At 42.2% G+C, this 109,808-nt stretch overlaps 2 protein-coding genes and 1 pseudogene across 2 annotated transcripts; 1 reads left to right on the forward strand and 2 right to left on the reverse strand.

The window, feature by feature from the left end:
* Window positions 1-1,266: 1,266 nt before the first annotated feature.
* chtf8 (CTF8, chromosome transmission fidelity factor 8 homolog (S. cerevisiae)) lies at window positions 1,267-28,188 on the reverse strand. The gene is made up of 3 exons (XM_059993392.1): window positions 28,057-28,188; window positions 17,965-18,082; window positions 1,267-7,805 (listed from the first exon to the last, which is right to left on the reverse strand). The coding sequence occupies exons 1-3, from the start codon at window positions 28,083-28,085 to the stop codon at window positions 7,548-7,550; spliced, it is 405 nt and encodes a 134-aa protein (XP_059849375.1). The 5' UTR covers window positions 28,086-28,188; the 3' UTR covers window positions 1,267-7,547.
* On the forward strand, window positions 28,136-106,092 carry utp4 (UTP4 small subunit processome component). The gene is made up of 16 exons (XM_059993390.1): window positions 28,136-28,354; window positions 36,035-36,226; window positions 36,674-36,758; window positions 42,814-42,903; window positions 50,825-51,036; window positions 61,603-61,774; window positions 61,854-61,945; window positions 62,609-62,705; window positions 74,969-75,033; window positions 77,956-78,078; window positions 78,569-78,725; window positions 79,747-79,853; window positions 81,210-81,305; window positions 92,716-92,901; window positions 93,057-93,155; window positions 105,850-106,092. Exons 1-16 carry the CDS (start codon window positions 28,196-28,198, stop codon window positions 105,964-105,966), a joined length of 2,049 nt encoding a protein of 682 aa, XP_059849373.1. The 5' UTR covers window positions 28,136-28,195; the 3' UTR covers window positions 105,967-106,092.
* LOC132406614 (vesicle transport protein SEC20-like) lies at window positions 31,516-32,200 on the reverse strand (annotated as a pseudogene).
* Window positions 106,093-109,808: the final 3,716 nt, after the last annotated feature.

A 109,808-nucleotide genomic window follows, 5' to 3' on the forward strand; every position in this document is an offset into this window, starting at 1 on the left:
AGTGTAGCGTAGCAAAATTTGCTGATGATACTAAACTGAGTGGAAAAACAAATTGTACAGAGGATGTGGAGAGTCTGCAGAGGGATATAGGTAGGTTAAATGAGTGGGCCAAGGTCTGGCAGATGGAATACAATGTTGGTAAATGCAAGATCGTCCACTTTGGAAGGAATAATAGAAGAACAGATTATTATTTAAATGGTGAAAGATTGCAGCATGCTGTCGAGCAGATGGCCTTGGGAGTGCTCGTGCATGAATCGCAAAAAGTTGGCTTGCAGGTGCATCAGGTTATTAAGAAGGCAAATGGAATATTGGCCTTCATTGCTAAAGGGATTGAATTCAAGAACAGGGAGGTCACGCTGCTTACAGGGTACTGGTGAGGTTGCACCTGGAGTACTGTGTGCAGTTCTGGTCTCCATTCTTGAGGAAGGATATACTGGCTTTGGAGGCAGTGCAGAAGAGATTCACAAGGTTGATTCCAGAGATGAAGGGGTTAATCTATGAGGAGAGATTGAGTCACCTGGGACTATACTTTCTGGAATTCCGAAGAATGAGAGGAAATCTTATAGATACATACAAAATTTTGAAAGGGATAGATAAAATAGAAGTTGTTTCCATTGGTAGGTGAGATGAGAACTAGGGAACATTGCCTCAAGATTCAGGGGAGAAGATTTAGGACGGAGATAAGGAGAAACTGTTTTTCCCAGAGAGTGGTGAATCTGTGGAATTCTCTGCCAGGGAAGCAGTTGAGGCTTCTTCCCTAAATATACTTAAGAAACAGTTAGATAGATTTTTACATAGTAGGGGAATTAAGGGTTTTGGAGAAAAGGCAGGTAGATGGAGCTGAGTTTACAGACAGATCAGCTATGATCTTATTGAATGGTGGGGCAGGTTCGATGGGCTGGATGGCCTACTCCTGCTCGTATTTCTTATGTTCTTATGTAAGGACTTAGAAAAATTGGGAGAATGAGCAAGAATGTCCTGCACCTTCATTTTATCCAGAAACACACATCATTACTGCTCTGTTGACATCATTCCAGCAGCTCCTTCCATGTATAAGATGATGAAAGGCATTAATCATGTGGATAGTCAGAGGCTTTTTCCCAGGGCTGAAATGGGTGCCACAAGAGGACACAGGTTGAAGGTGCTGGGGACTAGATACAGAGGAGATGTCAGGGGTAGGTTTTTTACTCTGTTACGTACCCTGTAACTGGGTCACTTACCAGTAAAGATAGAGAGGTCCGTTGAAGTCTGATGGTACTATTTTTAACATTATTTATTGATAAAAATACACAAAAATAATATCAATGCAAACATACAGATAATATACGTCGTCAATACTAAATCTAAAAGCGCGGGTATAATAATAATAATCAATAAGAAATAGCTCTATCTTTGTCTAGGGGATAATGTATTGTCCGATGGAAATATAAAAGTCACTTCAGTTCATTCAGGCTGCAGCTTTTGGTTGGAGAGAGAGAGATAGATTTTTAGAACTTGCCCGTTTTCCTTTTTATGATGTCGATCCTTCGATATGTCGTCGGTGATCTCTTCTTTAGCTAAGCCGTCTTCCGTGGTAAGGCCTCAATCACGGGCAACGGGAAAGGACACACGTGGGCCCTCCGCCAGTAGTCGCTATTAAACGCTGTCACGGGATTTCCAGCGTTTCTCCTGGTGCGTCTAAAGGGGTTGTTCCCCAGACCCTCTTTTATCCTTACTCACGGGGTCTCAGATGTCAATCAGGTTGGGATGGTGCCATCCTTCAACCCAGCCCACTTTGGTCATTCCCTGAGGGCTTCAAATAAATAGTACAGTACTCAATACACAATTCCGTCTCCAAGAGACAATGGCCGTTTCCCGTGGCTTTGTATCGCTGAGGGGCCAGGACATTCCAAACCCCTTGTGGATTCTGCGTATCTTTCTCTCATTTCCTGGGTCTCCTGACCTGAATTAATAGCTATCTTGCGATTCTCAAAAAGGAGGGGGCTACTTTGTACCCTTCGGCCCCTCAGAGTTGGGGCACCGGCGTAACAACTCAGAGAGTGGTGAGTGCGTGGAATGGGCTGCTGGCAACGGTGGTGGAGGCAGATACAATAGGGACTTATAAAAGACTTTTGGATAAGTACATGGTGCTTAGTAAAATAGAGGGCTATAGGTAAGTCTAGTAATTTCTAAGGCAGGGACATGTTTGGCACAACTTTGCAGGCCAAAGGGTCTGCATTGTGCTGTAGGTTTTCTATGTTTCTAATGTGGCAAATGAAATACAATGTTGGAAAATGCATGGACATGCACTTTGGCAGTAGAAATACATGCTGCCAAAGAAAATCCAAAAATTTGAGATGCAAAGGGACTTATACAGAACACCCTAAAGGTTAACTTGCAAGTGAGTCGGTGAGGAAGGCAAATGCAATGTGACCATTCATTTCAAGAGGTCTAGAATACAAGAGCAGAGATGTGATGCTGAGGCTTTATAAGGCACTGGTGAGGTCTCACCTTGAGTACTGTGAACAGTTTTAGGCTGCTCATCAAAGAAAAGATGTGCTGGCATTGGAGAGGGTCTAGAGGAGGTTCACAAAAATTATTCTGGTAATGGAAGAGTTATCATACCAGGAACATTTGATGTCCCTGGGTCTGTACTCACTGGAAGTTAGAGGGATGAGGGAGGGCATCTCATTGAAATCTTTTGAATGTTGAAAAGCCTAGACAGAGTAGATGTGGAAAGGATGGTGGGGGAGTCTAGGACAAGAGGATACAGCTTCAGGATAAAGGGGTGTCCATTTAAAACAGAGATGTAGAGAAATTTCTTTAGCCAGATGGTGAATTTGTTACCACAGGTAGTTGTGGAGGCCAGGTTGTTCATTATATTTAATATAGAGATTGATAGATTCCTGATTGGACACAGCATCAAAGGTTATGGGGATAAGACTGGGAAGAGGGGCCGAGGAGAGGAAAAAAAGGATCAGCCATGATTGAATGGCAGAGTAGTCTCAATGGGCCAAATGGCCAAATTCTGCTCCTATATCTTATGGTCTTATATTGCACTGTACTGCTGCTGCTAACTTGCAAGTGAATCCAAAGACATTCTATACATAAATCGAGTAAGAGGATAACTAGGGAAAGGGTTGGCTCACTCAAGGCTAAAGGGGAGAACATATGCTTGAATGCAGAGAATGTGAGTGAGGTACTTAATGAGTACTTTGCTTCAGCTTTTTCCAAGGAAAAGGATTTGGAGGACCAGATTACTGCTGAGTGTATAAGTATGTTAGGGTATCTAGAAGTCAGGGTGGAGGAAGTGTTGGGCCTCCTAATTTGTATTAAGGTGGATAAGTCCCCAGGGCCTGATGGGACTTACCCCAGATTATTGAAGGAGCAAGAGACAAGATTGCTGGCCCTTGACCAGTACCTTTGTGTCCTCTCTACCCACAGATGAGGTTCCGAAGGACTGGCAAGTGGCTAATGGTGTACCTCTATTTTAGAAGGGGAACAAGGGAAAATCCTGGGAACTATAGATTGCTGAGACTCACGTCAGTTGTAGTAAAATTGCTGGAAAAATTCTTAGGGATAGGATATGTGAGCATTTGAAAATCCATAGCCTAATTGGGGAGACCCAGCATGGCTTTGTGCATGGCAGGTTGTGTCTTATCAACTTGAGTTTTTTTGACAAGGTTACGAGAGGGACTGGTGAAGGTAGGGCAGTAGATATTGTCTACATGGATTTTGATAAAGTCCTTCATGGGAGGCTAATCCAGAAGATGCATGGAGTCCATAGCAAATTGGCTGTTTGGATTCAGAAGTGGCTTGCACATAGACAGAGCATAATGGTTGAAGGGACTTCTTTGAGCAGGAGGTCTGTAATCAGTTGAGTTCTGGAGGGATCTGTCCAGAGACCTCTGCTGTTAGTGAAGTATATAAACAACATAGATGAAAATGTAGATAGGTGGGTTCGAAAATTTGTGGATTATATCAAGATTAGTGGAGTTGAGGATAGTGTAGAAGTCTGGCAAATACAGCACAATATAGATCAGTTGCAGATATGGACTGAGAAATGGCAGATGGAGTTCAACCCAGATAAATGTGGGGTGCTGCACCTTAGTAGGACAAGTGCAAGGAGACAGTACACCCTTAACAGTGTTGCTGAACTGAGAGATTTTGGGATCCAAGTTCATAGCTCCTGGAAAGTGGCTACACAGGTCAATAAGGTGGTTAAGAAGGCTCATGGAATGCTTGCTTTTATTAGTCGAGGCAATGAGTTCCAAAGTCAGGAGATTATGTTACAACTTTATAAAACTCTGGTTAGGACACATCTGGAGTATTGCGTATAGTTCTGGTCGCTCATAAGAATAATGTTGAGGTTTTGCAGAGGGTGCAAAAGAGGTTTACCAGGATGCTGCCTGGTTTAAAGGGTATGTGCTATTACAAAAGGCTGGATAAAATTGGGTTATTTTCTCTGGAACGTCAGAGGCAAACGGGAGATCTGATAGAGGTTTACAAAATTATGAGAGGCATATATGGAGTGGACAGAGTGGATCTGTTTCCCAGGGTTGAAATTTCTAATACCAGAGGGAATGCATTGAAGGTGAGAGAGTGGGTGGTTTCAAGGGGGGATGTGAGGGACAAGTTTTTTCTTCAGAATTGTGGATGCCTGGTATGGTGTGGTGGTATCTGCACTGTTCTTCGAGGTATAGTCCCAGGTTCGAATCGGCCAGCTCCTTGTATGCTTTCTACTTGTGCTGGATTGGGCATTGAACAAGCAACTCAGCCTCATAAAAACAGAAAATTGCTAAAGAAACAGCAAGGTTGTTACCCGATCTGCCACAAGGTGTGGAGAGTAACAAGATACATTTGGACAGGCATAGATGTAAAGAAGATAGAGGGTTATGAACATGGTGTAAGTAGGAGGGTTTGTGTTTGGGTGTTTTTGATTTGCTTTTTAGCTGGTTTAGCACAATACTATGGGCCAAATAGCCTGTTCCTGTGCTGTAGTGTTCTATGTTCTCTTAGATAGCAGGCCCAGAACTGCTCAAAATACTCCAGGTCCAGTCTGACCAATGCCTTTTTTTTGTGGCATCCATTAGTCTCACGTGATCATGGATCTACACCTGGAAAGTCTTGGAGTGTCCTCTCCAGGGAGCAGGCCTGGGCAAGGTTGTATGGAAGACTGGCAGTTGCCCATGCTGCTAGTCTCCCCTCTCCACACCACTGATGTTGTCCAAGGGAAGGGAAAGGGCTGATACAGCTTGGCACCAGTGTTGTCGGAGGAGTTGCCAGAATGAAGTTGAAGGCAATGTTGGACTGCCTTAGGGACTCCAGCTCTGGATTTGTTCTCAGGGTTTACTCCCGAAGCCTTTCCCATGAGTGGGTATGGCCGCAAGGCAGCGGAGGTTTGAAATCAGTTTTCCCTCTCTTAGGTTGACTGCCTTCCCAGGCTGACAAGCTCCATCTACTCGAAGCACTGGTTTAAAGGTCCCAGGACCCGCCTTTGCCGCTTCTCCTGTCAGTAGAAACAGTTCCGCTGGGCTTAAGCCAAGCCACACAAGAAGGCCAGGAGTTGGACTTGGTTGTCAGAGGCTATTTGAGGTGCATGCCGTGAGGAGCACTTTTTGGTAATGGGAGCTTGTCCCCATTACCACTCCTTGGCTTGACAACCTTGGAACCAATGCCTTATATGTCCTCAGAATTAGATCCTCCCTTTTATATTCTTGAAATGAAAGCTAAAATTGCACTTGCTTTCCTCAGAACTGATTCAACCTGCAAGGTAACCTTCAGGGAAGCCTGCACAAGAACTCCAAAGTCCCTTTGCATCTTGACTGAATTTTCTCTCCATTTAGAAAATAAGACTACACCTTTATTCCTTCCACCAAAGTGTATAACTACACACTTCCCAACACTGTATTCTAGTGGTCGCCAACCAGTCGATTGCAGTTGACCGGTTGATCTTTGAGACTTTCCCAGTAGACCCCAAGAAAAAATGAAAAATGTGCACCGGGCAGAAAAGACCGGAAGCAAAACCCCGCAATCCCAGAAACAACCTCTCCCCACAAACAGCTCTCCGCAGCAGAAGCACCACGATGTCACCATTATCCTAATTGGCATCAACCTATCTTTATAATGCTCACAGTACAACACTTCTCCCCCTTTAAATTCCAACATTCCCCAAATGTAAAAGAACTGGGAAACAAAAAAACAGTGGTGTCACTGGCTTGCGTGCCTCTGAAACTTATACCAGTGTCTCAGTAACAATTTACCAATACAAAACACCTGAAAAATGTGGCAGATTCAACAGTCTAACAAAGGAAACTGTCCATTCAAATATTCAGTCTGTCAGGAGGTTTGAGAGGGGGCTGTGCCGCAACAGATGAAAATGATTAAATCTAAGTACATGAGCTGTCTTACTGACAGACACCTCACAGACTGTCTCAAACTGGCTGTCTGTAGTTATGAGCCAAATTTCAGGGAACTAGCAGAAAGTATTCAGCCCCAGTCATCACACTGAGTGCAACAGTCAATTTTTATTCATTTATTTTTCATGTTTGAAATAAAATTAAATAATGAAACATAGAATTAAAGGCATTGTAATGTGAGCATTATAAAAATAAGTAATACCAATTAAGATAATGGTAACATAGCAACACTCTCGCTACGGAAAGCCACCTGCAGAGAGAGATTGCTTCCAGGGCTGCGGGGCTCCACTTCCAGTCCCTTCTGCCGGGTGCGCATGAGTGTGTCTTAACGATTTAGTAGGTCGATCTTGCCTTTTATTAAGGCCGAAGTCGGGGATCTTGGGCTTAAAAAGGTTGGTGACCACTATTGTATTTCATCTGCCACTCCTCAGCCCATTCTCCCAATCTGTCTTAAGTCCTTCTGCAGACTCCCTGCTTCCTTAATGGCCACACCACCTATCTTTGTATCATCTGAAACCCTGGCCACAGAGCCATCAATTTTATCATCCAAATCATTGACATATAACGTGAAAAGGAGTGTAACCAACACCAACCCTGGCGGAACACCACTAGTTACCAGCGGCCAACCAGAATAGGTTCCCTTTATTCTCACTCTGTCTCTTGCCAATCAGCCAATCTTCTACCCATGCTCGTATCCACAGACTCTCCTTTCTCTATACTGCATGTTTGCTCAAAGAATTCCACAGATATCTCAGACAAGATTTCCCCTTAAGAAAACCATACTGACTTTGGCCTATTTTATCATGTGTCTCCAAGTACCCTGAAAACTCATCCTTAATATCTTCCCATTCACTGATGCTAACTAACCGAAAGTGACAAATTACAGTGTCTTTTGTCATCAACAACAAAAAAATGGCAGCTTGTAGTAACATATACTTTAAACACAGTTCAGAATTCAAAGGATCCATTCTTCTCCTCAAGGTGTAAACAAACAGAAGAAACAAACTCAGGCACTGCACAAGAATTGAGGCAAGCAGTATGACACAGTGTTGCTTAACATCTACCGTCCAGGTACCCGCACCACTTTGTTTTGACCCAAAGCTTTGGAAGAGTCCACTGTCCCTGTTGTACAGGCCTGGTTCAATGCCACTACAGCTTTTTGGGCACGTTGGTAATAATTGGCTTTGGACGAGTTTTGAAGATTATCTTTTTCTTGATTAGTGCAGTCACTGTGTAGCAAGTGGAAGTGTGCTCTTCACTATCTCTTTCAGCAAGACTATGAGCTTCCACTGGGCTTTCAGCTCCTGTCCTTCTCACAGTTTGTTTCAGGAGTACTGCAAATGGCCTGTCCAGGTGACTGACTTTACCATACAGGATATGGTGACCAATGATCAGAATCGGCACTCCCTGCAGGTGAGCAAAGTGTGAATTAAAAGAGATGACTATCTAAAAAAATGGCAAGACAATTCAACCTTACCGACAAGTGACATTGAACAGAGGCGTTAGCAAGAAAAAGGGCAGAAACAACCACAAGATGGTTTCCTGGACATGGGCAAGGCTTGGCTGATACATCCAGAGGCGCAGTGTATTCATGGAGTATTTTTTTAAGAACATGCATACACAACAGGATATATGACTATGAAGATGTATGACTGAGATGAATGAGGAGGAAGGGTCCAGACTGAAATACTGATGTACTGCTTTTTTCATTTTGAATGTAGAATCATACAGTACTGAAATGGGTTCCTTTGGCACACATTTGTTTAACCACTTTGATGAATAAACTCTTCTCAGGCTTCCAGCGGGTACAGGTACTGATTTAACTGATGATTTGATGACAAACTCTGCCATCTTCATCAGGAATGATGCCTGGACATTTCTAGTCCAGTGGTATTTATACCCCTGTCCTTCTGATTGGATAAGGACTAATCAATCAGGTTTCCACTGCCCCACCTTGTTTACAATTGAATTGCAGTTCTTACTTAGAGTGAGACCTTAGTCTTTGTTACGATTCTTTTCCTCTAGTTTTACTTCAATGGCTTCCTTCACCAGGCGGTCCCAAAAGCTATTGGTGTGGCACAGTAGTTTTGTGCTGTCAAAGTCAATCCTATGGCCATTGTTAATGATTTCCCTGGGGAACCTAAACAGAGGTACCTCCTATACTCTTTAATGCATGCTGTCTGGTCGACATATACTGCTCAGCATTCACAGGGAATCCAGTAAACACTAGCTGTCCAGAGTCCCAGCATAAGCTATGATATGAGCTTCCATACAGGTTTGTAGAAGGTATTAATCTGGTATTTCCTCAGGTTGTTGGTGATCTTTCCAGAAACTGTGGAAATATAGGGAAGACAGGTGGTAGTGATGGGTTCCTCCACGTTGTTAGGTTTCCTGGATTTTCCATTAACCCTTTTAAGGGCCTGATTGATTTCCTTCACCTTGTAGCTGCTCTGTAGGAACGTTGCACAAAATCATCTTATTTCTTCACGGAGGCTCTCGGAGTCTATGTTGGAAGGTATGACGTTGGCCATTATTGTTGAGGTACAAGTCTGTGTGAGTGGATTTCCGATAGATGCCATGTCCAAGGCTACCATCCAGTATCTGTCATATTAGGATGAGAGGCAATCATTCTTCTCCATCTCAATTGAATATTTGGATCTGCTGTTCAGATGGTCATGGAACAATTTGAGTGGTTGGAGTCCAATGAGGTCACACTATGGAGGTGTTATTGACTTATCTAGAGAAGTATTTGGGGTATAAGGGCAATGAACTCAGAGCTCTCTCCTCAAAGTCCTCCATGTAAAAATTTGCAATAGCTGGTGACAAGGGCGATCCCATGGCCACTCTGTCTGTCTGTTCATTCTAGTTCCCCTTATAGAGGAAGTATGTTGAAATAGGGCATGTTTAAAAAGATCAAGCTGTCCTTATAGGGAACTCTCATGATCAGGGCGTCGAAACTGACCATTAAGTCCTGCGGGGTTAGCTGGATGTTGATTATTGTTTTTACGAAGCTGGTCAAATTTATGATGTGGTGCTCATAGTCACCAAAGGGAGGTCACGGTTGTTAAATGCTTAGCGAGGTAGCAAGTTGGAGGGAGGCTCAAATCACAGTTTATGAAGGTCAAAGATGACCTGGGACTTAGGACGGTTGGCATTTACTGGATTCCCTGTGAATGCAGAGCAGTGTGTATTGGCCACTGTGGAAACCTGCATCAAGGAGCTCAGCAGTGGATCCATTTGGGTTATTCAAAGAAACCGGTGGTAGCAGAATATTGTATTCACAACAGCCATCGATGACTTGGACGGCATAAAACTACTGTGCTGTGCCAATGGCTTTTGGGACCGTCTGGCAAAGGAAGTCATTGAAATAAAAATAGAGGAAAAGAATTTTAACGAAGATGAAGGCATCACTGTATGCAAGAAGTGGATTTCAATTGTAAACAAGGGGGACAGCGGAAGCCTGATCAGTTAATCATCCAATCAGGAGGGATGGATGACGGGGCTATAACCACGAAGCTGCTTAACAAAATAAAATCCCATGTCATTACAGGAAAGATACTGGTATGGATAGAGGTACGGCTGATAGTCAGGAGGCAGCGAGTGGGAATAAAAGGGTTCTTTTCTGGTTGGCTACCAGTGACTAGCGGTATTCCTCAGGGATCCGTATCAGGATTGCTACTTTTCACATTTGTTTGTCAATGGTTTAGATAATGGAATTGATGGCTTTGTGGCAAAGTTTGCAGATGATACCAAGATAGGTGGAGGTGTAGGTAGTGCTGAAGAAGCAAAGCAATCGCAGCAGGACTTAGACAAATTGGAAGAAAGGGCAAAGAAGTGGCAGATGAAATACAGTGTTGGGAAATGTTGGTAAAAGGAACAATAGTGCAGACTATTATCTAGCGAGAGGTGCAAAGGGACTTAGGAGTCCTTGTGAAAGACTCCCAGAAGGTTAAGTTACAGGTTACTTCTATGGTAAAGGCGGCAAATTCAATGTTGGCATTCATTTCGAGGGGAACAGAATATAAAAATAAGGATAATGGTGAGGCTTTATAAGACACTAGTCAGGCCACACTTGGAATATAGTCAACAGTTTTGGGCCCCACGTGTCAGAAAGGATGTGTTGTCATTGGAGAGTCTGGGGAGGTGCACAAGGATGATACTGGGAATGAAGGGGTTAACAACATTTTTGGTAGGTTTGGGCTGTACTCATTGGAATTTAGAAGAATACAGTGGGATCTCATTGAAACCTACTGAATGTTGAAAGGACTAGATAAAGTGGACGTGGAAGGGATGTTTCCTATGGTGGGAAGAGTGGCAGAGTGGTGAATCTGTGGAATGTTCTGCTACAGATAGCTGTGGAGGCCAAGACCATGGGTTTATTTAAATCAAAAACTGCTAGTTTCCTGATTGGTCGGGGCATCAAAGGTTATAACGAGAAGGCAGGTGTATGGGATTGAGTGGGATCCAAGATCAGCCATGGCAGAGCAGACTTGATGGGCTGAATGGACTAGTTCTGCTATTATGTCTTATGGTCTAAATACCACTAGACTAGACATCCTGATCAATGCCTTTTGAAAATCCAAGTAAGCTACTGCCTCTCCTTTGTCCACCCTGCTTGTTAATTCCTTGAACAACTCTAACAGATGTTTGTCAGGCAAGGTTTCCCTTTATAGAAACCACCTTGACTTTGACTTATTTTATCATTTGTCTCCAAGTACTCTGCAACCTCATCCTTAATAATAGACTCCAATGTTTTCTCAACCACTGAGGTTAGGCTAACTGGCCTATAATTTCCTTTCTTTTACCTTCCTCTCTTCTTAAAAGTAACTTGTTTAAAAAGGGTTTAAAAAGGGTTCTAGAAGGAAGCCTAGCAATTATAGACCTGTCAGTTTGACATCAGTGGTGGGTAAATTAATGGAAAGTATTCTTAGAGATAGTATTTATAATTATCTGGATAGACGGGATCTGATTAGAAGTAGCCAGCATGGATTTGTGCGTGGAAGGTCACGTTTGACAAACCTTATTGAATATTTTGAAGAAGTTACGAGGAATGTTGACGAGAGTAAGGCAGTGGATGTAGTCTATATGGACTTCAGCAAAGCCTTTGACAAAGTTCCACATGGAAGGTTAGTTAAGAAGGTTCAGTCGTTAGGTATTAATGCTGGAGTAATAAAATGGATTCAACAGTGGCTAGATGGGAGATGCCAGAGAGTAGTGGTGGATAATTGTTTATCGGGATGGAGGCCGGTGACTAGCGGGGTGCCTCAGGGATCTGTTTTGGGCCCAATGTTGTTTGTAATATACATAAATGATCTGGATGATGGGGTGGTAAATTGGATTAGTAAGTATGCCGATGATACTAAGGTAGGAGGTGTTGTGGATAATGAGGTGGATTTTCAAAGCTTGCAGGGAGATTTATGCCGGTTAGAAGAATGGGCTGAACGTTGGCAGATGGAGTTTAATGCTGAGAAGTGTGAGGTTCTACATTTTGGCAGGAATAATCCAAATAGAACATACAGAGTAAATGGTAGGGCATTGAGGAATGCAGAGGAACAGAGAGATCTAGGAATAACAGTGCATAGTTCCCTGAAAGTGGAGTCTCATGTAGATAGGGTGGTGAAGAGGGCTTTTGAAACGCTGGCCTTTATAAATCAAAGCATTGAGTACAGAAGTTGGGATGTAATGCTAAAGTTGTACAAGGCATTGGTAAGGCCAAATTTGGAATATTGTGTGCAGTTCTGGTCACCGAATTATAGGAAAGATATCAATAAATTAGAGAGAGTGCAGAGACGATTTACTAGGATGTTACCTGGGTTTCAGCAATTAAGTTACAGAGAAAGGTTGAACAAGTTAGGTCTCTATTCATTGGAGCGTAGAAGGTTGAGGGGGGATTTGATCGAGGTATTTAAAATTTTGAGAGGGATAGATAGAGTTGACGTGAACAGGCTGTTTCCATTGAGAGTAGGGGAGATTCAAACGAGAGGACATGATTTGAGAGTTAGGGGGCAGAAGTTTAAGGGAAACACGAGGGGGTATTTCTTTACTCAGAGAGTGATAGCTGTGTGGAATGAGTTCCTGTAGAAGTAGTAGAGGCCAGTTCAGTTGTGTCATTTAAGGTAAAATTGGATAGGTATATGGACAGGAAAGGAGTGGAGGGTTATGGGCTGAGTGCGGGTAGGTGGGACTAGGTGAGATTAAGGGTTCGGCACGGACTAGGAGGGCCAAGATGGCCTGTTTCCGTGCTGTGATTGTTATATGGTTATATATGGTTATTAAAGAATGGAGTGACAGTTGCAATCTTTTGGTCCTCTAGGACCATACCAGAATCAAGTGATTTTTGACAGATCATGACCAATGCATCCGTTATCTCTTCAGCAACCTCTTTCAGGACTCTGGGATGTGGTCCAGGTGACTTAACCACCTTCAGACTTTTGAACTTGCCTAGCATTTTTCCTTTGTAATAGTATGGCACACACTCCTGGTCCCTGACACTCATGGACCTCTGGCACACCGCTAGTGTCTTCCACGGTGAAGACTGATGCAAAGTACTCACATCTGCCATTTCTTTGTCCCCCATTACTACCTCACCAGCATCATTTTCCAGTGGTTCAATAACATCTCTCACCTCCCTTTTGCTCTTCATACAACTGAAAAAACTTTGAATATGCTGTTTTATATTACTGGCTATTTGCCCTCATTTCATCTTACCCTCTTCATTGCTTTTTTTTAAAAAAAGTTGCCTTTTGTTGGATTTTAAAAGTTGCCCGATCATCAAACTTCCCACTCACTTTTGTTATGTTATATACCCTTTCCTTGGCTTTTATGCAGTCCTTAACTTCTGTTGTCAGCTAGATTGCCTAGCCTCACCATTTGAGAACTTCTTCCTCTGTGGGACATATCTATCCTGTGCCTTGTGAACTATTCCCAGAAACTTCAGCCACGTCTACTATGCTGGCATCCCTGGCAGTCTCCTCCTCCAATCTACCTGGGCAAGCTCCTCTTTCATGCCTCTGTAATTCCCCTTATTCCATTGCGATACTGATACATGTGACTTATGCTTCTCTCTCAAATTGCAGTATAAATTCAATCATATTATAATCACTGGCTTCTCAAGGTTCCTTTAGGTTAAGCTCCCTAATAAGATCTGGGTTATTACACCCAATCTAAGATAGCCTTTCCCTGAGTAGGCTCAAGCACAAGCTGCTCTAAACAGCCATCTCGTAGGCATTCAACAAATTCCCTCTCGTGATCCAACATCAACCTGATTTACCCAACATCTTTGCATCTCAAAGTTCCCCATTATAACTGTGACATTACCCTTATTAGATGCTCTTTCCTGCTCCCTCTGCAATCTCAACCCCATATCTCGGCTACTATTTGGAGGCCTACATATGATTCCCATGTTTTTTCCCCACCCTTGCAGCTTCTCATCTCCACCCACAAAGATTTAACATTCTCTGATGCTATGTCACCTCTTTCTAAACATGTAATTCCAACTCTTACCAAAAGAGCCACATCACTGCCTTTGCCTTTTTGCCTGTCCTTTTAATATAAAGTATATCCTTTGATGTTAAGCTCTGAACTATGGCCTTCTTTCAGCTACGACTCAATGATGCCCACAACGTCACACCGACCAATCTTTAATTGAGCCATGTGTTTGTCCAATTTATTCTGAATGCTACACACATTTAAATTCAGCACCTTCAGTCCTGCATTCTTCACCCTTTTGAATTTTACTTCTGTGGTACAACTTAACTCTTTGCCTGTCTGCAGTTGTACCAGTCATTGGCTTGTCCTTCTTACCTTCATGTTACACCCATCATCCACTTGTAAACCAGCTGGCGCATCCTCAGCTCTATCATCTTGGTTCCCACCCCCAGCCATATTAGTTTAAACACTCTCAACAGCTCTAGTAATCCTGCCTGCAAGAATATTGGTTCCCCTTGGATTCAAGTGCAATCCGTTCCTTTTGTACAGGTCCCACCTGCCCCAGAGGTGTCAATCATCTAGAAATCTGAATCCCTGCCCCAATTCCTCAGCCACACATTTCTCTGCCACCTCATCCTATTCCTATCCTCACTGTCACAAGGTACAGGCAGCAATCCCAAGAATACTACCTTTGAGGTCCTGCTTCTCAGCTTCCTTCCTAACTCCCTGCAATCTGTTTTCAGGACCTTCTTTTTTCTACCTGTCATTGGTACCAATATGTATGACTTCTGTATGTTCATCTTCCCTTTTCAGGATATTGTGGACACGTTCAAAAACATCGCAGACCCTGGCACCTGAGAGGCAAACTATCATCCGTGTTTCTTTTTCACGTTCATGATAGATCCAATGCAGGGTTTCAATTGGAAATATCAGCAAATCTTTTCTCCCTCAAATGGAAGGATTGAAACAATGTTAGATGCCATGAGGCCATGAGGGAGGAGCTTGGGGATATAAACAAAGTGATAGATGGATTGAGATGTGTTTATTACAGTGCAATGTATATTAAGACCAAGGGCAATGAATGTTTACAATGAATCATGATGTTGCAGCAATTAGATATAATTATGGACCTGTAGATTGGGTGGTGAAGAAGGCATTATCTCAGGCCTGGATTATAAGAGTATGGAGGACATGTTACAACTTTATAAATCATTAGTTAGACAGTTGCTGGAATAGTGTATATAGGTTTGGTTGAGGACATGATTACATTGGAGAGGATGCCATGCTGATACACCTAAAGGTTGTCTGGAATGGAGTTTTCAATACAGGGGTTATTTCAATTCAGCTGCATTTATTTCTCTTGGAGCAGAGGATGCCGACAGGAAACTTGATACAGATGTTCAAATTTATTAGGGGTATAGACAAGATAGATAGTAGGAAATATCCCAATAGAAGAGGGAATAGGGCAGTTTTTAGAAGGTGGTTTGGATCTACAATGCACTGTCTGAATAGCTAATGGAGGAGGGTATTCTCACAATATTCATGTAGCTGGACAAGCACTGAAATTCCCAGACATAAAAGGTAATGGACCAGTCACTGGTAAATGGGATTATTGCAGATGTGAACTTAATGTTCAGCATAGAGATGGTAGATTGTAGGACTTGTTTCTGTGCTGAAATACCAACAGATAATGCTGGATATACTCATCAGGTCAAACAGCATTTATGGAAAGGGAATGACTTAATGAGTGAGCTATGCGTGTAACTCAGCCAGATTTTTAGAAAACAGTCTTCACTGTGGAAGACACTAGCAGCATGACAGATGTTGAAGGGTGTGAGGGAAGAGAAACGATTATCATTACTGTTACAAGGGAGAAGGTGCTCAAAGAGCTGGAAGGCCTACACAAGTCATCCAGACTAGATGAATCGCTCCATAAAGGTCTGAAAGAGGTAGTGGTAAAGATTGTGGAGGCACTAGTAATGATCTTTCAAGAATCATTGTACTTTGGCAGGGCTCCAGAGGACAGGAAAATTGCAAAGTCACTCCACTCTTTAAGAAAGGAGGGAGGCAGCAGAAAGGAAATTAGTTTGACCTCAGTGGTTGGGAAGATGTTGGAGACAATTGTTAAGGATGGTGACACAGGACAGGATAGGACAAGGTCCAGCATGGTTTCCTTAAGGGAAAGTCTTGCCCAACGAATTGCCTGTTGAAATTCTTTGAGGAGATTACAAGTAGGATACATAAAGGGAATGCAGTGCATGTTGTACATTTGGATTTTCAGAAGGTCTTTGACAAGGGGCCACACGAGGCTGCTTACCAAGTTAAGAGCCCGTGGTATTAGAGGAAAGTTACTAGCATGGTTAAGGCTTTGGCTGATTTGTAAGAGGAACCGAGTGGAAATAAAAATTTGAGGAAGGACATTCTTGCTATTGAGGGAGTGCAGTGTAGGTTCACAAGGTTAATTCCCAGAATGGCGGGACTGTCATATGTTGAAAGATTGCAGCGACTGGGCTTGTATACACTGGAATTTAGCAGGATGAGAGTGGATCTGATTGAAACATATAAGATTATTAAGGGACTGGAGGCAGGAAGCATGTTCCCACTGATGGGGGAGTCCAGAACTGGAGGCCACAGTTTAAGAATAAGGGGTAGGCCATTTAGAACAGAGATGCGGAAAAACTTTTTCACCCAGAGAGTGGTGGATATGTGGAATGCTCTGCCCTAGAAGGCAGTGGAGGCCAAGTCTCTGGATGCTTTCAAGAGAGAGTTAGATAGAGCTCTTATAGATAGCGGGGTCAAGGGATATGGGAAGAGGGCAGGAACGGGGTACTGATTGTGTATGATCAGCCATGATCACAGTGAATGGCGGTGCTAGCTAGAGGGGCCAAATGGCCTACTCCTGCACCTACTGTCTATTGTCTATCAATAATTTAGATGATGGAAATAGATGGCTTTGTTGCCAAGTTTGCAGATGATATGAAGACTGGTATATGGGTTAAGTAGCGTTGAGGAAACAGGTAGGTTGCAGAAAGACTTAGTTAAGTTTGGAGAATGAGCAAGAATGTGGCAAATGAAATACAATTTTGGAAAATGCATGGTCATGTACTTTGGTAGAAGAAATAAATGTGCAGACTATTTTCTAAAAGGAGAGAAAACCCAAAAATCTGAGATTCAAAGGGACTGGCGAGTCCTTGTACAGAACACTCTGAAGTCATCTTGCAGGTTGAGTCGTTGGTGAGGAACAAAATGCAATATGAGCATTCACTTCAAGAGGTCTGGAATACAAGAGCAGCAATGTGATGCTGAGGCTTTATAAGGCACTGGTGAAGCCTCAGCTTGAGTATTGTGAACAATTTTGGGCTCCTCATCTAAGAAAAGACGTGGTAGCATTGGAGAGGACTCAGAGGAGGTTCACAAGGATGATCCGGGAATGAAAAGGTCATCATATAAGTAACCTCTGATGGCTCTGGGCCTGTACTCGCTGGAATTTAGAAGGATGGGGGGGGGGGGGGGGGGTAATCTCACTGAAACCTTTCGAATGTTGAAAGGCCTAGACAGAGTAGATGTAGAAATGGTGTTTTCCATGGTGGGGGAGTTTAGCACAAAAGGGCACAGCCTCAGGATAGAAGAGTCCATTTAAAACAGAGACGTGCAGTAATTTCTTTAGCCAGAGGGTGGTGAATTTGTGGAATCTGTTACCACAGGTACCTGCGGAGGCCAGGTTATTGGGTGTTTTTAAGGTGGAGATTGATAGACTCTTGATTGACCACTGCATCAAAGGTTATGGGAAGAAGGCTGGGGAGTGGGACTGAGGGGAGAAAAGGATCAGCCATGATTGAATGGTGGAGCAGAAATAGCCTAATTCTGCTCCTTTGTCTTATGTCTAAACTGGAACAAAAACATCGACAAGCTGATCAGTTTCATCACATCACTCTCCAGGGACTGAATTTTTCCCAGATAATATTAGACTTTGGAAATTCTAACTTAGCAGAAAGACAGAATTTTACACAGACTAACAGTCAAGAGTGAGGAACCTTAAGAGGAATCCATGAAGACTGGAAATTGACCTCTTAACGAGTGGATATATAGGGTTTAGGATGGTGGCAGAGGGACAACGCTGGGGACACAACATCTTTACCTCTCGGCTGTAGTGCAGGTCTCCCATCAGGCTCCCAGCCAGGCCAGTTTCATGCCGTGCTTCGATCTCACCCTGCAGCTCCATCAACACCCACTCAGGGCTCAAGCTACATCTGGCACTGAGAAAAGCCAAAAGAGGGATTAAACCTTTGATCTGCCCATGGCAAGTAGGGAAGGAGGGACAAAGGAATTGGAGAGGGAGAGAGAAAAAACTGCAAGCAACTTGCTCTGCACCTCTCCCTTATTTGTCCCTCCCCACCCTTCTACTCACACCCCCTCCTCTTCTTCTTACACTGCCATTCTGCCACTTCTTCTTTTAGTAATGTTCAATGGCAGTTAGCAAATGTATGGTATGTGCATTACCGCCACCTACTGAGCTGGAGAGTGGAGCAAAGAGATAGTAAGCACACCCCCTTTAATTACCCTGCCCATAAAAAACACAGATATTAGCAAAAAGTCTAACACTGTTCAGAAAGTCAAATATGAATTTAAAGAAATTACATTGGCAGCAATATTCTAACAAATCACCAATGTTAAACTGTCTGTCCCAAATATCCCAACTTAGTAAATCGGAGTTTCCTTTGCACCTCACAGGAACTGCTTACAAACACATGTACACCATTTCTTTCAAGAGCCTGTATCATGCACATTAGATCTGAATTATTCAACCTAGTATGTCTCATATGTGAAGGTGCAAGTACTATTTCTTCTCTCCTGTTATCGTCATGGCAATTCCTCGAGATAGAAAATGATGGTCTTCATTCTGTTGATCTATTTATGGGCTGTCAAGTGGCTTAGGAGTCCAATCTTGGCTTTGAAAGTTCTTCCGCATTCAGGACAGGTAGTTCCAGATGGCAGATTGAGCTTTGGTTATTGCTGCCTCTGCTTTCATTTTATTTGCTTTTCTTCTAATTCTGCACATCAGTTGGCTTCGAAAGTTGCTGTTCCTTCTCAGATGATGGCTTGCCAGAGTTTCCTGTCCTTGGTATTGGTTTCCCAAATTTTGATGTCAATGCTACATTTCTTCATGTTGGCTTTTAAGACATCTTTGAATCTCTTCAGTTGTCTGCCTCTTTTACGTTTGCCATCTTAGTAGAAGATTTATTTCGGCAGACTTTCATCTTTCATCCGAACAACATGACTGCTCCATCTTAGTTGGTTTTTGATAATGTAGGCTTCAATGCTCAGTGTTTTTGCTTCATTTAGTACGCTGATTTTGGTTCTTCTACCTTCCCAGCTGATACTTAAGATGTTTCGAAGACAGCGTTGATGGAACTTTTCAAGAGTCTTCAGATGTTGTTGGTATGTTGTCCAGGTTTCTGATGCATACAGGAGCATTGGGATTACCACAGCTTTGTACATTAGCATTTTGGTGTCTGTTCAGATGTCACGATCATGAAAGACTCTTATTTGAAGACGTCCAAAAGCTGTACCAGCGCATTTAAGACGATGTTGGATCTTGTCATTAAGGTTGACATTGAAGGAGAGGTGACTTCCAAGATACGGAAAGTGGTCCATGTTTTCCAGGGTTATTTTGCCAATTTGAATTGATGGTTCTATCCAATTTGTCTCAGTTGATGACGGTTGGTAGATTATCCGAGTCTTCTTGGAATTGATGGTAAGTCCAAGTTTCATGTATACATGGTTGAAGGAAGTCAGAATCTGTTGGTGGTTTTCTGAAAGAGCTGCAACACTGTTGTCATAGAACATAAAGTAGTACAGCACATTACAGGCCCTTCGGCCCACAAGGTTGTGCCGACCCTCAAACCCTGCCTCCCACATAACCCCCCACCTTAAATTCCTCCATATACCTGTCTAACAGTCTCTTAAACTTCACTAGTGTATCTGCCTCCACCACTGACTCAGGCAGTGCATTCTACGCACCAACCACTCTCTGAGTGAAAAATCTTCCTCTAATATCCCCCTTGAACTTCCCTCCCCTTACCTTAAAGCCAGGTCCTCTTGTACTGAGCAGTGGTGTCCTGGGGAAGAGGCACTGGCTGTCCATTCTGACTATTCCTCTTAATATCTTATACACCTCCATCATGTCTCCTCTCATCCTCCTCCTCTCCAAAGAGTAAAGCCCTAGCTCCCTTAATCTCTGATCATAATCCATATTCTCTAAACCAGGCAGCATCCTGTAAATCTCATCTGTACCCTTTCCAATGCTTCCACATCCTTCCTATAGTGAGGTGACCAGAACTGGACACAGCACTCCAAGTGTGACCTAACTAGAGTTTTATAAAGCTGCATCATGACATCACGTCTCTTAAACTCTAGCCCTCGACTTATACCTCATAAGCTTTCTTAACTACCCTATCTACCTGTGAGGCAACTTTCAGGGATCTGTGGACATGTACCCCCAAATCCCTCTGCTCCTCCACACTACCAAGTATCCTGCCATTTACTTTGTACTCTGCTTTGGAGTTTGTCCTTCCAAAGTGTACCACCTCACACTTCTCCGGGTTGAACTCCATCTGCCACATCTCAGCCTACTTCTGCATCCTATCAATGTCTCTCTGCAATCTTCAACAATCCTCTACACTATCCACAACACCACCAACCTTTGTGTCGTCTGCAAACTTGCCAACCCACCCTTCTACCCCCACATCCAGGTTGTTAATAAAAATCACAAGAAGTGGAGGTCCCAGAACTGATCCTTGTGGGACACCACTAGTCACAACCCTCCAATCTGAATGTACTCCCTCCACCACGACCCTCTGCCTTCTGCAGGCAAGCCAATTCTGAATCCACCTGGCCAAACTTCCCTGGATCCCATGCCTTCTGACTTTCTGAATAAGCCTACCGTGTGGAACCTTGTCAAATGCCTTACTAAATCCATGTAGATCACGTCCACTGCACTACCCTCATCCATATGCCTGGTCACCTCCTCAAAGAACTCTATCAGGCTTGTTAGGCATGATCTGCCCTTCACAAAGCCATGCTGACTGTCCCTGATCAGACCATGATTCTCTAAATGCCCATAGATCCTATCTCTAAGAATCTTTTCCAACAGCTTTCCCACCACAGACGTAAGGCTCACTGGTCTATAATTACCTGGACTATCCCTACTACCTTTTTTGAACAAGAGAACAACATTCGCCTCCCTCCAATCCTCCAGTACCATTCCCGTGGACAACAAGGATATAAAGATCCTAGCCAGAGGCTCAGCAATCTCTTCCTTTGCCTCGTGGAGCAGCCTGGGAAATATTCCGTCAGGCCCCAGGGACTTATCCGTCCTAATGTATTTTAACAACTCCAACACCTCCTCTCCCTTAATATCAACATGCTCCAGAACATCAACCTCACTCATATTGTCCTCACCGTCATCAAGTTCCCTCTCAGTGGTGAATACCGAAAAGAAGTATTCATTGAGGACCTCGCTCACTTCCACAGCCTCCAGGCACATCTTCCCACTTTTATCTCTAATCGGTCCTACCTTCACTTCTGTCATCCTTTTGTTCTTCACATAATTGAAGAATGCCTTGGGGTTTTCCTTTACCCTACTTGCCAAGGCCTTCTCATGCCCCCTTCTTGCTCTTCTCAGCCCCTTCTTAAGCTCCTTTCTTGCTACCCTATATTCCTCAATATACCCATCTGATCCTTGCTTCCTAAACCTCATGTATGCTGCCTTCTTCCACCTGACTAGATTTTCCACTTGTTACAAATGTGCCGCAACTCTGAGGGGCCGAAGGGTACAAAGTCGCCCCCTCCTTTTTGAGAATTGCAAGATCGCTATTAATTTGGGTCTGGGACCCAGGAAATGAGAGAAAGATGTCCAGAATACACAGGGTTTGGAATGTGTCCTGGCCTCAGCGAAACAAAACCACTGATAACGGCTATTGTCTCTTGGAGACGGAATTGTGTATTAAGTACTGTACTATTCATTGAAGCCCCTCAGGGGACGACCAGAGTGGGCTGGTTGAGGGATTGCATCATCCCAACCTGATTGACATCTGAGACCCCGTGAGTAAGGATAAAAGAGGGTCTGTGGACCAACCCCTTTAGACGCACCAGGAGAAACGTTGGAAATCCAGTGACAGTGTTTTATAGCAAAAGCCGGTGAGGCTCGTGTGCGTCCTCCCTTGCCTGGATTTGCGGGCTCGCCACGGAAGAACGGCTTAGCTAAAGGAGAGGCCACAAGTGAACGGCCACACCAACAGGACTCCTGACGGATCGAAATCATAAAAGGAAAGCCAGCAAGTTTTTCTCAAAATCCCTCTCCAACCATTGCAACCCACGGTCCCCAAAGGCTGCAGCCTGCATGAACTGAGTGAACTTTATATTTCCATCAGACAATACATTATCCCCTAGACAATGATAGAGCTTATTTCTTATTGATTATTAATACCCGCACTTTTAGATTTAGTATTGATGACGTATATTATCTGTATATTGGCATTGATATTATCTTTGTGTATTTTTACTAATAAATACTGTTAAAAATAGTATCATCAGACTTCAACAGACTCTCTGTCTTTGCTGGCAAGTGACCCAGTTACGGGGTTCGTAACACCACCTCATTTGTCACCCATGGTTCCTTCACCCTACCATTCTTTATCTTCCTCACCGGGACAAGTTTATCCCTAACATCCTGCAAGAGATCCTTAAACATCGACCACATGTCCCTAGTACATTTCCCTGCAAAAACATCATCCCAATTCACACCTGCAAGTTCTAGCCTTATAGCCTCATAATTTGCCCTTCCCCAATTAAAAATTTTCCTGTCCTCTCTGATTCTATCCCTTTCCATGATAATGCTAAAGGTCCGGGAGCGGTGATCACTGTCCCCCAGATGCTCACCCACTGACAGATCTGTGACCTGACCCGGTTCATTACCTAATACCAGATCTAGTATGGCATTCCCCCTAGTTGGCCTGTCAACATAACCATATAACAATCACAGCACAGAAACAGGCCATCTTGGCCCTCCTAGTCCGTGCCGAACTCTTAATCTCACCTAGTCCCACCTACCCGCACTCAGCCCATAACCCTCCACTCCTTTCCTGTCTATATACCTATCCAATTTTACCTTAAATTACACAACTGAACTGGCCTCTACTACTTCTACAGGAAGCTGTGACATACTGTGACAGGAATCCATCCTGGACACACTTAACAAACTCTGCCCCATCTAAACCCTTGGAACTAATCAATTGCCAGTCAATATTAGGAAAGTTAAAGTCACCCATGATAACAACCTTGTTATTTTTGTACCTTTCCAAAATTTGCCTCCCCATCTGCTCCTCGGTATCTCTGCTGCTACCAGGGGGCCTATAGAATACCCCCAACAGAGTAACTGCTCCCTTCCTGTTCCTGACTTCCACCCATACTGACTCAAAAGAGGATCCTGCTACATTACCCACCCTTTCTGTAGCTGTAATAGTATCCCTGACCAGTAATGCCACCCCTCCTCCCCTTTTCCCCCCTCTCTATCCCTTTTAAAGCACTGAACTCCAGAACTATTGAGAATCCATTCCTGCCCTGGTGCCTGTCAAGTCTCTGTAATGGCCACTACATCATAATTCCATGTATGTATCCAAGCTCTCATTTCATCACCTTTGTTCCTGATGCTTCTTGCATTGAAGTACACACGCTTTAGCCCTTCTACCTTACTACCTTTACACCCTTTATTCTGCTGCTCTTTCCTCAAACCCTCTCTATATGTTACATCTGGCTTTACTCCATGCACTTCTTTCACTGCTCTATCGCTCTGGGTCCCATCCCCCTTGCAAATTAGTTTAAAACTTCCCGAACCATGCTAGCAAACCTACCAGCAAGGATATTGCTCCCCCTCGAGTTCAGGTGCAACCCATCCAATCTGTACAGGTCCCACCTTCCCCAGAAGAGATCCCAATGGTCCAAAAATCTAAAACCCTGTTCCCTGCACCAACTCCTCAGCCACGCATTCAACTGCCATTTCCTCCAATTCTTACCATCACTATCACATAGTACTGGCAGCAATCCTGAGAACACCACCCTTGAGGTCCTGTTCTTCAGCCTTCTGCCTAGTTTCCGAAACTCACACTTCAGGACCTCATCCCTCTTCCTGCCAATGTCATTGGTCCCAACATGTATCACGATTTCTGGTTGTTTTCCCTCTCGTACCAAGATGTCATGCACCCGGTCAGAGACATCCCAGACCCTGGCACCCAGGAGGCAACAAACCATGCGGGTTTCCTTCTCATGTCCACAAGATCTCCTGTCTGCTCCCATGACTATAGAATCTCCAATGACAACAGCTCTCCTCTTCTCCGTCCCCCCTTCTGCACCACAGGGTCAGACTCAGTGCCAGAGGCCCTGTCACCGTGGCTCAGACGTGGTTGGTTGTCCCCGCCGGCAGTATCCAGGATAGTAAACTTATTATTCAGGGGAATGGCTACAGGGTGCTCTGCACTACCTGTCTATTCACCTTTGCTTTCCCCCTTCTGACTGACACCCAATGACTTGCTTCCAGCAGCCTAGGTGTGACTACCTCCCTGTAGCTCTCATCTATGACTGCCTCATTCTCCCTTATGAGTCGAAGGTCATCCAGCTGCTGCTCCAGATTCCTCACACAGTCTTCCAGATTGCCCAGCTGCAAGCACTTCTGGCAGATGTGACTCTGTGGGAGAGGGGAGTTCCCACAAGACTGCCACATCTCACAGGAGAGGGACATCACCGTCTCAGGAGACTAACTGGGAACAAGCTCGTCCTCTGCCTCTTCTCGTCGAAGCCTCTCGAGTCAAAGCCTCAAATCTCCTCTCTTTCACTGGCCCACTCAATCACTGGCCGCTCCGCTTGAGGTAACCCTCTATTTATTTGTTTGAGCTTTTCAAACTGCTTGGTCACCTGACCTCAACTGCCCAATCAGCTGCTTTCTGCTGAGTCTGAGCTATTCAAATCTCGATTGTCTAATCAACGTTTATTGGAACTGTTTATTGTTCATCTGTTTATTGGAACTCGATGAGGGAACTCATGGATGTCTTGTTTTTGGACTTGAGACGGGCAAGATTGAAAAGTCTGCCATCTGTTCTGTAGACAATTTCGATTACTGGGGGTAGGTCGTCCTTGATAATGTTGATGATGGTTGCAATGAAGATGGTGAATGAAATTGGAGCAATCATGCATCTCTGTTTTACTCCTGATCTAACTTGAAAAGGCTCACAGTTACTGTTGCTGACCATGACTGTGGCAAGCATGCCATTGTGGAGGAATCTCAGGATTCAAATGCACTTTTCAGGGCATCCATAGGTGGACAGGACATCCCATAGGAGCTCCCTCAATACCAAGTCAAAAGCTTTGGTGAGGTCGATGAATGCCATGTACAAAGGTTGAAGTCGTTCACAACATTTTTCTTGTAGTTGTCACATTATGAAGATCATGTTGATTGCTCCATGTGATGGTCTAAAACCGGTTTGTGTCTCCGGAAGGATCTTCTCGGCTAAAGGCTTGAGCCGGTTGTTCATGATGTGTGTGAGGATCTTTCCTGCTGTTGCTAACAGGGAAATTTCACGATAGTTTCTGCATTCGGATCGATCACTTTTCCTTTTGTAGATGGTAACAGTTGCTGAGTCTCTAAAGTCTGCTGGTACGTCTTCATTTATCCAGATCTTGATGAGAAGTTGATAATGAAGTGGGTTACCTCCAATTTTGTAGATCTCGGCTGGTATTCCATCGAGTCCAGTGGCCTTGTTTTTCAAGGCATTGATGGCTTCCTTGACTTCTTCAAGTGTTGGTATTTTGCTTAGGGAGTCGACGGGCTGTTTTGGAATGTTGTTAATCACATTCCTGTCAAATGAGTGTTTGATTTGGAAGATCTTCAAAGTGCTCCCTCCATCTAGAATTGATGTTAGCATTGCTCTTCAGGATGGTTGAACCATCTTTGCTTTTGAGAGAGGCTTGACCATGAGTGGATGGGCCAAAAATGGCTTTAGTTTGCATTGAAAATGCCTTGAGTGCCATTGGCGTATGCTAGTTGTTGGATTTCCTGAGCTTTCTTCCTCCACCATTGGTTTTTCAGGTTTTGGGTGCTCTTCTGAACTGATGATCAATCCTGACGATTTTTAGTCTTGAACCCAATTGTTTCTTTGCAAGACGTGATGATAGCGTTCTTCAATTGATTCTGGTATTCTTCTACAGATGGTGGGATTTGTTGAGGCAGTCGTTCTTGAAGATTTTGTTGGAATTTCTGTGCATGGTTGATGTCTTGAAAGATGTCAACATTAAATTTCTTAATAGTGTTCTGATTTTGGTGTTTCCTTTTGGGCCGAATCTTCATTCTCATGGTGGACGAGATGAGTCAATGGTCTGTCCAGCATTCGTTGGCACAAGTAACAGCTCTTGTTATCAGTCCATCTTGTTGGTCCCAAGATCGTATGATGATGTAGTCAATGAGGTGCCAGTGTTTGGAACGTGGTTGCTGCCAGGAGACTTTGCGCCTGCTTTTCTGGCAAAATATACCCATTTACCAGTTGTTGCAACGATCCTCTGAAGTTTATTTAAGTGCCATCCTTTCTTTTCCTTATCTCAACTTACATAGTTGCCACAGTGATTCAATAGACTTTTTGATTATGACCTTCACCTTCCCTTTATGCAAAGGCACCAGTATCCTTACATCCTTAATTTTAGTCATTGTTTGGATAGGACTGCCATTTTGTTTCCTTCAACCCAACATGGGCAGGGACCCATAAGAAATGGATACACAAGCCCAGACCCTGCAGCCTTCACAGATATTGTCCAATCTCTAGAAGAAAGCATGGGCTACAGTTTGAAAAAAAAATCTTTTTAATAGACATTAAAACCAAGAATAAATCAGGGCACAGAAGTACCTATGACGGCGTACTTCTTCAACCCAATCCAAGCCTAAAATGACAGTAACCATCTCAGATGTGAATACTAATTCTTTGATAATATTTTCTTAAGTCACATTAACAGAAACACCTGAACAATCTGTCACTGGATCTTTTGAACTCTGTGTCGAGATATGTCAGAAATCATAATGTCTGCCTTATGTATATTGCTGAACTTCCTGTGCCAATGACATACAGTCACATCTCATCTTGATCTTTTCTTAAAGGATTAGGTCAACCACAGGCAACAGAAGTACAAAACATGGAGTGAAAAGGGTACACTTCATTAATATCCACATTAATACACATAATCCACATTAAATATCCCAAGATTTGGTGCCCCATTCAGTTCCCCTCCACCCAAAACTGAAAACCTTCTGAATATGGTGCTCCCAACACTGTAATAATGTTGTCAATATTGGATGACCAACTTCATTGTCTTTTTATGTTAACCCTTATACCACTGCTCACTGTAACCTGCATAGATGTAAAGGCACAGTACTTCACCCATTTCTATCCGTAATGCCAAACTTGGGGATGATTTAATAGCACCATAACATAATCTCAATGTTTGAGGTTGAACTTTATCTAGAGGCTTTAAGATCATTGAAGAGGCTGACCCATCAGCAACACATCCAAAATCAAAGACAGATCTGATTAAAGCAATATACATTTGTTTAAGTGACCTCCTATTCACACTCCAATCACACGCTACTAAGCACCTGAGACAATTGAGTGTTTTTCCCCACTTCTCTAGAATTTTATTCACTTGCACCTTCCACGATAGAAACTTTATCATTAACTCGTTTAAGAAATTTACCATATAACTTGAGATCAATAGTGAGTGTGATGCTCTTTTCAGAAAAACAAATTATTTTGCAGCAGAAAATTTAATCTCCCACCTACATCCCCAATCCTCTACTTCATTAACGGCTGCTTGTTTTTTCCTAACTATATAGTTTATATTCCTGCCTATCTTCCACACTGCATCATCAGCATATAACGATTTGGAAATGTCAGAGCCAACAGTTAAAACATCATTGACCATAATATTAAAAAGGAATGGTTATACGCTCTTCCCTGTGGAGCCCATTCTCTATCTCCTATTCCTTAGAGACAGTTGTCCAGACTCTAACTTGTATCTTCCCGTCACATAAAAAACCTTACATCCAAGTGAACATTTTTAGGAGGCATTACTAATATTTTACCACATATTCCCGTCTTTTCAAGTTGAAGCAGCGCTCCTTGAGACTCTTTCTCACCTTTGCAGCGCTACGGGGATTTGAACCATCTTCCCGAGTCCTGGCGCCGCTTGGTTCCCGCCTTTCGTCACGTCCTGTCCTCGCGAGATAGTTTCCGGGTGAAGGGTCAGTGTCGGAAGATCGTGCTCCGGCTTCTGGCATGGGCGAGTTTCGCGTTCACCGTGTCCGGTTCTTCGACCTTGTGCCGCCCGCCATTCGCAGCCTGGCTTACAACCACGCCAGCCAGCGCCTCGCCCTCGCCCGTGCTGATGGCTCGCTTGAGATCTTCAACTTCGCTAGTAACTTCATTCAGGAGAAGGTGACGTCCCGGGGACCCGAGCATCTTGCCACCGGTGGGAAGGGGCGGGTTTACCCGATCTCGGGTATCTTTACTCTCCTTGTCTGATCCCTGCGACGAATGTTGAAGACGGCGAGATTCCCGAGGTTGTAGTCAGACTGAGATTGCTCTGGAGTTTAGTAGAACCATCATTTATCTCAGGTTTGACTGGTTGCGGAGCAGGTGGCGGCCGTTTTAGTTGCAGATAGATTACAGACGACACGTGGGAGCCTTTTAAAAATGAAAAAAAAGTCGTCTGAGCTCAAGACCGGAGTTTTCCTGTAAGGGAGGCAAGTCCAGGCAAGCTCAGAGTTATGATTGAGGAACTGATTAGAAAAAAAAGCATACAACAGAGTAACGCGCAAAACGTACAAAATCAGCAGAAGGCAACTAAAAAACCCGGACCAGATGAACTGCACCCTAGGGTTCTGAAAGAAATAGCAGTAGAGATTGTGGAGGCATTACTAATGATATTTCAAAAGTCATTGGGCTTTGTCCTGGTCCCGGAGGACTGGAAAATTGCAAATGTCACTCCACTCTTTAAAAAAGGAGGAAGGCAGCAGAAAGGAAATTATATACCATGACCTCAATGGATGTCAAGATGTTGGAGTCATTTGTTAAGGATGAGGTAATGGAGTACTTGGTGACATGGTACAAGATTGGACAAAGTCAGCATGGTTTCCTTAAGTCTTGCCCAATGAATTGCCTGTTGAAATTATTTGAGGAGATTACAAGTAGGATAGATAAAGGGAATGCAGTGCATGTTGAATATTTGGATTTTCAGAAGGTCTTTAACAAGGTGCCACACATGATGCTGCTTACCAGGTTAAGAGCCCATGGCATTGCAGGAAAGTTACCAACATGGTCAGAGAATTGACTGGTTGGTAGGAGAAAGTGAGTGGGAATAAAAGGATCCTTTTCTGTTTGCCTGCCAGTGACTAGCGGTGTTTGCAGGGGTTGGTGTTGGGACTGCTTCTTTATATGCTGTATACTGATGATTTAGATGATGGAATAGATGGCTTTGTTGACAATTTTACAGATGATACAAAGCTTGGTGGGCAGGTAGTGTTGAGGAAACAGGAAGGCTGAAGAAGGAATTAGACAGATTAGAAAAATGGGTAAGAAAGTGGTAAATTAAATATAATGTTGGAAAACGCATGGTCATGCACTTTGGTAGTAGAAATAAATGTGCAGTCTATTTTCTAAATGGGGAGAAAATCCAAAAATCTGAGATGCAAAGGGACTTGAAAGTCCTTGTGCAGAACACCCTAAAAGTTAACTTGCAGGTGGTGAGGAAGGCAAATGGCATGTTAGCATTCATTTCAAGAGGTCTGGAATACAAGAGCAAGGATATGATGCTGAGGCTTTATAAGGCACTGGTGAGGCCTCACCTTGAGTATTGTGATCAATTTTGGGCTCCTCATCAAAGGAAAGATGTGCTGGCATTGGAGAGGGTTCAGAGGAGGTTCACAAGGATGATTCCGGAAATTAAAAGTTATCATACGAGAAACGTTTGATAGCTCTGGGTCTGTACTCCCTAGAATTTAGAAGGATGAGAGCTGGATCCCATTGAAACTTTTTGAATGTTGAAAGGCTTAGACAGAGTAGATATGGAAAGGATGTTCCCCATTGTGGGGGGAAGTCTCGGACAAGGAAGCACAGCCTCAGGATAAAGGGATGTCTATTTAAAACAGATGTAGCAAAATTTATTTAGTTAGATGGAGGTGAATTTGTACTACAGGAGGCTGTGGAGGCCATGTCATTGGGTGTAGCTTGAATGGTTCTTGATTGGGCACGGCATCAAAGGCTACTGGGCAAAGGCTGGGGAGTGGGACTGAGGAGGGGAAAAAAGGATCAGCCATGATTTAATGGCAGAACAGACTCAATGGCCCAAATGGCTCCTCTGTCTTATGGTATTCATCATCCTTTTCAATTTTGCCCCCTTCTACATTGAAACTCATCCCATTCACTGCAATTTTGCCCTATCATTAGTCTCTCCTTGCTTGCAGAATCACTACATTCTGCATCGGTTTGTAAAATCCTCAGCCTTATTGCTCTGATTCCCATCCCGCTGCTGAATTAGTTTAAACCTTCCTGAACAGCTCTACGAAACCTGCCTGAAAGGATATCGGTCCCCCTTGGTTTCAGGTGTAACACGTATCTTTTTTTTCATTTTCTAAAGCTTTATTTTAACAAGTTGCAATTATAACTTCTGAATTAGATACTCTAAAGTTTTTATGAACTAGCCACTAGGTCCCATAAGTACAGGCAAAATAAAATTAATCATGTCTACAAATTTAAATATATTCAAAGAAATCTTTTTCAAATGTTTCAATGTGCAAACATTCACAGTGACAGTAACTACATTTTTTATTAATGATAATTCAATCAGGCCCAAAGATTTGTGGTAAAGTGTTAACAATTGAAAATATTTTGTAGTGTATATTAATATATGAACCATAATGAAGGCAAATAATTGTTCCCATCAGGAACAAAGAATCTGATAAACAGATGTTGCTTTCTTTGCATGGATGATATATTGTTGAATAATGCATTCTGTTTATAAAGAAGCATGAATGAGTAGCCCTGGGGTAATATTTCAATGAAGAAGTGCGGAGTATGTTTTTTTTTTGGAATTCAGCAAATGTAGCTACCCTAATTATATACATACACTTTGAATTAGATATGAACAAAATGATTGTTTTTCCAAATGTTAATCTTTACATTGTTGCCACAATATAAATAGTACCATATATCCTGTTACACAGCATTTCCCAGGTAAAGACATGAAAAGCACAGGGCTCTGGATAAACAAGCTTGGTCAGAAGTACAATATATCCTATGTAGCATTCCAAAACTCAGTTCAACCAGCGTCAAAGGAACTAAACTTAAGAAGCAGTGCATAATTCACAGAGGCAAATAACAATTAAAACTTGGTAACAATGCTTAACTTTGTAATGTCTATTTAACCCCTCAATTTTGATCAACACTTTAAAACATTATTTAGGAAGGTCTTTTAATCTGCTTCCATGTCAATTCCAACGCAAATACAGAACTTGTATTTTTTATCTTCCTTAATACCTAGATAAATTTACAAAATTCTCAGTTTCAATGTCCATTTGATTTCTGCCTTTTTGTTCCAGTTATAAAAAAGGAAAAAGGCATTTCTTTAAAATGTATACAACAGTCGTCGAAAACAAGTGCAAGGAAGATCAGCAGTTTGTTGGTCAGCTCTCTGCGATTGTATTTTGTGATCAGCTTGTGACTCAGTTGAATTGTGCCTGTCATGTTTTTAAATTCTTCATTCGTATCTTGCACAGTTCTTGAGGATGTTGCCAGTGTCTGCACTGATTCTTCACTCTGCTGAACTTGTTGTGACATCATCCTGCTGATTGTCATCAAGCTCTCATTAATGCTGCTTGCTGTCTGTACTAAGCCTTCCTTTGTCATCTTTCATTGTCAAACTGAAGAATCTCCACTTCGAAACAATTCTTCTTTCTCTTTATTGTCTGTGGCGAACTTGCAGGCCAGGTTTGCTTTTTGCCAAGCAGTCTGGTTGCTTAACATCTGTTTGTGATGATTCTCCACTTCAGCAAGCAACATCTGTTTATCAGATTCTTTGTCTTGTTCCTTAGCCATCTGTCCCAAATCCTGTATTCGAAGTCTGAGTTGGTGAAACATTTCTTTCACTTTGGCATTTAATTCTGTGAGAAGACTCAAAGGTCTGGGGCTATCTCTGATATCCTGCACCAGTGCTTTAATCTGCAGATCATATATAATAATTTCCTGCGCACAGATCTTGACGTGAACAGCTTGAGCCATCGCCATTTTTACCCCAACACTTATCTTCTGTTCAGGTCATACCTTCCCCAGAAAAGATCCCAATGATCTAGAAATTTGAAGCATTGCCCCCTGCACCAGTTCTTCAACCATGCATTTATCTGCAAAATCAGCCTCTTCTTGCCCTCATGGGCGCTTGGCATCGGCAGCAATCCAAAGACTACCCTGGAGGTCCTGCTTTTCAGCTTTCTACCTAGCCCCCTAAATTCTCCCTTCAGGACCTCCTCACATTTCCTCCCTATGTCAGTGACTCCAGTACCAAGGCTCCCATCTGCTCACCCTCACCCTTTAGAATGCTGTGGACCTTATTCAAAACATCCTAGATCCTGTCACCTGGGAGGCAACATACCATCTGGGTGTCCCTATCGCGTCCATAATGTCACGTACCCCATGACCGGGCTTAAGAACCAGCAGAAATGGAAAACACTTTGGAGTCTGGTATTACTTTTTCGAGTCTAGTAGTGTTTATTAGTAAACTAAGCAATACAGTAATATATATGAAATATATTAGCAATGGTATATACAGAAATGTGGAAATAGGAACCAAAACCAGGCTCTTTCAAACCTAGGGTAAATGGATAGAATCTTACGATGGTGAAGAGTTCAGTTCAGTTCAAGTCGAGGTAGTTATTTGAGTAATGTTGGAGAGAGAGAGAGAGGTGTTGCCATTGCCTTCGATCTTCCCGTCGTCTTCCTGTTGTGGTCACCGACTATGACCATACCACGTACGACTGTTCTTCAGTGGTGGAACTATCACCCAGGCAAGGGAGGACACACAAATAGTTCCCCACCGGTCGCACCTTCTCACATTGTGAGCCACTGATCGATTTCCCTGAATCGATCCTCCAAAACCCCACCTTCACGTGGTGCACAAAGCTCGTTCAGAGTCCCGTGGTGTGTCTGTCTGTGTCCCCACTGACCTGCTTTTTATCACTGGCTGTCCATCAATCGGCTCCGCCCTGCTCTCTCTGCAGGAATCTTAACAAGCAGGCAAAAGTGTCCTTGGAGAAAGGTAAACAATCAGCAAAGAAACCATAACATTAAATCTTGTCTCCCTCATCTCCCTCTCCTCCCTCCCCTCCCGGACGCCTCCCACTCTCTCTCTTAATAGCACAAACAATTCCAAAAGCCAGTGTCATTCTCCCGACATTTTAAAGTGATTGTCCACAGAAAATATGAACCCTAGGGGTATATAACAATAGAATCTCGACTCTTCCTTTGACTTTGGAATTTGACCATAAGAATAGGAGCAGAACTAGGCTCTTTGGCCCAGAGTCTGCTCTGCCGTTTTGTCATAGCTGGTCCATTTTTCCTGCCTTTTCTCTGTATCTTCTTCCTGTTCTAACCAATGAAGAATCTATCAACCTGTCTTAGATATATATACAGACTTGGCTTCCACAGCTACCTGTGGCAACAAATTCCACAGATGCACCCCTCTTAGTGTAAAGACATTCCTGCTTAACTCTACTAGAAGGACACCTCGCTATTCTGAGGCTGTGTCCCCTGGTCTTAGACTAGTGGTCGCCAACCCGTCAATCGCGATAGACTAGTCGATCTTTGAGACTTTCCCAGTAGATCTCGAAAAAAAAATTTTTTAAAAATGCACAAATACTGTTGAGAGATTGTTTCCGGGTTGTGGGGTTTTAGTTCCGTTCTTTCTGCCCATTGCGCATGCGTGTAGCTCCCCCGCCATGCGCTGGTCTCCAGCCACCGAGCTGCAAGGAAATGATGTGAGTCAGCTGCACCTTTCCTCATTCCGTCACGCTCACTGTTGAACTTGAACGCATGCGAGGTCATTACCCAAGCGCGCCAGGGATCACTGGTTGGCCTTGTGTAACTGACCGGCGGGAGTGCGGACAGATGGGCACCGCTTCTAAACCTGTTCACCACACCAAATGTTTGTGGGGAGCCCAGTGCTAAGATATTCGCAGACGACCTAATTCGGGCTCAGGGTTTCGTAAGTAGCAGAGTAGCTACCTTGCTGTGATCTACTGAAACAAACTTTTGTCGGCTGATAGATCCTACAAGGGTGGGCGCCCTGTCGCACTCCTCGCTCAGTCAGTTGCTCTCTCCGGACTGCGACCGCCGCTGCCCCAGCACGGGAACAGCCACACCTGGCCAAGGCATCTGGCGGCGGGCGGGCAGAGGCTGGAGTTCGGGCCCGGAGGCTGTCTAATGAGGCAATGAAGCCCCCAAAGCTGCTTCAGCACTATGAGTCCCTGCACTTAAAGACAAACCCATTGAGTTTTTTTCTGGTGGGAAAAAACGTGAGCAAGCGGGACAGAAGCAAGTGCTGAGAGCCATGTAAACTAAATTGTGGAATAGGCTGGACATAAGGAACCTGCTTGGAGTAAACACAAAGTACACTGCAGATGCTGTGGTCAAATCAACACGTAGAAAAGCTGGATGAACTCAGCAGGTCGGGCAGCATCTGTTGAACGGATGCTGCCCAACCTGCTGAATTCATCCAGCTTTTGAACCTGCTTGGAGTATCACTGTATTCTGGTTGTGTTTAAACCGGTCCGTGGTGCAAAAAATGGGTAGTGGCCCTTGGTGTTCATACATTATTTCTACTTCCGGGTTGTGGGGTTTTACTTCCGGTCTTTTCTGCTGCAGTGAGCATGCGTGTAATCAATCAATTTGGAGTCGATCTTGCCTTTCACTAAGGCCGAGTTAGGGGATCTTGGGCTTAAAAAGGTTGGTGACCACTATCTTAGACTCTCCCACCAGAGGAAACATCCTCTCCAAATCCACTCTTATCAAGGCCTTTCACCATTCGATAGGTTTCAATGAGGTCACCTTGAATCTTCTGAATTCCATTGAAGACAGGCCTGGAGCCGTCAAAACTCTTCATTTGACAAGCCATTCAAATCTGGAATCATTTTCTTCAACCTCCTTCGAACCTTCTCCAGTTTCAGCACATTCATTCTAAGATAAGGGGCCCAAAACCTGCTCACACTGCTCCATGTGAGGCCTCTCCAGTGCTTTATAAAGTCTCAACATTCCATCCTTGCTCATATATTCTAGTTCTCTTGAAACAAATGCTAACATTGCATTTGCCTTCTTCACTGCTGACACAACCTGCAAATGAATCTTTAGGGAATCTTTCACAAGGGCTCCCAAGTTCCTTTGTGCCTCAGTTTTTAAAATTTTCTCTCCATGAAGAAAATAGTCAACCCTTTCATTTCTGCTCACAAATGCATGACCATATGCTTCCCAACACTGTATTCCATCTGCCACTTCTTTGCCCATTCTCCTAATGTCTAAGTCCTTCTGAAGTCTGTCTTCTTCCTCAAAATGACCTGCCCCTTCACCTATCTTCATATTGTCAGCAAATTTTGCATCAAAGCCATTAATTCCATTGTCCACATCACAGAAGTGCTGCCTTGTTTAAACTTCAACCACGGACCTAAATTAAATCACTGCTTCTGCTTGTGCTCATTGATTGGCTGCAGTACAACTCCTTGTTTATTTACCTCTCACTAATTTCTCAAGATGAACTTTTACTCCACATCAGTGATCTCTTTTGGTGTCTTATGAATTATGTAAGGACAAATTTCAAATCCCCAAGCTGCCATAATATGGGAATTGCCTGTATTAACCTAGGTTATTCAATTCATTATCCACTGACCATGTATTACTTCGAGCTTATTACTGTCCACTAGCGTGTCACTTACAATTGACTACCCTTGGTATGCCCTGGTTTCACTCTGGGTTTTCACTACTTATAGTCAATTATCTGTATCATTGTTGATAAATCTTAGATTATTCAATTGTTATTATCAGCCAACTAAAGTTCATTATTAACTGATTTCTTTGCAGGTGATTCCTGGAGATAACAGGAGGTTGATTGAGGCAATCAGCTGGATTGGCCAGGATCGACTCCTGAGTGTGGGATTGAGTGGAGAAATCATAGAGTTTGACCTGCAGAGACTCCGTCCCAAATACACATTGGATGCTTTTGGAGGTCCCCTTTGGTGTATGAGCTGTAACAGCGAGGAAACTCACCTAGCGGTTAGTACAGACAGATCTGAAGTTATATCAGTGTCTGCAGATTGAAATATCATCATTTTGCTGGAAGTGTGGTAGAACATCCAATAATATGTTTGCTTCTTACATGTGAAAAGGACAAATCATGCTCCCCCCAACAAAGTTTAGACTATCTACTTAAACCAGTTCTGTCACTGCCCTGTGATTGATGGGATCTAAGCCAAACTAACCCGATCTTGCATGTGTTTATAACTAACTTGTTTTGCCCTTGCTCAGTTGGTGCTTGATGAAAAGAGAAGGTACTTAAACTAACTGTAAGGTATGTGATTAGCAGTGTAATTTCCTTTGTTCTATACTAGCTCAGTGTTTCTGGGCTAAAGGATTACATTAACAAGGTTGCTTATTTTTTCCCAGTTTTTTTGTGTGAATTTGCAGCTTAGTTAACTTTCTTCCTCTGTCTTTTACCCACAGGTTGGCTGTGATGATGGCACTGTCAAGCTGTTTGAGATTGTTCCTGGAAAGCTTCAGTTTGAGAGAAATCTGGATCATCAAAAAGGTGTGGCTGTTTTTACTGATGAAAGGGTTTTGTTATAAGAACTCGACATATTCGAGACTAGCTAGAGGTGATGCATCTTGGTTGCAAGATGGTGCCAGAGCATCATATCTCATTGCAAGCTACTCTCTGCAGATCCACTTATTCTTTCTACTCTGTTAAATCTTAAAAGTATGCCTTGATGAGAGAGGATATTACAACAGAGCTCAGAGGAGATATTCTTGAGAGACAAAAACAATGATCAGCTTGGTAGGGCTATATAATATAGACTCCACTATACTCAGGGAACTTGAGCAGATATATCAAAATATTGTGCACAGTTGTGAGAATAGTAGGGCAGTGCTAGTGGGAGATTTCCATTTTTCCTACTGTACGATGAGTAGTCAAAACTGCCCACTGCATCACTGGCACCAGCCCACCCACCATCAAGGACATTTTTTATACATATATATATATATATATATATATACACACACACACACACACACACGCACGCATTTGCTGGAAAAGGAACAGCAACATCGTGAAGGATCCCACCCAATCCCATCAGGGAGAAAGTTACATTGTATCCTTGCTAAGACCACCAGACTCAAAGACAGTTACTTCCCCAAGGAGTAAGGCTGATCAACACTTCTACCCATAGCCCACCTTCCACCACCACTACATTATCATTTCCTGTCAGAGTCACTTTATGTACATACAGTTCTATACCTAGATTCAGTTATGAACATAAAATCAATCTATGTATGTAAGGTATCTTATGTACTTAGATTTGTTGTGTAATTTTGTTGTTGTGCTCTTTATCTTATTGTTTTTTTTTTTGCGCTGCATTAGATCCAGAGTAACAATTGTTTTGTTCTCCTTTGTACATGTGTGCTGGAAATGTCATTGAACAATCTTGAATCTTGACCCAGATTGCAAAGGGCTTGGATGGGGCAGAATTTTTGTGGAACATTCAAACAGTACAGCACTGAAGCAGGCTACAACTGATGTCAGGCACACCTGTGCTGGACAATTAAATAGTAATCAAATGGTCAACTAAACCAAACTGTTAATTTTCTTCACATTCATAGAGCCAAAGGGCCCGTTCCTGTCCTAAAATGTTCTCTGTTCTATTTCGTCCATGATGTTAAGGAAATTATGGAAGCCAAGGAAAAGACGGTAATAGTTGTGAGGTTTTAGATTGCACGCATATTAACATATGAAAGGGATAGATAAGATAGAGGCAGGAAAGTTTCCGCTGATAGGTGAGACCAGGAACTAGGGGATGTAGCCTCAAGATTCAAGGGAGTAGATTTAGGATAGAGATGAGGAGGAACTGCTTTTCCCAGAGGGTGGTGAATCTGGAATTCTCTGCCCAATGAAGCTACCTCAGTAATAGATTTAAGACAGGATTGGATAGATTTTTGCATAGTAGAGGAATTAAGGGTAATGGGGAAAAGGCAGGTAAGTGGAGATGAGTCAGATCAGCCATGATCTTGTTGAATGGTGGAGCAGGCTTGACGGGCCAGATGGCCTACACCTCCTCCTCCTGTTTCTTATGTTCTTAGGCATATTATGAAGGAGGTATTTAGCCTTGGTACATTAGGTGGGCAAATCAATGGGCATGACCAAATGCACCAAGGACTTTATGAAGAAATCACAGAGGCACTTGTAAGGACACTTGCTTCAGCATTAGCCATCGGAGGGTGGCGAACATTGTTCAAGAAGGGTAGCAAGGACAGGCCAAGGAACTACTGGCAGTTGTGCCTGACGTCAGTTCCGAGGGACAAGATCTACCATCTTTTGGATAGTCAAGGCCCAATCAAGATAGGCAGCGTGGTTTTGTGTGTGGGAGGTCGTGTCTGATGAATCTTTTGGATTTTTTCAAAGAGGTAACTTAGGGAATAGATGAAGGTAGAGCATTAGACTCGAGGAAAATGAGGGGATACAGTTAGTATAAATGCAAGCAGGCTTTTTCCACTGACATTGGGTGAGGCTGCAACTAGAGGTCATAGTTTAAGAAAACATGAGGGGATCTTCACATAAGGTGGTGAGAGTGTTGAACAAGCTGCCAGTGGAACTGGTGGATGCAGGTTCAATTTGGCCGGAATTAATTGGAAAAGAATACTGGCAGGGATGATGGGAGAGCATCAATGGCTGGAATTTCTGGAAAACACAAGATATATATATCCCAAAGAGAGAGAAGTATTGTAAAGGAAAGATGACACAACTGTGGCCAACAAGAGAAGTCGAAGCCAACAGAAAAGCCTAAGAACAGGCATATAATAGAGAAAAAATTAGGGAGAAGTTAGGGGTTTCAGAAGCATTTAACAACAGAAGACAACTAAAAAGTAATTAAGGTAAAGCTGGAATATGGAAATAAGCTAGCCAGTAACATTAAGTCTCTGGACACATGAAGTGTGAAAGAGAGGTGGGAGTTGATATCAGATCACTGGAAAACAATGCTGGAGAAGCAGAATTGAGGGAGAACGAAGTAGTGGATAAACTATATTGTATCAATCTTCACTGTGAAAGACGCTAGCAGTAAAACCATGAGACATAGGAGTAGAATTAGGCTGTTCATCCCATTGAGTCTGCTCTGCCATTCCATCATAGCTGATCACAGGTCCCAGTCAACCCCATACACCTGTCTTCTTGCCATATCTTTTGATGCCCTGATAATCAGGAAACTATCAAATTCTGCTTTAAGTATACCCACAGACTTGGCCTCCACCGTTGTCTGTGGCAGAGCATTCCACAGATGCACTATTCTTTGGCTAAAAAAAATTCTTCCTTACCTCTGTCCTAAAAGGCCGCCCCTCGAGATCTGGATACCCCTACTATAGGAAACATAATCTCCACATCCACCTTACCTAGTCCTTTCAACATTTAGTAGGTTTCAATGAGATCCGCATTTCTCTAAATCCCAATGAATACAAGCCTAAAACTGCCAAATGCTCCTCATATGTTAACCCCTTCATTCCTGAAATCATCTTCGTGAACCTCTCCTGAACTCTCTCCAATGATAACATGTCCTTTTTGAGATACGGGACCTAAAAGTATGGTCTAACTAGTGTCTCATAAAGCCTCAGTGTTATCTCCTTGCTTTTATATTCTATTCCCCTTTGAAATAAATGCCAGCATTGTATTTGCGTCCTTTACCACAGACTCATCCTGTAAATTGACCTTCTGGGAGTCTTGTACAAGGACTCCCAAGTCCCTCTGCACCTCTGATGTTTGAATTTTCTTCCCATTTAGATAATAGTCTGCACTATTGTTCCTTTTACCAAAACATATTATCGTAAATTTCCAACACTGTATTCCATCTGCCACTTTTTTGTCCATTCTTCCAACTTGTCTAAGTCCCGCTGCCATCACATTGGTTCCTCAGCACGACCTACCCCTCCACCTATCTTCGTATCATCTGCAAACTTTACAACAAAGCCATCAATTATGTTATCTAAATTATTGACAAACAATGTGAAAAGTAGTGGCCCCAGTACTGACCCCTAAGGAACACCACTTGTTACTGGCAGCCAACCAAAAAAGGCCCCTTTTATTCCCACTCATTGTCTCCTGTCAGCCATTCCTCTATGCCAGTATTATTCCAGTAATGACATAGGATTTTATCTTAAGCAGCCTCATTTGTGGCACCTTATCAAATGCCTTCTGAAAATCCATGTAAATTATATCCACTCCTTTGTCCACCCTCCTTGTGAGAGAACCATGCTAACTTTGATTTATTTTATCATTGGTACCCTGAAACTTCATCCTTAATAATAGCCTCCAACAGTTTCCTGATCATTGAGGTTAGGCAAACTGTCCTTTAATTTCCTTTCTATTGCATTCCTCCCTTAAAGAGTGGGGTGACATTTGGTATGGTAACCCTAACCATAATACCAGAGAGAAGGTTCTTGGGAATCTGAAAGGTTCAAAGTCACCTGGACCAGAAGGTGTACACCCCAGGGTTCTGAAAGAGGTGGCTGAAGAGATAGCGGAGACATTCGTAATAATCTTTCAAGAATCACCAGATTCTGGAATGGTTTTGGAAGAATGGAAAATTGCAACAACCTCTTCACTCTTCAAGAAGAAAAGAAACTATAGGCCAGTTAGTCTAAGTTTGCAGTTGGGAAGATGTTGAAGTCGATTATTAAGGATGAGGTTTCAGGGTATTTGGAGGCACATGATAAAATAGGCCTTAGTCAGCATGGTTTCCTCAAGGGAAAATCTTACAGAGATCTGAGAGAATTCTTTGAAGAAATATCAAGCAGTATAGACAAAGGAGAATTGGTTGATGTTGTGTACTTGGATTTTAAGAAGGTATTTAACAAGGTGCCACATACGAGGTTGCTTAATAAACTACGAGCCCATGGTATTACAAGAAGGATTCTAGTATGGATAAAGCAATGGCTGATTGGTAGGAGGCAAAGAGTGGGTAAAGGGAGCCTTTACTGACTGGCTGCCAGTGACTAGTGGTGTTCCACCGATTCTTTTTACTTTGTATGTCAATAATTGCAGGTGATATGAAAACAGGTGGAGAGTGAGGTAGTTTTAAGGAAGTGGAGAGTCTACAGGTGGACTTATAGATTAGGAGAATGGGCAAAGAAGTGGCAGATGGAATACAGTATCAGGAAGTATATGATGCACTTTGGTAGAAGAAGTAAAGCGGTAGACATTTTCTAAATGGAGAGAAAATTCAAAAATCTGAGTTGCAAAGGTATGTGGGAGTGTGTGCAGGGTTTCCCCGAAGGTTAATTTACGGGTTGAGTAGGTGAGGAAGGCAAATGCCACGTTAGAATTTGTTTTGAGAGGTCTACAATATTAAAGCAAAGATAGAATGTTGAGGTTTTATGAGGCACTGGTGAGGTCTTACTTGAAGTATTGTGAGCAGTTAGATGACATTGGAGAGGGTTCAAAGATGGTTCACAAAAATGATTTTAGGATTCAAAGGCTTGTTATATGAGGAGTGTTTGATGGTTCTGGGACTCTACTCACTGGAATTCAGAAGAATAAGGGGTGACCTCAATGAAACCTATTAAATGGTGACAGGCCTTTATAGAGTGGATGTGGAGAGATTGTTTCCTGTAGTTGGAGAATCTTAAGACCAGTAGACACTGCCTCAGAATAGAAGAGCATCCTTATAGAACAGAGATGAGGAGGGATTTCTTTAGTCAAAGAGTAGTGAATCTGTTGAATTTGTTGCTGCAGGTGGCTGTGGAGGTGAAGTTGCTAGATTCTTGATTGGTCAGGGCTTGAATGATTAGGAGGAGGAGTCAGGAAATTGGGACTGTGAAGGAAAATGGATCAGCCATGATGAAGTGGTGGAGCAGACTCTGGGTCAAATGGCCTAATTTTGCTTCTGGTCTTTACGGTCCATATGGTCTTTACTCAACGCACTGTTGCAATGAATTGATCTATGTGAATGGAGTGCAGGACAAGTTTTTCATTGTAACTTGGTACTGGTGACAATAAACTAAGTTACTAATATGTAGAAGTTGTAGGATTATACAGAATAGAAACAGGCCTTTCAGGCCAACTCATCCATGCTGACCAAGGTGCTTTCCTGAGCTAGTCCCATTTGTCTGCATTTGGTCATACCTTTCTCAACCTTTCCTATTCACCATGTTCAGAAAGAGGTTTCAAAAACATAAGCAAACTATTAGTACATTTGAAGTGATTTGTTTTAAGTGGCTTTGGATAAATAGTATAAGCTAAGAGGTAAAACCTTAAGTGTGGAGAGCAGATCTGAGTATGCAATATTTAGTTAGATGTGTACTTTAACCCATAACCTTCAGGTCTACAGATCAAGTATTAGAAGATAATTTTGTCTAAAATGAAAACAGAATGCTGGAAACACTCATCAGATGCTGCCTGACCTGTTGAGTTTCCAAAATTTTCTGTTTCTATTTCAGGTTCAATTGTAATTTTCAGAAGGAGAAACTTGGAAACTTAAGACTCACATTGTTATAAGGAGTAAGGGTGTTTATGAAGTAAAGAGCTGGCCTTGACACTGAGCTCTTTGCACTATGTTTTTATGGATGGGCACAATATATAATGGATCCTTTCTCTTTTGCAGGTCGTGTAATTTCCCTAGCCTGGCACAAATCAGGCAAAATGATTGTGACGGGGTCACTTGGTACTATTCAGGTTTTCGACGTGAAGTCTGGTAAGCTGCTGTGTTACTGGGATTAATATCTACTGGCTTGAGTCAATGTTCTTTGAAGGAGGTGTGAATGTTGCAAACTGCTTTTGGTTTAAGAAGCTCCTCGTGATCAGTGTGTCCCACCCTGCACCTTGGATTTAGAACTAGCAGAGTGAATCTCTCTAGGTTCATGTGAATGGTGAAAGCTTTCTCCACCTGCCTAAGATGTCCTGTCAGAATTTTGAAAGATAATATGAGAATCACAAAGACAAAAATATAATTTTTTTTGATGGTTTAAATACTGACAATTACTTGACTGACCTGGTGTTTATTAAGCTTGTTCTGGGATATTGTCGGTTTTATTAGTTATATTTAGCTGAACTCAAATGTTCCTTAACGGAAGACATGAATTACTGTGAATCATTAATAACTTCTCACTGAAGTTAACACAGGTGCATAGCCCTCTGCTCTACTCTACACTCATGACTGTGCTTCACATATGTGTACTGCTCTACTCCCTCTATACCTGGGGTTCCCAGCTCTTTTTGTGCATAGACCCTAACAATAACTAAGAGTTCTATGGACCCTAGGATGGGAACGCCTGCTCTGCACTCATAATTATGTGCCATATCTTGATAACTCAAAGGCTATTTATAAATACGCAAATGACACCACTATTGGTAAAATGAGGAGAGTGAGTTATGCTGGCAGGTTGGTGTTACAACATTAACTTCACACTCAATATCAGCAAGACCAAGAAATTGATTTTGGGCTTCATAAAAAGGTCAGGAGAAAACAATCTAGTGCTCGTTGAAGGGTCAGTGGTGGAAAGGATGAGCATGTTCAAGTTCTTGGGCGTCAACATAGAATGAGTAAATTGATGCATACATTGAATAGACAGACTGTATCTTTTACCCCAGAGTTGAAGTAGTTGAAATGTCTAATACCAGAGAGCATGCATTAAAGGTGAGGGGGCGGGTAATTTCAAAGGAGATATGAGGGTCAAGGTTTTATTTTTACCCAGAGTAGTGGGTGCCTGGCAAGTACTGCCTGGGGTGGTGGTAGAGCCAGGTACATTACAGAGTTTTAAGAGATGTTTAGTTAAGGCACATGAATGTGAGGAAAATTGAAGGATATGGATATTGAGTTGGCTAATTTCACTCGTTTGATACATCATCATGGGCTGAAAGCCTTTTCCCATGCTGTACTGCTCTATGATCTGTTAACATCTTGGCAAATCTGTTGATGCAATCATGAAGACAGCAGCAGCCATACCATGTTAGGAGTTTGAAGAGTTTTGATCTGTCACCAAAGAGGCTTATAAGTTTCTGTAGCTGTTACATTCGGTCATCTACTGGTTGAATTACTACCTGTTTGGAGGCTTCAATGAACAGAATCACAGGTCTGCAGAGGTTTGTAGAGTCAGTCAGCTTCATGCCACAACTCTCCCCATCATTGGGGAAATCTTCAAAACGCATCATCAATCACTAAGCACCCTCACCTTCTGAGACCATGAGACATAGGAGTAGAATTAGGCCATTGGTCCATTGAGACTGGTCCGCTATTCAATCATGGTTGATCCTTTTTTCCTTCAGTATCCCCTCATCCCGGCCTTCTGCCCGATACCATGTCCAATCAAGAACGTATCAATCTCTGCATTAAATACACCAAACAACCTGGCCTCCACATCTACCTAGGTTAACAAACTCCACAAATTCACCACCTGACTAAAGAAATTTCTCCATATCTGTTTTAAATGGACGCCGCTCTATCATGAGGCTGTGCCCTCTCGTCCTAGACTCCCTCACCATGGGAAACATCCTTTCCACGTCTACTCTGTCTAGGCCTTCCAATATTCAAAATGGTTTGATGAGGTTCTTCTAAATTTCAGCGAGTACTGACCTAGGATCATCAAACGTTCCTTGTACAATACTTTCCCAGAATCATCCTATGAACCTCCTCTAAACCATCTCCAGTAACAGCACTTTTTTTTTCAAATGAGGAGCCCAAAACTATTCACGATACTCAACTATTTAGTTCACAAATCCTCACCAGTGGCTTATAAAGGCTCAGCATCACATCCCTGCTCTTGTTCTCTAGACCTCTTGAAATAAATGCTAACATTGCATTTGCCTGCCTCACCACCAACTTGGTCTCCAAGTTAACCTTCAGGGTGTCCTGCACAAGGACTCCCAAGTCCCTTTGCATCTCAGATTTTTGGATTTTCTCCCCGTTTAGAAAATAATCTGTAGATTTATTTCTACTACCAAAGAGCATGACCATGCATTTTCCAACATTGCATTTCATTTACCGCTTTCTTGCCCATTCTCCTAATTTAAGTCCTTCTGCAACCTATCTGTATGTTCAACACTACCTGACCCTCAAGCAATCTTCATATCATCTGCAAATGTTGCAATAAAGCCAACTATCCCATCATCTAAATCATTGATATACAGCGTAAAAGGAAGCAGTCCAAACTCTGACCCATATAAACACCACTAGTCACTGGCAGGCAAACAGTAAAGGATCCTTTTATTCCCCTTTTATCCTCCTTCCAATCAGCCAAAGCTCTAACCGTGCCAGTAAATTTCCTGTAATACCATGGACTCTTAACTTGCGAAGCAGCTTTGTGTGGCATCTCGTAAAAGGCCTTCTGAAAGTCCAAGTATACAACATACACTGCATCTTTTTATCTATCCCACCTGTAAGCTCCTCAAAGAATTCTAACAGGTTCATCAGGGTTAAGGAAACCATATGGACTTTGTCCTATTTTGTCTTGTGTCACCAAGAACTCCATAAGCTCATCCTTAACAATTGACTCCAGCATCTTTCCCATCTTTGAGGTCAGGCTAACTGATCTATAAATTTCCTTTCTGCTGCCTTCCTCCTTTCTTAAAGTGTGGAGGTACATTTGCAGTTTTCTAGTCCTCTGACACCATGCCAGGGTCCAATAAACTTTGAAAGAAATTTACTAATGCCTCCATAATCTCTGTCGCTATCTCTTGCAGAACCCTAGGGTGCAGTTCATCTGGTCTGGGTGACTTAATGTACCTTCAGGTCTTTTAGCTTTTTGAGCACCTTCTCCCTTGTAATAGCAACTGCACTCACTTCTCTTCCATCAACATCTGGAACACTGCTAGTGTCTTCCACATTGAAGACTGATGCAAAATACTCATTTAGTTCATCTGCCATCTCCTTGTCACCTGTTATTATTTTTCCAGCTTCATTTTCTAGCAGTCAAATATCCATTCTCACCTTTTATTTTTTTTTTACATACTTGAAAAAGCTTTTACTATCCACTTTGATAGTGTTTGATAGCTTGCTTTCATATTTCATCTTTTCCCTCCTCAAGTTTCTTTTTGTTGGTCTCTGTTTTTAAAAGCTTCCCAATCCTCTTATTTTCCTGCTAATTTTTGTTTTGTTGTATGCCCTCTCTGTGGCTTTTGCATTAGCTTTGACTTCCATTGTCAGCCACACTTGTACTATTTGGCCATTTAAATATTCCTTCGTTTTTGAAATGTATTTAACCTGCTCCTTCCTCATTTTTTTTCCAGAAACTCACACCATTGCTGTACTGCTGTAATCTCTGCCAGTATCTCCTTCCAATTTACTTCAGCCAACTGTTCTCTCATACGACTGTAATTTCCTTAATTCCACTGCAATACTGCTTGTCAGACTACTTTCTCCCTATCAGATTTGAAGTTGAACTCATTCATGTTGTGATCATTGCCTCCTTAAGGGTTCTTTTACCTTAAGCCAACCATGTACTTTAGGTTATGTGGTCGGCTCAACATTGTGGACCAAAGGGTCTGTAATGTGCCGTAGATTTCTATGTTCCATGTTCTCCCTAACTGCCTCCAGAGCATTACATAGTACGCAATCCAGTACAGCTGATCCCCTAGTAGGCTTAGTGACAAACTGCTCTTAATAGCCATCTTGTAGGCCTTCAACAAACTTGGTCTCTTGAGGTCCGTTACCAACCTGTTTTTCCCAATTGAACCTGCATTTTAAAATCTCTCATGACTATTGTAACATTGTCCTTTTGGCACGCCTTTTCTGTTTCCCCTTGTTTTCTGTAGTCTGCATCCCAGATACTGTCGGGAGGCCTGTATATAACTGCCATCAAGGTCCTTTTGCCTTTGAGTTTCTTAATTCAACCCACAAGGTTTCAACATCTTCCAATCCTATGTCACGTATTTATAATGATTTTATGTCATTCTTTACCAGCAGAGCCACGCCACTCCCTCTGCCTACCTTCCTATCCCTCCGATACAATGTGTAACCTTGGACATTCTGCTCCCAACTGCAGCCATCCTTCAGCCATGATTTAGTAGTGGCCACAACAACATACCTGATGTTCTGTAATAGAGCAACATGATTATCCACCTTATTTCTTATATCTATGCATTGAAATAACACACTTTAACTACTGTAATTCGTGCCGTTTTTGATTCTGCATCCCTAATGCACTTGTACTCACCCTGCTAGCTGCAATTATGTCCCATCATCTGCCTGCCCTTACTGACCAACTGACAGCATGCTATCTTTGCATTTTTTTTAACTATCCATCCTATCCTGAATCCCTTCACTCTAGTTCCCACCCCCGTCAAATTAATTTAAACCCTCCCCAGCAGCTCTAAAAAACCTACCCACGAGTATAATGCTCCCCCTCAGGTTCAGGTGTAACCCGTCCCTTTTGTACAGGTCAAACCTTCCCCCAGAGGAGATCCCAATGATCCAAAAACCTGAAGCACTAGTCCCTGCATGAACTTCACAACCATGCATTTCTCTGCCAAATCATCCTGTTTCTACCCTCACTGGCGTGTGGCACAAAATTGCTGTCCTTGAGGTCCTGCTTTTCAGCTTTCTGCCTAGCTCTCTTAAATTTTCTCTCAGGACCTCTGTTTTTCTTTCCTATTTCATTGGCACCAATGTGTACCAAGATATCTGGCTGTTCTCCCTCCCTCTAAAATGACGTGGACACAATCTGAGATGTACCTGACCTTGGCACACCATCTGGGTGTCCCATTCATGTCCACAGAATCTCCGATCTGTTCCTCTGCCTATTGAGTCCCTTGTCACTACCCTTCCCCTCTTCTCCCTCTTTCCCTTCTGCACCATGGACCTATGCTCTGCCAGTAACCCGGTCTCCATGGATCCCGCTGGGAGATTCTCCCCCACAACAGTATTCAAAACAGTATACTTATTAAGGGGAATGGCCACAAACATGCATTCTGGTAAATGCCTATTCACATTTACATTTCTCCTGACAGTCACCCAGCTACTCACCTCCTACATCTTTGGAGTGACTATTTCGTAGCAATTCTGATCGATAATCTCCTTACTCTGCTGTAGAAGCCAAAGGTCATCCAGCTCTGCTCCAGATACCTAACATGGTCTTCAAGGAGCTGCAGCTGGATGCACTTCATGCAGAGGAGGAAAAAAAGGGAACCTTCAGGAAAAACTTGCCCAGAGCCAGTACCTCTTCTGAGCAGAGGACCTATTTGAGCAAATGCCTGACACTGCTACTCTCAGCACTGGCCAGCCCGATTGTCCCTTTTGTAAATCACTGTGCTCTGCACCCACTGCTGATTGGTCCACTGGAATGAACCTGAATGCTCATGAAGCGTTTTAAACCAGCATCACCGACCTGCGAGAACCCTCATTGCTGTGCTCTGCTCCTGCCACTGATTGGGCCTGCGAACTGTGGCAGGCCCTCATCTTGTTGCTTTCATCAGGGAGAAGGTACAGGAGCCTGTAGACACACACTGAACAGTTCAGGAACAGCTTCTTCCCCACCACCATTAGATTTCTGAATAGTCCATGTTTTTTTTTTGCAATGCAGTTGACCTTCACTAATCCGACTACCTGTAATCTGGTTCCTTCGATAATCCAGCACTGATTTTAAATTTTCCGGGCAACTGTAATTTCAAATTTCCCGGGCCACAGTACTAATCTGCTACGCATTATTTTGGTTGTGCTAGATCTGTTCATGTGTTGGCGCGCTCTTGTAAGCACAGACAGGCGATTCCTGCTTGTTTTCCTGCATTTATTAACATCACTTGTGTGAGGTGTGGCCGCTCAGCATCCACCCGTCTCACCCACCAGTGGTGGGGGAGCTGGTGCGCAATGGGCTGGCTGGTCCACCTTCTCGTCTACCTGCCGGTAGTCACGCACTGCCCTCCGGCATCACTCAACCAGCTCTCCGTTCTCTTCTGCCTATGACCTCAGATCAGACATGGTGACCCACTGAATTTAAGCATATTACTAAGTGGAGGAAAAGAAACTAATGAGGATTCCCTCAGTAACTGCGAGTGAAGAAGGCAGAGCTCAGTGCCGAATCCCCGGCCGCCTGGCAGTCGCATGAAGTGTGTGTATAGAAGACCTCCTTTCTCCGACTTCTGCTTCTGCTCACCCATATGTACTGCCACCAACATCAACAGTGTTTGAAGATACTGTTGCGCCAGTTTCAGCACCAGTTCCTGATGCTTCACTTATTTTTCAAGATGAAGATGTTGATGATCCTGACAACCCCACATTTGCAGATATGTAACTTTGCCTGAGGGTATAGCAAGCATCTCACTTTAGAAGCAGAAGTGCTCAGCTGTTGTGTATAATTCCTGTACATTTACCTGTACCCTTTATTTTATCTGTGCCTGTACAGTATACAGGCAGTCCCCGGGTTACGTACGAGTTCCATTCCTGAGTCTGTATTTAAGTTGGATTTGTACGTACGTCGGAATAAGTACATCCGGTATTATTTAGCATCAGTCAAATGTTTATCTTAGTATATAGTATATATTTTACCTTTCTATGCATATAAAGCACTTAAGAAACGTATGTATTCCAATAATTAAATCACTACGTTGCTTAGTAATAATTGTAGTTTTCATTGGGGCAGAGCCTTGCAAATGCTCCATTATTCTCACTTTATCCGTTATCCTTTAAAATTGTTCCGATCGTTGACCGACTGTAGCCTAACGCTTTTCTGATGACCGATGGTGTTTCATCTCTTTCCAAACACTTTATTATTTCCACTTTATTTTCAATCATGATCACTTTCCTGACAATGGAACAGAAACACTGCAGGCGTCGGGTCCCGACCTCCGCCGGCTCCCGAGGTCCGTTGGGTCTTAAGGATCACCACACACCGTCAGCGGAACAGAAACACTGCGGGCGTCGAGTCCCAACCTCTACTGGGTCCTAACGACCACTGCACTGAGACAGGCTGAATCAGACAAGTGGGGGCTGTGCTGGGTTTGCGTATTTAATCATCCACAATATTCCGCGTGGGAATTTAAACTGGAGGTGGCAGTGTTTTTTTTACGAGGTCGAGTTGTGAGCTCGATATCAACTTGGCACGGATGGTACTGGTACAGGAGTCACTGGTTTGACATCAACCCGGTTCTCCAGCCCGGTGCTGATCTCACTGTGCCACCAGCCGACGGAAACCGGCGGGGGGGGGGGGGGGGGTCGCGGTGTCAGGGTGAACCTTACTAAGAAAATTTTAAGCCAAATGCAAAGTTAAACACTGAACACAGTGTCATCGGCGATGATGTAAAATGGCCGACAGCATTCTCCTTCCTCGGTTCATAAGTATGAGTTGTCCATAAGTCGGACGTTCATAATTTCACTTGCTACTCATTTAATATTTCTGTTTCATTATTACCTAACTTGTACTAATTTACATGATGTTTTAAAGCAATGATGAGGTGGTTAGCTATTGCTTAAGATGATCCTTCTGTAATTCAGCATTTTCACTAATCCGGCACTCCTCAGGTCCCAATAGTGCTGGATTACAGAAGGTCCACATGATTTATCTCTCTTGCAATGTGTAGTAATTTTTATGTCTTCCATTGCCACAACACAACTCATTTCGCGTTTTAAAAAAAATAGTGATAATAACCCTGTGTCTGGTAGTGATATCATCATTTGTTCTCTGCAGGTCACTGCACACACCATATTCGTGTGGATCGAGGTGATAAAGTTTATTACAATAAAAAATGTGTGGTATGGAGCATCAGTTTTCTGAGTGATTACACTATTGTAAGTGCAGACTCATTGGGGAAAATACAGTTCTGGGATTGGAAGACTGGAACTCTGCTGAAAACACATCCTGTCACCAAGTGTGATGTGATGTCATTGACTGTGAATGAGGTGAGTGAACCAGTTCTCTCTCTGTTACTGGTCTGCTCTGCTTTGCTTCCAACAATTCATATTAACCACTCTCATTTGTCATATAGTACTCTGCAAAAGTCTTGGGCACAAATATATTGTTCGACTTCAGCATGGTACTGTATTTGTTAACATGGAGTGCAGAGCATGTTTATAAGTTAGCCAGGAGCAAAGGAAGTTGGGAACACCGCAGAAGGAGTATGGAACATCTGGCAGAGGAGTGCCAGTAGCGGGTGATGGCGTAGGGCGGAGACATCAGGCAAGGTCATTTGATTCCATGCACTTGGTTTATTGATCAATACAGAATGTCACTGGTACTTACCACTCTCTCCCCTCCCTCTTTACCTGCTCCCAACCATGATTCCCCTCTCCTTAAGATCGAAACACATAGGAGCAGAATTAGGCCATTCAGCTCATCAAGTCTGCCCTGACATTCCATCATGGGTGATCCTGGATCCCACTCAACTCTATAACCCTGTCTTCTTGCCATGTCCTTTGATGCCATGACCAACCAGAAAGTTATCAACTTCTGCTTTGAATATACCCACGGACTTGGCTTCCACCACAGTCTGTGGCAGAGTATTCCGCAGATTCACCACTCTCTGGCTAAAAAAAAACTTCCTCCTCACCTCAGATCTAAAAGGTTGCCTCTCAATTTTGAGGCTGCATCCTCTGGTTCTGGATACCCCCACCAGAGGAAAATCCTCTCCCCATATCCACCTTATCTAGTCCTTTCAACCTTTAGTAAGTTTCAATGAGATTCTCCCACATTCTTCTAAATTCCAGCGAGTACAGGCCCAAAGCTGCCAAACGCTCCTCATATATTAACCCCTTTGTAACTGCTGTGTAGCACCAATCTTATCACGTAACTAGTTGCCACTTCCTTTGAGAAGATCAAATTATGTAGTACTACATTAGGTGCTAGTAGGCCATCAGAAGCTAATAGATATTGCAAGGAGGCAGTGAATAGAAACCATACACTTCTGGAGATAACACGAGGAAATCTGCAGATGCTGGAAATTCAAGCAACACACACAAAATGCTGGTGGAACCCAGCAGGCCAGGCAGCATCTATAGAGAGAAGCATTGTTGACATTGACCCTTTGTCAGGACTAACTGAAAGGAAAGATAGTAAGAGATTGAAAGTAGGAGGGGGAGGGGAAAATGCGAAATGATAGGAGAAGCCCAAAGGGGGTGGGGTGGAACTGAGAGCCAGAAAGGTGATTGGCAAAAGGGATACAGAGCTGGAAAAGGGAAAGGATCATGGGATGGGAGGCCTAGGGAGGAAGAAAGGGGGAGGGGAGCACCAGAGGGAGATGGAGAACAGGCAGAGTGATGGGCAGAGAGAGAAAGAAAAAAAAGGGAGGGGAAAAAAACTAAATATATCAGGGATGGGGTAAGGAGGGGAGGAGGGACATTAACAGAAGTTAGAGAAGTCAATGTTCATGCCATCAGGTTGGAGGCTACCCAGCCGGTATATAAGGTGTTGTTTCTCCAACCTGAGTGTGGCTTCATCTTGACAGTAGAGGAGGCCATGGATAGACATATCAGAATAGGACGTGGAATTAAAATGTGTGGCCACTGGGAGATCCTGCTTTCTCTGGCAGACAGAGCATAGGTGTTCAGCGAAACGGTCTCCCAGTCTGTGTCGGGTCTCACCAATATATAAAAGGCCACACCAGGATGCAGTATACCACACCAGCCAACTCATAGGTGAAGTGTCGCCTCACCTGGAAGGACTGTCTGGGGCCCTGAATGGTGGTGAGGGAGGAAGTGTAAGGGCAGGTGTAGAATTTGTTCTGCTTGCAAGGATAAGTTCCAGGAGGGAGATCGGTGGGAAGGGATGGGGGGGAATGAATGGACAAGGGAGTCAAGTAGGGAGCGATTCCTGTGGAAAGCAGAAGTGGGGGGGGGGGGGAGAAAGATGTGCTTGGTAGTGGAATCCAGTTGGAGGTGGTGGAAGTTACGGAGAATTATACGTAGGACCCGGAGGCTGATGGGGTGGTAGGTGAGGACAAGCGGAACCCTATCCCGAGTGGGGTGGTAGGCGGATGGGGTGAGGGCAGATGTGCGGGAAATGGGAGAGATGCGTTTGAGAGCAGAGTTGATGGTGGAAGAAGGGAGGCCCCTTTGTTTAAAAAAGGAAAACATCGCCTTCATCCTGGAATGAAACGCCTCATCCTGAGAGCAGATGCAGCAGAGACAGAGGAATTGAGAGAAGGGGATAGCATTTTTGCAAGAGGTAGGGTGGGAAGAGGATTAGTCCAGGTAGCTGTGAGAATCTGTAGGCTTATAGTAGATATCAGTAGAAAAGCTGTCTCCAGAGATGGAGACAGAAAGATCAAGAAAGGGGAGGGAGGTGTCAGAAATGGACCAGGCAAAGCTGAGGGCAGGGTGAAATTTGGAGGCAAAGTTAATGAAGTCAACGAGCTCAGCATGCGTGCAGAAGGCAGCGCCAATGCAGTCGTCGATGTAGCGAAGAAAAAGAGGGGGACGGATACCTGTATAGGCTTGGAACATGGACTGTTCCACAAAGCCAACAAAAAGGCAGGCCTAACTGGGACCCATGCTGGTACCTATGGCTACATCTTTGGAGGAAATGGGAGGAGCCAAAGGAGAAATTATTGAGAGTAAGGACTAATTCCGCTAGATGGAGGAGAGTGGTGGTAGAGGGGAATTGGTTAGGTCTGGAATCCAAAAAGAAGCGGAGTGCTTTGAGACCTTCCTGGTGGGGTATGGAGATATATAGGGACTGGATGTCCATGGAGAAAATAAGGTGGAGGAGGCCAGGGAAATTAAAATCATTGAAAAAATTCAAAGCGTGTGAAGTATCATGAACATAAGTGGGAAGGGATTGAACAAGGGGGGATAAAACAATGTCAAGGTATGCAGAACTTCTGGAGATAAGATTTGTTTATAAGAAAAAAAACTATGTTCAAAATATTTACATGAGCAAGAATAATTCAAAATTCCAACTTTCTGTTTAGGTTCCAAACCTTAGATCATGAACTAAATCAAATTCCTTTTTAATTAGAATCAGTGAGATTCCTTTATTATTCTAATTTCTCTCGCTAATTAGATTGATTCTTAAGTATTATAGTTAACTTCAGTTTCAGTTCCAGGCAGCATATTTACAAGTTTAAATTCAAATTCAAAAATTATATATGCACTTTAACTCCTTTTGCGACAGTTCAACATCACAACCTTTAAACAAAGTAAATCTCATTCAGTCTTTGCAAAAATGATCAGTTCTTGCAGAAAATCAAATTCAGGTTCTCCGAATGAAAGTAATCCAACAGTATTAAATCCTCTGCATCATTACACATTTCGTTCCCGTGCTGGTTCGTCGAATCTTGGGTAGCTTGCCATCTTCTTTCTTGGTTCATTGGAATGAAATGGTTGATCATCTACGGCAAGTCAATTCACAGACTTGTACAAAAAACTTGACCAAATCCCTTGGTATGATTTTTTCAGAACTAATTCCTGACTACACAGATCTTGGACACTCATCTGTACTGATACTGTCTCGTTATAGCTGTTGCATGTTATAGCCATAGCTTCAATGAATCTTTTATTGCAGTTGTCTCTCCTCCAGGGGTTTCACCCTGAGGTTTTCAAATTAGTAGGGCAAAGATACTCACTACTAATTCCACGCTTAACAGTTCATGTCTTCAGCTTCTAATCATTGCTGCATTTCTCTCCTTGTCGGCGCCTGCGTCACTCAATATGCATACTCTGACGTACTGTTTTTTTTCAAATTCTTTTTTTCTAAAAAAAATCTGTAAACCTCCTTTTTCATCCCTCCATAGGTGGAGCTTTCTAACATTGCATCTTTGGGTTTAATTAACCTGGGTTGCACCTTCATTCCCAGAATCATCCTTGTGAACCTCCTCGGGACTCTCTCCAATGACAATACATCCTTTCTAAGATATGGGACCCAAAACTGTTAACAATACTCCCAAGTGCAGTCTGACTAGTGTCTTATATGGGACCCAAAACTGTTAACAATACTCCCAAGTGCAGTCTGACTAGTGTCTTATAAAGTCTCCGCATTATCACCTTACTTTTAAATTCTAATCCCCTTGAAATAAATGCTGATACTGCATTTGCCTACTTTACTGCAGACTCAACCTGTAAATTAACCTTCAGGGCATTTTGCATGAGGACTCTCAAATCCCTTTGTACCTCTGATGTTTGAATTTTCTCCCCATTTAGATAATAGAACATAGAACATAGAATAGTACGGCACAGTACAGGCCCTTCAGCCCACAATGTTGTGCCACACTTAAACCCTGCCTCCCATATATCCCCCCTCCTTAAATTCCTCCATATACCCGTCTAGTTGTCTCTTAAATTTCACTAGTGTATCTGCCTCCACCACAGACTCAGGCAGTGCATTCCACGCACCAATCACTCTCTGAGTAAAAAACCTTCCTCTAATATCCCCTTTGAACTTCCCACCCTTACCTGAAAGCCATGGCCTCTTGTATTGAGCAGTGGTGCCCTGGGGAAGAGGTGCTGGCTGTCTACTCTATCTATTCCTCTAAATATCTTGTATACCTCTATCATGTCTACTCTCATCATCCTCCTCTCCAAAGAGTAAAGCCCTAGCTCCCTTAATCTCTGATCATAATGCATACTCTCCAAACCAGGTAGATCCTGGCAAATCTCCTCTGTACCCTTTCCAAAGCTTCCACGTCCTTCCTACGGTGAGGCAACCAGAACTGGACACTGTGGCCTAAAACCAGAATTTGAAAGAGTTGCATCATTACCTTGTGACTCTTTAACTCTATCCCTTGACTTCTGAAAGCTAACACCCCATAAGGTTACTTAACTACCCTACCTACCTGTGAGGCAACTTTCAGGGATCTGTGGATATGTACCCCCAGATCCCGCTTCCTCCACACTCCCAAGTATCCCGCCATTTACTTTGTACTCTGTCTTGGAGTTTGTCCTTCCAAAGTGTACCACCTCCCACTTCTCCTGGTTGAACTCCATCTGCCACTTCTCAGCCCTCTCCTGCATCCTATCAATGTCTCTCTGCAATCTTCAACAATCCTTTGCACTATCCACAACACCACCAACCTTTGTGTCATCTGCAAACTTGCAAACCCACCCTTATAACCCCCACATCCAGGACGTTAATAAAAATCAGGAAAAGTAGGGGTCCCAGAACCAATCCTTGTGGGACACCACTAGTCACAACCCTCCAATCCAAATATGCTCCCTCCATCGCAGCTCTTTGCAAGCCATTTCTGAATCCACCTGGCCAAACTTCCCTGGATCCCATGCCTTCTGACTGTCTGAATAAGCCTATCGTGTGGAACCTTATCAGATGTCTTCCTAAAATCCATGTAGATCACATCCTCTGCACTACCCTTATCTATATGCCTGGACACCATCTCAAAGAACTCTATCAGGCTTGTTAGAGACGATCTGCCCTTCACAAAGCCATGCTGACTGACCCTGATCCGACCATGATTCTCTAAATGCCCATAGATTCTATCTCTAAGAATCTTTTCCAACAGCTTTCCTACCATAGATGTAAGGCTTACTGGTCTATAATTACCCGGACTATCCCTACTACCTTTTTTGAACAAGGGGAAACATTCGCCTCCCTCCAATCCTCCGGTACCATTCCCGTGGACAACGAGGACACAAAGATCCTAACCAGAGGCTCAGCAATCTCCTCCCTCGACTCATGGAGCAGCTGAGGGAATATTCCGTCAGGCCCTGGGGACTAAGCTGTCCTAATGTATTTTAACAACTGTAACACCTCCTCTCCCTTAATATCAACATGCTCCAGAGCTTCAACCTCACTCATATTGTCCTCACCATCATCAAGGTCACTCTCATTGGTGTATACCGAAGAGAAGTATTTATTGAGGACCTCGCTCACTTCCACAGCCTCCAGGCACATCTTCCCACCTTTATCTCTAATCGGTCCTACCTTCACTCCTGTCATCCTTTTGTTCTTCACGTAATTGAAGAATGCCTTGGGGTTTTCCTTTACCTTACTCGCCTTCTCATGCCCATTTCTTGCTCTCCTCAGCCCCTTCTTAAGCTCCTTTCTTGCTGTCCTACATTCCTCAATAGCCCCATCTGATCCTTGCTTCCTAAACCTCATATATGCTGCCGTCCACCTGACTAATTTTCCACTTCACTTGTCACCTGTAGTTCCTTCACCCTACCATTCTTTATCTTCCTCACCGGAACAGATTTATGCCAGACATCCTGCAAGAGATCCCTAAACATCAACTACATGTCCATAGTACATTTCCCTGCAAAAACATCATCCCAATTCACACCTGCAAGTTCTAGCCTTATAGCATGATGATTTGTCCTTTCCCAATTTAAAAATTTTCCTGTCCTCTCTGATTCTGTCCTTTTCCATGATAATGTTAAAGGCCAGGGAGTGGTGGTCACTGTTCCCCAGATGCTCACCCACTGAGAGATCTGTGACCTGACCTGGTTCATTACCTAATACTAGATCTAGTATAGCATTCCCTCAGTCGGCCTGTCAACATACCGTGACAGGAATCCGTCCTGGATGCACTTAACAATCTCTGCCCCATCTAAGCTATTGGAACCAATCAGGTGCCAATCAATATTAGGGAAGTTAAAGTCACCCATGATAACAACCTTGTTATTTTTGTACCTTTCCAAAATCTGCCTCCCAATCTGCTGCTCGGTATCTTTGCTGCTATAGGGGGCCTATAGAATGCTCCCAATAGAGTAACTGCTCCCTTTCTGTTCCTGACTTCCACCCATACTGACTCAAAACAGGATCTTGCTACATTACCCACCCTTTCTGTAGCTGTAATAGTATCCCTGTCCAGTAATGCCACCCCTCCTCCCCTTCCCCCCGCCTCTCTATCCCTTTTAAAGCACTGAAATCCAGGAATATTGAGAATCCATTCCTGACCTGGTGCCAGCCAAGTCTCTGGAATGGCTACTACATCATAATTCCATGTTTGTATCCAAGCTCTTAGTTCATCACCTTTTGTTCCTGATGCTGCTTGCATTGAAGTATATGCACTTTAGCCCTTCTACCTTACTACCCTTACACCCTTTATTCTGCTTCTCTTTCCTCAAAGCCTCTCTATATGTTAGATCTGGCTTTACTCCATGCACTATACTTGCAGTTCTCGCATGACCTTTATCCTCCTCCACCTCACTATCTGCTCTAACACTGGTTCCCCTCCCCCTGCAAATCTAGTTTAAACTCCCCAGAGCAGCACTAGCAAATCTTCCCGCAAGGATATTAGTCCCCCTTCAGTTCAGGCTCATTCTGTCCCGTCGGAATGAGGCCCAATTGTCCAGAAACAAGAAGCCCTCCCTCCTGCACCAACTCCTTAACCACATATTTGGCTGCATTACCTTCCTATTTCTAGCCTCACTAGCACGTGGCGCGGATAGCAATCCTGAGATTGCAACCCTGCAGGTCTTGCCCTACAACTTTGCATCTATCTCCCTAAACTCTCTTTGCAGGACATCCTCCTTCTTCCTATCCACGTTATTGGTCCCTACATGGACCACGACGTCTGGCTGCTCACCCTCTTGAGAACACGGAGAACTAATCCAAGATATCACGGTCCCTGGCACCAGGGAGGCAACAGACCATCTGAGTTTCTCGATCTCTTCCACAGAACCTCTTATCTGTCCCCCTAACTATTGAATCCCCTATCACTATTGCTCTCCTCTTTTCCCTCCTTCCCTTCTGAGCTGAGAGTCCAGTCTTGGTGCCAGAGACGCGACCACTGCAACTCGTCCCTGGTAGGTCGTCCCCACCAAGTATCCAAAATGGTATACTTATTAGTGATGGGAACGGCCACAGGGGTGCTATGCTCTTCTTGTCTATTCCCCTTCCCTCTCCTGACAGTCACCCAGCTACCTGTCTCCTGATTTTTAGGGGTGACTATCTCCCTAAAACTCCTGTCTATTTCTGCCTCTGCCTCACAAATGATACAAAGTTCAGCCAGCTCCAGTTCCTTAACTCGGTTTGTCAGGAGCTACAGCTAGATGCACCTTTTACAGGTGTGGTCATCTAGGACAATTGTGCTCACCCTGACTTCCCACTGCAAACAGAGCACTCAACTGCCCTAACTGTTGCCTCCATTACCTACTCCTAAGCTAATTAGATTAATTAATGGAGCTTACCCGGCCTTACCTCACTGGGAGCAAGCTCATCCTCAGCCTCTCGAGCCAAAGCCGTCCTACTCTGTCTCCCGCTACTCCGTCGCCTGCTCTGGTAGTCTGCAGTATTGTTCCTTTTACCAAAATACATTGTCGTATATTTCCCAACGCTATTTTATCTGCCCCTTTTTTTTTACCCATTCTTCCAATTTGTCATGTTGCAATCATATTTCTTCCTCAGCTCTACCTATGCCTGCACCTATCTTTGTATCATCTGCAAACTTTGCCACAAAGCCATAAATTCCATTATCTAAATCATTGGCAAGCAATGAGAAAAGTAGTGGTCCCAATGCTGACCCTTGAGGAACACCACTAATAACTGGCAGCCAACCAGAAAAGGCCCCTTTTATTCCCACAAGCTGCCTTCTGCCTATCAGCCATTCCTATATTCATGCCAGTATTTTTCCTATAATGCCGTAGGATTTTATCTTGTTAAGCAGTCTCATGTGTGGCATCTTATCAAATGCCTTCTGAAAATCCATGTAAATGTCTTCCACTGCTTCTCCTTTGTCCATCCTGCTTGTTACTTCCTTGAAGAACTCTAACTGGTTTGCCAGGAAAGTCTTCTCTTTTCAGAAACCATACTGACTGACTTAATTTATCATTCGTCTCCAAGTTCCTGGAAACCTCATCCTCAATAATAGGCTCCTGTACTTTTCCAACTACAGAGTCAACTGTACAACTACAGGCCAACTAACTGGCCTATAATTTTCTTTCTTTCCTCCCTTCTTAAAGAGTGGAGTGACATTTGCAATTTTCCAGTCCTCCAGGACCACGCCAGAATCAGTGATTCTTGAAAGATCACGACTAATGCATCTGTGATCTCTTCAGCAACCTCTCTCAGAATTCTGGGATGTAGTCCATCTGGTCCAGGTGATTTATGCTTAAGTCCTTTGAGTTTGCCTAGCACTTCTTCCTTTTTAATAGCAATGGCATTCACTCCTGCTCCCTGACACTCATGGTACTCTGGCACACTATTTGTGTCTTCCACAGTGAAGACAGGTGCATAGTACCCATTTACTTCATCTGCCATTTCTGTGTACCCCAATACTACTGATAAGTATACTTTTCCAGTGGTCCCTGTATCAACTCTCACCTCCCTTTACTTTTTATATAACTGGAAAAATAACTTTTAGTATTCTGCTTTATATTATTGGTTAGTTTGCCCATGTATTTCATCTTTTCCTTTTTTATAGCTTTTTTTTAGTTGCCTTTTAATAGATTTTAAAAGTTTAACGATCATTCAACTTCCTTTTCCTTGGCTTTTATGCGGTCCTGCCCCAGAAAAGGTCAATTTATCCAGAAATTTGAATCTGTGTCCCCGGTCCAATCTTAGCCACACATTTATCTGCCACCTCTTTCTATTCCTATCCTCACTGTTGCATGGCACAGGCAGCAATCCAGAGTTTACTACCCTCCAGGTCCTGTTTCTCAGCTTCCTTCCTAACTCCCTGTATTCTGTTTTCAGGGCCTCCTTTTTCTGGATATGGTGGGTGTGTTCAGAAACATCTTGGGCCCTAGCACCTGGGAGGCAAACTACCAGACATGTTTCCTTTATGCTTCCATAGAATTGCATATCTGTTCTCCCCCCACCTCTAACAGTAGAGTTCCCAATCACTGCTGCCACCCTCATCAGTTCCCTACCTTTCTGAGTCACAGGGACAGACTCAGTGCCAGAGGTATGGCCGATGTTGCTTCCCCCAGGTAAGTTGTTGTCTCTCTTCTCCCCCCCCCACCCCCAGTACTCAAAATGGCATACTTATTGTTGAAGGGGCGCCATAGGGGTGCTTTCCTCTATCTGCTGTTCTCCCTTCTCTCTCCTGACAGTTACCTATTTCTCTGTCTCCTGCAGCCTTGGGGTTACTATCTCCCTGTAGCTCCTGTCTATTACTGCTTCACTTTCCCTAACAACTTGAAAGTCATCGAGCTGCATCTTACACCTGGTGTAGATGTGGCCATCAGGGAGACTGGTAGTCTCCCGGAAAGCCCACGCACAACTTCCAGAACAGAACACTGACCTTGCAGACATGCCCCCCTTTCTTTCAAGATTTAAAAGTTGCCTTGCCCCCTTCCCACTCCCAGTCCACAATAGAGACTTGTATTGAATCAGCTTTATTATCACTCACATATGTCTTGATTTTTAAAAAAATTTTGTGACTGCAGTACAGTTCAATTCATAAAATTGGTACAGTATTGTACAGATGTCTCAGACACCCTAGCTGTATATATGTGCCTTAGACTTTGCACTTTTCTTTACATGCTCCACCTCGCTACTTAATTTGCACACAGGCAGGATCATTGTCCAGGCTCTCACTTGGGGCTGTATTGTGTTTGGAACTTTGGTCTCTGTAGGCTGAGGACAGCATTGCTGTAGGGACGGCCGAGGGAACTGTCATCCAATTCCAGAGGCTTGATGTAAAATCAGAAGTTGCTGGCTCTCAGTGGGTTCGTACGAAGACATTTAAGCATCACTCACACGATGTGAGGGCTATTGTTCACGCCATGTCTGCTCTTGTCTCTGGAGGTAAGTTGATAGATAAAGACCTTAGTGTGGTTGGTTAACAATGAAGCTTTTCTTAAACTGCTCTCTTTCCCTGGATTAGGTTTGGATTCCCAGCTTGTCATTCGCCCTCTGATGGATCAAGTGGAAACCAAGTCATATGAAACTGCTCTTCGTAAGGTTCTCTTTCCACATGTAAGTGCTAATTGCCTGCAACTGGTTTTTGCATGGTCATTAAGAAGCTTTAGGAAGGAGCTCGATTGAAGATGCTGTGTAATGTGCCTTGCATACAGTGTAACAGTGCATAATAGTACATTGAACCCCTTGTATTAGGATGGGTGTTGTGTTCCTAGAAATCTGTCCATGTAGCAACTTTCCATATGTGAAGACATAATTTCCATGTACATCAAAAATTGTAAGTTGAAAAAGGAAGTTGCTTATTTACTTATTTCTAATTAAATTCTATGAGGGCAAATTTTATTTGTTATCCCAAACTTTTGGGCAGTGATTTTGAAATCAGTAAGTGTGAATTTAGGAATGGCCATGACGTAGTCAACCTAGTTTCGTTTGGGTGGATAAATTATGTTGCCTTGGATTGAAGCATCATGTGTCAGGGATCAGCTAACAGCAAAACCTAAGAAGACTCAGGTCCTTGAGGTTAAGAAGAAATCTTCAAAGAGAAACAGAAAGAAAGAATCATCCTGGAGCTGGTATATTGTTGATACTAAGTTGAAGAGGTTAAAAGATGAGCAAATTGTCAATGCTGACAGGCATTCCACCATTGGGAATGGTACAAGATGACCATGTGAGGGAGACAAGAATGTTGAATGGCACTAAAAATCCATTCTTTCTCCACAGCGAAACTTGGTGTGCTGTAGCCAAAAGGAAAATCTGCTCTTGTTTCAGTTCCCAGTGCGGCTTGAGTTATGGAGATTGGGCAGCTCGCATGTTAGAGGTGAGAATGAACAGCATGTTGTGGATAGCTGGCCTGTCTACTGAGAACAATTCAATTTGCTGTCGGTAAAGTTAATTAAGAACAAACATCTGAGGCACTATATAAAAAAAAAACAGATGTGTGGGGTAAAGCCAATAGTCCACCTATGTACTGGGGTGCAGGGTGGTCCTGAAAACTGGGAGACCCAGAATCACACAGTATGCAATTGTTTACATCCCTTGACTCAATGTCTAAAATGCAATCCTGGGCCATTTTAATATGTGACCAATTCCATATATCTGATGTTTTCCCCAATCACTTAAGTACATAAGAAATAGGATCAAGAGTAGGCCATCTAGCCCATCGAATCTGTTCTGCCATCCAATAAGATCATGGCTGTTCTGGCCATGGAATCATCTTCACCTACCTGCCTTTTCCTGATAACCCTCAATTCCCCTACTATGCAAAAAACTATCCAACCTTGTCTTAAATAAATTTAATGAGGTAGCCTTAATTGGGCAGAGAATTCCACAGATTCAACTCTGTGGGAAAAGCAATTCCTTCTCATCTCTATCCTAAATCTACTCTGAATCTTGAGGCTATGTCCCCTAGTTCTAGTCTCACCTATTAGTGGAAACAACTTTGCTGCCTTTCTATCTTGTATATCTTTTTCATACTTTTACATGTTTCTATGAGATCTATTCTCATTCTTCTGAATTCCAGCAAGTACAGCCCCAGACAACTCAATCTCTCCTTAGTCTAACCCCCTCATCTCTGGAATGGAATCAACCTGGTGAACCTCCTCTGCACCACTACCAAAGCCAGTATATCCTTCCTGAGGTAAGGAGACCAGAACTGCACACACTACTCCAGGTGTGGCCTCAACAGTACCCTGTACATTTGTAGCATAACCCCTGTGCTCTTAAATTCAATCCTTCTAGCAATTAAGGCCAACATTCCATTTGCCTTCTTGACAGCCTGATGCACCTGCAAGCCAACCTTTTATGATTCAAGCACAAGCACTCCCAAGTCCCTCTGCACAGAAGCATGCTGCATTTCTTCACCATTTCAATAAGAATCTGCTCTTTCATTTTTCCTTACAAAGTGGATGGCCTCACGTTAACTAGCATTGTACTCCATCTATCAGACCACTCACTTAACCTATCCATATCTCTCTGTAGACTCTGTAATTTGCTTTTCCACTCAATTTAATATCATCAGTAAACTTAGATACACTGCACTCAGTCCCTCTTCCAGATCATTAATGCACTTTGTGAACAGTAATGGGCCCAACACAGACTCTTGTGGAACACCGCTCACCACTGATTGCCAACTGGAGTAACACCCAAGTATCCCAACTCTCTGCTTTCTATTAGTTAACCAATCATCTAACCATACTAATACATCTCCCCCAACTCTATGCATCCTTATTGTATGGATAAGTATTTTATGAGGCACCTTATCAAATGCCTTCTGGAAATCCAAGTAAATAATGTCCATCTGTTCCCCTCTATTCACTGCGCTCATTATTTCCTCAAAGAAATCCAGGAAGTTTGTCAAACAGGACCTGCCTTTGCTGAATCCATGCTGCATCTGCCTGACGGATCCATTTCTTTCCAGTTGCCTTGCTATTTCTTCTTTAATGATAGGTTCAAGTTTTCCCAACTGTTAAACTAACTGGCCTATAGTTACCTGCCTTTTGCCTCCATCCTTTTTTGAACAATGCATGACATTCACCATCTTCTCATCCACTGGAACCTGCCCAGAGTCCAGAGAATTTTGGTATATCATCAACAAAGCCTCTACTATAACTTCTGCCATTTCTTTCAGTACCCTGGGATGCATTCCATCATGACCAGGGGACTTGTCTATCTTCAGGCCCACAAGTTTGCTCTGCACTACCTCTTTAGTGATAGCTATTGTATCAAGGTCCTCAGCTCCCATCGCATCCATAACATCTCTCTTTGTCATGTTAGACGTGTCCTCCACTATGAACGCTGACACAAAATAGTCATTAGTAATCACTCATTAATTAATTTCAGTTAACACAATTTGATTTTAAAATTGGAGTTGATTCATCTTCAGTTAGTACAGAAGTGAGTTCCAGACCTGTGAGCTTTTCTTGTAGAATTCTTTTCTGAAACATTGAAAATTAATTCAGTTCACAAAAGTACTCCATCTGTGGCTCTCAGAATTAAAGAGAAGGGATTGAAAGGAGTCAAAATTTAAAGAGAAATGAGAAAATGTTAAAAGGGAACTGAAGGGTAGGTTTTTCTTGCCTGGGTGGTGAGTATATAGATTTATTTGCCAGAGGAAGTGTTAGAAGTGAATATATTTGCAACGAAAAGACATTTGGACAGGTACTTGGATAGTAAAGATGGAGGAATATGGGATTAACTCAGGAAATCACTTTAGTCAGCATGATGTGGCCTCTTGTCTTAGACTCCCCCAGCATGTAAAACATGTTTTCTACGTCTACTTTGGCTAGGCCTTTCAACATGCGAAAGGTTTCAATGAGATCCCACCCCCCCCAAATCCTTCTAAATTCCAGTGAGTACATGCCCAGAGCCATAAAACATTCCTCAACTGATAAACCTTTCATTCTTGGAATCATCTCTTCTGAACCCTCTCCAATGCCAGCACATATTTTCTTAGATGAGGAGCGCAAACTTCCACAGAGTCACCACTCTCTGGCTAAAGAAATAACTCCTCATCTCTATCCTAAAAGGATGCCCCTCTAGCCTAAGGCTATGTTGTCTGGTCTTAGACACTCTCACCATAGAAAAAATCCTCTCCACATCCACTTTATTAAAGCCTTTCACCATTAGATCATCCATAATCCTTCTGAATTTTGGAGAATACAGGCCCAGAACCATCGAGCTGTCATCATATGACAAGCCATTTTCATGTATCTCTCATTTCTTCTACCAAAGTGCAAGACCATTTATTTCTCAACACTGTGTTCCATCCACCACTTTTTTTGTCCATTCTTCTAACTTGTCTGTTCTCCTGTTCTCTGATTTGCCCACTCTCCTAATGTCTAAATCCTTCTGTAGCCAATTTACTTCCTCAAAGCTACCTGCCCCCTACCTACCTTCATGTTGTCTGCAAACCTTGCAACAAAGCAATCAATTCAATCCTCTATATCATTGACATATAACGTAAACAAAATCAGTCCAAACACAGACCCCAGTAGAACACCAGTATTCAATCAGACAAGGCTCCATTTATTCCCGGTCTTGCCCTCCTGCCAATCAGTGACTGCTTTATTGATGTTAGAATCTTTCCTCTAGTATCATGGGCTTGCTGCTTGTTAAGCGGCCTCATATCAAAGGCCTTCTGAAAACCCAAGTGCGCAACATCAACCGATTCTTCTTTGTCTATCTTGCTTGTTGTTTCATTAAAGAATTCTAAAAGATTTGTCAGGCAAGATTTTTCCTTGAGGAAACCACGCTGACTACAACTTATGTGCCTTCCAAGTACCTTGAGACCTCATCCTTAATTATAGAATCCAGCATCTGAGGTCAGATAACTGGCTTCTAGCTTCCTTTCTTCTATCTCTCTCCCTTCTTGAAGAGTGGAATGACATTTGCAGTTTTCAAGTCTTCAGGAACCATTCCAGAATCTAGTGATTCTTGAAAGATCATTACACACAAGTTTCAGTCACCTCTGGTACAGCATCTGGACCAGGTGAATTATCTACCTTCAGACCTTTCAGTTTCCCAAGGACCTTCTCCCTAGTAATGGTAACTTCATACAGTTAATGACCACTGACACCTGGAACTTCCACCATACTTCTAGCATCCTTCACAGCGAAGACTAATACAAAATGCGTATTCAGTTCGTCTGCCATCCTGTCTTACTACTCCTTTGTTTTCCAGCAGTCGGATATCTACTGTCGCTTCTTCATTACATGTTATGTATCTGAAGAAACTTATGGTATCTGCTTTAATACTTTTGGCTAGCTACTTTTGTATTGCATCTTTACCTAATGACCTTTTTTTAGTTGTCTGCTGTTGGATTTTAAAAGCTTCCCAATCCTCTACCTTGTCACTAAATTTTGATATATGTCCTCTCTTTAGCTTTTATGTTGGCTTTGACTTTTGGGATGCATATATCCTGTGCCTTCAGAACTGTTTCCAGAAATTTTTGCTGTTGCTGCTCTGCCTTCGTCCCTACCAGTGTTACTTTCCAATGAATTCTGGCCAATTCGCCTGCAGATTTTCTCATCCTCTCTCATGCCTCTGTAATTCCCTTTACTCTGCTGTAATACTGAGACCTCTGACTTCAGCTTCTTCTCAAATTTCAGGGTGAGTTCTGGCATATTATGAACACTTGTCCCTAAGGATCTTTTATCTTAAGATCTTGAATCAATTCTCGTTCATTGCACAGCACCCAATCCAGAACAGCTGATCCTCAACCATGAAGTGTTCCGAAAAAACATATCATAGGCATTCTGGAAAATCCCCCTCTTGGAATCCAGCTCTAACCTGATTTTCCCAATCTGCCTGCATATTGAAATCTTCCATGAATAGTATAACATTGCCTTTTTGGCATGCATTTTCATCTCCCATTGTAATTTGTAGACTGTATCCTTACTACTGTTTAGAATTCTGTATGCAACTCCCATCAGGGTCTTTTTACTCTTGCAGTTCATTAGCTCTATCCACAATGATTCAACACCTTTCGCCCCTACGTCACTCCTTTCTAATGATTTGATTTTTTTTATCAACAGAGCAATGCTGCCCCATTTGCTTTCCTGCCTATCTTTTCAATAGAATGTGCATCCCTGGACATTAAGCTCCCAACTGTAATCTTTCAGCCATGATTCAATGATGCCTACAACGCCATACTTCCATCTACCTAATTCCGAATACTGCACACATTCAGATAAGACCATATGACAAAAGAGCAGAATTAGGCCGCTCAGCCCATCGAGTCTATTTCGCCATTCAATCATGGCTGATCCCGGATCCCACTCAACCCCATATACCTGCCTTCTTTTGATGCCCTGAGCGATCAGGAAATGATCAACATCTGCCTTAAGTATACCCACAGACCTGACCTCCACCGCAGTCTGTGGCAGAGCATTCCACAGATTCATTACTCTCTGACTAAAACAATCCCTCCTTTCCTCTGTTCTAAAAAGTCACCCCTCAATTTTGAGGCTGTGCCTTCTGGTTCTGGATACCTCAACTATAGAAAATATCCTCTCCGCATCAACTATATCTTGTTCTTTCAAAATACGGTAGGTTTCAATGAAATCCTCATGCACTTTTCTAAATTCCAGTGAGTACAACCCCATGTCTGCTAAATAATCTTCGGATATTAACCCCTCCATTCCCAGAATTATTTTTGTGAACCTCCTCGAGACTCTCTCCAATGACAACACATCTGTTCTGAGATTTGGGGCCCAAAACTTTTGACAATATTCTGTGCAACCTGACTAGTGTCTTATAAAGGCTCAGCATTATCTCCTTGCTTTTAACAATGTGAAAAAGTGAGCAGTCCTAATACAGTCCCCTGACGAATACCACTAGTCACTGGCAGCCAAATCAAGTCAAGTCACTTTTATTGTAATTTCGACCATAACTGCTGGTACAGTACATAGTAAAAATGAGACAACGTTTTTCAGGACCATGGTATTACATGACACAGTACAAAAACTAGACTGAACTACGTTAAAAAAAACACAGAAAAAAAAAACAGAGCAACTACACTAGACTACAGACCTACCCAGGACTGCATAAAGTGCACAAAAGAGTGCAGGCGTTACAATAAATAATAAACAGGACAATAGGGTAAGGTGTAAGGGCAGGGGCTAGGTATTGAGGAGTCTAATAGCTTGGGGAAGAAACTGTTACATAGTCTGGTCGTGAGAGCCTGAATGCTTCGGTGCCTTTTCCCAGTCGGCAGGAGGGAGAAGAGATTGTATGAGGAGTGCATGGGGTCCTTCATAATGCTGTTTGGTTTACGGATGCAGCGTGTAGTGTAGGTGTCCGTGATGGCGGGAAGAGAGACCCCGAGAACCAGAAAATGTTCCCTTTATTCCCTCTCACTGCCTCCTCTATCATTCCTCTATCCATGCCAGTATCTTTCGTGTAAAGCCATAGGAATTTATTTGTTAAGCAGCCTTACTTGTGGCACCCTATCAAATGCCTTCTGAAAATCCAAGTAAATGGCGTCCACTGCCTCTCCTTTGTCCACTCTGCTAGTTGTCAGGAAAGATTTCCCATTACACTTTTAGACTTTGACTTATTTTATCTTTAGTCTCCAAGTACCCTGAAAACTCATCCTTGATAATAGACTCCAACACTTTCCCAACCACACAGGTGAGGCTAACTGACCTTTAATTTCTTTTCTTTTGATATTTTCAATTTTCCACTCCATCAGGAACATGCCAGAATCAAGTGATTCTTGAAAAATCATGACCGTTACCTCTTCAGCAACCTCTCTCAGGACTCTGGGACGTAGTCCATTAGTCCAGGTGACTTACCCACCTTAACATAGAACATATAGTAGTACAGCACATTACAGGCCCTTCGGCCCACAATGTTGTGCCGACACTTAAACCCTGCCTCCCATATAACCCCCCACGTTAAATTCCTCCACATACCTGTCTAGTAGTCTCTTAAATTTCACTAGTGTATCTGCCTCCACCACTGACTCAGGCGGTGCATTCCACGCACCAACCACTCTCTGAGTAAAAAAAAACCTACCTCTAATATCCCCCTTGCACTTCCCACTCCTTACCTTAACGCCATGTCCTCTTGTATTGAGCAGTGATGCCCTGGGAAAGAGGCACTGGCTGTCCACTCTATCTATTCCTCTAATTAACTTGCTTTCTTAACTACCCTATCTCTCTATGAGGCAACTTTCAGGGATCTGTGGACATGTACACACAGAACCCTCTGCTCCTCCACACTACCAAGTATCCTGCCATTTACTTTGTACTCTGCCTTGGAGTTGGTCCTTTCAAAGTGTACCACCTCACACTTCTCCAGGTTAAACTCCATCTGCCAGTTCTCAGCCGACTCCTGCATCCTATCAAAGTCTCTCTGCAATCTTTGACAGTCCTCTACGCTATCCATAATGCCACCAACATTTGTGTTGTCTGCAAACTTGTCAACCCACCCTTCTACCCCCACATCCAGGTCGTTAATAAAAATCACAAAAAGTAGGGGTCCCAGAACAGATCCTTGTGGGACACCACTAGTCACAACCCTCCAATTCGAATGTACTCCCTCCACCACAACCCTCTGTTTTCTGCAGACAAGCCAATTCTGAATCCACCTGGCCAAACTTACCTGGATCCCATATAACCATATAACAATCACAGCATGGAAACAGGCCATCTCGGTCCTCCTAGTCCGTGCCGAACTCTTAATCTCACCTAGTCCCACATACCCGCACTCAGCCCATAACCCTCCACTCCTTTCCTGTCCATATACATATCCAATTTTACCTTAAATGACACAACTGAACTGGCCTCTACTACTTCTACAGGAAGCTCATTCCACACAGCTATCACTCTCTGATTAAAGAAATACCCCCTCGTGTTTCCCATAAACTTCTGCCCCCTAACTCTCAAATCATGTCCTCTCGTTTGAATCTCCCCTACTCTCAATGGAAACAGCCTATTCACGTCAACTCTATCTATCCCTCTCAAAATTTTAAATACCTCGATCAAATCCCCCCTCAACCTTCTACGCTCCAATGAATAGAGACCTAACTTGTTCAACCTTTCTTTGTAACTTAAGTGCTGAAACCCAGGTAACATCCTAGTAAATCGTCTCTGCACTCTCTCTAATTTATTGATATCTTTCCTATAATTCGGTGACCAGAACTGTACACAATATTCCAAATTTGGCCTTACCAGTGCCTTGTACAATTTTAACATTACATCCCAACTTCTGTACTCAATGCTTTGATTTATAAAGGCCAGCATTCCAAAAGCCTTCTTCACCACCCTATCTACATGAGACTCCACCTTCAGGGAACTATGCACTGTTATTCCTAGATCTCTCTGTTCCACTGCATTCCTCAATGCCCTACCATTTACCCTGTATGTTCTATTTGGATTATTCCTGCCAAAATGTAGAACCTCACACTTCTCAGCATTAAACTCCATCTGCCAATGTTCAGCCCATTCTTCTAACCAGCATAAATCTCCCTGCAAGCTTTGAAAACCCACCTCATTATCCACAACACCTCCTACCTTAGTATCATCGGCATACTTACTAATCCAATTTACCACCCCATCATCCAGATCATTTATGTATATTACAAACAACATTGGGCCCAAAACAGATCCCTGAGACACCCCGCTAGTCACCGGCCTCCATCCCGATAAACAATTATCCACCACTACTCTCTGGCATCTCCCATCTAGCCACTGTTGAATCCATTTTATTACTCCAGCATTAATACCTAACGACTGAACCTTCTTAACTAACCTTCCATGTGGAACTTTGTCAAAGGCTTTGCTGAAGTCCATATAGACTACATCCACTGCCTTACCCTCGTCAACATTCCTCGTAACTTCTTCAAAAAATTCAATAAGGTTTGTCAAACATGACCTTTTATGCACAAATCCATGCTGGCTACTCCTAATCAGATCCTGTCTATCCAGATAATTATTAATACTATCTCTAAGAATACTTTCCATTAATTTACCCACCACTGATGTCAAACTGACAGGTCTATACTAGGCTTACTTCTAGAACCCTTTTTAAACAATGGAACCACATGAGCAATACGCCAATCCTCCGGCACAATCCCCGTTTCTAATGACATCTTAAAGATCTCCGTCAGAGCTCCTGCTATTTCTACACAAACTTCCCTCATGGTCCTGGGGAATATCCTGTCAGGACCCAGAGATTTATCCACTTTTAAATTTCTTAAAAGCGCCAGTACTTCCACCTCTTTAATTGTCATAGGTTCCATAACTTCCTTACTTGTTTCCCACACCTTACACAATTCAATATCCTTCTCCTTAGTGAATACCGAAGAGAAGAAATCGTTCAAAATCTCTCCCATCTCCCTCGGCTCCACACATAGCTGACCACTCTGATTCTCTAAGGGGCCAATTTTATCCCTCACTATCCTCTTGCTTTTAATATAACTGTAGAAACCTTTTGGATTTACTTTCACCTTATTTGCCAAACCAACCTCTTATCTTCTTTTAGCTTTTCTAATCTCTTTCTTAAGATTCCTTTTACATTCTTTATATTCCTCGAGCAATTCCTTTACTCCATGCTGCCTATATCTATTGTAGACATCCCTCTTTTTCGGAACCAAATTTCTAATATCCCTTGAAAACCATGGTGCTTTCAAACCTTTTACCTTTCCTTTCAACCTAACAGGAACATAAAGATTCTGTACCCTCCTATCAGTGTTACTACACCTTTCCCATTCTTCAATTCCACCCAAATAGCCTCCCTAGAGGAGCTCTCTAATCTATCCTTCCAAAGCACCGCCATAAGATTTCTCAGACAAGCAATGCAACACCTCCTCCTCTGGCCCCTCCTACTCTATCACACCTGAAGCAACTAAGACACCCCTCTCTCAGGATGTCAACTAAGAGTATCAGACATCCTGCAAGAGATCCCTAAACATCAACCACATGTCCATAGAACATTTCCCTGCAAAAACATCATCCCAATTCACACCCGCAAGTTCTAGCCTTATAGCCTGATAATTTGCCCTTCCTCAATTAAAAATGTTCCTATCCTCTCTGATTCTATCCTTTTCCATGACAATGCTAAAGGCCAGTGAGTGGTGGTTACTGTCCCCCAGATGCTCACCCACTGACAGATCTGTGACCTGGTCTTTGCGTTTACTTAGTACTTTTTCCTTTGGCACTTACTACTGCTCCCTGACGCTCGGGTCCTGCCGAAGGGATTGGGCCTGAAACGTTGACGGTACTTTTTTCCCTCAATGCTCCCTGGCTTGATGAGTTCCTCCAGCATATTGTGTGTGTTGTTTGGGCCACATCTCTGGCTTTTCACCCTCCCATTAAGAATGCTGAGGACTCCAGGATGTCCCAGCCCCGGCATTGGGAGGCAACATACCATCCAGGAATTAATCCCTTGTCACTGCAACATGCCTTTTCTCCCCTCATCCCCTCTGCATTGCAGAACCGGACTCAGTGCCTGAGACACGCTCACTTGTCTTCCCTCTGGTCTTGGCAGTTGTAGTCACCTCCATTCTTTCACACATCCTGCAAGAGGAGCATTGAACTGTCCTGCATAAAAGGAAGGGAAGAAGAAAAGAAACTTGTTTTTGAGCTTTTCTGATTTTGTTTTCTCTGACTAAAGCCTCTCTTCCATAAAGCCTCAAAGAGCTAAACCTCAAGATGACCACTTCTAATCCATCCACTCAGATAATGGATGCTGCGTTTGCCCCTGTCTTCCTTTAATTTGCTCCTGCTAATCAATCTTAAACTTGGATTGGTTGCTGGTTAAAACTGTATTTCGCTGAAGTGACCCGTTGCTCCCTTTTCTACTCAGGCAATGGACCTGAATGAAATTCCCTCTTTGGATAACTCCTCCCCTGTCTTGGATTCTATGGAAGCTAGTACCCAAGGTGAACCTGACTAATTTGCAACTTTCAGTGGCTTCTTTCGATCCTATGCAGACCCCTCCCCCATACCAGACAGTGATGCAGCTTGTCAGAATGCTCTTGGTACATCTGTTGAAATTTTCAAGTGTTTCAGGTAACAAATCAAAACTTCTCGAAGTTCTAAGGGAATATAGTCTTACCTTCTTTATACTTCACAGCTGCATCGATATGTTAGGACCAGGTTAGATCTTCAGAGATCTTGACACCCAGGAATTTGAAATTGCTCACTCTCTCCACTTCTGATCCCTCTGTGAAAACCGGTTCATATTACATTGTTCTCCCCTTCCTGCTCCACAATCAGCTGCTTGGCCTTGCTGACATTGAGTGCAATGTTGTTTTTGCAATGCCACTTAACTAGCTGGTGTATCTCACACCTGTACGCCCTCTCATCTCCATCTGAGATTCTACCAACAATGGTTAATTCATCAACAAATTTGTAGATGGTATTTGAGCTATGGCTAGCCAAACAGTCATGGGTATAGAGAGAGTAGGGCAGTGAGTTCAGCACACACCCCTGTGGTGCTCCAGTATTGATTATCAGCAAGGAGATGATATTATTACCCATCCGTACCAATTGTGGTCTTCCAGTTAGGAAATCAAGTATCCAATTGCAGAGGGAGGTACAGAGGCCTAGGTTCTGTAGGATTATGTTTAAACCAAAAAAAAAAGCCAGGTATAAACCTGATTAACAAAGTCAGTCAACCCATTCGGTGTAAGGGAGAATGAGAGAGGGAGGAGTTTGTTGTTCATATTGTCACATTCTTTTTATTTGACTTGGTTTGAGTCCATCATGTGTACAGTTTAGCTGTGTAGTTTCAGGCAGCCCGTGGATGTGTTTCCTGATGCTAATTGTATTTCCTGCTTCTGTCATAGAATTCATGCCCATTGAATTCATGCTGCTCTCTGCTAAAACTCATGCATCCCGTAATCCCCTCCTCCTGCAATGTAGAACCCCTAAATCTAGATTATTAATAATAGACTAAAGTAAGCATTAACTCTCTAAGTAAATATCTGTGGAAAGTCACTAGCCATTTTCTCCATTGGATGAACAACCTTTGAATTTACAAATATATAAAATTGTACAAGATCGTGCAAGAGTATGGCTTCACTCCATGTGTGACAGGACCAGATTGTTGGGGGTTGGGTCAGTTGAGTTGAGCTTGGCCATGATTGGGCCAGACTCATGTTTCTATTTTATCCCCGAGTACAACAGTTTCCCACTATGCAGTGCTGCATGTTCAAGTTTATCCGTTTTTCCATCATCAGGTAGCATGGAAACTACATAGTAAAGAGCTGTCCAAGTTGGTGGGTATGAGACTACAGATGCTGGAATGTGGAACAATAATCTGCTGAAGGAGTTCCGCAGACTGAGCAACACCTACAGGAGAAAAAGAATTGTTACATTTCAGGTCGGCACTTCCTTATCTGCAGCAGATGCACAATTTTGACCTGAAATATCAACAATCCATTTCCTCCCACGGATCCTGCTCGACCTGCTCAGTTCTTACCATCGACTGGTTGTTGTCTGTGTTGGTATTTGTCTTCCAATGAACAGTGTCTTCATCACAATCCTACCTCAGCTCTTCATAGCCATTTTCAACCTAAGATGCTGTAGGACAGGTTAATAAGCAGACTGTTAATTCTCTTGTGTTCTACCTTAGGCGTTCCTGGGGATGTTCTACCAATCAGCAAGAAGCCAGAGAAATTGTTGGAGTTAAAATCCAAGGTGTGTGGGTGATCGTTTGGGTTTGAAAGTAATGATAGATATTTTACAAACTGTTTATCTAATGTAGTGATCATTTAAGTTGAGGTGATTCCAGCTTGGCTATCCAGATGAGTTTGGTAATAGGTGGAGACATAATTTTAAGATTGGAGTAATGTATAAGGGAGGAGTCAGAGGTAAGTTGTTTTTTTTTTACACAGAGTGGTAGGTGTGTGGTAGAGGCAGATGCATTGGGGACATTTAAGAAATCTTGGAAGCCAAGTAATAGGGTATGTTTAAAGTGGGAGTTGATAGGTTCTTGATTAATAAGGGTGTCAGTGGTTACGGGGAGAATGTACGAGAATAGGTTTAAGAGGCATAATAAATTAACCATGATGGAATAACGGATCAGACCTAATTGGCTGAATTGCCTAATTTTGCTCCTATGCCATATGGTCTAAACACTTAAATAAGCATGCGGATGATAAAGCAATGGAGGGCAATGTAGCAAGAACAGATTGTGAAGTTATTACAACTAAAGAGAAAGTTCTTGGGAAACTGAAAGGTCTGAGGTAGATAAGTCACCTGAACCCTAGAGATCTGAAAGAGGTGGCGAAGAGATAGTGGAAGCATTAGTAATGACCTTTCAAAAATCACCAGATTCTTGAATGGTTCTTGAAGAATGGAAAATTGCAAAAGTCACTCCTCTCTTCAAGAAGTGAGAGAGGCAGAAGAAAAGAAATTTTAGGCCGGTTAGTCAGACCTCAGTGGTTGGGAAGATGTTAGTCGATTATTAAGGATGAGGTCTCAGGGTACTTGGAGGCACATGATAAATTAGGCTGTAGTCAGCATGGTTTTCTTAAGGGAAAATCTTGCCTGACAAATCTGTTAGAATTCTTTGAAGAAACAACAAGCAAGATAGACAAAGGAGAGTCGGTTGATGTTTTGTACTAGATTTTCAGAAGGCCTTTGACAAGATGCCACACATGAGGCTGCTTAACAAGCTACATGGTGTTACATGGAAGATTCTAGTATGCATAAAGCGGTAGATAATTGGCAAGAGGCAAGAGTGGGAATAAAAGGAGCCTTTTCCAGCTGGCTGCCAGTGATTAGTGGTGTTCCACAGGGATCTGAGTTGGGACCGATTCTTTTTATGTTATTTGTCAATGTTTGGTTGGTGGATTTGATGGCTTTGTTACAAAGTTTGCGGAAGATAGGTAGAGGGAAAGGTAGTTTTCAGGAAGTTGAGAGGCTACAGAAGGACCTAGACAAACTAGGAGAATTGGCAAAGGACTTGTGAGTCCTTGTGCAGGATTCCCTAAAGATTAATTTGCAAGTTGAGTCTGTGGTGCAGAAGGCAAATACAATGTTAGCATTCATTTCGAGAGGACTAGAATATAAAATCAATGATGGATTGTTGACACTTTATAAAGCACTGGTGAGATCACTGGTGTGTTGTTAATTTGAATTGAGAGGGGCAAAAGTTTAAGGGTAACACGAGGGGGGAACTTCTTTACTCAGAGAGTGGTAGCTGTGTGGAACAAGCTTCCAGTAGAAGTGGTATATGCAGGTTCAATTTTGTCATTTAAAAAAAATGGATAGGTATATGGACAGGAAATGAATGGAGGGTTATGGGCTGAGTGTAGGTAGGTGGGACTAGGTGAGAGTAAGCATTCGGCACGGACTAGAAGGGCCAAGATGGCCTGTTTCTGTGCTGTAATTGCTATATGGCTATATGGTTGTGAGCTGTTTTGTTCCCCTTGTCTCAGAAAGGATGTGCTGGAACTGGAGAGGGCTCAAAAATGATTCTAGGATTGAATGGCTTGTCATATGAAGAGCAGTTGATAGCATTTGGCTTGTATTCACTGAACTTGAGAAGAATGAGAAGTGACCTCATCTATTGAATGGTGAAAGGCCTTGATAGAGTGGATATGGAGAGGATGGGAGATTCTAGGACCAGAGGCCAAATGCTCAGAATAGAGGGGCGTCCTTTTTTGAACAGAGATGAGGCTGAATATTATTAATCAGAAAGTGATGTGTTGCCATGGGCAACAGTGAGGCCAAGTCTTTATATATATTTAAGGCAGAAGTTGTTGGATTCTTGATTGGTCAGGCATGAAGCGATATGGAGAGAATGCAGGAGATTGGGGCTGAGAGGAAAATTGGATCCGCCATGATGAGATGGCAAAGCAGACTTGATGGACCAAATGGCCAAATTCTGCTCCTACATCTTATAGTCTTAATAGATGGTCTTGGAATAAGTTAAAAGGTTGCCACTTCATTGTGGGCCTATACTGTGCTGTTAATGATCTATGTCTGATTGAGAGAGCGTGGAACAGAACAGCCTATAATGAGATATGGTTAATAAAGTGTATTCAGTTCTGGGTTTTTATCCACAGTGGCAGTGAGTATAAAAGCAGGAAAGTCATGCCAAACTTTTTATAAGACGCTCGCCTGGCTACAAATAGCTTATTGTGCTTATCTTTGGTTGCCATGTTATAGGAAGAATGTGAACACATTAAAGAGGATTCAAAGGGGATTTATTTCTACAACTACCTTCTTTGGAGAGGCAATGTTTTGAGGAGAAATGGCAGAGTTATATAAAACAATGGGGGGAGTGGACAGGAGGTGTTCCTCTTGATGGACAGTTTGAGGACTGGCAGATACAGATGTCAAAATGTAGAGAAATTCAGTGATAAGGGGAAACCTTTTTTCATGCAGCATGTTTTTGGAATTTGGAATACACAATCTGCAGCTGTAGATGTTTCTTCAAGAGTGAATTGGATAAGTGGTGCAGGAATGTTGGAGGCTTAAGTTAGTAGTTACTTTGGTAGAGAGCAGGACATAATCGATTTAATGGCTTGGAACCTATGACTGGGTGCTGGGAGATTTGCTGAAGTCTTAACCTGTAGTCAAGCTGAGTTGCTTCTCGTCTCTTTCCTACAGAGTTGCAATCAAATACGGTGCTGTGCAATGTCTCCTTGTGGAACCTGGATTGCATTCTCAACTATCAACAGACTCCGCCTGTATCGGATACAGTATAGGAATACTTCCATCACTGTTAATATGGTATGAAGATTCTCCTTGTAAAAAGATGACTAACAGAGTGAGATGCTAATGTATGTTGAGTGAACTTGAAATCCTGTGGCATGGAGGTAATGAATGATGGATTCTCTGGTGCTGGGTGTGGCACAAGTGAAGGTCTGGGGAAAGTGTATTTGCCTATTTGTCATTGGGGATTAATGCGAAAATTTAAAAAACTGCAGATGCTGTAAATCAGATAAAATGTTGGAAACAGCCATGGACAGACAAACATAATGCAAAGGTATACTATACATTGTCCTGTGTCCTGAAGAAGAGGTTTGGCCCAGAACATCAACTGTTTATTTATCTCTAGAGCTGCTGCCTGACCTGCTGAGTTTCTTCCAGCATTTTATATTGGATTTCCAGCATCTGCAGATTTGCCAATGTCTATGTAGACATAGAGCCAACATTTCAGAGTCTATTTCTGCTCTGAGCTGGGAAAAGCCTCTGAGTTTAATTCTTACCTTTATTACAGATCAGGCAAACAGTGAAGACATTGCTGCCAGCTCATCGGTTGCTCTTTAATGCTGATTCCACCAGGTTGATCATTGGCTCAGATCATAGCCAGATTCAGATTGTGAATCTAGGGATGTTGGGTTATAAGAAAATACATACTCTCACTCCGAAAACTGGTGAGTCTTCCATGGGAATATGCTGCTAAGAGGGTTACATTGAAACCTCACAGCTATTGCCTAGAACGTGGAATAGTACAGCATTAATGCATAAATCCTGTCTTTAAATTGCAGTTTAAATTTCAGTCAATGTGATGAGTTGCAATGTAACAGACATACTTTGTTGATCCCAAGGGAAATTTGTTTTTGTTACAGTCACACCAACCAAGAACAGTGTAGAAATATAGCAATATAAAACCATAAATAATTATTATGCCACATGGAAATTAATCCGGGACCAGCCTATTGACTCAGAGTGTCTGACTCTCCAAGGGAGGAGTTGTAAAGTTTGATGGCCACAGGCAGGAATGACTTCCTATGACGCTCAGTGTTGCATCTTGGTGGAATGAGTCTCTGGCTGAATGTTCTCCTGTGCCTAACCAGTACATTATGGAGTGGATGGGAGACATTGTCCAAGGTGGCATGCAACTTGGACAGCATCCTTTTTTCAGACACCACCGTCAGAGAGTCCAGTTCCACACCCACAACATCACTGGTCTTGCGAATGAGTACGTTGATTCTGTTGTTGTCTGCTACCCTCAGCCTGCTGCCCCAGCACACAACAGCAAACATAATAGCACTGGCCACCATAGACTCGTAGAACATCCTCAGTATCGTACGGCTGATGTTAAAGGACCATGATGGGCCAAATGGCCTAATTCTGCTCCTATATCTTATGGTCCAATAATTTGCCCACCACTGATGTCAGACTCACTGGCTTGTAATTCTCAGGACACCTAATGTAAAAATAAACTGATTAGAGTTGAGACAATGTGATCGAAGTATACAAGCTGGCTGCTGCTACTTTTTGTAATTACATAATTATTGTCCAGTGGATGGGAAAACTAGTCCTCAGGGACTAAGTCCCTGTATGTGGGTGCTGATTGTCCTAAAGAAAGGTGGGGTAGGGTGGGGGCTGAGTGCCAACTTATCCTGGATGAGAGAATTTTCTCAACATGGTTTGTTCCAACCCCCACTGTAGTTTCTCGTGAGCACATCTGTCTTTTGGCGGTGAGTGCAGATGGGAGCTGGCTGGCAGCTGCAAGTTACAGCTGTGAAATCAACATCTATAACCTTGCAGAATTAAAGGTAAGAGACTAGAAATTCTTGGAAAGTGCATGATGGAAAGGGGTGGTGAGAAGCAGGTGTTGGTGGGATGGGTGGGCCTGGGTCGGAGAGAAGCTGAAGATATTGGGAGTGCAACAAAAGGTGCATTGCCGTGTGATGGGGTGGGGAGGAGTTCAGTGGGGTGAAGGGGAAAAATTGCTGTGATTCAGGAAAGAGAGGCTGATCTTGACCATGGACCATAGAATAGCATGGCACAGCAACAGTGATTCAGCCCATAATGTCCATACTGATCACATTTGCTTTTCTGTGGTCTATTCACCTTCATTCCTTATCTGTTCCTGTGTCAGTTTAAATGCCTTTTAAACATTGTTTTATCTGCTTCCATTATTCCTCATGGCAGTTCATTACAAGCACCTACTACTACGATGACTACTACTCTCTGTGAGGGGACATACAGAAAGTTTGTGAACCCTTTAGAATTTTCTCTTTTTCTGCATAAATATGACTTAAACTGTGATCAGATCTTCATGCAAGTCCTAAAACTAAACAAAAATATCCCAATTAAATAATGACACAAACACACTATACTTGTTCATTTATTTATTGAGGAAAAAATCCGATATTACATGTATTTGTTGGATATGGTATGTGAACCTCTGGGGGATCTCTTCTACAAAAGCTATTTGGAATCAAGTGTTCTAATCAATGAGATGAGATTGGAGGTATGGGTTGTAGAGGTGCCCTGCCCTATGATAAAGATGCACAAAGTCAAGTTACTGATGGAGGCCTGCTCTTCTCAAGAAAGATCTGTTTTTGTGCATCATGCCTTGATCAAAACAACTTTCAGAGGACCTTATAAGAAATGTAGAGATGCATCAAGCTGGAAAAGGCTACAAAAGCATTTCTGAAAACCTGTGTGTTCATCAGGCCACAGTAAGAGAAATTGTCTACAAATGGAAGAAAATCAGTACTGTTGCTCTCTGTAGGAGTAGGCATCCTGCAAAGAGCACAACCTGCAGTGCTGAAGGAGGTGTAAAAGAACCCAAGGTAACAGCAAAACACCTGCAGAAATCTCTAGAACTTGCTAAGGTCTCTGTTCATGAAGAACACCATGAAGGAAACCACTGCTCTCAAGAAAAAAAAGCATTTCTGCTTGCCTCAAGTTTGCAAAAGACTACCTGGATGTTCCACAACATTTCTGGGACAATGGTCTGTGGACAGATGAGACCAAAGTTCTGCCCTCTAATCATAGTCATATGTCCTGTAGCATGGAAACAGGCCCTTTGGTGGAGGTGGTATGTCAGGGAGGATTGAGATGTTGAGATATGATGACTGAGTCCTTCTCAATGTGCCCCAAAATTTCTTCTTTCCTCACAGCATCACTGCAATGTTCCAGTCTATAACCACCTTCCCACTGCGATGGCCATCAATCCACACACCAACAACCTGATCACTGTACACGCCGATCAACAGGTATGGACTTTTCATTATCATCCAATCTGTGATGTTTGCTCTGGGCCTCTTGTCTGTGACTCCTGTAGAAATTTTTTGTAAACTACATTCATTGCCATTAGGTGAAGGGTAGCTTGGAAGTTGACTTGGGACAAGTAGGAGTAAAGTTTACTGTAAACTTTGATTTGGCGGTGATTGATCTTGAAGTAGTTGGATTTAGTATAGTGTCATTCACAGGAGTCCACATCCAATCAGTGCTCCATAGGCAGGAACGGTAATGATTACCTGCAAAGGGATTTTAGAGAGATAGGTATAAACTTTAAAAAAAGCAGGACTTCTAGGGTTGTGATCTGAGGATTACTACCTGTGCCATGTACCAGTGAGGTGAGAAATAGATACAAAATGTAATTCAACATCTGGGTAAGGAGCAAAAGGGAAGGTTTGAAATTTTGGATCATTGGGTTCTGTTGCAGGGCAGATATATTTAAATAGGAACAGCAGAGTTGGTACAAAGAGATTGGTATTGAACATAGAACACTGCAGCCCAGGAACAGGTTCTCGGCCTGCAATGTTATGCCGAACCAAATAAATTATTTAGATGACCATTTAAACTAATCCATATTCCTCTAATTTCCATGCATTCATGTTCTTTTTTAAATATATCTGCCTCTACCATCACACTGAGCAGTGTATTCCAGACGCTTAACAGTTTGTATCTGAACTGGAGGGTAACCAATATCTCCAGCAGGAAGTTTGCTAGTGCTACTTGAGCAAGTTTAAACTAGAATGGCAGAAAGATGGGAACCACAGCAGCAGGGCAACAGGTGGTGGGGTTGTGGGCAACAAAATTAGTTTGTTTGACAAGTCTGAAAGGAAGGACAGTAACGATAATAAACATGGTGGGACTGATGGGCTGATGTTGTTTTATTTCAACGCTTGGGTATTAAGTGTAAGGAGGGTGAACTTAGAGCCTGTATCAGTACATGGAATTGTGATGTTGCCATTACAGAAAGCAGATTGCATTAGGGACCGGTCTGGTAGCTCAACATTTCTGTTTAACACTTTGTGTTGAATGCAAGTTCAGCATTTATTTCAAGGGTTCTAGTATATAAGAAAAAGCAAGGATGCGATGCTACACACATCCTTTATTCAGCAATGGCGAGTCTGCATTTTGAGTATTCCATTGATATGGACGTGGCAGAGAAAGAGGTTAAAGAGGGGAGAGGTGGCATTATTAGTCAGGGAAAATGTCATGGTTGTGCACAGTCAGGACAGACTGGAGAACTTCTCTAATGAAGTGTAATATGTGGAACTGAGGAATAAGAAAGGTATGACCATGTTAATGGAGCTATATTACAGACTACCCAACAGTCTGCATGATTTAGAGGAACAAATTTGTGGAGTGATCACAGAATTTTGCAAGAAACTAAGGTTGTTATAGTAGGCAGCACAAACAAAGAATGTGTGGTCGAAGTTTCAGGCTGAGGCCCTTCAGCAGAGTCCCGCTGAAGAGTCTCGGACTGAAATGTAAACTGCACTCTTTTCCATTGATGCTGCCGCCTGCTGAGTTCCTCAGGCAGGGTGGGGAGGGGGGTTTAAACTAGATTTCTATTGGTGTGGGGACCAAAGTGAAGAGGCATAGGATGGGGCGGTTGGCACACAAGTAGAGACAGCTTATATGGAGCTTGTGAAGAAGGATAGGCATTTGATAGAGCAAAGATGCACTTAGCCAGATGATTTGAGATGTGTCTATTTTAATGCAAGGAGTATCATAAATAGGGTGGATGAACTTGCAGCATGGATCAATACTTGCAACTATGATGTTGTGGCCATTACAGAGACTTTGATATTTCAGGGGCAGGAATGGCTGCTGAGTGTGCCAGGCTCTAGATGTTTCCAAAACGACAGGGAGGGAGGCAAAAGAGGAGGTGGTATAGCATTACTAATTAGGAATAGTATCACGACTGCAGAAAAGGAGGATGTTTTGGAGGAATTATCTACTGAGTCAGTGTGGGTGAAAGTTGGAAACAGAAAGGGGGCAATAACTCCATATTTTTTATAGCCCCCCCCCCCCCCCAATTAGTAACAGGGATATTGAGGAGCAGATGGGAAGCAGATTCTGGAACGGTGCAATATTAAAAGGGTTGTTGTGATGGGAGATTTTAACTTCCCTAATATTGACTGGCATCTCCTTAGAGCAAGGGGTTTCGATGAAGTGGAGTTTGTTGGGTATGTTCTGGAAGGTTTCCTGACTCAATATCTAGATAAGCCAACTAGAGAAGAGGCTGTACTTGATCTGGTATTGGGAAATTAACCTGGTCAGGTGTCAGATCTCTCAGTGGGAGAGCATTTTGGAGGTAGTGATCAGAACTCTATCTCCTTTACCACAGGGCTAGAGGGAGATAGCAAACAATTTGGGAAAACATTTAATTGGAGTAGGGGGAAATATGATGCTATTAGGCAGGAACTTGGGAACATAAATTGGGAGCAGATGTTCTGAGGGGAATGCACAGCAGAAATAGCATTCTGCATAGGTTTGTTCCATTGAGGCAGGGAAAGGGTGGTATGATAGAAGAACCATGGCGTACAAAGGATGTAGAAAATCTACTTAAGAAAAGCTTACGAAAGGTTGAAGTAACTAGGTGCTGTTAGAGCTCTAGAAAATTGCAAGGTTGCCAGGAAGGAGCTTAAGAATGAAATTAGGAGAGCCAGAAGGGGCCACGAGAAGCTCTTGGCAAACAGGATTAAGAAAAATCCCAAGGCATTCTACAAGTATAAGGAGAGCAAAAGGATGAGCTGTGTGAGAATTGGACCAATTAGGTGCGATAGTGGAAACGTACATGGAGTTGGAGGTGGTAGCCAAAAGCACTTAAAGAATACTTCGCTTCATTGTTCATCAGGGAAAAGGACCTTGGCGATTGTGGGGATGGCTTGCAGCGGATTAGGGGTGTGTCTATTTTTATAGACCCCTCAATTTCGTTTACACATCATGAAATTATTTCTGATTCACAGGGCAGATTTTTGTTGATAACTGGTTCACTTTTTAATCGAAAAGTGGTTCTAGTCAATATTTATGCTCCAAACTTTGACTGCCCTGAATTTTTTAAATGTTTATTTACTTCCCTTCCTAATCTAAATGAATATATGTTGATAAGGGGTGGAGATTTCAATTGTTGTCTGAATCCTTTGATGGATAGATCTAAACCTATCCGAATTCTTCTGAATAGATCAGCCTTACTTATTAATTCTTTTATGGTTGATTCGGGAATTACTGAAATATGGTGGTTTTTGAACCCTAAAGATAAAGAATTTTCGTTTTTTTCACATGTATATCACAGTTATTCTAGAATTGATTATTTCCTTATTGATCATCGTTTATTAACGGATGTTACTGATTGTAAATATGATTCTATTACTATTTCGGATCATGCACCTTTGAAGTTATCTATCAAGATTTTGGACTTTTCCAATAATACTAGATCTTGGAGACTTAACACTACTTTGCTTCAAGATCCAGAATTTATCACCTACATAAAACAGCAAATTGACTTGTTTTTCTCAACAAACTATACTGAAGAGATTGACAGAGGAATACTTTGGGACTCTTTTAAGGCTTTTATCCGTGGACAAATTATCTCATATTCCGTTGGTAAAAGAAAACAAAGATATTTAGATATTGCTTTATTAGTGGATAAAATTAAAGAAATTGATAAGATTTATTCCGTGACTCCTACCAAAGAACTTTATAAGAAGAGAGTTGAGCTTCAAATGGAGCATAGCTTATTATTATCTTCTTCAATTGAGAATCAATTAATTAGGACCAGGGGTCAATTTTATATCCATAGTGATCGAACTGGTAAATTGTTAGCTAACCAATTAAAAGCTATTTCGAATAAGCGACAAATTATTAAAATTCGTAAACAAGACGGTAATCTAACTACTGATCATAAAGAAATCAATAACACTTTTCAAGATTTTTATAAATCTTTATATCAATCAGAATTTGATGGCGATCTGTCCATGATGGATAATTTTTTTAACAATTTGAATATTCCCAAACTGACAGATGAAGATCGTAGCTTGTTCGATGCTCCTATCTCTATGGCCGAAATAGGAGAGGCTATCTCATCAATGAATTCAGGGAAAGCTCCTGGTCCTGATGGTTATATTATAGAATTTTTAAAAACTTTTTCTTCTTTGCTTTCCCCTTGGTTATGTGAAATCTTTAATGATGCATTTGCTAAGAAGAGATTACCTCAATCCTTTTATGAAGCTACTATCTCTCTAATTCTTAAAAAAGATAAGGATCCTACTTTACATGCATCTTATCGCCCTATATCACTATTAAATGTAGACTCTAAGATTCTTACAAAAAATTTTAGCTATTAGGTTAGAAAAGGTACTATCACAGATTATTTCAGAAGACCAAACTGGTTTTATTAGGAATCGGTATTCCTTTTTTAATGTTAGAAAATTGATTAATATAATTTATACTTCATCACCCACAATCCCAGAATGTGTTATTTCATTAGATGCTGAAAAAGCTTTTGATAGAGTTGAATGGACATACTTATTTAACGCTTTGAGATATTTTAATTTTAGTCCTAATTTTATATCATGGATCAAACTAATATATTACAAACCTGTTGCTTCTGTTCTTACAAATAATTACAGATCCTCTTTTTTTTCAATTATCTCGTGGTACGAGACAAGGTTGTCCCTTAGGTCCTTTATTATTTAATATCGCATTAGAACCTTTAGCCATTGCTATTCGTGAATCTCCTAATATTTTTGGTATTACCCGTAATGAGAAGTTATACAAGTTATCACTTTATGCTGATGACTTGTTGTTATATATTTCTGATCCTGACAGGTCTATTCCCGCTATTTTATCCTTGTTGGCTCAATTTGGTAGTTTTTCTGGTTATAAACTAAACTTGGAAAAGAGTGATTTATTCCCTTTAAACGCGCAAACTTTATTGAATGACAGGATACCATTTAAAGTTGTTACTGATAACTTTATCTATTTAGGTATAAAAATTACCAAGAAATATAAAGATTTATTTAGACTGAATTTTTTACCTATGCTCCATCAAATTCAACAACTTACTACAAGATGGTCTCCCTTATCCTTATCATTAGTTGGTCGGATTAATGCTATTAAAATGATGATTTTACCGAAATTTTTATATTTATTTCAAGCTTTACCAATTTTTATTCCTAAATCTTTTTTTGATAACATTGATTCAAAAATTTCCTCATTTGTGTGGCAAAATAAAAACCCCAGGTTAAGTAAAAGGCAATTACAAAAATCTAAAAAAAGGTGGTGGTTTAGCTTTACCTATCCTTAGATTTTACTATTGGGCGAATAATATTCGTAACTTAATATATTGGAAATTAGATTTGGATTCACCATTGTGCCCACAGTGGGTAAATTTAGAATGCAATGAGGCACAGGGATATTCTCTATTCTCCGTTCTTGGTTCTTCTCTTCCTGCTGATTTAGTTAAATTCAATAAACAAATATCCAACCCTGTTGTCAAACATACATTACGAATTTGGTTTCAATTTCGTAAGTTTTTTACTCTGAAAAACTTTATTCTTGATAGCCCTATTTTACTTAATTTTTTTTCAAACCTTCTTTGACAGATCAAGCTATTAGCATATGGAAAAGGAAAGGTATAAAATGTTTTCGTGATCTTTTTTTGAAGGGAGTTTGATGTCTTTCGACCAACTTTCCAACAAATTTAAGTTACCTAAATCTAATTTTTTTTAGATATTTACAAATCAGAAATTTTTTACATAAAGTTCTACCATCCTTCCCCAATTCAACCAATGGATTTTTCAGATTTGATTTTTACCTTAAATCCTTGTCAGAAGGGATTAGTGGCTTTTATTTATAATATGATTATGAAGATACAACCAGAAATATCAGGTAGAATTAAACAAGAATGGGAAAAAGAACTTCAATATAATATATCAACAGGAAAATGGGAAAAATTTTTACAAATGGTTAATTCTTCTTCTATATGTGCTAAACATGCTTTAATACAATTTAAAATTGTACATAGAGCTCATATGTCTAAAGATAAGCTTGCTCGATTCTATTCTCATATTAACCCTCAATGTGACAGGTGTCATTCAGATGTGGCTTCATTGATCCACATGTTTTGGTCATGTCCCACTTTATATAACTATTGGAAGGCATATTTGCTACCATTTCCTCAATTTGGAATATCGATTTACAACCTCATTTTATTACTGCAATTTTTGGTATACCAAATAAGGATGGTAATCAGTTTTCCCCTTCAATTAGATGAATGATTGCTTTTGTTACATTAATGGCCAGAAGGTCTATATTATAAAATTGGAAAGAAGTAAATCCTCCTACCACATTTCAGTGGTTCTCTCAAACTATTTCTTATCTGAGCTTGGAAAAAAATTAGAAGCACTATTTTTGACTCATCAATTAAATTTGAAGAAACTTGGGGACCGTTCATTCGACATTTTCATATGAATTAATTTGGCCTCTTCTAGACCTTCTCTCTGTTTATTCTTGTTCTGGTATGGAGTTCTGGAGTTTTTGACACTATCATATACATATAAACTGTTATTATTGCCCATGTTAGTTTAGTTTAGTGTTTTTTTTTCTCAATATATATTTTTTCTTGTATTTTTTTAATTTTTTTTTCTTTTGATGATTATTCTTATTTTTTTCATATATAATTATTATTGGCTTGATTGATTAATGTACTATTTTTTTCTGTTGATATTAGATATTGTTATTATTAATTTCATTTCAAGTCTATTGCACTTATAACCTATTCATTATTATTTTTTTTATATATGAAACTCAATAAAAAGATTGAAAAAGAAAGAAAGAAAGATTCAGAGTGCGCCGCCAGGTCCTAATGTCTGCCGCATGGAGACATGTTAAATAAAGTCCAGGGTTCTGCTGGGTCCTAAAGACCACTGCACTGCATGTTAAATAAGGGACTTGAGCATCCACGAATTTTGGTATCTGTGGGGGGGGGGGGGGGGTGCTGGAACCAATCCTCCGCGGATAAGCAGGGCCGACTGTACTGAGTGAGCTCCAATGTAATTTTGACTTTGCCTTGGGCCCTTTTTTTTGTTTTGTTTATTTTCATTACTAACCCTATATTCAGATCAAGATTCATAAAGTCTATCATTTAATTGCATATGGTGTACTGTCTGATATTTTGCGTTGTGGATGTGTAACTGGGGGTACATCACACACATCCACACAAACGTGATTACCCAGTTTAGTGGGGCTGAAAGCTGATTCCCCTAGACGAGTGCGAGCTGGGTGAGCCTGAGGGTTACATACAAACTTGTTGAGTTGGTAAGGTTCAAAAGTTCAAAGTAATATTTATTATCAGAGTGCATACATGCCACCACTGAAGAAAGTTAGATTACAAAGGGGATGAGTACTCTGTGAGGCCGACAATTTTGGTAAATTCATGACAAGTTTTTGGAATTTTGCTTTTACTTTGACATGATGCAAAATGTAGATTAGCTCAAAAATCTTACATCAATATATTCTAACTTTAGAAAATGAGACAGTAGCGTGTGAAAATAATTGTCAGGGCTGTATACTTTTTCAAGGCACTGTAAGAATTATTTATTTAGAAGCATTTGGAAGATAGTGAAGACAGAGTGGGACATTGCTGAAGTGATGGGACATATTGAGATTAAGGAGGTTGAGACATCTGAAAAGCATCAAGGTAGATAAGTCTCCAGGACATGATGGCATATACGCCAGAATATTGATGGAGATAAGTGCAGAGATTGTTGAGGCTTTGACAAAGATCCTTATGTTCTGACCAGCAACAGGTGAGGTCCCAGGGTCTGGAGAGTAGTGAATGTTGTGTAAATGATTTGACCCCTTTCCTCTCGAGTCCTGATGAAGGCTCTTAGCTGGAAGTGTTGACTGTTTGCTCTTTTCCATAGATGCTGCCTGGCCTGCTGAGTTGCTCCAGTATTTTGTGTGTGTTGCTTTGGACTTCCAGCATCCACAGATTGTTTGAAACGTTGTGCCTTTGTTCTAGAAAGGAGATGGTGATAATTCAAGTACATTCAGACCCCACATAGCTCTGATTCGATACAGTGCAGTTATTCAATTCTTCATTGGTATTTTAAAAAATGACAAAAAATCATTCCAATCAACACTTAAAACTTTTCAAGAGCAGCCAGCATGACAGTAAACATTGAAATGTCCAATGAGAACACTTTACATATGCTGTGAGCCACTCACAGCCAATCACATATTAGTTCATCTATACCTCTCCCGAGTGTTGCTCCTTTGCCAATTTATAACATTTTTTTTCACCCATAATATCTGGAAAATGGTCTTCAACTCCCAATGAGGGTAGTGCATCTAAGATGTCTCAGAAAAGCATTAGCACAGATATGAAACTGCAAGTGATACAGCGTTTGGAAGCTGCTGAGCGTCAGGTTGATGTTGGCGTCTCTTTAAAATGCAGACAAGGTAAAAGCTTCTGCAACGATGACTATCATCAACGAAGATGGCTTGATTGAGTTACTTGTTTGAAAAAATGGAAAATAGACTAAATATATGGGTGGATGACCAAACACAATGAAACATGCCCTTAAGCCAGCTGATAATAATGGAGAGGGCAAGAAGCATCTTCAGTCAAGAAGAGGATGACGTTGGTAACATTTACAGCCAGCACAGGTTGCTTTGATAGGTTTAAACAGCACAGTAACCGCCATAGCATACATATCTCTGGTAAACCAACTAGTAAACCAACTAATTCCAACTAGCAGCCAGGAATTTCCTACAACACCGAAGGCCATAATCAAAAAGGACATTTATCTTCCTGAACATGTCTTCAATGTGGATGAAACAGGTGTATTTCGGAAAAGAATGTCTTCTCATACTTTTATCTCCTGAGAAGAGAAACATGCATTTGCGTTTAAGACTGCAAAGGACCAGTTAACCACAAAACTCCTCAGCGGTAGCATCACCACAATGACACAAATCATGGACCAGTTCATTGATAACGACTCTGACTGGGATCGAAGCAGTAAGGTAAAAAGAGATACTCTTGACATGATTTCCTGATAGCAAGAACTGCTTTATGAGAGGAAACTTGAGAAAGGCAGTCAAATCTCAACATCTACTTGAAGAAGAAGCCAAAGTTAGAGGCAAACCCACAGCCTGGTCCTTCTAAGATGTAATCACCACCCACTTCCCTCCAATGCTGCTGCGATGTGTTGCTGCTCCATTGATGTACAGGTTAAGTCCATTTGCGTGGTTGTTACTCCACAAGTTATTGTGTATACATAAAATAATATATCATTACCCCATGTTTGATATTTTTAAAAATTAGGCACACACATCCATTTACATGATCTTATGTGTAGCACTGTATTCCATAGTGCACCACCTCCGAGGAACCCATCCTCAGCATTAAGAGTGGTCTAAATGTAATTATAGGCTAGTCAGCCTTACATCAGAGAAGCTATTGGAGAGGAGATTGAAGGTTAGGAGTTATGCGCATTTAGAAAGGCATGGCTTATTTAGGGAGAGTTAGCATGGTTTTGTACAGGGCTGGTCATGCCATACAACGACTGATTTTGAAGTTACAAAGAAGCTTGATGGACTTCAGTAACAATGTAACCTATGTGGGCTTCAGTTAGACATTTAATAAAGTTCCTCATGATTCATTGTTCCTCATTGAGGAATTCAAAGTTCCTCATTGATTCAAACGACAAAGATGCATGAGATCCAGAGTAAATTGCAAGGTTGGATTCAGAATTGACTTGACCATAGAAGACAGTAGGGATGGACTGCTGTTATTCTGATGGGATGTCTATGACCTGTGGTATTGTGCAAGGATTGGTGGTTAGATCTCTTTTTTGTGATCTTTGTGATAAGGGTGCCAAGATTGTGGACAACAGCAAGATTTGTGCAATTGTTGTATAATGAAGGCAGCAGATTTGGGCAGAGAAGTGGTAGATTTTACGAAATTTTACGATTAATGGTAGACCCCTTAGTAACATTTAGATACAAAGGGATTTTGGGATTCAGATACATTGTTCAAGGAAAGTGGCTATGCAGGTGGTTAAAATGGTAAAGGAAGCTCATGGCATGCTTGCCTTCATTGGTTAGGGTGTTGAGTATCAGAGTAAAGAAACTGTATAAAACTTTAGTCAGACTGCATTTGGATTATTGCACATGGACTGCTGCTGCTAAGTTAACAAATTTCATGACACATGCTGGTGATAATAAACCGAATTCTGATTCAAGGGATCTGGATGATGCACAGCAGGAGGACATTTAGTATAAAGTGCTATTAAAACTGGAACAGCATCATTGGCTGAATGGCTTGCCCAGTGCTATACAGTTCTATGTTCTCTTTCTGGGCGGCCTGGTGGAGGAAGATGTCAAGGGTTGTGGAAAGTGACAGAGTAGATTTAGTTCACCATGAAGCACAGAATGTTATCAGAAGTTAGGAATAAGTGTTGGTAGATTTGGCAGGTAGGGTTGTGACAGAAAATTAATTTGACATGTCAACAAAACACTCAGATAAAAACTTCAGTAGATGTATCACGGAGAGCATTCTGACGGGCTACATCACTGTCTGATATTGGGGGGTGGGGGGGATTCTATTGTATGGAACCAAAAGAATCTGCAGAAGGTCGTAAATTTAGTGGGCTCCATCTTGGGTACCAGCCTACAAAGTCCGCAGGACAACTTCAAGGGGCAATGTCTCAGAAAGCTAGCGTCCATTATTAAGGACCTCCAGCACCCAGGTCATGCTCTTTTCACATTGTTACTGTCAGATAGAAGGTACAGAAGCTTGAACTGCTGTCCGATTCCTCGGTGGACTTTGAACTTGTTTAATATAAATATTTTTTGCATGATTTTTAATCTATTCAATATGCATACTCTGTAATTGATTTTTTTTAATCTTATGTATTGCATTGAATTGCTGCTGCTAAGTTAACAAATTTCATGGCACTTGCCAGTGATAATAAATCTGATTCTGATTCTAACCCACAATTTTGAAGTATTTGTCAAAAGGACTTTAAAATATATATATTTGTCAACTGGAACACGCTGCCTGGAAACAGTTTCAAAGGAGACTTTCAAAGGAAATTTGGTAAACACTAGTGAAGTTAAGAGACTACTAGACAGGTATATGGAGGAATTTAAGGTGGGGGGTTATATGGGAGGCAGGGTTTTGAGGGTTGGGACAACATTGTGGGCCAAAGGGCCTGTAATGTGCTGTACTATTCTATGTTCTATAAATACTGCAGGAATATGCACAAGGAACTAATTACACCTGAGGGCAGTCTGGGCAGAATGGTGTCCTTTTGTTCATGGCATTTTTTTTTACGATGGTGGTGGTGATTAGTAATTGTTTTTATTTTGTCCCCTCAGATTTTTGAATTCAGCATCAGTGAGAAGAAGTACACAGAGTGGAGCCGTAAAGTACAGCAACACGGGCTGCCCACACTCTGGCTGGAAAGGGACACACCCATCATCCACGTCACCTTCAATCCTAGAGTGAGCACACAGATCATCGTTCATGATACATACATGTTTTGTATCATTGACCAGTCACTGGTAAGTGACATGGCCACAGTACTCTTGCCCTGCAGCCTTGGGTGGTGTACTCTTTATCCACATGCTCCATCATTATCTGTGGGGTTTGCTATTGTTATTGATTAACAGGCATTCTTTGATTTTGTTCAGGATTAATTCTGATTGCTTCTTTCCAGCCCCTGCCCTCTGAGGAATCGGATATTAATAACCAGCCAGTGCTTGTAAGTGGTCGTAAGAACCGGGAGCATGCCTTCAAAGTCTGTAAGAAATTCAAGGTAAGATCTGTGAGGCTCACTGAAAGTTTTGGGAACAGAGACCTATTCAAAGTTCAAAGTAAATTTATTATCAAAGTACATATTTGTTACTATATACAACCCTGAGATTCGTTCTCTTGTGGGCATACACTATAAATTCAAGAAACTCAACAGAATCAACAAAACACCACACCCAACAGGACAGACAAACAACAATTTTGATAAAGACAAAGACAAACAGCAAATATAAAAGAAAAAATAAATGAGCAATAAATATTGAGAACATGAGATGAAGAGTCTTTGAAAGTGAGTCCATAATTTGTGGGAACAGTTCAGTGATCGGGCGAATGAAGTTTTCCCCACTGGTTCAAGAGCCTGATGGTTGAGGGGCAATAACTGTTCTTGAACTTGGTAGTGTAGCCCTGAGGCTCATATACCACCTACCTGATGGAAACAGTGAGAAGCGAGCTTGACCTGGACGGTGGGGGTCCTGCTACTTTCCTGTGACTGCATTTTGTGTTGATGGCTCAATCGCTGGGGGAGCGGGGGGGTGCTTTATCCATTACTTTTTGTAGGATTTTCTGTTCAAGGGCATGGGTGTTTCCATACCAGGCTGTGATGCAACCATTCAATATACTCACCACACATATGTTAAATCTTGTCAAAGTTTTAGGTATCACGCCAAATCTTTACAAACGTCTAAGGAGTAAAGGCACAGCTATGATTTCTTCCAAATTACACTTGCATGCTGAGCCCAGGACAAATCCTCTGAAGTGATAACACTGAGGAATTTAAAATTGCTGACCCCCTTCATTTGTGATTCCCCTGATGAGGACTGGTTCATTGAGCTTCTGGTTTCCTCCTCCTGAAGTCAATGATCAGCTCCTTGGTCTTGCTGACATTGAGTGTGAGGTTGTTGTTGTGGCACCACTTAGCAGAGTTTCAATTTTTCTCCCATATGCTGATTTGTCACTGTCTTTGTATAGGCCAGTGAGAGTGGTTTTGTCAGCAAACTTAACTATGGCATTGGATGCTGTGCTTGGCTTCACAGTCATAAGTATAAAGTGACTTGAGCAGGAACCTAAGCAGACAGCTTTGTGGTGCACCTGTGCTGATGGAGGTTGTGGAGGAGCTGTTGTTCCCAATCTGAATTGACTGAGGTCTGCAAGTGAGGAAATCCAGGATCAGATTGCACAAGCAGGTATTGACCCCCAATGTCTTGAAGCTTAATGATTAGTTTGAAGGGTTTGATGATATTGAGTGCCAAGCTGTAGTTGATAAAGAGCATTGATGTATGCATCTTTGCTGTCCGGGTGATCCAGGGTTGAATGAAGAGCCAATGAGATGACATCTGCTATGGACCTGTTGTATTGAAAGGCAAATTGGAGCAGATCCAAGTCATTTCTCAGGCAGGAATTGATAGGTTTTATCACCAACCTCTCAAAAGAACTTCATCACAATTGGATGTAAATCCTACTAAACGATAGTCAGAGTCAGGTTATCACATTCTGAGGCACCAGTATAATTGAAGACTGCTTGAATTGGGTGTGTACCTCAGACTGTCAAAGTGAGAGGTTAAAGATATCAGAGAATACTCTAGACAGGTGATCAGCACAGGTTTTTAGATCGTGGCCAGGTACTCCACCTGGGCTGGATGCTTTCTGTGGGTTCACCCTCCTGAATGCAGCTCACACATTGGCTTTAGAGACTGAAATCATAAGATCATTGGGGAATGTGGGAGTTTGTAATAGTTACACCATGTTTTGACAGTCAAAGTGAGCATAGAAGGCATTGAGCTAAACTGAAAGCAAAGCCCTGCTATCCTCCATGGTGCTTGATTTAATTTTATAAGAGGTGACAATACTCAAGTGATTCATGTTTGGTGTGGAATTGCAACTTCGCGTGTGAGATGGCTTTCTGGAGATCATACCTGGGCATCTCACTTCTTTCTTGGTTGCCAGACCTGAATGTCATTGATAAGGTCCTTATCAGATTGTGGATCTCATGGTTCATCCATGACTTGTGGTTGGGGAAGACTCTAAATGATTTTCTCAGGACACACTCACTTATGACTGCTTTATAACGCCGGTGACAACCATGGTGTATTAGTTTCAGATCCATAGATGAGTCCTTGAACGCAGTCCAGTTCACAGGATCAAAGCAATCCTGTAGCCGCTCTTCTGTCTCCCATGGCCACCTCTTTGTTGTTCTTATCCCTGGAGCCTCTCTCTTTAGCCTCTACTTGTATTCAGGTTGGAAAAGGAGAGTTAAGTGATTAGATTTCCCGAAATGCCTCTAGGCACAGAACGATTGGCATTTCTCCTTGTAGTAAAGCAGTGATCGAGTGCGTTGGGACCCCTGGTGCTGCAGGTTATATCCTGATGATAATTGGGCAGAGATTTCTTTAAACAAGCCTAATTATTGAAATTGAGCTGATATTATTTATGTGAGCTATCTAGTTTGATCCCCTTTTCCCTATATCTCACCTTGTTTAATCCCATTACGTGTACTCACTTGGTGCGATGTTACAAGTAGGGCCATTCAGCGCAATGAGTGCTTATTAAACCAAATGTGCCTTTGCAATCTCATGAATGAATTAACCAATTAATGAGCTGATATTTTTGCCAGTATCCAATTCTTTTTTGGAAGTGTTAAGATAAATACAACCACTGCCTTTTGAGAATTGCATTGATCATTATTACTTGCTGAGTTTTTTTTAAAAAGCTAACTCTCCTCTGCATACTTGCTTTAATGGTTTAATGCTTCTTGAAAAGACAACTCCTTAATATGCCTAGAATATCAAAACTTATACTAGTTTTAAGTTATACTTTCATGTGTAAACTGAATCTAAACTTGTATCATGTTAAGGTTATTATTTCCCCTGAGAAAATACTACCTTAATATTGTCATCAACTCTTTTTCCACCTCTCTCTCTGTCTCAGGAAATGTATTACAGATACTCGTCATTTTCTCAGTGAAAGGGGTTCCAACCGATCTCCCTTACTCTAAACTTGTTTAATCATTTTATCTATCTCTAATGTTTTCTGCAGTCAATCCTAACTATACCCTCACATCCTCACTCATGCCACCTCTTAATCAACCACTCCAGATAAAATAGACCCATCCTTTTTAGTCACTCCTCATAACCAAACCACTCACTTCAGCCATGCCTTGGTGAAAAATCAGTTGGGGAATTGAGCGGGTTGAGCAGTACCTGTGTTTCCATACAATTTCAACTTCCTTCCCCATTCCCACTCTGACCTATCCGTCCTGGGCTATCTCCACAGTAAGGCCCAACACAAAATAGTGGAACAACAGTACTTACCACTCACCAACCCCCCCCCCACCCCCCCCAATTCTGGTTCCATCTGCCATTTACCTCTTCCCTAAAGATTCCCTTTCCTATTACCTTTCTTGCTTATCAGATTCGAGCATGGTATCCTTTGTGTACCTACATCACCAGATTCAGAATTGACTTGCCCTTAGAAGGCCTAGTAATGGATGATGGGAATTACTCTAGCTGGAGGTCTGAGACTAGTGATGTTCTGTAGGGATGTCAGAATCAGAATCAGGTTAATTATCATTGGCATATGACAGATTTATTAATTTAGCAGCAGCAGTTCAATGCAATACATAATATGGAAGAGAAAAAAAATTAAATAAGAAATAAGAAAATCAAATACAGTATACGTATATTGAATAAATTTTTTTAAATGTACAAAGAAACAGAAATACTGTATATCTTTTTTAAGTGAGGTAGTGTCCAAGGGTACATTGTCCATTTAGGAATTGGATGACAGAGGAGAAGAAGCTGTTCCTGAAATGCTGAGTGTGTGCCTTCAGGCTTCTGTACCTGCTACCTGATGGTAACAGTGACAAAAGGGTGTGCCCTGGGTGCTGCAGGTCCTTAATTATGGACGCTGCCTCCCTGAGACTCTGCTCACTGAAGATGTCCTGGGTACTTTGTAGGCTAGTACCCAAGATGGAGCTGACTAGATTTACAACCCTCTTTCAGTCCTGTATAGTTACCCCCTCCCCCCTCCATACCAGACAGTGATGCAAACTGTCAGAATGCTCTCCACGGTACATCTATAGAAGTTTTTGAGTGTATTTGTTGACATGCCAAGTCTCCTCATGAAGTAGCCTTCTTTATAGCTACATGGATGTGTTGGGACTATGTTAGATCCTTTGAGACCTTGACACCCAGAAACTTGAAACTGCTCACTCTCTCCACTTCCGATCCCTCTATGAGGATTGTTCTGTGTTCCTTCATCTTACCCTTCCTGAAGTCCACAATCAGCTCTTCCGTCTTACTGACATTGAATGCCAGGTTGTTGCTGCAGCACCGCTCCACTAGTTGGCTTCTTCACCTGAGATTCTACCAACAATGGTTGCATCGTCAGCAAATTTATAGATGGTATTTGAGCTATGCCTAGCCACACAGTCATGTGTATATAGAGAGTAGAGCAGAGGGCTAAACAAACATCCCTGAGGTGTGCCTGTTTTGATTGTCAGTGAAGAGGATGTGTAATCACCAATCTACACAGATTGTGGTCTTCGGAAGTTGAAGATCCAATTGCAGAGGGAGGTACAGAGGCCCAGATTCTGCAACTTCTCAATCAGGATCGTGGGAATGATGGTATTAAATGCTGAGCTATAGTCGATGAACATAGGTGTTTGTGTTGTCCAGGTCGCCTAAAGCCGTGTGAAGAGCCACTGAGATTGCATCTGCCATTGACGATGGGTAAATTGCAATGGGTCCAGGTCCTTGCTGAGGCAGGAATTCAGTCTAGTCATGACCAACCTCTCAAAGCATTTCATCACTGTAGATGTGAGTGATACTGGATGATAGTCATTAAGGCAGCTCACATTATTATTTTTAGGCACTGGTATAATTGTTGCCTTTTTGAAGCAAGTGGGAACTTCCATCTGTAGCAGTGAGAGGTTGAAATTGTCCTTGAAAGTTGGTTGGTACAGGTTTTCAGAGCCTTACAAGGTACTCCATCTGGATCTTCTGCCTTGTGAGACTTCACTCTCTTTAAAGACAGCCTAACATCAACCTCTGAGACAGAGATCACAGGATCATCAGTTGCAGCAGGAACCTTCACAGCTGTAGTTGTGTTCTCTCTTTCAAAGTGGGCGTAGAAGGCATTGAGTTCATCTGGTAGTGAAGCATCACTGCCATTCACGCTATTGGGTTTCACTTTGTAGGAAATAATGTCTTGGAAACCCTGCAAGAGTTGCCGTGCAGCCAATGTTGTTTCCAACCTTGTTCAAAATTGTCTCTTTGTTCTTGAAATAGCCTCTGCAAATCATAACTAATTTTCTGGTACATACCTAGGTTGCCAGACTTGAATGCCACAGATGTAGCCTTCAGCAGACGATGAACATCCTGGTTCATCCATGGTTTTTGGTTTGGGAATGTACAGTAAGTCTTTGTAGGCACACACTCATTCACACAGGTTTTAATGAAGTCGGTAACAACTGTAGCCTACTCATCCAGGTTTGAAGATGAGTCCCTGAATACAGTCCAGTCCACCGATTCAAAGCGTCCTGTAGGTGCTCCTGTGCTTCCCTTGTCCATACCTTCTTTGTCCTTACTGCTGGTGCTGCAGTCTCTAGTCTCTGCCTATACTCAGGGCATAGAGGTACAGCCAGGTGATTGGACTTCCCAAAGTGAGGGTGTGGAATTGCATGGTGGGCATTCTTGATGGTGGTGCATCAATGGTCCAGTGTGTTGTTTCCTCTAGTATTGCAAGTGATCTGTTGATGGTAATTGTTCAGTGATTTTTCTTTTCAGACTGCCCTGGTTAAAATCTCCCAAAACAAATGGTAAAGGCGTTAGGATGCGTTGCTTCATGCGCGTTGATCCCATTGCTCAGATCATCTAAAGTCTGATTGACATTGGCCTGAGGTGGAATGTATACTGCTATACCAAAATGATATATAATATACCAGAATATATATGATATGAGACTTGGATGTAAATTTAGATGGTTATGTTAGTAAGTTCACAGAAGGTATGAAGATTGGTAGTGTGGAAAACAGGAAGATTGCGAAATGATACAATGGGATATAGATGAGTTGCAAATATGGTGGCAAAAAGGCAAATAGAGTTTAATCTGGCCAAGTATGAGATGCTGCACTTTGGGAGATTGAATCTAGAGGGACAGTACATAGTTATTGGTAAGAACATTAACAGGGCTTGAGGTACAGAGGGATTTTAGAGGTTCAAGAGACTCTTAAATAGGCTCATGACTGCAGGGAAAGCAGGGATATGACCATTGCATAGGCAGGATAGATTACTATTGCTCGGCATTTAATAACTAGTTTAATAAGTAGGTCAAAGTGCTTCTTCCTATGCTGTACTATTTCTTTTATACTGACTATCCTTCTCCTCACTCACCAGTGTAGGGCTCTGATCTGAAACATACAGAACACAGAACAATATGGACCCTTTAGACCACAATGTTGTGCCAACCTTTTAACCTACTCCCAAGATCAATTTAACCCATCCTTCCTATATAACTCTCTATTTTTCAATCTCTGTGTGCCTAACTAAGAATTTCTTAAATGCCCTTAATGTATCTGCCTTTACCATTACCCTGGCAAAGTGTTCTGCACACCCACCACTCTCTGTAACAAACTTGTCTCTGACATCACCCTCAATACTTCCTCCAATTACCTTAAGATTATGCCCTCGTGTATTAGTGATTCTGCCCTGGGAGAAAGTCTCTGCCTATCCACTGGATCTATGCTTATCATCTTGTACACCTCTATCAAGTCATCTCTCATTGTCCTTCGCTCCAAAGAGAAAAGCCCTAGCTTGTTCAACCTATGCTCTCTTGTCCAAGCAGCATCTTGGTAAATCTCCTCTGTGCTCTCTCTAAATCTTCCACATCCTTCTTATAATGTGGCAACCAAAACTCAGCAGTGTGGTCTTATCTAGGGTTTTATAGAGCTGCAACATTACCTCTCAGTTATTGAACTCAATCCCCGACTAATGAAGGCCAACACACCATCAGCTTCCTTAACCAGCCTATCAGCTTGCCTCTAATCCTCTATTCCTCCACACTGCCAAAAATCCTGCCATTAACCCTATGTTCTGCCTTCAAATTCAACCTTCCAAAGTGAATCACTTTACACTTCTCTGGGTTGAATTTCATCTGCCACTTTTCAGCCCTGCTCTGCATCCTGTCAATGTCCTGTTACAATCTATAATAACTCTCTACACCAGGGGTTCCCAACTTTTTTTATGCCATGGACCCTTTCCTTTAACCAAGGGGTCTGTGAACCCCAGGATGGGATACCCTTCTCTACACTCTCCATTAACCATCATGTCATATACGTACCTACTAACTCACCCTTCCACTTAAAGAGCAGGGGTCCCAGAACAGATCCATGAAAAACATCACTGGTTACTGACCTCCAAGCCCACTAAACTCCATATACTATCACCTTCTGCCACCTTTAGGCAAGCTCATTTTGTATCCACACAGCCAAGTTTCTCTAGATCCCATACTTCCTGACTTTCTGAATGAGCCTACCATGAGGAACCTTATCAAATTAAAATACATATACACCATATCCACTGCTCTAGCTTCACTTTGTCACATTCTCAAAGCATTCCGTGGATAATAGGGTTGGGAGAGATGGAGTAGCAGAGCTGTCTCAATGGGCTGAATGCCTTAATTCTCCTATGTGTTATAGACTTAATATCTTATTCTGTCAGGCTCATGAAGCATGACCTGCCCTTCACAAAGCCATGCTGACTATCTTCAAAGGCTCATAAATCCTATCTCTAAGGATTTTCTCCAATAATTTGCCCACCACCCAAGAAAGACTCACTGGTCTATAATTCCCAGGATTATATCTGCACACTTTGCTGAACAAGAGAATAACATTTGCCACTTTCCCATCTTCTGTAACTACTGTGGCCAGAGAGGACCCAAAGATTATTGCCAAAGATGAGGCAATCTATTTCCTTGTTTCCTGTAAAGAACTGAAGTATATCCTGTCTAGCCCCGTGGACTTGTTTTATCCTAATGTTTTTTAAAATTTCCAGCACACCCTGTTTCTTAACGTCGACAAGTTCAAGCATATCATCCTGTTTTTATGCTGTCCTCCTATCAAGGATGAATACTGAAGCAAAGTGTTCATTAAGGACCTCTGTTACTTCCTGCAACTCTAGGAAGATGTTTGCTCTGAGTGAGTGAGGCTTCCATCGGTCAGGGTCAACCATGGATTTTGTCTTGATGTGCAAGCCTGGACAGTACAATATGGAGAGCAAGTTGTTGCCCATGTAGCAAGCTCCCCCTCTCCAACATCAGAATTTAAAGGAACAGCAGAGACCAATACAGTTTTGTACCAGCAGCATCACAAGAGTTGCCAGGCAGCGTTGAAGTCAACCTAGGACTGCCTTAAGGACACCAACTGGGGATTTTCCCCTCAGAATTTACTCCCAAAGCCTTTTCAGAATTTTCCTTCTGCCAACCACAACTGATGACCCCCATCTACCCGAAGCAAATGATTTTAAGTCTCCAGTAATCTGCCTTTGCCTCATCTGTCCATAAGACCATAAGACATAGAAGCAGTATTAGGCCATTCAGCTCATCAAGTCTGCTCTGCCATTCCAACATGACTGATCCCGGATCTCACTCCGTACACCTCCCTTCTCACCATATCCTTTGCCCTGACTGATCAGAAAATGATCAACTTCTGCCATAAGACATGGTCTACTTCAGAGCATTCCATAGATTCATTGCTCACTGGCTTAAAAAAAATCCTCCTTACCTCTGTCCTAAAAGGTCACCCCTCAATTTTGAGTCTGTGCTTTCTAGTTCTGGATACCGCCACTGGAGGAAATATCCTCTCCACATCCACCCAATCTAGTCCTTTCAACGTTCGGTAGGCTTCAATGAGATCTCTATGCATTCTTCTAAATTTCAGTGCGTTCAGGCCCAAAGCTGCTAAAGCTCTCCTCGTATGTTAAACCCTTCATTCTTGGAATCATCCTTGTGAACTTCCTCTGGGTCCTCTCCAATGACAACATATCCTTTCTGAGATATGGGGCCCAAAACTGTTGACAATACTCCCAAGTGCGGCCTGACTAATGTCCTATAAAGGCTCAGCATTATCTCCTTGCTTTTATATTCTATTTCCCTTGAAATAAGTGCTATCATTGCATTTGCCACCTTTACCACATGCTCAACCTGTAAGTTAACCTTCACCAGGACTCTTAAGTCCTTCTGCACCTCTGATGCTTGAACCATCTCTCCACTTAGAAAATAGTGCACTATTGTTTCTTTTACCAAAATGCATCATCATACACTTCTTAATACTGTATTCCATCTGCCACTTTTTTGCCCATTCTTGCACTTTGCATGAGTCCTACTGCAAACGCTTTGCTTCCTTGCGTTGCCTACTCCTCAAATCTAGGGCAGTTACGGGTGGACAATTATCTGCCAGCTTGGGTTGCAGAGCCTCATCCATTGAATAAGAAATCTGCAAACTTGCTAAATTTTCTCCTACATTCATCTCCCAGTGAGCAGCCTCTGCCAGACTATTCATAGCACAGTGGTTACGGAAACTGAGCTTCATGCTGCGTATTCTGAACATGCTGTGACAATGTTATATTTGAGGCTGTCAGTGTGTAAATGGTTATGTGGATCTGAAGTGCATTCCATGAATGGGGCAACTCTTGTTAGTTGCAGTTGAGTCCTCTTGGAAGATGGGATTGAACTTATCAGGAAATAGACTTCAAAGTAAACTGAGAACATATTTCCTGTTAGAGTGGTCATTAAAGATCACAGTTGCTGGCTTGTTTGGAGAGGAGCTGAAGTGGCTGAATGATTGACAGTGCTCACTATCAAGGCCATAAGCACCAGACAGATTTGCTGTTGCTCTGAGAAGGGAGTTGTGTTTCTGTCCTGTTTTCGTTGACAGCATTTTCTCTAGAAATGTGGGACCTGTGTAATTTGTTAGTAGCTATATGTCAGTCGAAAAAGATTTTGTAGTTAGGGTAAATTGGTTTATGATCATCCCTTGCACTAAACATTGTGTTTTATATACCAGCCATACTGATTATTTCATTACAACAGTGCATTGGGCTAGTACAAGGTTGATCAATAACAGACAAAGTGCAGCGCAGGTAGACAATAAGCTGCAAGACCAGAATGAGGTAAATTATGAAATTGTCCATCTCATTTTACTAGGGAACTTTTCAGTGGTTTTATAACAGCAGGATAGAAGCTGTTATATAGCTTGGTGTTAAGTGCTTTCAGGCTTGGGAGTTGGGAGAAGAGAATGTCAGGAGTTGGAGGGGTCTGTTGTTATGCTGGCTGCTTAATGAGGCAGCGAGAAGTGTAGACACAGTCTGTGAATGGGAGGCTGGTTTCCATAATGTGCTGAGCTGTGTCCACAACTCCGCAGTTTCTTGCAGTGACAGGAAGCAGTTGACATGCCAAGCTGTGATGCATCTGGACAGGATGCTTTTTATGGTGCATTGATAAAAATTGGTGAGATAGGGGAATATGGCAAACCTCTTTACTAACTGAGGAAGGAGAGGTTCTGGTGAACTTGGATCTACGAGTACATGGTTGAACCAGGATAGACTATTAATGGTCATTTCTAGGAACTTGAAGCTCTCAACCTTCTTGACCCCAGCACCACTGATGTAAACAGGAGCATGTTCATTGCCTTACCTCCACCTTCACAAAGGGGTACCAAAGCTTGAACTTTCTTTATGTCAAGGTCCAAAGTGGGTAGGATGAGACATATAAAACTGCAGAAAGTGAAATGGAGGCATTAATAAAATTTTAATAAACTACACTCATCTCTGGAGCATCGGAACAGTAAAGACACTTGAATCTGTTTATTGATTATAATTCTGCAATACTAGAATTCCAAACAAACTCTAGACCATGGGAGTTAATGCTTCCCTCTGCAACAAAGTCCTTGACTTTTGGCCAACAGACTGCAATCAATAAGAACAGCAATCAGCAACACCTCCATCACAATTATTCTAAACACTGGTGCTCCACAAGGTGCTTTCTCAGCCTCCTACTTGCCTCGTATACACTCTTCTCTAACTCCGTCTATGGGTTTCAAATGATACCTCCATAGTTGGCCACATCTCAAATAACAATGAGTCTGAGTACAGGAAGGAGAGAACATGACAAGAGTATTATGACAACAGCCTTTCCCTCAATGTCAACAATACAAAAGTGGTGTTCATTGACTATGAAGAAGGATGATGCACATATTTCTGTCTACATCGATGGTGTTGAGGTTGAAAAAAATCAAGAGCTTCAGTTTCTTAGGTACAAACATTAATAGCCTGTCCTGGTCCATCCATATTAATGTAATTGCCAGGAAATCTTTCCAACATCTCTACTTCCTCAGGAGGCTGAAGAAATATGGCATGTCCCAACAATGCTTATTCATTTCTATCAATGCACCACAGAAAACAGTCTGTCTGGATGCATAACAGCTTGGTATAGCATTTGCTCTGCACATGACCACAAGAAACTGCAAGATGTGGAGCTCAACACACCACAGAAACCAGTCTTCCCTCTATAGATTCTGCCTATGCTTGTTGCTTCAGTAAAGCAGTCAGCAGAATCCCACACACCCTGGATATTCTCTCTTCTCCCTCCTCCCATCAGGCAGAAGATGCTAAAGCCTGAAAGCATGGACCACCAGGCTCTAGGACAGCTTCTACCATGCTGTTATAAGACTATTGAAAAGACGGCTTATATGATAACATAGAAAATCTGCGGCACATTACATGCCCTTTGGCCCACAATGTTGTGCTGACCATGTAACCTACTCTAGAAGCTGCCTAGAATTTCCCTACAGCATAGCCCTCTATTTTTCGAAGATGAGCTCTTGGTCTCACTTCTATCTTGTTATGATTTTACACTCTATTGTTTACTTGCACTTTTGCAATAGCTTTTACACTTTATTCTGCATTGTTATTGTTTTATTTTAGTTAATGCGCTGGATAATGACGATCTGTGTAAACAGAATGCAATAGAAGCTTTTCACTCTTGGTACCAGTGACAATAACAAATCAACACCAATAAAATCCAAAGAATCAGTTTAATACTAGATGGCTTGCGTTTTAGGTGGGGCGAAGGGTTAGCTTTAAAGGAGATGTGCAGGGCAATTTTTTTTACACACAGAATTGTGCCTGGAATCGTAGCCTGGGCTGGTGAAGCAAAAATGAACGAGGTGCTCAAGAGGCTTTTTAGACACATGAATGTGCAGAGAATGGAAGGCATAGCATAATGGTTTGAAAGGCCTGTTTTTGCTTCATGTTTGAACTCAATCACTTTAATAAAAGATATTTGTCAGCAGAATTTAGATGAGAGAACAGTGTAGTGTATTTGTCATTAAGGTAGATTGCAAATGGCTGAACTGTCTGACTGATCCTTGTGGCTTGTTGCCAGTCTGCTGAACTGAAAATGAACAATATACTCCTATTCTAACTTTTAACCACTCCTCAGCCTAATATGTTAACCCCAATCCCATTAACCCTAACATGTATGATTTTGTTGAATATCCAAACATATCACATTGCCCTTTAAATGCCAATACATTTTGTGAATACTATTTCCCTTTCGTGTAACTAGTTGCCCAGACAGGGAATGTTTTTGAAGCTTTGATGTGTTTTTATTTGGTGAGATACTGCAATCGTCCTCTTTCTCCGCAGCCTTTGCTCCATCTGGAGCTGTTGATGGATGACTCTCTTGTTGTGGTGGAGCGTCCCATGATGGAGATCATCTCGCAGCTGCCCATGCCGGTCCGAAAGAAGAAATTCGCCACATAGTTGGCTCCTGGATCTGATGTACTGCATCTTTCAAGATGCTGACTTGGACTGTTCTCTAAAAGTTACATTGGATTTCCAACCTTGTAATGTTTTACATAAATAAATATTGTCAATTTCTGTTTGTGACCAATTTCCAAATACTGGCTGATGAATAACTGTCACATCACTTTCTGAGGTTTGCACTAATTGTCTGCTGCAATACTAAATAGATTCTGACTGACCTCTGCAAAGGAATCTTCTTCAAGAATCCTGAAGAATTGTGGGATAGCATAGTATATTACATGTTAGTTCACCAGTTCCAGTATTTCAAACCAAGCAAATGAACTGGATAGTTCAAAGCGATGCCAGAAACACACTGCAGTAATATTTCTCCTCGGTGTAGCAGCTACACTGATGATGCTCTGTCAATCCAAGGCTTTGCTGTCTCAAATTTATTTTCATTCAGACCAATTGCACTGTTAGTGGAATTGCTGGGAATAGTATAACTGCAGTGGGGCATCAGACCCTTCACCCTGTGGAGGATGTGGCACCAAGTCTAGGAGCTGAACTGAGAATAGGAAATGATTGACATGTAGTGCTGCACTGCTGAAAAAGAGCTGAGATGAAGACTACTGAGAGTCATAGCTGTTACTTGACGACCTATATTTTTATAGATCTTCTACTACTACTACTACAAGAGGATTGGTTGTTATTAATGGTAGGATCATGGATTTGTTTAGAGAAAACATTTAAAGGAAAGGGTGAAAATAAGGGGTCAAGAAGAAATCTTAGAAGGTTTTTGAGAGGTTGGTGAAGTTGCCTGGTTTGGAGAACAAGTCATATGAAGCAAGGTTAGCAGAACTGGGACTTTTCTCTTTGGAGAGTAGAAGAATGAGAGGGGACTTGATAGAGGTCTACAAGATTATGTGTTACGTACCCTGTAACTGGGTTAACAGGCCAGCAGAAATGGAAGGATATGCTGGAGTCTGGTGGTACTGTAACTAAAGGTGTTTATTAGTAAACTAAGCAATACAGTATCAATAATGCAAATATACATATACACAGGTTAGCGATAATAAACATAGAAGTGTAGGAATAATAATGGCAGTAAACAAGCTCTATCAATGTCTAGGGGTAAATGAATTGTCATAGAAGAATATAAGGTTCAGTTCAGTTCGGGCTGAGGTAGTTGGTTCTTGTGTTGCAATGTTGGAGAGAGAGAGCGAGCGAGAGTTGAGCAGCTGCTGGCAAACCTTCTGTTGTCTTCTTGTTCCGTTGTACCATTGTGGTCATTCGGTTATGACCCCTCTGTTCTCAGCTAGACCGTTCTTCCGTGGTGGACTTGTCACTCTGGCATGAGTGGACACACACACAAGTCCTCACCGGCCCTGCCGTCACACTGTGAGCTTTGTGACCGATCTCCTGATTCGGTCCTCGAAGCCCCCACCTTCCTGTGGGTGCACAACACTCAGTCAGTGTCCACTTGTGTGTCTGAGGGGTGTCTCCCCACACCTGCCTTTTATCCCCATGGACGGGGTATCAGCCATCCATCAACTCCACATGTCTATGTCCATCAAACGAGGCCACTCCTGCTGTCTCCTCAGGAATGTTAACGAGGCGAAAGGTAAATAATCAGTAAAGAGCCAAAATACATAAATCAACTGTCTCTCTCTCTCTTATCTGTAGCAGATGTCTCTACCTCTGGTCTTCATCTCTCTGTCTCTCATTAGCAGCATAGTTCCCGGGGGGGGGGGGGGTTAACTCTGGACCCCATTTCCATCAGGTCTCTTCAGCACTCATAACATATGAGAGGCATAGATAGGGTGGATAGTCAGTACCTGTTTCCCAGGGCACCAATAGCAAACACCAGAGGGCATATGTACAAAATTAAGGGAGGGAAGTTTAGGGGAGACATCAGGGGTAAGTTTTTTACACAGAGGGTTGTGAGTACCTGGAATGACTTGCCAGGGATGGTGGTGGAGGCTAAAACATTAGGGGTATTTAAGAGCCCCTTGGACAGGCACATGGATGAAAGAAAAATGGAGGGTTATGGGGTAGTGTGGGTTTAGTACTTTTTTTTAAGGAATATATGGGTCAGCACAACATGGAGGGCTGAAGGGCCTGTACTGTGCTGTAGTGTTCTATGGTTCTAAGTGGGGTGGAGATAGTGCTGTGAATGAAGGAAATTTTGGAAGGTTGTTGAGAGCCTGGTTCTCTGTGGTGGAGATGGATGATGTGAATGAAGGGAAGCCAGTATAAAGTTTAGAAATCAGTTCAAGTGCAAATGAAGAAAATATCTTAAGTCCAGTACTTCATCAGAATGGAGTTGGAAGGTGCTCTGCTTTAGCAGGTATAGTCTGAATGTCTTGAACTTGTTTGAGCTGAGAGAATTTCTTTGGAATTCTTCAAGAGGATGTAGATGGGGTGATGGAAAGAGAGGACTCACAGTAGATGAAACTTAATGCAGAAAGATAATGTTACATTTTGTTCCAAAAAATGGTGAAAGCTGTTTAAAACTCAGGCACAATTCTAAAAGGGTTACAGGAAATGAGGGATCAGGGGACATATGTGTAAGTTACTTAATAGTAACAAGGGAGGTTGACATGGCAACTGAAAAAAATTGGGGACTTCCATAGATGCTGCCTGACCTGAGTACCTCTGGCGTTTTGTGTGTGTTACTCTAGCTAGAGGGTTCTTAATTTTGGCTCGATGTTAACAGAGACAAATAATGCAAAGAAGAAAATCATGGATTATACTTAAAATTCATTCAAGAGAATTTTTAAGAACTTTAATCTTTCTGGAACTTTTGTGTGATCAGAATCTGTTGCAGGGTTTCATGGACTGGTACCTTTGGCTGCTTCAGCTGCTGAGATCTTTCAGTGTTGAATTTTCATTCTAGATTCCAGCAGCTGCAGTCTCTTACCATCATATTTTTTGTATTACAAGATGTGGAGTTTAGGAAAAAATGAATTGTGATTATCTTTGTTACTAAAGAAATATTTCCCTTTGGATATTACTTGTTTTTTTTAACTTGAATGTTGAGAATTGCACAGAAGTATATGTGGGGTAGTAACAGTGACCTACATCTATCTGTCCAATTTTGAAAATTCAAAGTATTAAAGGTTTTTAATCTACTGATAGGTAATAATGTGAAGTAAATATGAAAAACTGACAGTTTGGGTCTTGCTGTAGCTAGAGAGCATACATTCATGAATGCCTATTGGTCATAGTGAAAATATTATTTGTCAGTGATCCATCATTCATTGAAAGCAGTGTCACAGGCAAATGGTGTTCAGTAAAAAGTGTGAAAGCTGCATTTGACATGCTTGCCCTTCATTAGTCAGGATATTAAGATTAGAAACTGCAACATTATGACGCAGTTAAGTAAATTATTGGTGAGGCTTCACTTAGCTATAAGCAGAAAATTTCGGGTTTTTGTGATTCACGGTTGGTTGAATTCGCGGATAAGGAGGGCTGACTGTACTTTTTCCCAGTTTAACCATGCTCTTCTTATAGCAGGACAACCAGAAATGTACCAAGTAATTTTCTGCTTATAGCTAAGTGAAGCCTCACCGATAATTTACTTAACAAATTCAACCAACCGTGAATCACAAAAACCCGAAAGTGCTCTTCCAGCACTTGTTATTCGAGCATGTACTGACATTTTTTCCATGTCATTATTCCCTAAACACTGCAGTATAATAACTATTTTACATAGCATTTACATTGTATTAGGTATAAGTAATCTAGAGATGATTTAAAGTGTATGGGAGGATGTGCGTGGGTTATCATGGATCAGGATCGAAAAAAATCAGAAGTTCTCTTACTAAGTAAGTCAGAACAGGTACATCCAGTATTAATTA

This window comes from Hypanus sabinus, chromosome 17, assembly GCF_030144855.1.
Source record: "Hypanus sabinus isolate sHypSab1 chromosome 17, sHypSab1.hap1, whole genome shotgun sequence".
Lineage (NCBI taxonomy): Eukaryota > Metazoa > Chordata > Chondrichthyes > Myliobatiformes > Dasyatidae > Hypanus > Hypanus sabinus.

Excerpts from the sequence above, each read along its gene's own strand:
- chtf8 (XM_059993392.1), bottom strand. The coding sequence starts at position 28,085 with ATGGTTCAAATCCCCGTAGCGCTGCAAAG. Across the intron at positions 18,083-28,056 it reads ATCCCCGTAGCGCTGCAAAG|TGCCAGATGTAGCTTGAGCC; the intron begins GTGAGAAAGAGT and ends GGCTTTTCTCAG. Across the intron at positions 7,806-17,964 it reads ACCTGCACTACAGCCGAGAG|GGAGTGCCGATTCTGATCAT; the intron begins GTAAAGATGTTG and ends GCTCACCTGCAG.
- utp4 (XM_059993390.1), top strand. The coding sequence starts at position 28,196 with ATGGGCGAGTTTCGCGTTCACCGTGTCCGGTTCTTCGACCTTGTGCCG. Across the intron at positions 36,227-36,673 it reads GCGAGGAAACTCACCTAGCG|GTTGGCTGTGATGATGGCAC; the intron begins GTTAGTACAGAC and ends TTTTACCCACAG. Across the intron at positions 79,854-81,209 it reads ATAACCTTGCAGAATTAAAG|CATCACTGCAATGTTCCAGT; the intron begins GTAAGAGACTAG and ends CTTTCCTCACAG.